This window comes from Delphinus delphis, chromosome 15, assembly GCF_949987515.2.
Source record: "Delphinus delphis chromosome 15, mDelDel1.2, whole genome shotgun sequence".
In the NCBI taxonomy this organism is placed as follows: Eukaryota; Metazoa; Chordata; class Mammalia; order Artiodactyla; family Delphinidae; genus Delphinus; species Delphinus delphis.
Window position 1 is genome coordinate 32,693,009 of NC_082697.1, and position 126,601 is coordinate 32,819,609.

Sequence of the window (126,601 nt, forward strand, 5' to 3'; positions counted from 1 at the left end):
TATGACAATCTCTAGGTCCATCCACGTTGCTGCAAATGGCATTATTTCATTCTTTTTTATGGAGCGCAGCTTTAAATAGCCTGAGCAGGCCTGTGCTGGCAGGTTCTCTGCTTCTCAGCTGTGTCCTGAATGTTCGTTTGAGATTTGGTTGGTAGAAGGACATCTCCTTGCACTGAGCTCCCTGAAATTGTAATCAGAAGCCTCGCACTAATCGCTGCGCTAATCCCTCTCTCGAAGGTCCTTCGAACAAATTGTACTGACAGAAAGGGCTCTATCACTTGACTGGGGAACAGTGAGAGAAGCTGGAAATACTGAAAAATTAGATTTTGAGAAACTCTGGATGAAATTTAATTGGCATAAGACTCTGTAAGGTTTCCAGAAAGCAGATTATGCAAATAGATCAGCCTACATGTGTATGTTAAGAATGAGGGCACCCTCTCAGGCCAGGTCTCTTAGGGACTCTTGACTGGAGAGAGAAGCCCTTTTAAAAGTCAGGAATTACATAGTAAGGCTTCCAGCTTTGGGATGATTAGAGGTAGGAAGAATATCCACCTCGAAGGGCAGGCACCACTGGAAGGAGACCTAACAGAAAGGAAAGAGGAAATGAACATGTCCTTGAGAAAACAAGACTCCAGATCTTCCTCTGACAAGCAATCATCTGCATTTTCTCCAATTCAATTGCCCCCCCCCCAATAATTTTGAAACCAGGGAGACTTATAATTGAAAATCTACAGGTTGAATTTTGAAGTTGCTAGTTTTATTGTTTATTGATGTGTAGCAAATCCATAGATGCCCTTGAATGCTGTAGTCTTTAGCATTATTCTGTCACCAAAATATTGGACTTTAGTTTCCATGGCTACCAACAGAAGGAAACTAGATTATTTTCTACTGTTTTTGAAGGACAAAAGATACAAGCTATTTGAATTTCCATGCTGGGAAGCAGCAGCTTCTCTTTGGCAGTGAGATTTTAATATCAGCGAATTTGTAAACTTTATTAATATCAGTGCTGTGGCTGTTCAGAAAAAAGGTAAACTCTGAAAGCAGAGTATTTAGAAGTCTAAAAACCAGAATCACCTTAAGGTAAAAAAAGACTGTGGTGTGTGTTTACTTGTTTCTGAGTAAGTGCTTGTGACAGGTCAGTACAAAATATTTGATTCCCTGCAATCTCGCTCCTTAATTTGATCTTCATGCAGTTAGGATGGCATTTTCCATTTATCACTGTTTACCTTTAATGAAGACTAAGAGATAAGGATATTAAGGCTCTGGCCTCTGGCATCATTGTCTAATTCTGCCCTACAGATCACTTCACTGACATCATCCTCTGAACGTTCTATCTAAGATATCATCTGTGACCCATTTCAGAGATGTATGGGAGGATGGATTTGCTTGCAGGAACCTCAGAATTCTAAGGAAGAGAACTGCTACCAGTGTTTTAAGTCTGTGTAACTGTTATTCACTTCATTAATCTGTTTCTTTGCATGACCTATATATGTAATAGATTTTATTACCGGTAATTAGCACAAAACAATACAGTGATACTTTTAAAACTTTTAAAAACTTACTTTTTAAACTTTTTATTGGTTACAATCACACAGAAAAGTGTTTATAAGTGAACATCTTGAAGATTTTTGCAAACTGAACCCACCTGTTAACCAGCGTCCCGCTCAGGCAGCAGACACTATCAGCTAGCCCAGGCTGAGTGGAGATTTTCAAAGAACTGATCAGAATGGTTTGCTCAGATCAACGTTTCTCAAACCACTGGTTGTACACAAAAGAACTTTAGGTGCTAGATGGACAATGTTTATTTTCATTGTTATCTATTCATTTATAACTATAAAATATTATAACTACTATGTCTGATCTATGCTTTTACAGATATTACATAGGATGCACCTAATGTAAGTATGTAAAATTTTAAAATGAATTGAAGTAGTGAAAAATTAACTTAATAATAGTGTAGGTAACATTTAGATATATCAATAATTATGAAAGGTGGTATACTGGAAAATGATTAAAATTTGGAATACAATGGGGTAATCTATGGTAACTTCTGTGTTCTAGTCTCTATTCTACCATCTCTCTCCTGGAATACTACAAGGAAGTTCCATCAGGTCAAGACACATCCACCTTTTCCATTCTCTTTACCCTGCAGCCATAGTGCAAATCATTTTATTTTATTTTTTAGCCATACCACGTGGCTTGTGGGATCTTATTTCCCTGACCAGGGATGGAACCTGGGCACCCCCACCCCAGCAGTGGAAGGGTGGAGTCCTAACCACTAGACCACCAGGGAATTCCCAGTGCAAATCCTTTTAAAAAGCAAAATATGCATCAATAGCTAGCAAATTAAAGAGAAGGAGCTAGCCTTGTCAAATGTGAAAATGTTTCTAACTCTACAGTGATTAAAGCAACTAGAAAAGAAAGATAGATGAAGAATAATAGTTCAGCCCATAAATAGATATAAATGTAGATGGAAACTGAATATATGATGAAGGTAGCATTTCAAATCCATGAGGAAAAGTGGATTTTTTAGCAAATGGTCTTAGCACATTTGGCTCCCCACCCTGGGGGAGGAAAGGAAAAAAGGTTAGATTCTTCACCTCACTCCTGATATCAAAATGAATTCCAGATGGATTAAAGATTTCAAAATTTAAAAATAAAATCATAAAAATGTTAAAATAAAAAATGAGTGTATACATATACATATATGGAAAGAGCTATCTAGATATCTTGGACTAGAGAAGATCTTTCTAAGAATGGCACAAAACCTGAAAATCCTAAAGGAAAAATGTGATAAATTTGACTTTTTAGAAATATTAAAATTCTGCAGGCAAAAAATATTTAAGGTCATAAACAAGATCAAAATGAGGAAAAATACTGGGAACACATGTAATAAAGAGACTTTTTTAATAAACAGAATTCTTACAAATTATTAGAAATAAACCAAATGAAAAACCTGACAAAGGATATGAACTGCTAGTTAAGAAAAAAGTATATATAAATGGCTAATAAGCATAACAACCGTACTCAAACACGAAGAACTGCAATTTATGAGGTTAAATTTTAATTTATTTAAATAAGATACCCTTAGTTGTTTTGGGTTTGTCTGTTTTTGTTTCTTGATTTTTGTATTTTGGAGGTGGTAAAAAACTGGAAGGACTCTAGTTCTGGCAAGAGTACAGAGAGACAAGTGCTCTGATTGACTATCAAGGGGAAAGTAAAGTGGCAAAGCTTTTCTCAGGGCAATTTGGCAACTTCTATCAAAATGATGAAAGTCTACTTTCTTTGACCCAACAGCAGGGAACCAGACCTGGAAGGTCTCCTGCTGTCATGGAGTTTACCCTCTAGTGGGTGACGGAACAGGCAAGGTAACTTCAAATAGTGAGAGGTGCTTTGGGGCAATAAAAGGGATGTAGTAGTGCCTGGGGTGGGTGCTTAGACTGGGTGGTCTGAGAAGGACTCTGAAGAAGTGCCATTTGAACTAAGAGCTGCAAGATTCCCCAGAGCCAGCCACACAGAGGCTGGAGCATCCAGGCAGAGGGAATGGCATGTGCGAAATCAGTGTGAAACAGCCTGGTATGAGCTCTGAGTGCCCAGATGGAAGAAGGTCCCTGGGGCTAGAGCACAGTCTGCAGAGGGCAGAGTGGTAGATGAGTTTCGTAAGCAGGGGGAGGCCTTTTAAGCCCAGATGAGGGATTAGAATTTTATTCTAAAGACAGTGGGACTTGAAGATTTTAAGCAAAATTAAGATAAGTTGCCATATTCATGGAAGTTTTTAAAATTAATTTATTTATTTGGCTGCATTGGGTCTTGGTTGCAGCATGTGGCATCCTTCCGTTGTGGCGCACGGGCTCTTCGTTGCGGTGCACAAGCTTCTCTAGTTGCAGCTCACGGGCTTCTCTCTAGTTGTGGCACGCAGGCACCAGAGCACACGGTCTCAGTAGTTGTGGCACGTGGGCTTAGTTGTCCCTCGGCATGTGGGATCTTAGTTCCCTAACCAGGGATCGAACCTGCATCCCCTGCACTGGAAGGCAGATTCTTAACCACTGGACCACCAGGGAAGTCCCCATGGGAATTTAGTCTGTGTTAAGGGCAACATTTCAAAACGCTGGTAAATGTTGAATCACCTAAATATTCTATAAATGGTGAGATCTCCACCTCACAATATACACAAAAATAAAGTCCAGATGATTAAAGATCTAAGTGCAAAAAAAAAAAAAAACCTCTATAGAATTGCAGATGACAATAAAGATAAGTTTTTTAATAATCTTTGCATGAGAAAGCACTTCCTAAAACAGATAGCAATGCAAAACAATGAAAGACTGACAGTTATGACTACATAAAAGTAAAAACCTTTGAAAGATATCATAAATATGTGATAATGGTATTATGGTTTTGTAAAAAAAATAGAGATGTATACTGGAGGATTTAGGGTAAATGTCTTAATGTCTATAATTTTCTATTAAATAAAAAAAATTATAATACTTAAAATACTTTATCAGAAACAAGATAATGAAACAAATATGACAAAATGTTATCAGTTACCACATCTAGGTAATGAGTATACGGAGATTCACTAGTCTTTCTACTTTTCTATGTATGAAATCTTAATAATAGAAAAAAAAAAGTTTATTTAAAAAAGAAGGAAAGAAAGGTTGAAAGACAAGAGACAGACTTGAGAAAAAATTTGCTCAGATATTAACAAACAAGAGTTTAATGTTGTAATATATGAAGAGTTTCTGTAAATAAATGCTAAAATGGCAAATGAATAGAAAGATGAACTAAGAGTATGAACAGGTACTTCACAGAAGAAATGCAAATTGTTAGTAAATATTGTGGGCAAAAAGCATTGCCTGGCATTTCAGTGAACAATGACTGTTGCAGCCATCACGCCCTCAGCCAAGGCAGCTGCCCTGATGGTGCACCCTGAGGGGAACTCAGTACAGAGAAAAACTAGATGCTGGCCCTTCATAGTTAAGGTGCATATCAAAGGAATAATTTCAATGAGCCCAGACTCTTGCATCTTCCCATACTAAAGCACTAAAATCATTAACTTGAAATGTCTGGTTTTGGGGATTAGCAGTAATCTTTTGATGTTCAACTACATGTTTTGTTTTGTGTTTTTCAGCAAAAACTCCTATATATCCTGGCTCCTCCCTTAGCTCTTTGGAACAGTTCCCCAGAGCTATCTGGGAGGCTGCCTTCCCAGGCTATAGTCCTCAGTAAGTTCCCTGAATAAAACATAACTCGCAACTGTTAGGTTGTGCATTTTTTTCTCAGGGGACAGTATGAATAGCGGCTTGATGTAAGTTATCACAGAAGTGCAGTTTTTAGGGACTTCCCTGGTGGCACAGTGGTTAAGAATCCACCTGCCAATGCAGGGGACACAGGTTCCATCCCTGGTCTGGGAAGATCCCACATTCCACAGAGCAACTAAGACTGTGAGCCACAACTATTGAGCCTGAGCTCTAGAGCCTGTGCACCAGAACTACTGAAGCCCATGCAGGGCAACTACTGAAGCCCGCGCGCCTAGAGCTCACGCTCCACAACAAGAGAAGCCACTGCAATGAGAAGCCCACACCTGCAACAAAGAGTAGTCCCTGCTCGCTGCAACTAGAGAAAGCCTGTGCACAGCAATGAAGACACAATGCAGCCAAGAAAAAAGAAATGCAGTTTTTGGGCTTCCCTGGTGGCACAGTGGTTGAGAGTCTGCTTGCCGATGCAGGGGACACGGGTTCGTGCCCCGGTCTGGGAAGATCCCACATGCCATGGAGCGGCTAGGCCCGTGAGCCATGGCCGCTGAGCCTGTGCGTCTGGAGCCTGTGCTCCGCAATGGGAGAGGCCACAGCAGTGAGCAAAAAAAAAAAAAAAAGAAATGCAGTTTTTAAAAAGTGTTGCCATTTTAGAATATATATGATTGGTAAGAAATTGAAAAGATCAATCCCGTGAAGTGTTAGCAAAGGTGTGGGGACATGGCAATCCAAAATGAAAGCATGTATTACCTTTGCAATGAAATAGATAACTGAAAAATTAAAAATATAGACCCAACCTTGCCACTTGCCTTCCATGCTTCTCGCTGCCCTTGGTCTAGCAGTTGGTCCTGCCCATCCCAGGGCTTCACCCTTACTCTCTTTGCTGCAGCCACAGTGGCTTCTCTGTTGCTCAACATGCCATCTCCTTAACCAACAGGTTTTGGGTAGGACTGTGGATGCCTTAATAAGTGTCAACCATCATTTCAAACACCCCTGTTACTGGCCCAATTTTACAGATGGGGAAACAGAGGCACAGAGAACTAATAGGTAGTGGAGGTGGTGTCAGAGCCCATACCTAACCCCAAGCTATCCTCTGCTCCCTGCTCCAGAATGCTGACCTTCCTCCCACCCCAGGGTCACCCACAGTGTGCCTTCCTCAGAGAAGCCTTCTGGGACAGCTCCCTCCCACCTTCCCTTATGGGAGGGGCTACCTTCCATAGGTGATGGATACAGCACAGAGCATCACCTTCATAACTTGATTACACCAAACAAATGTAACGATGTGGTACATGGTTTAAGTCTCTTCCCACCTCTCCATCTCCCACCCCCACCAAAGGAACATGAGCTGTATCTTGTTCACCCATGCCTAGGACGTCCAGGCTGGCAAACAGCGATACTTATTTATATTTATAAAATAAAATGTAGGAAATGTCTGTATTGTTTAGAGATGTGTACTGAAGGATTCAGCGGTAAAACATTTTGATGGTTGTAATTTACTTTAAAATACTTCAGTGGAAGCAAGATGAAGCAGATACGATCAATTTCATTCACATGTTGGTTGTGTACATCCAAGTAAATGACAAGCCAGTTTGCTTTTGTCTGCATTTTTACTCAAAACATTTTTTTATTCCTTTCCTCTCTCTATTCCCATTCTCCCAGGTTACTTTGCAGTGGCTGACTCTCTCAGACTCTACTTTCTTTTCCAGGGGAAAACCACTTTCCCTATCTGTCAGAGAGCACAATCTCTATGAGCAAGTTTACATTCAGAGAAAGCCCATGTTTTTTGTTTTTTGTTTTTAATTTTTACTTTATACTGGAGTATAGTTGACTTACCATTCACAATATATTTTTTAAAATGTATACAACTTAATAGAAAATTAAACAAACAACTCAATTAAAAAATGGAGAGAGGATCTGAATAGACATTTTTCCAAAGAAGACATACAAATGGCCAACAGGTACAGGAAAAGGTGCTCAACATCACTAATCATCAGGGAAATGCAAATCAAAACTACAATAAAATATCACCTCACACCTGTAAGAATGGCTATTATCAAAAAGACAAGAAATAACAAGTGTTGGCAAGGACGTGGAAAAAAGGGAACACTTATGTACTGCCAGAGGGAATGCAAATTAGTGCAGCCACCATGGAAAACAGTGAGGAGGTTCCTCAAAAAATTAAAACTAGAACTACTATATAACCCAGCAGTTCTACGTCTTGGTATCCATCCAAAGGAAACAAAATCCCTATCTTGAAAATATATCTATAACCCAGTGTTCAGTGCAGCACCACCCACAAAGCCAAGACATGGAAACAACAAGAGTTCATCAAGAGATGAATGGGTTTTTTAAAATGTGGCATATATACAGTCAAATATTAGTCATAAAAAGAAGGAAATCCTGCCATTTGTGACAACATGGATGGATCTTGAGGGCATCACACTAAGTGAAGTCAGGCAGAGAAAGACAAATACCAATACTGTATGATCTCACTTATATGTGAAATCCAAAAAAAAAAAAAAAAAACCCAGAAGTGAGACCAGAGCCATAGATAGAGAACATATTGATGATTGCCAGAGGCAGTGGGTGAAATGGGTGAAGGTAGTCAAAAGCTACAAATTTCCAATTATAAAATAAGTCATGGGGATGTAACATACAACATGGTGAGCAGAGTTAATACTACTGTATTACATACTTGAAAGTTGCTGAGAGATCCTTTTTTTTTTTTTTTAACCAGTCATCTTTTATTGTTAATTTTCCATTAGGACATGAGAGGATTCAGGGCTGCCAGGCAAAGGTCATGGTCAGGAATGTAGAGTGTGCCCTCTTCAGTGGTAGTCATTTGACTACTCATGTTTATGGAAGATTTCTTTTCTTTTTACCTTATTCCTTCATCTGCAGCATATTCCTCTGTCATCTCATTTTGTCTAATTTACTGTGTTTGTGGTCTCCCTTCTGCAGGCTGCAGGGTCATAGTTCCTCTTGCTTCTGGTCTCTGCCCCCAGTGGGTGAGATTGGTCCAAGGGCTTATGTAGGCTTCCTGGTGGGAGGGATTGGTGCCTGTGCTCTGGTGGGTGGAGCTGGGTCTTGTCCCTCTGGTGCGCAGGGCCGTGTCAAGGGGTGTGTTTTGAGGTGTCCGTGAGCTTAGTACAACTTTAGGCTGATGGGTGATGGGTGGGGCTGTGTTCTTGTCTTGCTGGTTGTTTGGCATGAGGCGTCCTGCACTGGAGCTTGCAGGCTGTTGGGTGGAGCTGGGTCTTGGTGCCGAGATGGGGACCTCCGGGAGAGCTCACGCCAATTAATATTCCCTGGGGCCAGGAATTCTCTGGTGGTCCAGCAGCCAGGACTGGCGCTCCCACCACAGGGGCTCAGATTTGACATCCAGCTGGGGAACCAAGACCCCAAAATCTGGGATTGTAGTTCCATGAGCAGAGATCGAACTCAGGCCCTAGCCAGTGAAAGTGTGGAGTCCTAACTGTGGGACCGCCAGGGAACTCACATGTTTAATTTCCTTGTAAGAAAGGCAGTAGTTGAAAAGCACGTAAGCAGCCAGCACCATAGAAAGCCCAGCAACACTCCCCTTCTTCACGTTAAAATACTGTGGTAATACTGGTAATAACCTCTTTGAAATGCTCCAGCAATGTATTTAGGGATGAAATCCTGCATTAGTATCCAGTGTGGCAGCTCCCCTAATTTGACATCCAGGAACTTCTCCTTCAGTGGTACGACTGATGCCATCTTGGAGTCCTGGCTGTCTGCTCCAATATGAACTCTTCCGTGTTGAGCAAGGTTTGAGGCATAACTAAAGGCCTTCCCACATTCTTCATCTTCATAGAGTTTCTCACCACTATGAATTCTCTGATGCAGAAAGAGATGAACATTTTCCAGATATAAAAGTTTTTCTATCGCTGATTATTTTATAACTTGAATACAAATCTGTACTCCAGCTTCTTGTTTCTTCCCTCACAACCATCCAGGGTTCTTTCCCTGGCTCCAATAAAACAATTGTGTCTGGCTTATAAATGGAATGGCCCACTGAGACCAAGTTACTATAGTTCTCCATCATCACATCCCAGTACAACTTCTTCTGAACAGGGTCGAGAAATTCCCACTCATGCTGACAGAACTCTATGGCCACATCCCTGAATGTTATTGGTCCATGGGCCATGATTTTAGACCTTCCAGAGCTGATCAGTTCTCATGGTTCATTTACCAGAAAAACACAGTGTTCAGAAAACCCAAACTGTCCCTTGTGGGCTTGGGCTACCTCTGCACAGTCGTTTCTGTGGCGACCTATGCCAGTTTCTTGCTTGGGTGGAGAAAGTCCATGTTAAGGAGACCCAAATGACAGCCCCTTTGGGATAAATGATTCTCTCAGGAAATAGGCTTGTGGACCAGACTCAAGCCTGCTTACCTGCTTGCAACCCACTGGCCTTATTCTCTCATTGCTTTTTTCTTAAATACCTGAAAGCTGTGCATTGGAGAAAGTGGTTTTAACAGCAGCTGAAGCAAGAATTCTACAAATCCACCCAAGTGAATCCTTTCCAACTGCTGTCTCTCTGGGTAGTGCATTCACAGAAGACACAAGACTCAGGACCCCTCTGTCACTGTTATTTTTTCCTCGGCCTCCTTCAGCATTTGCAGCTTAATGTCAGATGCCTTAAGCACACTTTATTATTTTATGAGAATATAGTTCATGTGTATTCGAGCTGTGAAAGTGTTCTGGTTACCTTTGCCAGATACCCCTGGGATCCTGATTAATGCTTGCCCCACTGACTCTCTAGAAGGTGTGTGGCCCATTTGGATATAAGGTGTGGAATTCTCAGATGCTCTGGTTCAAGAACTCCTGGCAGCAAGGATGCAGTGCCTAACCCTCCTGTGATTTTTCACATTCTCTCCCCACTGTCTTGTATCCTCAGCCTTCTCCCATTTCCTCTCACTTTTCCATCATGTATTTCCAGGTTTCCTTTATCTTAAAAAAAAGAATTACACACACACACACACACACACACACACACACACCCATACACACACACACACACACACACACACACACACAGCAAAAAAAAAAACCCTTCATTTAATGATGCTAGCTCTGTCCAGCTCCTCTTCTTCCCTTTGCTTCCATCTTCTGGACCAAGGAAATAGCTAAGACACAGGTTGCTGGAATTTGGAAACAGAGAAGACCCTGAGATGGCTCTGCTGCTGTTCACCCCCAAGCATGTCACTTAACCTCTCTGGGCCTGAATTTACTTATCTGCAAATTGTGGATAATAGGTGATTGTTATGTCTCAAAGTCTTTATGAGGCTCTCATAAGTTAATGAATATTCAACATATGTTAATATAAAACATGCCTGAAAGCCCTTTGTAAATTATAGAGCACAGTGAAATTGTGAATTTGTAAGAATGGCAGTAATGTTCTGTGCTCACTAGTTCATCATCCCTTTCTAATCTGGCCTCTACCCTACTGCTGCTCAGTTGAAGCCCCTTTCAGCCATGACTGTGACTAGCACCCTCCCCCCTTGAAAGTAAGGCCATTTTTAATCACCCCCTCAAATCCCAGCGGAGGCTTTAATGTCCCATAGTAAGGAGTGGTTAGATAGATTATGGCATATCCACATTATGGACCACTATGCAGCTGTAAAAGAATGAGGAAGTTCTTTTTATTCTGATGTAGAAAGATCTCCAAACTCTATTATTAACTGGAAAACAAAAGCAAGGAGAAAAAAAGTCTATGCAGTAAATTACCATTTGTGTGGGGGAAATGGAGGCAAAAGAGAAATGTTTGTGGATGCGTAAAATATCTTTGGAGACATGCAGAAGAAACATAACTCTTGCTGCCTCTGTGAAGAAGAGCTGGGGAGCTGGGGAATCTATATCCAAAAGTACATCTATTAGCTTTGTAATAAACAGAAGACTGGTCCCCAAAGATGTCCATGACCTAATCCCTGAAACCTGGGAATATGTTACCTTATGTGGCAAAAAGGACTTTGCAGATATGATTGGTATGATTCAGTTAAGGATCTTGAAATGAAAAGGTCATCCTGGATTGTCCAGGTAGACCTGATATCATCACAAGTGCCCTTATATAGGGGAGGCAGGAGTTTGAGAGTCAGAGAAGGAGATGTGATGATGGAAGAAGAGGTCAAAGTGATGCCATTGCTGGAAGGGGACCACAGATAGCATTCTTTGGAAAGGCAAAGAATGGATTCTCCCCAGAGCCTCTGGAAGGAATGCAGCCCCAAGATAATATATTTGTGTTGTTTTAAGCCACTAAGGTTGTGGTAATTTATTACAGCAGCAGTCAGCAGCTAATACAGTGGCTTAAACAAACACATTTGCTCAAAATCCTGAGGCAGCTACCAGTTCCAGGAGAAGATGATATAGACTCATTTTTCCTGGCTCCTCCCCTCTAGAAACAGCCAAATGCCATGGAAAGAATTCGACAGACAATCCTACTCTGAAGGACTCTTAAAGATGGAAAGAAGAAAAAGGACTGGCTGGGGACCTCATGTCTTGAAGAACAACACCACGGTGAATTCTCTGAGTGTTCTTTTATCTTCCATAGATCCTGAGTACCAGCCAACCTGCAACCTGAAACCAACAACAGACAACAGATTTAAAAAAAAACAAAAACAATGGACAAAAAGAGAGAGAGAGAGAGCGAAAGAAAGAGCAAGAGAAAGCAAGCAAGAAAGAGACGGAAGGAAGGAAGGAAGGAAAGAAGGAGAGGAGGAAGGAAGAAAAGTCTGTTCTCTCTGGCTAAAGGACCAGGAAAAGAGAATGATACCAAAGCCTTAGTGGGGAGACTCATACCCTGTGGTAGCAGCGGGACCAACCTACTCACAGCAGCAGCAAGAAGCAGAAATGAATTTCCAACCCATCCCTCACCCCACAGTCACAGTCAGCAGCAGACTGATCTGCCCATAGTGGTGGTAACAGCAAAATGCAGGTTGGCCAACCCATCCCATGCCCTACCCTCCCACCCCAAACAACAGTCGACCCAATCTGCCCACATCGGTGGAAACAGAGAAACCCAGGAACCAAGCTCATCCACTGCCCCACACCAGATGACAACAGGCAAGTCCCTCCAAATTCACTAGTAGTGCCAGCAGGCTCAGTGTCTCCAGCCTTCTATGCAGTGACAGAAGGTAACCCAGGGCATCTCCCTTCATCTGCCTAATGACACCAAGCAGCCCAGGGAAGCACCTTTAACCCATGTAGGCATCATATGTAGGGATCCAGTTGGAGCTTAAGCAGAGCCAGAAGAACAAAGTGGATCAGAACAACATTGCAAGAGCTCAGAAAACTAAACTGTCATTGAAATGATAGCCTACAAAAGTAAGCCTTAAAAAAAAACTAAACAGAGTGGCTGCCCAGTAAAATAGAGGATTTATATAAGATCAAGAATCTCCTAACATTATATGCAAAATGTCCAAATACTATTAAAAAAAATCACTTGTCATACCAAGAAGCAGGAAAATCACAACTTGAATGAGAAAAGATAATCAACTGACACCACTAGTGAGATGAATCAGTTGTTGGAATTATCTGGCAAAGATTTTAAAGCAGCCACTCTAAAATGGTTTCAGCCAGCAATTATGAAATCCCCAGAAACATGAAAAAATAGAAAACCTCAGCAAAGAAATAGAAGTTACAAAAAAGAACCAAGTGAAAATTATAGAACTGAAAAGTACAACCACTAAAATAAAAAACTCACAGGATAGGCTTAATGGTAGATTGAAGATTACAAAAGATGGAATCACTGGACTTGAGGACTATTCAATCAAATTCACTCAATCTGAAAAACAGCTAAGAGAGATTAGGGAAAAAGAGGGACCTGTGGGACAGTAACAAAAGCTCTAACATATATATCATCAGAATCCCAGCAGGAGACAAGAGAGACTGTGGGACTAAACAAACATTCAAAGAAATAATGGCTGAAGTAATGGTGAAAGACAGAAACCTACAGATTCAGGAGCTAAATGAACCTGAAATAGGATAAATCTAAAAAACTCCTCGTCAAAACATATCATAATTAAACTTCTGAAAACTAAAGAAAAAAATCTTCAGAGCAACAAGAGAGAAATGATGCATTACTTACAGGCAAATATCAATTCAAATGACAGCAGATTTCTCATCTGAAATCATGGAGGTCAGAATGAAGTGGCACAACATTTTTCAAGTGCTGACAGAAAGGAACTAACAACCACATCTCTCCCGAGTTCCTGTCCTATAGTTCTAATTTCCCACAGGACATTCTACTCAGATGCAGCCTTGTCAACTTAAACAAAACATATAAAAAACCAAGTATATGTATCTGCTTTCCCCCAGGCTAATATTCTCATTTAATGTATCTAACTTGTCAATGGCATTAACAGTTTCTAAGTCACTTAGTCATGATGGAGTCATCATGACTTTAACCTCTAACACCTTTACTTCACTATAGCATGCAGTGGTGAAGAGCTGAGACGCAGCAGCCAAACTGCCTGGGTGTGATCTTGACTTTACCATTTATCAGTGTGTGTCCTTGGGCATGTGACTTAACCTTCCTGTGTCTCAGTTTCAGGAATAACAATAATACTAGTTCAGGGTGTTCAAATAAGTTCAGATTTGTATGGTATTAGAACAGCACCTGGCACATCACATAGTCTTGGGGGGATTTTTGGTGTTTTTTGGTTTTTTTTTTACTTAAAAGTCAAAGTTCTCACATCTGCCTTTTCTCTCTCTTCCCACTGCCATCACCTGCTCTACGCTTTCATCTCCTTAGGCCCTGGTCATGGTTCTCTCTGCTGCCAGACACTCCCACACACTGTTGCTACCATATTGGTCTTTCTAAATCCAGTCAGTGTTGGATCCCATCCTGTTCCCCACAGAAACCTCCCAAGCTCTTTAATACCAACAGGGTGAAGCAGAAACCCAGGTCTGTGTGATTCTAACCCTAGGATTCTTCCCTCTCCTTGGTTCTCTGACCTCATGCCCAAGCTCTATGGCCTCCAAGATATTCCTCCCTTCTCCAGCCCCACCCCCCACCCCTGGCTGTACCCAGCTACTCATTTATGCTTTAATCCTACACATCAGGACCATCCTCTATTAATATGTGTACATCTGCTTTCCCCAAATAGACAGAAAGTTCCTGAAGGCCAGAGGCACAGAGCAGTGCTGGGCAAATACTGACCATTACATGAACCTATTCTATAGTCGCACCTCTTGTTCAGCCTCCTGGTGGAGTCTGCTTGACAACTTCTTTCTCTTTCCTACAACTGAAACCATATAATTTTAAATGAGGAGCAAGGGGCAGGGGGTGGGAGGTGAACTTGTACGTTCTGAGAAACATCATGGCAGAAGGAACAGTCCAATTGTAGGCATCAGAGGCAACAGCACTGGCACTAACAAGCAGAATATCCAGTGAAGCTCATATAACTTCTCTGGCCCTCATTTCCATTTGCAAAATGAGGACATTAGCAAAGCTTGAAGTCCTCCTCAATCTCAAATGTTCCGTAACAAATCTCTGTGAGGGTGGATTCAGGAAACTGATTTTCAAATTGATTGATTGAGTGGTGTGTTGTTAGTGCATGGAGAGTTAAACCACTCTTCATAACAATTCAGTTCCTGAGTTTAGCCTATCAGCCAGGGTTTATTAGGGACCATTAACTCTGCAGTACTGTGGGTTGAGTGCTGTGGAGGAACAGAAGTGATATCTCACAGGATCCTTGGCCTCAAGGTGTTTATTATATAATCTGTTTATTATAATTATATAATAAAAGCTCACCAAACTTATGATCCAGGAAATTACTTTGTTTACCTAAGATTTCTGTAAAATAAAGTTACATATGTTATGTAAGCTGTGTGAATTCTGTGTCATTTTTATATTATTTGAAATACACACATACATATATACTATATGTTTAGATATAAATATATGCATTGAAAATGTATGTATTTAAAATAGCTCCATTAACAGGCTGGGTGTTTAAAAACTATTTAATAAACCAAATGATGTAGATTTTCAAACCTTCACAAAAATAGAGAGAATTGTACTATGTGCCCATCACCTAGCTTCAACAGTCATCAACTTTCTGCCATTCTTTTTCACCTATCTTTACCCACCCCTGCCCCTCTTTGTGTGTGTGCTAAAGCAATTCTTCTTAAGCTATCAGTGGTGAAGAATCCTTCTGTTTAATTTCCAATCTGTCATGGACCACCGGCAGTTGGGCATGCAAGTTCAACAATACCCAACTGGGCTCTGCGCTGGTCAATGAGACAAGTCCACTCATAGCTGCTTGGATGCCATGACAATGCAAAGTGCTGTCACGGTTTCTAAACACTCATTGTCAATGTCTGCACTTACCACAGACTAATAGCACACAATTGGCAAACTGGCACTGATCCACAGACCACACTTTCAGTAATACTGTGCTACAATATTTTAAGGCAAATCCAAGACATTCTTTTATTTCATCCATAGATTCAGCATGTATGTCTAATGGATAAGGACTTGGGAAAAAAAACACACCACAATACCACTAATACCTCCAAGATAATCATCAATAACTCCTTAACATCATCTAATAGTCCATGTTCTTACAGTTTTAGTTGAATCAGGATTTAAACAAGGATCTACCATTGCTTTTGGCTGACATATCTCTTAAGCCTCTTTTAATCTATAATAGTCTCCCTTTCCTTCAAAAACTGTTTTGAACCACTCTCCAGATTGGTTTATCATTAACTACAAAAGTTTCCCTGATTCATAATGTTTCAAGTGGGTTTTCCCTGAAATTGTTATAGTGTGACCATGGGAAGGGCTTAAAAACAAATGACCTCTACTCTCCCAACCAAACTCCATGATCTATGCATGTTATGACCACACTGCCCACTCTCCAGACTGTTTTCATGGCTACAAAGTCATTCATATTACTGAGTACGTAAAAGTGTCAGTCACTCTCCCTGTCTTAACATCTCTGATTCTTTGTCTCCAATGGGACCATTCATATAACAGACACCTGTGAACATTGTTAATTGAACTATGGGTTTCCTTTGCCTTGATATGCCCCAAACAATGTTTACCAGATACAATCATATGCACGATACAGAACTGAGATATTTGGGGACATATACATAGTATAGACTTGAGATACTCTTTGATTGTTTGATATGGGCCAGATTGGGTGATATGGGCAAAGCAAACCCAAACCACCACACAATGGCATTTATTTTTCCAGAAACCCTCTTCTTACCACTAAGGATACAGAAGTTCAAGTAGTTTTGTGTCTTCACTGTCCAACACTCCATGTAGAGTCATAGACTTTTAGAACAGGAAAGGAAACTTAACAATTATGCAATCAAGCCCCCTGCAGTGAAGGAGATAAGGCTCCTTTGACTAGTTATCTAGACATCTAGATGTCCCCTAGACAAGAGCTAGGTCTCTGACCTACAGGAGAGACTCTGTACACTTGGGGATATCACTCTCTGTGCCCCTCGGGGTTCTGGATGACACATAACAGGAGTAGACTCCAGCTAACTTTAGTAGAAGGATAATGGGGGCTAACAGAATTGACCAGAAGCCTGGATAACTAGGTTTTAAACACAGGCAGGATCTGAGAGAGGCTGGGCCGCAGGAACACAGCTGAGGTCATGCTGCAGGGACAGCCTGATTTGAATGTCCCTAACCCTGGCCCTGATGCCTCTCTGGCCGATGGACACCACCACAGCTGAGGCCAAGAGCCCAAGTGCCTCTGCTGCCATGGAATTCTGAACTGTCCCTGAGTCTAAATTAAAAATCCAGGGTGGGAACACCTGAGTTGCTGAGGCTGGATAATGTGACTGTCCTCTTCAGCCAGGGGTCAGGGAAAGGGCCATCTGGCTTGGCTTGCTTCTACAGTAGGAAGTGAATCCTGCTTCCCACCATGACCCACATCATAGAGGAAAGAGCCTTAGGATGCTAATTATCCTCCCATGATAGCAGATGACACTTTATCTCCACGATTGAACTTCTGTTAGTGTAAGGACATAGACAACAGTAGTTATTTTAATTCTACGAAATATAGAGATATTTCCTACCACCTCCAGAAAATGGATTACATCCCCAGACAAACATCACTATTCTAAGTGCTGATTTTGCAAAGGATTTAACCTCATTGAAGGAGAAACAGTTTCTTTTGTGTCCTAGTAGTTCAGTGACTGTCTCCTGGCCTAATTTCTGGGGGAAAACTGAAGATCGATCTGTCCACCTGACTTTCACTCAGATGCTCAGTGTGAGCACAGTGACTTCCAAGGGCATTAAAACTTCTCCTACAAGGATTCCATTAGTGATTAGATTTGCATTTGAAAATATTTCATGTTGCTACATATCAGATTGGGGCAGAGATGAGCTGGAACATAGGAGATTTGTTGAGGCAACAGCTAGGATTCTGTCACTGTTCTCTCAGTGTATTTCTGATGGCTCTCAAATTCTATAATGGAAGGTAGTATTGTGTGGGTACGTAATATGAAGCCAGAGCTGACACTGTGACAGCTGTTCCCAAAGGCAAAGAATTTTTTTGTTACCAGGAAAAGATGTCCTTGCATTTCCTGGGCTGAGGTAAGAGTGCTTGGCAGTCCCTGTCTTCTCTGTTTTCTGATCGTCTTAACACATTACAAGAGAGAAAATAATGAGCCAGAGGGATCTTCAAAGCATTAGTCCACTGCCTGTGTGTCTTAGTTTAGGTTCCCTTAGAAGCAGACTCTGAGGCACAAGTTCAAGTGCAAGTAGTTTATTTGAGTAGGGGAGTGGGGAACTGAGACAGGAGGGACGGAAGCCAATAGGAGGTGCTTGCTTAAGGAAGATGCCACTGTGGACAATTGGAACTTAACCCTATTGGGGAACTCTGGGGGGAAGGTGCAGAATGTAAGCCTCAGTTATCCTGAACAAGGAGTTATGGAGCTGGGGTATAAAAACACCAATTCCACAGTGTTTGGTCGAAGGCTGCTGCTGGGAAGGCACTAACTCTCCAGCACTTCTGGCCTGCTGTGTGTCTAGGCAAAGCAAACCCAAACCACCAGAAAAAGCCCTCCGGCAGTTGGAAGTCAGGCTGCTATGCACAAAATGTCAAGGCCCAGGGTGATACGGGCAGGGTATCCTCAGCATCTGCTACACTGTGTTCTCTCATCCTCCAGACTAGTGGACAAACTTTCTGCTCCCCATCCATTCAGAGCCCAGAGTAAATCTTCCCAGAATCAACTGGTAGATGCACATCCTCTGCCTCCCCCAAACCAAATTTCCAATTGATACAGATTGCTTACTTCACTACTCATTGTTCAGTAGCTCTCCACCCATGTTACAGGGTCACTCTGTGGTTTAGTCCTCTTTCCTCCCTGTCTGGTAACACGCTAACAGCTCAGACCCTGACCACAGCCCTGGAATAACTGAATAAATCTCACTGACTGACTCCAACCTCCATCCATTCAGTAACATCCTAGATGTTTGGAAATGCCACAGTCTACAGCCAATGCACTTTAGACAGGTCCCTGTCAGCTTTGATGTTTTGGAGAGATTTACTATTTGCTAAACATGGTAAGTTTGGGGTATGTGATCTTGAGGGGATATAGTATTTCTCATCTCCAAAGGAAAAGATCAGTTTCTTTTAGGACTATGGATAGCATCAGTGTAAACTGTGGGCCAGCCAGCTGTGAGTTGGCAACTTGGCGATGTCTGGGAAGAAAGGCTGGGGACCTCGGTGAGAGCAGAAACATTTACTCAGTTGTTGTCTGGTGTATGAACATCCTACCAAGATTCACTGAGTGAGTTGAAAGGCCATCTGAGGCTTGATGTATAATCTTATTTAATGAAGGGATAGCTTGAATTTGATGTCTTTCTGGTTTTCATCATTTTTTTTTTTCTTCTTCCACCCTGATTATCAACCTTTAGTAAAGACTGGGAGATCTCAGTCAGTTGGCTCTAATGAAAAGGACCTTAATAGATCACCTGGGAAGTTTCTCTGCCTTCAGGCAACACTACACTAAACCATTCCTGACAGAAAGCTGCTTACCCTTGGTCTGAAAACTCTCCCAAAAGAGAGGTGGGAGAAATGCCATAGCCTCCCTGTTCTCGGTGTCTCTCCTTAATAAGCTCTGGGCTTATCCTTGCTTGAATTTCAGCTTCAAATTTTTAATAAATGTCATGGTGACCTTCTCAACACTACAAAGATTTATTCTGCAGAGTATCCCAAGTGACCTATGACCATCACAAGTAAAATGATAGTATTTAAATATATGAAGTAAGTAGTTTTTCAGGAATTTAGTCTTCTAAGAAATCAATTAAAAACATAAGTAGGACTTGCTTTGAAATTCATCAAGAAGTCAGATGAGGTGATGGATGGATGGATAGATGGTGTCTAGATGGATAGACATGAGATAAGTAAGGATAGTAAATGTTAATGGTAAAAGCTGGTAGGTATACAGCTCTTATTTGTAAATTTTTATTAAGAGACTTCCCTGGTGGTGCAGTGGTTAAGAATCTGCCTGCCAATGCAGGGAACACAGGTTCGATCCCTGGTCCAGGAAGGTCCCACATGCTGTGGAGCAACTAAGCCTGTGCGCCACAAATACTGAGCCCGCATGCCACAACCACTGAAGCCTGCACGCCTAGAGCCCGTGCTCCGCAACAAGAGAAGCCACCACAAATGAGAAGCCCACGCACTGCAACGAAGTGTAGCCCTCACTCGCCGCAACTAGAGAAAGCCCACGTGCAGCAATGAAGACCCAGTGCAACCAAAAATAAATAAATAAATAAAAACTTTTACAAGTTTTCTGCATGTTTCAAATTTTTTCATAATAAAATGTTGGGAAAATATATGAAGGATATTTTTTAAGTGTATTAAATGTCTACCAACATACATTTGTTTATAAATTGGGGTTTTAAATTACCACAAACTTTCCTAAAGATAATCTTTTCTTAATAGAAAGCATACTTGAAATACTAAAGAGAACTCTATTGGCTCCTAAGTGGTAGAACTAGTTAAACAATCAACAGATCATTAATGAACACCTCCAAATTACTCTTGGAGATATGAATATATACCACCTTCAAAGAACTTAAATTCAAGTTGGGAAACTTACTTCTATATTGATCTGTCTAGATATCTATCTCATCACCTATACTTAATCTATGTCATCTGCATCATTAACACCTACATTTTCCTGCCCAGATCATAAAATTTATATTTATGCCATCTATCTATATCAAACATATCATCTACATCTATGTTTAGAGCTATATCATTCATATCTACTCTTACATCATCACCTACATCCATATTTACATACACTTTACCTACATCTGTGTTTACATCTATATCATCTACAGCTACATTTTCATGTTCATCATATGCATCATCTACACTGATGCTTAAATCTACATCAGTATCTACATTGGCTACATCACTGGTTCTCAACCCAGGCAACTTTGCACCCAAGAGGCATTTAGCAACATCCAGAAACATTTTTGATTGTCACAACTTGTGGATGGGGGAGACAGTGCCCCTGGCAACTAGGATAATACCCAGAACAGCCCCTGACAGCAAAGAAATATCCAGCCCAAAATGTCAATAGTGCTGAGATTGAAAAAATTTAATCTACATCCATGTTTACAGCTATGCCATGCACATCTGCACCTATACTGAAATCTACTCTGTCTACATCTGTCTTTATATCTACAGCATTTACATCTATGTGATGGACAACAACATCTACAATACCTACATAAACCACATCATCTATATCAGCACCTGCATCTACGTAACCTACATCTTTTACATCTGCATCTACCTGTGCATTTAATTAGCAGCTCAGAGCATGTTTGTTACATTGGAATGAGTGATCCATTTAATCTAAAATTAAAATTTAATCTTAATTCTCCCCTCCTCTGACCATAAAGATTCTGATGAACCAATTCAAATGTGTGGAGTGGGGTGCAGTTTGGGGTTTCCCTAAACCACCAAGCAACTGTAAGACAGCAACTGGGAGTCTTACAAGTCAACTCAATTCTGACACTGTCAACCCAGAGATAGCATCAGATGCCATTGGTTGAGGGCTCAGTTCCACAAGACTGCCCTCCACTTCAGGTGCCAATCACAAGTCCAAGACTGACTGACTATAAATGAAGGGTTCCCATGACCCCCTCCTTGGATTTAATTAGTTTGCTAGAGTGGCTAACAAAACTCAGGAAACCAGTTTAGTCACTAGATCTCTGTTTTTTTACAAAGGATATTAAAAGACATGCATCAACTGCCAGATGAAAACATGCACAAGGCAAAGTCTCAGACAAAGGGGCTTCTGTTCTCATGGAGTTTGGGGCCCAGCATGATGGCACATGCAAGCACTTTGGTTCACCAACCAGGAAGCTCTCCAAACCCCATCCTTTGGGATTTTTATGGAGGCTTGATTACATAGTCATGATTGATTAATGAATTCAACTTCCAGCCCCTCTCCCTTCCCCGGAGGTCAGGGGATGAGACTGAAAGTTCCAACTCTCCAATCATGTGGTTGGTTTCCCCAGCAACCAGCTCCCATCCTTAGGTGCTTTCAAAAGTCACCTTCTTAACATAAACTCAGTCAAAAGAGGCTTGTTCTGAATATCAAGGCAACTTTATCACTCTTAGGAAATTCCAAGGGTTTTAAGAGCTCTTTGCCAGAAACAGGGACAGAGACTAAATGTATATTTCTTGTCATGAATCACAATATCACAGGCCACATACAAAAATGTTACATCAGAATGAGTGGTCCATTTAATCTAAAATTAAAATTTAATTTTAATTCTTCCCTCCTCTAGCCACATACTAAAATGTGAGTGGAACAGAGCATGACCATTGTCGATGACACTTGCTAAAGTGTAAGAATTGTGAACTCTGCTGGCTTTGTCCTGGCTTCAAAGGACAACTTTGGCTCCTGATAGAAGAAGCCAAAGAGACTTCCATTTTGACTTGGATTGAGGTGAGAAGTTAAGCATGTGCTTGATGATTTTCATTCACGCCCTCTCTTTGCTTACCAGCCCTCAGGACCAGAGGGCATCTGCTGCAGACACAATTGTCTCTACTATTGGGATAAAGAATAATTTACTCTCAAGAGAGCAGTCACTGCCCTTTGAGAATTTGATATGGTTGGATCACATCTTGCTCCACCTAAACTCATTTGGGCTGGAAAACATACAAGTTGGCACGTGGGAAGCCACAGATCTTGCAATTTCACCCTGGGTGCTTGGGCCTCAGAGTAGTTAAGAAACTGCTTATCCTACAACCAAACGGCAACTCAGGTTGCCACATTCTTTTAAGCCCCCATGGGCATATGAGCTGACTTGTCAGCCGTAGCAAAAGTAAAATGCTGTTTTAAATGAAATTGAGAACATGGGAGAGAAGACAGACAAAAGCAACTTTCTGTGGCTTCTTTAGCCTATGACATTTACTAAATATCTATGCTTCCGGTAGAAACACACACCTCTTGGAAACTGTTATTTGTCCTCCAGGAACAAGACTGACCCTGGGTAAAGTTTCAAAACAGATTCTCAGTAAACTTTTTGTATCCTCACTCATTGTAGTGTTTCTAAATTTTCAAAAAATATTAATTTTTAGAAACTGAAAGTGAAAAATTAGCAATTCTTTACTCATTATTATGGATTTCTTAAAATATTTCAATATATAAGAAACATACAGCTTAGCAGTATTTACAAAAAACTGTAGCCTATAGCAAATATCCAAACATTATAAATGCCAGTGAACATAATTGAATAGTTTTTAAAAATAATCTAACATTTGAATTTAACCCAGTAAATGCTACACAATGTCATAGTTTTAATGTTCTCAAAAGTAGACCACCCACCTTCCTATTGGTTGAATGTCCTCCCTAATAACGATTCCCACATTTGGTTGTTCATCAGTCATTCACTCAGCAGCATTCACTGAGCAGCCACAATGTACCAGGCCCTGTTCTAGGTGCCAGGAATAGAGTACAGAATGAAAAGGGCAAAAAACCCTGGCCTCATGGAGCTTGCAATCTAGTGGGAGATGTAGGCAGCAAACAAATAAGTAAAATAAATGTCTGTTTAACTAGCGGTAATAAGTACTTTGGAGAACAATAAATCTGGAGAAAGGATAAGGAAAGCTGGCAAAGTGGGAGAGGGGAGGTCTGGGAAGGCCTCACTGAAAAGGTGGCAATGAAGCCACAGAAAGTGCCAAAGATCTGAGGCAGAAGAATGCTTGGCATGTTTTAGGAGGAGCACAGAGGCCTGTGTGGCTGGAGCAGGGTGCATGAGAGGAGAAGTGAGAGGGGTAAAGGAAGCCAAAGCATGAAAGGCCGGTTGTGAGTGAAATGGGAGCCACTGGAGCATTTTGAACAGAGCAGTGACATGACTAAACATTTCAGTCTCTGTCTGGCTGCTATATGGAGGATGGACTATAAAGAGACCGGAGTGGAGGCAGGGAGAGCAGTGAGGAGGTCATTCATTTAGCTAGCTGAGGGATGGTGGTGACTTGTAGTAGTGGTAGTGGTAGTTAGAGGTGGAAACCAGCAGTTAGATTCTGTACTTATTTTCAATTAAGAGTCTTCAGGATTTTCTAAAAGATCAGCTATTGGTGTGAGAGAATAGAGGAGTTGAGGATGACCCCAAGGCTTGTGGCAGAGCACCTGAAAATATGGAGACACCATTTACAGGAGTGAGGTCCCAAACTCTTAATCATACATTATATAATTTTGGGCTACAGTAGAGCTGGCTGAGGACAGGTCAAAGACGAATCAGAAATAAGACTAGTCATAAAAAGTCAGACTCCAGATTGAACCCAACCACATAGAAACGTGGCCTGATGCTAAACTCTGTGAATCTCTCCTAACAGAGGCTAAGAGGGGTCCTAAGATTCAGGCAAGGCTGAGCCCATAGGCACAGGGTAAAGTGTATTCGCTGTGGACAGTTGAAATCAGCAGAGGTAGTCAAGTGACACCCTGAGACAAAAACCTCCTTAACTCACTGAAGTTGGATCAAATGCCTTCAGGGGACAGAGATTTTAAAAGGCCTGCACCCTCCTCCCAGGAGTTCTGGAAAGGCTTCCCACCACCCACTTTGCAGTGTTCACAGAAATGTCCACTTCAGCAGCCCCACCCTCACCCCAAGAATATAATTATGGGAGTTATTGTTTCCGTGTGGAGCAAGAGCAGAGCTGGCCCACCAAGTGGGCCATAACTCACAGGTATGAGCTGAGAGATCCTGAGAAGGTCCCTAACTGAAGTGGGTCCCTGGGGAACCTCTCGCTGTGTGTGACATTGTACTCATGGATTCTCTCCCCTTGGAGGTCTCTAGGGACAGGTTGCTCTGAAATGCCTCCAGGAGTAATGTTGGCTTGGTTTGGAGCCTCCCAGCATTCATTAGCGCTTTGTAATAGCACATTTTGTACAGATTACCACTTCACTTTTAGAACTGGTATGGTGGGATGTTAGCAGGTACTGAGACAGAAAGATGATGGAAGCTGGGTCATCTGGATGTTTACTCTAGAGCAGAATGACAAGGAGACAGAGCGTGGTCCCCAAGTTACTTCTTCCTCACCTCCCAAAGTTCTCTTGGTGTCTCCCTTTCATCTAGAAAGTTCTCTTGGTGTCTCCCTTTCGTCTAGAGGGCCCGGGAGAAATGGAAAAGAGAGTATGGAAACGAGAGGCTTGGGGGCCATTGACGGACTTGGCATTGCAATGCCTTCTCTGAGGCTTTCATTGCCTCTTTGTGCCCTTTTAAAATTTATTTATTTACTTATTTGGCTGAGCTGGGTCTTAGTTGTGGCATGTGGGATCTTCATTGCCACATGCAGGATCTTTAGATGTGGCATGCAGGCTCTTAGTTGCAGCATGCGGGATCTAGTTCCCTGACCAGGGATTGAACCCAGGCCCCCTGCATTAGGAGCACAGAGTCTTAACCACTAGACCACCAGGGAGGTCCCTCTTTGTGCCCTTTTACCTCAAATCAAGAGGTAGCAGCATCCAAGAACACCCATGTGTGGGTTTACTTAGAGCAGGGGGTAGGAACTTGTGTGTATGACACTCTGTCTCTTACATACTCTTCTTGTTTTCTTTCCTGCTCTACATTCCCACTGTCAAAACAGTGTCCAGAGTATCACAATAAAACACTTACTTATTATGCAAACAAACCATTGCTCTAGCTTTGAAGAAATATTGTCTACCCATTTCATGGCGTTTTGGGTGAATTCAGGAGTGGGGGTAATTCAAGTTCACTTTTCAGTGACTCAACTATTTCCCTTGAAGCAACTGCTTTCCTTCATGCTGCTCTGGCCTTTCTTCAGCCTCTCCTTGGGCTATAGATTCAGTGGGGCCTTTTGGATGCCCCTTTACTTCCTCTTCCATCTCTAGGCTAGAAACTGGCCCAAGATTCAGGTCCGATGAACCCTGAGACTTTTGCTTTAGTCTGCAGGAGCCGGGTACCTCTTTGCCCCTTGGGACATATGCCTGCAAACGTTCTTTCTCCTTTCCTTAGTTAGCTATGAAGTCTGCCTTCACTTTACTTCTGGGGGGAAAAGACCAAATCCAGTAAGTCTTCCAATATTTATTTTCATACGTAATAGGATAATATGCCTTCTAAAAGACAAAAAAGTTGAGACTGGCCCATCCATTGGTAATTTAGTTTTAGGCAGTACTGAGTTTGTATGGCAGGATAATATTATTCGGTGCTGTTTTCTGAGCTTTGTGAGTGAATGCAAAAGAAAGGAAAGCAGCTAGGAAAGTGGGAGAAAGAGATGGAGAACAATCCTTTAATAAAACTGATAAGTGGCCCACTGCATATATACATGTTACCCAGAACAAAAATATGGGCAATTACAATCTTGGGAGGTTTCTGATTATGCATATTTACTTAATGGTAATGGCTCCTTGAGGACCATTATGAATTATTGAGAATAAAATATTCATAGGTATAAAACTGTAATTAGCCTACATGGAGTTTTTCTGGAGTTTACATATACAGAATACATTTTTGTAAAGGAGAGGCCTGCCTGGGAGCTGGTATGCTCTAATCTTCGCCATAAATAATTTAAAATTCAGCACCACCAAAAGAATGCCTCCTCTCAGAGCAAAGAGTGCTTATTAAGTCCACCAGATCTCTCAGAATCACGAGATGGAACCAACTTACATTTCATGACTCCTGAGGATGAGCACAGAGAAAAAGGCCAGACAGAGTACACAAGGGAGACTTCAAAACAATCAGCACAGGACTGCTTCTGCTTTCCAGTATCAGACATGTTGGCCTGAAGTTACTGTGATTTCAAGGTCATGACCATTATTTCTGGCTTGTTGCTAGAAATTCCACAAATTGAGATACATACATTGGAATGAAACCAAACTTCAAAAATCCCTATGAAGAGTGTCATATAGAGAAGGAGTTTTCAGGAAAAGAGGAGAAATAGGCCCCTGGACATCAAGGCATCAGAGATTGAAAGAGGTTGCTCCTAAGAGGTGGAAAGAACCCAACAGAACAGGATGCAGGTCTTGACATCTCTGCTACTCACTGCTTGGCACAAGTGCTGGAAGAGGGGAGGACCACACCACCTGTGTGTGCTTCCACTAGGGACCCCACTCAAACTCCTCAACATTCACACCCACATTCCTCCCCTGCTTCTGGGCTTCACAGAACTCCAAACTTCCTCTGATTTTTTGCATTAGTCCTATCTTAGGAGCTGTGATTTTTCTCCTTCACTCTCTACCTATCTGCTTTTATCTCTCAAGGACTCTTCATGATTTCTGGTCCTATCGGAGCATTTCCCCTTATACTACAGTACTCATATTTGTAAACAATATGCAAGCATTTTTCTATCCTATGTTACACATAACCCATTTGAACATGATGAACTTGGCAGGTACACTTAAGAAACAGCTTCAATCTTCTCTTACAACTGTCTGCAAGCATTTCTGTCAAAGCTCCTTTTCTGACCCTTGAACAATATCTCAGGCAAAACAGTAGCTTTTCATTAACTCTGGACTATTACAGTAGTCCAGACTTCTATTTTTCACCCAATTCAAAGCCCCTCTAACTCCCAGCTGCTGCCTGATCTGGAACAAGTCAAGTCATGGGGAAGAGGGAAGGGTTGGCCTCTCCTTTTGTTCCCTTGTTTCTTTCTTTCCTATCCTACCCCTCCCTTCAGTTCCTTCAGGTCTGGACCGAAGAGGAGGATGACAGAGATGGAGGAGGGTTCAGAGATGGCCAGTCATCTGTGGTCCTCTGTTGGTTTTCACTGCCCTCTATTGTGGCACACCTCCAGATGCTGGCTGGCCCTTTCACAAGGGACCTTTGTGGATTCTTTAGAGTACTCCGTGGGAACCTCTTCACTCCCCCAGTCTCTGACAAAAGTGATGCTCTCTGACCTCTCACAACACCTCTCAGCTACCATTATCAGCACATCTTGGGGATCCCCTTGCTCCTTCAAGCAGGGGCTTTTTGGGGTGACTTGAGACCAGTAGCATTCTGTGGAGGCCACTTAGCCCAGGGAAAACTCTGCACATGCAGATGTTCCAGCCACTGTCCTCTCCCCTCAACTTGCCATTGAGGCTGCTCCGGCTGATCTCCTGCCCACTTCCACCTTGCTCACTTCACTCTCAAACTCTTGGGGACACAAATTAAATTGTCTTGTGATCTCCTTCCCACTCTCCTCTATTGGCGTTGGAGCGAGTCTATGGGTTTCTGCAGCTCAGCAAGCATCTGGCAAGGAAATGAGGTATCAGTCTCCCTTCCTGCAGACAACTCCACTTTATGTTAGCTTCTTGCAGCCCCCAACTTGGCAGAGATAGGAAGAAGCATCATGAAACAGTACAGGGCTCCCTACAAACTCTCTTCGAAAAAGTTCTTTCTCCAACCAGTCCTTTTATAGTTTTTCATTTCTAGGTTTGTATCTGTAGTGTTCCCTTACACAGACCTGTGAGTAATACCCACTGTGCCAGTTTGGCCCCGTTAACAAGTCTTGTAGAAATGTGACTGGCTTCTCTCTTTGAAGCATGTGAGTACTTAAAACCCATGTTGCCTAGCTTTGAGGCTTCAGTCAAAAGTCAGACATAATAAGAAAAATTCTATTTAACATCCTGCTATATGTTTGTGAATGTATGTGTCATCGTTCAACTTTCCCAAAAAGCAGACCTTGAGACAAAGATTTGACTGTAAGTAATTTATCTGGAGATAATTCCAAGAAACAGCAGTGGGGAGTAGAGAAGAAAAACAGGAAAGAAAAGTCAGCCATAAAGAGCTTGCTATCAAGAAAATTTCCACTGTGTGTAACTAAGCTCAGTCTCGCTGGGAAATTCTCAGAGCCTATGTAGAATACATACCTCTGAGGGAGCTGTGAATCTGGGGTGTTTGTACACCTCATGTTCGGGTGAGGGCTGCTCCTGGGGGTCTTGATTCCTCAGCATTTCCAACTTGCCATTTGCACAGCTCTGTTTGCTCTGGTGACCAGAGAGAGATATCAGGCAAAGAAATGCAGATCTTGGCCATTGAAAATCAAGCCAGTGTGCTCCAAAATGGTAAGAATGAGGGAAATTAAGGAAATGGGCAGAAAACCAGTAGCATCTGCTGCAGTGTGTGGGTGTGTGTGTGTGTGTGTGTGTGTATGTTGGGAGGAGGAACATATGAGAGACCAGCAAACAGCCTTCATTCTAGATCCTTACCATGTGATGTGTTGCTAACTATAATAGATTTTTCAAGCACCTAATGGTCTTATCAACCCATCAGACCCAAATCATAGTTATCTCCCCTAGTTCTCAATATCTATTTCTTGCTTTCTCTCCAGTATATAAACAAATAAGTGCACCTGTTCATCTAATTTTCTGCAAAACCCCAAACTGAAGAGGAAGATTCCCTGTTTTGTCACCCTGAATGGTTGTAGCTCTATCTCTTGACCTCTTTTTAATTTGGCTGTGTCGTGCAACATTCAGGATCTTAGTTCCCCAACCAGGGATCAAACCCATGCCCTCTGCATTGGGAGCGAGGAATCTTAACCACTGGACCACCAGGGAAGTCCCATCTCTTGACCTCTTTTTAGAAATGTTAATTAATATCTTCTTGCAAGCTATATGGAGTTATATTACCCATAATTTAGTAGGTTAAAAAATAGTTTCTATCTTCTCTTAAGATGAAGATTTGATTTGTGATTTCTTAATTATGTCAAAGTGTATTAGGAATCTAACCTGACATAAGAAACCAGGTACTAAATGTATTGTAGGATCAAATTATCTAAGGAAAACTACTTATTGACATGGTCTTTATTAGGAAAAAACCTTAAAGTCACAGAGATAAATGTTTATCTTATTGGCCACAAACACAGAGAATTCTGTAGATGTACATCTGCAGGGCATCAGTTTCCATGGTAATGCCATTTTCCTGGCATGCCATGCTCTCTCACCCTCCTCTGTAGACCTGGAGTCTACCCTACACCTCTCCCATCTTTACTCTCTGACTAGTGAACTCTGCTAGAGCAGGGGGAGGAGTATATTTCCTTTAGCCATTAATGTTGGGATTAACCCTGTAATCTGCTATAGCCAGTGGAATATGTATCTACTACAGTGCTTGATAAGCATTTATATGTGCAAATGAAATGAATTCATAAATTTTGAGAGAAAAATCTAAATTCAGAACCTGTACTGCTAACCTGTGGTTTTGAACTATATGCCATTTTTTGGTCTGTTTGCTTCCTGATTCCTTCCTCTGTTCTGTATTGCTGGAGAGACTGGCCCTTGCAAACTAAATTTTACAGTCTTCCCTGTCAGTCTTTCCCAGGTATGTTCAGACACTAAGAGGTACTTGCACTGAAAGAAAGGAGAAGTCGGGTTTTTATCCCCCTTTCTTTTCTTGGGAGGAAGGGGATGCATCTCTAGCAGTGGCTGCTTCTCTTCTGTGGTTCTAGCTCCCTTCCTCCATGGCTCCATGGCCTTTGTAGCTTGTAAAGCTTCCCACTCCTACCAGGTGGTCCATGTTTCTGGGGTCCAGCGAAGATACATCCTTTCTTTACCCTACAACAATCTCTGGGTCTCCTCATTTTCTCCTATTTGCTTTTCAGCTTTTCTAATCCTTGAGTATTATTTCCTGTATTAAATTCCCTCTGGTAGTTTCATTTTCCTGACTGGGTCCTGATGGATTACCTATTTCAGGAGCCATGTGCAAAGCTATGTTTTTTTCTGAACCCTGGTTCCTAAGGGAGATATGCTTTCCTCCTTAATTCCTCTTTGAGAGCATTCCTGAGAAATGTTCTTCCCTATGGCTTCTTCTCTTTTCCTATAGTAATAGTATTCTGTACAACTTGAGATAAAATTATATCCAGAACAACATCAGCAATCAAAAAGCTAGGTCAGCCCACTATTCTAAAGATGTCATGTGTTCCCAAATTGATCCACAGATTAAAAATGTCAGCTGTTACCAAATTGATCTATAGATTTGATGCAATTCCTATCAAAATCCTCAGAGTTTTTCATGAAAATTGAAAACTGATTCTAAAATTTATATGAAAATGCAAAGGGCCAAGAATAACCAATAACATCCTAAAGAAAAACAAGTTGAGAAGACCTTTTCCACCAGATATCAAGATTTATTTAAAAGCTATGGTGATAGAGAAAGTATGGTACTGCTCCAAGGATAAACAAATAGACCACCGAAATGGAATGGACTGATATTCTAGAACAGTCCAGACACATACCTGTACACATATGGACTCCAGGTTTTTTTCAAAGTTAAACTACAGAGCAGGTGGGAAATATGGTCATTTCAGGAAAAAAAAAAAAATTCCCAGAACACTTAGGTGGTGATATGGTTTAAAAAAAAATGACTGTACCCCTATCTCATACCATGTTTATTCTAAAGCCCTGTTTCCTAAGGAAAATATTGATTTCCTCTGTCATCCTGCTTTGAGAGAATTCCTGAGAAATGTTCTTCCCAAAGGCTTCCCCCCCGCCTCCCTGTACATGCTGATCTGAAATAATAAAAAGATTATAAAATAATGAGAAAAAAGAAAAGTAAGTCTGAATGTAGGAACTGGCTGTCGACCAACTGACAACAGTGAAAAGACATACACAGCCTCAAACACATGTTTCTAGATATGGAGGTTGGGGGGTGGTGCGGTGCGGGGGAGATGAGAAATAAGCTTGAACAATCTAAGCAGGACCTCGCTCCTCTCCCCCTGACTCATTTTAACTACCTCCCCTCACCCTTCCAACCCTTCTTCTGCCTAACTCCCCACCCCCGCTCAAGACCCAGAGCACCAAGGCGACTGGACTGGCGTAAATTTCTTCCTACTTGCGCCACCGCCCCGGGGCCGCCTCATGACGTCAGGGCTGAGCGAGGGGGCGCCGCCTCCTGGGTGCCCGCCCCTCCCGGCCCTGCGGCCCCGGCTTGCTCTTTAAAAGAGCGGGGCCTGCGCCAACCGCGCCACACCGCGGGGACAAAGATACAAGGCTATTTTCCCCGAGTATCTTCATCTCGCCTTCCGTCCACGTCTGCTCACCGTCAGCCGCCGCCCTCTTCTCCTGCGCAGATTCCGGCGAGCCGGGCCATGCAGCCTGCAGTGCTTCTCGGCCTCCTGGGAGCCACGATGATGGCGGGTGAGTGGGCACTGTGGGGAGTTCAGAACCGCGGACAGCGCCAGCCTCTGCCTCTCCGGCCGCTCTAGGCATCCTGACTGGCGGATACTGGAAGACGGGGAGGGTTGAGTGGATGGTGTCTCCCTCTTGCTTGAGGTTCTTACTTTCTTCTCTTCCCTGGGTATTTCCCTTCAACTCCCCGCCCCAACGTCTGACTTGGAAAAAGCCAGAGAGCTTCCTAGCCCAACCAAAAGAGTCTGTTTTAATCGATATAAAGAAGACGTGTCCGCGCCTCCAAGGAAACCCCACATTTTGTGCTCACTTCTAAAATGTCACATCCTCTTTACCTGTTTAGAGAGATACTGTGATAGTCTTATTCTGTATCTGTAATTAATTAATTAATCTGTGTTTGTTTGGCTTTTTAAAGCCAGATGACCACGGAGAGACAGGAATACATGTATTATATTAGTTGGCAACTGTATAATTTATTATTTTATTATTTAAACATGATTAGATAAAAGTAAGTCTCTTATGTATATATGTAGATAAGATATATCTTTTTTCTTAACACGTTCATATATGTGTGTTCAGGTATATGTATGCACAGGTTTAGTGTAATATTTTTCTGTATTTTGTATTTCTGCCTCTGGGGAGAGGTAATTTCACATTCAAATTAATCCATCTTTAAGTTATAAATGGTAACTGCAAGAGATATTTTGACTTTTGTATTCCAGAAAAATAATGAGTATAAAATACCACGAAAAATATTTTTAGAGTAGTAAAAAAAAATCGTTTTAGTCAATTTGGGAGGATACAATTTTAAGTAGTAGATATTTGAGTGCCTCTTTATGTGTGGAAAATTGTGGGATTGATCTTTCAAACTACTCTGAATCTCAAAGAAATGATCTTTGGAGATTTGGGGAAAAAATGTGTGTGTGTGTGTGTGTGTGTGTGTGTGTGTGTGTGTGTGTGTGTTGAAGTAAAATCCATGAGTCCATTGAGAAGTAAATATGCCACCACCAGATTAAATTGGAGGGGTTCTTTTAGCTGTCTTAATGACCTCATAGAATATTGTTCTTATCTGAGATTGAGGTTCCTAACTAGAGTTGAGGCATCGCCATCCATGAATATGAGGGTTTCATTGACAGCAATTATGGGATCCCAAAGAGAAAATGAAAGCCACTGGTAATTTATTTTATTGCAAACTACATACATGCAGAATTTTCTAAAATTCTTGTCACTCTTACAAATTGCCTATAAATGTTCTCGATTTAATTAAAGGAAACCAAATGAATATTTAGAGTCCTTCCTGGTCAAAAATATTTTCAGAAAGGAATTGCTTAACAAGATAAATCTGTGCTATACATTGTGCTATAGACCACAAAAACAATGTCTTTTATGAGACTTATTTAACTATAGTGGTAAAATATTTATGTCTCTTACGCAAGATAATATTTTAAGAAGGGTTTATATTTTAACAGCAACTAAAATCAAGATATTATATTCTTTAAAAATTTTTTTTACTGAGCTATAATTCACACACCATAAAATCCATACTTTTAAAGTGCATAATTCAGTGATTTTTAGTACATTCACAGATTATCACATTTCAGAACATTTTCATTGTGGTAGAAAGGAACTCCATATGCATTAGCAGTCATTCCCCATTCCCACCTCCCCCAAATGCTTGGATATTAGGTATGGTAGCCTTCAAGCAGAGTTTGTTCTTTAGCAAAATCACAGGAAACCTGCAGAAACCATCTGGCTCATTTCCTACCATTATGAGCTTCTGAAGGAGATCTACACCTTTCTACAGGAGTTGTTCACTCTAAAAATTAATATGAGTGAAGGAGCTACATGCTATTCATATATACTAGGTAAGATGGTTTCTGCATTCAAAAGCGTTAGCGGGGACTTCCCTGGTGGTGCAGTGGTTAAGAATCCGCCTGCCAATGCAGGGGACACGGGTTCGATCCCTGGTCCAGGAAGATCCCACATGCCGTGGAGCAACCAAGCCCATGCGCCACAACTACTGAGCCTGCGCTCTAGAGCCCTTGAGCCACAACTACTGAGCCTGTGTGCCAGAACTACTGAAGCCTGTGCGCCTAGAGCCCGTGCTCTGCAACAGGAGAAGCTACCGCAATGAGAAGCCTGCAGACCGCAACGAAGAGTAGCCCCCGCTCGCCACAACTAGAGAAAGCCTGCACGCAGCAACAAAGACCCAACGCAGCCCCAAAAAAAAAAAACAAAAAAACTACAGAGTTTGCGTACCATGTTATTTTATAGCTGTATTTTCATTCTGGGATGAAACCTTAGTTTGGTAGTCTTATGGAATATTAATACTTTGGAAGTTATTCTCAGATTTATCATATGATATTATTTGAAAATTTTTCTGCCATTTGACTACTTCACTTTTATCACAATTATTGGGTTTTCTTTTGTGCACCCTTAATGTTAACTTTTACAAAAATAAGTTAAACTACTTTAGGGGTATCAACATACCTTCTGTTATTACTTTGCTGCCACAGATTCTATTGGAAGAAATACAATGGAACTTAGATGTCTCACTAGATGCATAATATGCTTTCATAAGGAGACCTTAGTTCCTTTCCATCAAAAAGATGTCTGAAGAGCCTCAATTAGGAAAGAGAATTGTTCTGTAAAAACAAACATGAGCTACAAATTGTTCAGAGTCACAGAAGAAAAATATTCCTCTCCCCTCAAATCAAATGACTGTTACTACTTTAGCAATATCAGTAGTTAATAATAGCACCTATTAAACATTTGTGGAAAAAGAAAAGTTATTAGCAAGAAACTGCATTTACCAAAGAAAGTTTAGTAAAGCCAGAATTTTAAAAGGCACTTTCTAGTTTATGACAGAAGTAATTCTCTCAGTTATTTCTTTTCAGAGCATTTTACAGATCTCAGGTGGAAAGAGTAAGTGCCAAAGTGGGAATGTTCTCAAATAACAGCCATTTGGGGGATAAAATAATGGCCCAGCATATTGGACCCTGAGTACCAAAGGTGGCCATCCAGATCTTGTCTGAACTACATTTCAGGAAGATAGTGGGGACATACCTTGTTAATCACTTCTTAAATATTTTACCAGTGATTTTAACATGCTGCATAACTTTGGGCCTATTGAAACAATTGGAGTAGATCCCAGGCTGTGCTTTGAAAAGGAAAATTCAGTAAGGTGAGCAAATGAAATAGGAGTTTTATTTCTAGATTGAGCCCTATGATATGTAATTGATTGGGAGGAGGTAAAGAGATTGGAAAGCAAATATTTGGGGAGGAAAGGTCAGGTTGCTGGTAATAAGAAACAGCATTTGAGCAGCTTCCATCTCTGATGTCTGAGAGTTTTGCTCTTGCTCCAAGTAGCTCTTCACTTGTCTCAGAGACCTGGAAGAATCTTCTGCACTGAGCTCTCCAGCCATAATAGCAGTTTCTCTTCTAGGGAGTGTCAGGAGAACTGTAGAGATGGACCTATATGTAAATGCTTTGAGCTTCTCCAGTGGAAAGAGCTTAGACAAAACAAAGTCAAAGTGAAAGATAAAAGAATCAAAGCAACTTTGAAAAAGGAAAAAAAAAAAAAAAAAGCACTGTAAAATTAAAAACACCTGAAGCATTTCCTAAGATGACAAAGGCACTTCAATCACTGGTTGAAAATAAGCAGAATCTCATGAAATTTAATTTAAATAAATTAAAATTTATCTTTTTGCAATATCCTCATGAACTATTCATTAAACACCTATTTGCATATGATATTATGGATTCAACAATATCCTGGTAAAATTAGATACCTCCCATATTCTTTACATGGCTGCAGACAACATGGGGAAAGGGAAACAACACTGATACACACATAAGTGTGCTTGTCCAAGAAAAGGCTTGAGGGTAAAATGAGGTAATTAATTATATAAGATAATCATAACCACATTTTTGTAAATAAAGTGAGTTTCAGGGAGAATATTTTCTTGGGGACAGGAAAAGGCAAAGGGAATCACAGATCTTTACCCATTTTGAGTAGGCAGAGGGGTTGAGGAGGGCACCCCAGTTTCATTTAAACTAGGTTTATTTTAAACATTTTATTGACATATAATATATGTACAGAAAAATGCATATAGATCATAAGTATACAGCTTACAGAATTTTTCCCTCCTTAAGCGCAGCTGTGTAATCAGCACCCAGATCAAAAACAGAACATTGCCAGTATCCCAGAAGCTCGCCTTGTGTGGATTTATATTGGATATAAGATAGCATTCATTTTCAAATCATGTTTATGACATTGCTAGGGGAAACAGCTGTGTGTGTGTGTGCATGTGTGTGTGTGCGTGCAACTGGGGCAATTCTTGTCCCTGGGACAGACATCCGCAACTATCTCCACTCTGCTCAGCTCTGACTTTGCCCCTCCCTCCAAGTAACATGCTGGGGGTGGGGTGATTTTGTGAGTTTGGGGACACACAGCTTCCTAAAATCAACTCACTTCCCATTCGTTTTTTCTTTCAAAGCTGTCAGTTCTATGCCAGTGGACATCAGGAACCACAGTGAAGAAACGGTAAGTTGAAATGGAAGTCTAGAATCTAGACTTATATCTAGACTCTGGATTCTCCCACCCCTTATCTCATCAAACTAAACAAAATGAAAACCAAAAATAGACAAACAACAATGAGGAAATGGGAGCAAGTGATGTCCCTCCTGCCCTGGGCTTTTACCTCCTTCCTGGATGTTTTAGTGCCCCTGAGGATAGCTGTCATCACACTGTTTTCCTTTGAATCTGTTCAGAAATGGGTGTTTATTTCTCTTCTCTGGATAGTCTTGACCCAATGCCTTCTTGCATTGCTCTGTGGGGTGGCCTGGGAGGTTTCATTACAGTCCTATATGTAAGTCTACATTCCTGACCCAAGGGGTCTGCATCGGTGCAGGTCACATAGCCAAGCCTCTTTTGACAGCAGCTCTGGCTTAAGTAGTCAGGCATCCCAGTGATACCGGCTTTGCCAGCCTGCTTTCCGGTTTCCCCCTAGGTGACTCGCTGCATCATCGAGGTCCTCTCAAATGCCTTGTCGAAGTCCAACACTCCACCCATCACCCCTGAGTGCCGACAAGTCCTGAAGAAGAGTAAGTATCCTCCACTTCAGGAGATCTTTGTCCCTTGAGTAGTTCTTTCTCTTGCTCCCTCTGTTTCGCCTTCCACTTTATCTCCATATGAACCAGGGGCATGATGCAGTGGGAAGACTACAGGCTAGATCAGTATCTGGGAAGATGACATATGGCTTCCAAACCTGCTCTGCCACTTAAACATATGGCTTCCAAACCCTGCTCTGCCACTTCATAGCCGTGTTACCATGGGAAGACCCCTTGCCTCTCTGGGCTTATTTCCTCAAAGTAAAATGAGGGAGTTGAACTGAATGATAGTCTGTGAGCTGTCTATATAGTTCTTAAATTCCTTGGTTTGAGAGTTTGGAATTTTAAAACAGACTTTCATTTGGGTGGAGTGAGGTATGGGGAGTGCTCATTTGTGATTAGACAGGGAGGCGAAGTGTTCTGGAAGCAATGGAAGATGAAAGGATAGAAGGAGACAAAAATTATTCTTCTCTTTACCTTCTACTCTTCTGACAATGAGGAGCTAGAAGCTTGGAAAGGTGACTGGGAAACTTCTGGCCTGTTTACATGACAGATTGGTTAAGCCATTTTAATACATAGCTTGTTAGAATGAGAGGACTACCAAATGGTATCAGGAGTTCCAGGCCTGAGAACTGGAAGGGGTGGGGGTAGACTTAGAGCATCCAAGGAGTCAGAGCAATGCCCTTCTGGGTCTAGACTGGAATGTTCCTCTATACAAACAGCTTATGTTGAAAACAAAATTTAAACAGTGATATGAGCAGTATCCATTGGAAGTTGACATAAAGAGGTAAATTTTACAAAACTATGCATCTCTGGGACTTCCCTGGTGGTCCAGTGGTTAAGACTCTGTGCTCTCAGTGCAGGGGGCATGGGTTCGATCCCTGGTTGGGGAACTAAGATCCCGCATGCTGCACAGCATGGCCAAAACAAAAACAAAAACTATGCATCTCTTTTAGCATGAAGTCAAACTGATTCAAACAAATCCGAAAAGCTCTGTTCTCTTCAACACCTTTCTCTGCTTTTAAATTTTTAGTCAGGCTGAGAACAGTGGATTTTCTTTCTTCTTTTCACCTTCAAAATCTCCTATTGCAAGATAATACTCTCTTCCTGTTGCTGCACATGAGGTCCATGCATAAAATTATAACAAGTATGAGTGACTAGCCAAAAGAGTAACCTGGGGGGACTCAATCCACTATTGGGGGCTTCAGGATAACCATAGTAGGTGTGGGGGCCTGAGACTGTAGGAGACCCATGCACAGTGGAAGGAAGCTTCTCTACCACTCCCAGCCTACATGCCTCTTTCATGAGCTTGTCAGAATGAGTTTATTAGCCATTGCAGGGAATGAGTGAGAGCAGGGTGGGTCTCCAGGCAGGGACTAAATGCTGCTACTTTGGGCAAACCCATCTCATTATCTCCCTTCCCATTTCTTTGTTTACCAGACGGATGCAGAAGTTTTGGGTCTGTCATACTAGGTCATCAAAGAACCAAGATTGCTTAGGAAGAGTTGTTGATTGTAGGGCTTTGCTAACTGCCAAGATCAGATTCTTAGCTCTCAGGTAGGATTCTAGCCTCTGCTCATCACTGATTGTGCCCTGGGGTCTTTTGAGTCTCTTGAGAGAGCCCCAGGAAAACTGGTAAAAATCAAATGACCCATGTCTATCAGGACCTTGGAGACATCATACCCAGAGAGCCATTAAATACTGAGATCAGGGAGATTTGAGCTCCTCCGGGGTTGCAGACTCAAACACCAGCCAGGGCCAGGAAAATACGTAAGAGAAAGGAATAAAACAGGACAGGAAGTGACTCACGAACTGGAGGATACAGGCCACTTCTAAGGAGGAGTAGATTTTTCTCAGCTTGAAACCTATTGTGAGAGAAATATAGATTCTGTTACCAGATCTTGGGATTTTTCAAAAGAATTTAAAATTTGGATATCTAAGCAATATCTCCTAGTATTTAAGTATTGCCTCTGAATTCAAATTTACTAAAAATGTTATTTAGGCCAAATAGAATTCACCTTTGGGCTACCAGTTCATAACTTCTGTCGACTAAAAAAAAAAAAAAGAAGCACAACCTAAAATTTGAGATTTATATTTTATTCCATGGACATACTAAGGACTTAAGCCCAGGAGACAACCTCTCAGATACAGTCTGAGGGACTGTTTTGAAGAGGTAAGGGAGGAGGCAGGATATATAGGTGTTCTTGCAATAAAAACCAGATAGTCAGAACATTAAAATACTACAGTTAATTAAAGAAAACCAGACATCTTAAGTTAACAAATTTAGCACTTTTCTATGTATGGGAAGATGCAAGAGTCTGGGCTTACTGAAGTCATTCCTTTCATATGCACCTTAATTATTTTGTTTTTTCCATCCTGAATCCCCTCTGGGTACACAGTTAGGTGTGGCTGCAGTGCCTAGATGGCCAGGACACCCTTTGTTTACTGATTTGGCAGGCGACATTCTTTGTCCACACTTCTGTCCTATTCTGGTTTTCTCTCTCCTGCTGAAATGTCTTATGCTGGTCACAGGACTGGTGGAGCTTTCTGCCAACAAGTTGGATGAATTCCTTCATGTAGCCTCCCTCCCATCCCCAGCCCATCTCTGTCTCCACTCCCACTCTCTCCAGCACATCTCGGTTAGCACACGCTTACTGAGCAAACAAACATTTGGGGAGCAGGGAAGAATCATTGTTTCATGGCTTGAAGAGATCTTAGGGAATTCATAGTCCAATTTCTTAACAGGTATAACAATTTCTTTGATTAGGTCATCTCTGCAACATGATAGTTAGGGATGGAAGGTGCATTTTCTCCTTTTTACTTGAAGTAAGAGTGAGCTTCACACCTTGGTTTTACAGATTGACAAGACTGTATGCTGCTAATCACAGCCTTCCTCAGATCTCACCTGAGGGGACTTAAAGCTAAATTTAGGAGGAAGTGCTAAGCCTCAGGCAAGCTGCTACAAGCAGCACACATTTAACCTGGAAAAAATAAAAATGCTTCTCTTCTTGACCAGCAGGCAGTAGGAAAAGGGCCACACAGCCTCTGCCTCGGGAAGCTGAGATTCTGTCCAGATGACATCAGTATCTGCTCAAAGCCTCCCTGCTTACCTGTGCATACCTGGTCAGCCCTGCCTCAGTGCTGCACACACCACCACTGGCTCTTAAAAGGCAAAGGCACTGGTGAGGGGCCAGCCCTCAGGTGTCTGGGTGTGGAAGGTCAGGGACCTTTCAGTTGCCTCATAAAACATGAAAATATTATCATGCCAGGCTGGGCTTTTAAGCAGAGAGGAATAGACTGTCTGCTATTTCTTGGACATTTTTACAAAACAGACCATTTTTTTCTATTTTGCAAATATCAGTTCAAAATGACTCATCAAGAGCCATTCAATAGAAATATCATGTGAACCACAAATATAATTTCAAATTTTTCAGTAGCCACATTAAAAAAGTAGACAGGTGAAATTAATTTTAATAATATATTTAGTTTTGTCCAATTTATTTTATTCAATATACAATTTGTACATACAATATGTTTATAATACATATTATCTTGTACATCCAAAATATTATCATTCCAACATATAATCAATATGAAAATTTGAGGTATTTTACATTCTTGTTTTTCATCTGAAGTCTGAAATCTGGTGGTTTCTTACATTTACAACATGTCTCAGTCTGGACCAGCCACATTTCAAGTCCTCAGTAGCCACAAAGGTTTGGTGGCCCCCACCATGGATGGCGCAGACGTCAGCCTAGAGCTGTGAGCAGCCTTGGCTTCAGGTGTTCTATATGAACTCAGTGACATCAGTTGAAATCCAAGCCCTCCCAGCTAACAACTCAGACAGTGTTAACTGCATATCTTCTTTCACAGGATGCCCTTGAGTTAAGGAGGATTTAGTGAAGATGCTGTCAACATTTGGAAAAGATGAGAAAAAACAGCATTCAATTAAAATGTCGGTTATACTGTCTACTGTTGATTTGTGCAATACAAAGATAACTCAGTTTACTGAAGTTCATTCTCAACCTTTGAGAACATGTGGGGTGGATGGGACCTGAGTGAGGGAAGGACATGGTCCTTTCCACTGCTGTGCAGTTTTCTCAGGGAAGAAACAAACACCCTGCTTATCACCAATTACTAAGTTTTATTGTCACTTACTGCTAAGTTGCATCTACACAGTTGATTGGATAATAAAAATCTGGTAAACTAATTAAACACATTTTTAATCCTTTGTTGAATCTGATATTTCCCATTTTGGGCATTTAACTTCATTTAGCTGGATTCTAGTGGGAACCATTTACACAATGCTAACTTTTAAACCCCTACTTAGAGCAAACATGGAAATAATGGTCCTGAATTACACCTCTCTGAGCCTCAGTGTCTCTGTCCACAAAAAGAGGAGGTTGAAATACACAAATTCTAAGGTATCTTCTGGTTCTAAATTCTAGTATTTTATAAACCTATATTTGGATTTCAATTTGGTCATTGAAAGATGCTTGTTGGGTGTTATTAAAAAATAAATATGCAGAGAATTTATTATCAGATTTAAACACAGCTAAGGAGTTTTCATAACATTTCTTTCTTTCTTTTTTTTTTAATATTTATTTATTTATTTGGCTGTGCTGGATCTTAGTTGCAGCGCATGGGATCTTGGTTGCAGCAGGCAGGATCTAGTTCCCTGACCAGGGATCGAACCCTGGCCCCCTGCACTGGGAGTGTGGAGTCTTAACCGCTGGACCACCAGGGAAGTCCCCATACCATTTCTTTTAAAAGTAATCTGAGTATATTCTTTATTAACTTAAAAAATTACCCAAGGACTTTCAGGATCTTTAGGATTTGTAGTGATCACTGAGGCTGTGCTTAGTGAACCACAAACAATTCTGAAGTATACTTACTCTTTTTTATTTTCATTATAGGTGGAAAACAGCTCAAAGATGAAGAGAAAAGTGAAAATGAAAACACAAGGTTTGAAGTGAGATTGTTAAGAGACCCAGCTGACGCCTCAGAAGCCCCCAGGACCTCCAGTAGGGAGGACATAGGGGAGGAGGACGCCCAAGGCCAGACAGTGGCAGACACAGAGGGCGGTGGGCACAGCCGAGAGCGGGCAGGCGAGCCCCAAGGCAGCCAAGTGGCCAAAGAAGCAAAGGCACGCCATTCTGAGAAGAGCAAGGGACACGACAGGGAGGAAGAAGAGGCGGAGAAATATCAGAAAAGGGAGCGTGTGGAAGATGGCAGTGAGGAGAGACACCCTGGGGGGCCAGGAGAGGCACAAACTGCTCTTCCCAGCCACAGAAACCAGACTCCAGCTAAGAAAGAGGAGTTAGTGTCCAGATACGATACGCAGTCTGCAGGGGGCCTGGAGAAGTCGCACAGCCGGGAGAGGAGCAGCCAGGAGAGTGGAGAGGAGACCGGAAGCCAGGAGAATGGGCCCCGAGAACCGCAAAGCCACCCCGAGCGCCAGGAAGGACCTGAGGAGAGCGACGAGGATGTCAGCCCCGAGGCGGACAAGCGACGCTCGAGGCCAAGACACCACCATGGGAGGAGCAGGCCCGACAGGTCCTCTCAGGAAGGGAGTCCTCCCGCTGAGGGAAGGGGGTACTCCTGGGAGGAGCCACATGTGGGCACAGGCGGCTCAGGGGAAAAGAGAGCCCGCCATCCAACCCTTTCCAGGGCTTCGGAGGAAGAAGCCGAATACGGGGAGGAAGTGAGGAGTCACCTGGCTGCCCGGGCTCCCGGGGACCTGGAGGGGGCACGATATGGGGGCAAAGGAAGTGAAGAGCACCGGGCTCCCAGGCCTCGCAGTGAGGAGAGCCCAGAGGAGGAGGACAGGAGAAAAGGCCTCAGCCTAGAGCTGAATAGCATGGCGCACGGCTATGACGAGGAGAGCGAGGAAGAGAGAGGCCAGGAGGGGGGACCCCGCCACAGAGCCCGGGTAGGGGAGCCGGGAGCCTACTCCACTCTACACCAAACAGAAGAGAAACGGTTCTTGGGTGAAGCGCACCACCGTGTTCAGGAAAGCCAGACGGACAAGGCGAGGCGGCATCCACCAGGCGAGGTGCGAAATTACCTCGACTATGATGAGGAAAGGGGTGAGGAAGGGGCCCGAGGGAAGTGGCCGCAGCTGGGGGACCCACAAGACGCTGAAGAGAACAGGGAAGAAGCGAGGCTTCGAGGCAAACAGTATGCTCCCCCTCACATCACCGAAAAGGAGAGATTAGCGGAGCTTGTCAGTCCATACTACGACCCTCCCCAGTGGAAGAGCAGCCGGTTTGAGAGAAAAGACCACCTGGATGACAATTCTCTTGAGGGTGAAGAGGAGAACGGGCTGCCCTTGAATGAGAAGAATTTCTTCCCAGAATACAACTATGACTGGTGGGAGAAAAAGCCCTTTGAGGAGGATGTAAACTGGGGGTATGAGAAGAGAAACCTGGCCCCCAAACTGGATCTGAAAAGGCAGTATGACAGAGTGGCCGAACTGGACCGGCTCCTTCACTACAGGAAGAAGTCAGCTGAGTTCCCGGACTTCTATGGCTCGGAGGAGCAGATGCACCGTCGCCACGCAGCAGAAAGTGAAGAGGAGAGAGCTGGCCAAGGAGTTCTGACAGAGGAAGAGGTATGCTGTGGGGCTTTTGCTTAAAACTAACTTCAGGTGGTTAATTTTAATATGTTATATACAAGACTATCTGATACTAGGGGGAGATATGGATGGGGATTAATCACCATGGGACTGTACGCCTAATAACAGAGCGGAGACAACCTCTGGGTTTGATTTCCACCTGGCATCTAGCCATTGTCCACACCCCTGTCCACTTCCTCCAACTGCAGTGCTGCAGTGCTTCTCAACCTCGGCTGCATGTTGTAATCCCCTGGAGAGCTTGAAAAATTACTGACATCTGGGACCCACACCCAGAGCTTCTGTTTGGTACTGGATGCTGCCTGGGCATCAGGATGTTTTAAAGCTCCCAGGTGGTTTCAATGTTCAGCGAAGGTTGAAAACCACTGGTCTAGTGTCTTCTCCTTGGTCATTTGACTTTTCATCACTATTTTCCAGGGTAGGAAAGAACAGGTGATACAGAAGTTAGTTGCTTAGTTCTATCTCTGTCATCTCTTGGCCTATAACAGTCAGACATCTACGTGTAGGAGAAGGAACATTACCAGAGCTTTACCTTCCTTAACAATGTTTTTTTCCCCCAATATTGATTATGTAGGTTGGTGCTTCTCAGGCTTGAATGTGCCTCAGAATCATGTGGGATTTCTAGCCTTAGAGTTTCTGATTCAGTAGGTAGGCCCCAGGTGGGGCCCAAGAACCTGTATTTCTGACGAGTTCCCTGGTGATACTGATGCTGCTGGTCAAGGAACCACACTTTGAAAACCACTGATGTCGGGTATCTCCTATAGCCTCTAACATATCAAAAATTCCCCCTTCTGTTCAGACTCCCTAGAACTGCAAAGAACTAAATTGATCTGGGACCTCATGCCTCTACTTTTCTGTATTTTCTAGGAAAAAGAACTTGAAAACTTGGCTGCGATGGATTTGGAACTACAGAAAATAGCTGAGAAATTCAGTGGTAACCGAAGGGGCTGATGGTCGTTGGAGCAAAGGGCAGATTTTAAAAGCAGCCTTCACATGATCTGTTTTCCACCACCTCACTGAAAGACCCCATTTATTTACCCAAAGGCAGAAAGTAGAATTTACTGTTCATCAAATGTTTGACATGATTGGAAATGTCCTTAATTTTTGCCAGAATGTTATTGAAAATATGAATAGCATGACTTGTAGCATATTCTTTATCAAATAATAGATATATTAACATGCTTGTGACAATGACTGTGCTACTGTCCTTGAAAAAATGTCTCAGTCTGAAGTAATAAAAGATTCACCTGAGGCCAAAAGTGTCATGTTCTCAGCTTCCTTTGGGCTAATAGGGAGGAGTGTGACTTTTAGATCCATTCTTCAAAGTAAATTCTAAAATATAGTACTAAGATTTGTTGGTTTGTTGGTGTTTGGATACAGAAATGAAAAAAAAAAAAGGAAAAGAGCAAACATCTGAAATAAAAGAATGTGGAGGGGGCTTCCCTGGTGGCGCAGTGGTTAAGAATCCTCCTGTCAAGGCAGGGGACGCGGGTTCGAACCCTGGCCTGGGAAGATCCCACATGCCGCAGAGCAACTAAGCCTGTACGCCACAACTACTGAGCTCGCGTGCCTAGAGCCCGTGCTCCACAACAAGAGAAGCCACCACAATGAGAAGCCTGTGCACTGCAACGAAGAGTAGCCCCCACTCACGGCAACTAGAGAAAGCCCGCGCATAGCAACAAAGACCCAACGCAGCCAAATAAATAAATAAATAAATAAAAGAATGTGGAGGATATAAAGAGAAAGAGATCAGGAAAAGACATTGCTCCCCCAGGCTGGAGGAAGATTAAATAGGCTTGAAGAACCTGTTTCAAAAATTATTATAAGCCATTACTTTTAGAATCTGATTATCTGGAGAGCTCTGGGAATAGCTGGCCAAGGGTCATTTTTCAGGGCTGAGGAGAAAGCCTGGATAGTGGGAAGAACTCCAGACTGGGAATCACAACATCTGGGGTAGGCCAGACAGATCCTTGGACCTTCACGGCCTGTCTCATATCTGCTCTATAAGAAGACAGGGCTCTGACTCTAAGTAACTGTGTGACTTTGGGCAAGTTACTTTCCCTCTCTGGGCTTCAGATTCATCAGTAAAACAAGGATATCTGTTCCATTGGGTTGTTGTGAGGATGACTGAATTTAAGCAAAACACTCAGAGTAGTGCCCAGTGTAAGGCAATGGTGCAGAAAACAGTGGCTGCTACGATTTTTATGGCTGCAGTTTCTCACAGCAAGACCAACGGACAATAGCCCTTCTCCCTTCTTTTACTTGGCATTTCATTCCTCACAGATGGTGGCTTCTACTTGGTTGATTACTCCTGTTTTGGCAGTTAAGGTAAAGCATTGTCCTCTGGGCATCACCCATGGCTTTTATTCATCTGGAAGGCCTGGTTCTCCTCCTCTTAACTAAGTTAAGACTTGCCTGTGATAATTTAGCCAGATTCTTGTCAGGTTAACTCTTGGTGACATACTTCTCCAGGAGAGTGTCAGTTTATCATATGGAGAGCAAGCCAGTGTGATGAATCAGTGTGATGAATCTGACAGAAAATTGTTCTAAATCTGGGCACACACACTTCTAAAAGGCTGCTTATTGTCTCTCTAGGTATTTTTTCCAGCCATGGGATCATGACGGGCTGCTCGCAAAGGTGAGTGGGAAGCGCTGGGGGTCATGGCTGCTGGAGGCAGTCCTCGTGGGACAAGGAGTTAGGATACAAATATCGTTCCGGTTTCTGGGGGCTGCCATAACAAAGTACCACAAACTGGGTAGTTTAAAACAATAGAATTTTACTCTTTCACAGTTCTGGAGCCCAGAAGTTCAAAATTAAGGTGTTGGCAGGGCTACACTCCCTCCAAAGTCAGTAGAAGAATGTCCTTCCTGCCTCTTCCAGCTTCTGGTGGCCCCAGGCGTTCCTTGGCTTGTGGCAGCATCATTCCAATCTCTGCCTCCATCTTCTCATGACCATCTTCTTTCTATGACCCTCTCCTCTTCACACAATGTTCCTTTTATAAAGATACCAGTCATGCTGGATTAAGGGCCTACCCTACTCCAGTATGAGTAATTACCTCTGCATCAATCCTATTTCCTAATAAGGTCACATTTGGAGGAACTAGGGGTTGGAACTTCAACATATCTTTTTCTGGGGGCAAAATTCAACCCAAGCAGGCCAGCTCCCGCACCCCTCAGGTGGATTAACTCTGAGCCGCATATTCTGTGCCTCCTAGAACTCCCCAGGGGATTGAGCCCCAGGTGCCACAGGTGGCCTGCTCTCTAGTGCACCCTTTATGGGCTCTCTTTACCTCCCTGTCCTGCTCCTACTGGTGACCCTACTGGTGTTTCCTGGGATCACCTCCCAGATAAACCGATTGTCCTCAACTTCTCATCTCAGGGATTGCTTCTGGGAAAGCCCAACCTAAGAAACCATTCAACAGCAAGCTCAAACTCATCTTATGGTAAATAATGTAACCACACGTTGTAATACATTGCAGTTATAATCTCTTGTGTTACTGTGTCTTGACAGAAGATACTGGGAAATGCTTAACACGTTACAATACATGCAAAGCAATATGTCTCTCCCCTTCTCTACTGCAGTCCAGTAGAAAACAAAATCATTTCCTAAATAAAGAGAATTCAAGGGGCTCAAAATGAATAGGGATTTACTTACTGGATGAGAGAAACACTGCAATGCATCAAATGCCAGCCTGGCAAGTCACACACACACTCACACACACACACACGGTGGGCACTGCTCATGCGGAGAAGCTGCTGGCATATGGAGCACAGCTCTGTATGGTGCCCCAGGCTTGGAAATGGTTCACACAGCTTCCTCCTGGCCCACTGCCTGGTGAGGCCCTGTGCTCTAGCACAGCTTTTCATCTTAGTTTGCTGACACTTCAGGGCAGGGGAATGTGCAGGCATGAATGACCTATCAAAGTTGCAGGAGACACCCAAGAGAATCCCACCTGAGCCGTGGTGCCCAGCAGAGTGCAGTTAGGACCTCTGGGTGCCACCATTTCTTTGAGAAGGAGTCAAGGACTAACCGGGTTACTGTTTTTTCCCCCTTTAGTCAAAATAATATATGTTGATGGCAAAACATTGAGTGAGTGTTATGAGTTGAATTGTGTGCCTCAAAATGATATGTTGAAGTCCTAACCCCTGGCACCAGTGAATGTGACCTTATTTGGAAATAGAGCTTCTGCAGATGCGATCTATAATAGTTACGATGGGGTCATTTAGATACAGACACATACAGAGAAGCATGCCATGTGAAGACAGACATACAGGGAAGAAGTCCATGTGAAGACAGTGGCAGAGACTGGAATTATGCTGCCACCAGCCAAGAAACACCTGGGGTCACCAGAAGCTGGAAGAGGCTAGGAAGGATTGCCCCCTAGAACTGTCAGGGGGAGTGTGGCCCTGCTGACACCTTGATTTGGAACTTCTGGCCTCTAGAATTGTGAAATAAATTTCTGTTTTAAGTCACCCACGTGTGGTACTTTGTTAGGGCACCCTATGTACCTGATATAATGAGAAACAAATGGCCTCTGCCCCTCCCAAATCCTTCTGCAGATGCAGCCATCTATAGTTACTTTACAGTTTTCTTTCTTACTTGAGTATTTAATTGTCACAGTCTCTAATATTTTATCAAGTGATGGGACAGGAGGGGAGAAAGTGTCCTATCATTACAAAATGAAAATCCACAACATACCATTGTAACATATATATAATTGGGAGATCTCAGGTGCTAAATAATTAACTAAGTGCAACAATTACTATTTTTAGCTCAGGAGCTAGTCACTTGGACACATAACAGGCCTCAATGAGAAAGTGAAGACCAAAAGGAAGCAGGATGAACCACATGGACACCTGGGGAAGGACACTTCAGGCGGAGGGAACAGTAGATGCAAAGGCCCTGAAACAGGAATGTGGTTGGCACGTTTGAAGAAGAACAAGCAGGCAGCATGGGGGACAGTCATAGGGGATGAGGGTAGAGAGGGTGGAAGGGTCCAGATCATGCAGGGCTTTGTAGGTCCTGGTAAGGACTTTTGCTTTAGCTATTGGAGAGTTCTCTGGAGGACTGACATGATTTGCTTTACATGATAAAAACACTGTGGCTGCTGGGTTGAGAGAAGGCTGTAGGGGAAGTGAGGGCAGAAACACAGAAACCAGCAAGAAGGCCACTGCAAAACATCCTGACGGGTCATCGTGATGGCTTGGACCAGGGTGGTGGCACTGGAGGTGGGGAAAAGTAGTCACACTCAGGATCTAGTTTGGAGGCAGATGACAGGGAGGGCCGATGGATTTGGTGTGGCAGGAGGGAAAGAGAGGCATCAAGGATGATTCCAAGGTTTCAGTCCTGAGCAACTGGGAAGAAGGGAGGTGGGGAAGGTTACAGGAGGGACTGGCTTAGAGGGGAGGTATGCGGAACTCAGGTTGGGATTTGTTAAGTTTGAGATGTGACTACACGCCCAGTGGAAGTGTTGAGTAGGTTGTATGGGCCTGGAGCTCAAGGAAGAGGGCGGCTAAAGACAGTGTGGGAGTCACCATCACAAAGATGGTGTATAAAGCCTCAAAATGGGGTGAGATCACCTAGTGTTATATAAATGAGCCAAAGATGGCCTCTGTATATCTGCCCCAAAGTTGTTTATTTCTTCACTGTAGGCTGAGAACTGTTAGCTCAAAAGCCTGTCAGTGCCAGACTCAAATTTTATACATCCATTCATTTTAAACATAGCCCAAAGGAGCACATTTTTGGACATTCAGGGCCCATCTGCTTTGCATACCTCTGCCAAACTATACTTAGCATCTGCTGGCCATTGATAAGATAGAGCCATGTGACTACAAGACAGACCTCAATCCTTATAAGCTGTGAGACTCCTGCCCCTTGGACCTCTCTGACTCAGCGACTCCCTGCCATGCCGAGCGGCATTACCTAGACACCAAAGGCACCACCCCAACTCCCCTCTCCCTGGGAGTTCTCTTGCCCTCCTCCCCTTGAGTAGCAACCCCCTTGGTGTAGCTTCTGGACAGATTCCTGCTATGAGGAACATCTCTCCCTCCCCGCCCTTGCAAACCTGTCAGAGCATCATCATCACCCAATAAAGTAGGTATGAGCTCCTGCCACCTCATGGTTCTATCTTTTTCTTTTATCAGTTCCCAAATCCCTTGAACATCCTACACCCAGGCAGCAAGTATAGACAAAAAAAAGGAAAAGGTGCAGTTGCTGAGCCCTGGGGCACACTGATATTTTCCTAAACATTCATCTCAGAGATGAAGAGGAACCAGCAACAGAGATGGAGGAAAAAAGGCTAAAAAGGAAGCAGGGAACCAGGAGAGGAAAACTGTCACACGGAGAGGAGTCAACTGCTGCCAATAGGTTTAGAGGACTGAGAAAGAGCTTTGGATTTCACTTTACATCTTTTTTTTTTCCCTGTAAATTCACTTACTGCTTTAAAGTTTTTAACTGTTTCAGCAGTTACAGGAATTTTTTTTTAAATCAGAAAGAAAAATATTTACATTTTAAATACAAAAGAAAAATTTTATTCTTGGTTTACCTCTAAAACCCAACCACTTACATGCTCATGGTTTTGTGTTTTTTTTGTTTGTTTTTTTTTACTAACCTATTCTATCTATACAACGTGTGCATCCTGTGTGATTACTAAGCATTTATTACCCTTGGATTTTCTGTGTCAGGTTTACTTTGTTGTGGAGTTTCTTTAAAAAAGCTAAGTGAATTTGTCCAATAAAAAGTCTCACATTTTTTGGAAAACCAGTGATGCAACATTGTTTCCAGATCTGCCTCCAAAGCTGAACTTGGGTGTTGGTAGCTCTTTGAGAAGTTCAGATCCTTCACTGAATTCATTTAGCAATGATTCCTTGGTTAAATTATATTAGGTTATTAGAAAAGTCTTTCACTTTTCAACATTCTGGAAAGAGATTTCACTTAATGCTTCACCTTCTCAATTGCACTGTTAGGATTAAGGCTTATGGCATCAATAGTCCCTTTGGCAATACTAGTATGAAATCGAGGCAGCTTTGCAGAAAGATTCAAAAAGTCTTCTACCTTCAACTTAATAAACCTTCTTTCTCTACAATATTTCTGGAAAGCTGTATCAATTCCAGTAATGTTAGGGAAACCAAATTCTGCCATTTCCAGTTTCACTATCAAGTACTGAAGCATCCAGTAGAATCTTGTGTTTTTGTATCTACCTTAGTCAAGCTATACCCACTTCTACAAATGAGATTAATCCTGTATCTCCATATTCTTGGAGAGTTTGCAGTTCTCTCTCACAGATAATAGCATCCCAGCGCTCTTGGGTCCCCAGCCATTGGGACGAAGCCATCCCCTCTGGGACTGCCCCTCTGACTGTGCCTGGGGCCCCAGCGCCACTGCTCTGTTCGTTCCCACCACGCTCCGAAATGCTGCCCTCCTATTCCATTCATTGCTTCACTTAAATCTGTGGTCAGCACACTTTTCCTTAGAGGGCCAGATGGAACATATTTTAGGCTTCGAAGGCCATATGGTCTCTGTCACAACTATTCAGCTTGGCCATAGCAGAAAGCAGCCATGGACAGACAATACTTGAACAAATTAGCCTAGCCGTGTTCCAATAAAACTTCATTTATGGGCACTGCAATTTGAATTTCATGTAATTTTCACATATCACAAAATTATTCTTCTTTTGCCTCCATCCCAACATTTAAAAATGGAAAAAACTGTTTTTAGCTTTAGGCCATACAAAAAAACTGGCGGTGCACCAGATTGGGTCTGTGGGCTGTGGCTTGCTGACACTTGGTTTAAAGCAGGCATATTCTTTCTTATTTTTGTCTCCTCTATTCCTTGAGTCTGTCGCCTTACAGCTACTTTGTGTCACTCACAGGTGATGGAAAAGAACTGTGAGAGGCCACCTTACTTACACGTATTTGTTTGTGGAAAGTACTCCCAGAAAGCAAATAACTTTTCACTCTCACTTCCTCCGCCCTCTGGATTAATTTCTCTACTTTTCCAAGTGTGCTGGTTTAGAATGATAACAACATACAACATATTGAGGCCACCCACATTTTGAAACAAGTTTTCTTTAGTACCTTGTTAACTTTCTGGCAATGTGAAAATGAAATGTCTAAATCTTTCCAGTCCTGTTTTAATATCTCATTTAAATGCCAGAAGCCCAGGTTACTAATGAATTGTAAGAGGCAAAAATAAAAGGAGGGGGGAGTACATCACATTAATTTCCTATGCTTCGAAGATTTTGCACTTCCTCAGAAAGGGTCAAAAAACAGTGGGTGCCTAATAAATGTTAATGGGGGTAATTAACAGCTTATCAGTTGCTCTTCAGGTACTCACATTTCTTGCCATCTGACCTGTATTACATAAGGCCAAGAAAAATCTGTAATTTCTTTTACAAAAATTAATACTAGCCCAGAGGCAACATTCTATTTCTAGTAAAGATATCAGATGTAATTGGATCCTTTCTAGCACTAGAAATAGAGTCCAAAATCAGGACCATTTAGAACAACATGAATTTTAATAATCAGATTTTTAGGACATGCTTCTTAGTATTTACTATTGCTATTGTAATATTTACAATCAATGCTTTATTTTTTTTAATTAATTTTTATTGTAGCATAGTTGATTTACAATGTTGTGCCAGTTTCTGCTGCACAGCAAAGTGAACCAGTCACACATATACATATAAGCCACTCTTTTTTAGATTCTTTTCCCATATAGGTCACCACAGAGCACTGAGTAGAGTTCCCTGTGCCATAGAGTAGGTTCCTATTAGTCATCCACCTTATATATAGTAGTGTGCATGTCAGTCCCAATCTCCCAATTCACTCCCCCTTGCCATTTTCCCCCCTGGCAACCATGAGTTGGCCCCCTACGTCTGTGACTCTCTCTCTTGTCCTGCAAACAAGCTCACCTGTACCATTTTCTTAGATTCCACATACAAGCAACATCATATGATATTTGTCTTTCTCTGTCTGATTTATTTCACTCAGCATGACAATCTCCAACAACAAATGCTTTAAAACAAAATGTACACGCCCTTTTTCTTCAAAAGTTTATACATATTAAAAAAGAATATATTTTTGGCTTTTCCATATATAACCAATAAATGAATGATTACCCATTAAGATCTGGTTCATATGAGGGAATTCCCTGGTGGTCCAGTGGTTAGGGCTCCTAGCTTCCACTGCAGGGGGCCTGGGTTTGATCCCTGGTCGGTGAATTAAGATACCGCAAGCCACGCAGTGCGGCCAAAAAAAAAAAAAACAAAAAACAAAAAAATCTGCTTCATATGAGAGGGGACCAAGATGGCAACATAGAAGGGTCCTGAACTCCCTCATCCCTCATTCGGATACAATGAATGTTCTCAACTTCATCCTTGCCACAGTACTGTACAGTTGAGAGGGAAATGCCAACCCCAACTCCCAGCCTCTCCCTGAGGGCCACAGGGTTTGGACCGCAACATAGCACCCCAACATTTAAGAGTCCCACTCAAGGAACCAACGGGCCTCCTAAAGACCTAGCTCTGAAAGCCAAGGCCATTTAGGTCCATGAGACCCACAGGACTGGAGCAAACAAAGTAGCAGTTCTTAATGGCAACCAAACACTTGCTGCTGTGGCCACCCCCCAGGGCTCAGTGCAGAAGTAGCAGAGAACAATACCCATCTCCCAGCCTTTCCCTGAGGGTGTGACTACACACTTTATAAGCTGCTGCTTGAGTGCTAGGCTTCAATTTAGCACACATTTAGGGACTGGCTGTGATCCAGGGCCACCGGAGTCTATGAGCACTTTCCCTACTTTCCACCTCTGGTTTGCCCCAACATTATCCGATTGCCAACCTCTCTGGAAGGAGCTTGTATGCATGTCTGGCATCCCAGCTGCCACCCAAGGAACAGAACCCCAAATCTAATAGCCAATGAGAACTGCATTCACGAGTCCCACAGGACTTTAGCAAAGAAGTTTTTATATGGGTGCAGGAGCACCCCCTGCAGCTATACATCTGGGTTCAGTGTAGAGGGAGCAGGCAAAAAATGCTCACCTCCCAGTTTCTCCCTGGAAAGGGCTTAACTACATACTTTCCCAGCTGCTGCCTGAGGATCCACTTCTAATCAGCCTGCATCTAGGTGCTGACAGCAATTCTACCCTTTGGGATATTGATGGGTCATGGCACACCCTCAATTATTGGGAGCCACTAAGAACAAAGTCAGGTGTACTTAACAGCTTATCAGTTACTCTTTAAGTAGCTTGGAGATCAGAAAGTCTTGAGAGACAACCAAGAGCTCAGACTGGGCTAATTGATGAGGTTTATCTCCTATATGAGATCATTCTGTCAAGACTGTGAGAGGTGGCTATTGTATCTAATGTGCAGGCACCAAGACTGAGAGTGAAAGAAAATAAACAGAGGAATATGTTCTAAACAAAAGAACACGCAAAATATCCAGAAACAGATCTTCATGAAAGAGATAAGTGATTTTACCTGATAGAGTTCAAAATAATGGTCATAAAGATGCCCACCAAGGTAAGGAGAGCAATTCATAAATAAAGTGAGAACTTCAAAACAGACAGAAAATATAACTACCAAACAGAATAATTGAATATTGAATAATACAATAACTAAACTGAAAAATTCAACAGAGGCAAACAGAAGAAAGGAGCAATGAACTCAAAGACAGTCCAGTGGAATTCATCCAGTCAGAGCAACAAAAAGAAAATAAGAATGAAAAAGAGTGAACATATCTTAGGAGACCTGAGATACCATCAAGTGGACCAACATACACATTATAGAGGTTCCAGGAGAAGAGAGAGAGAAAGGAGCAGAAAGCTTATTCAAAGAAATAATGGCTGAAAAGTTCCCTAACTTGGAGGAAAAAAAAAACAGACATCCAGATAAAGGAAACTCAAAGAGTACCAAATTAGATGAACCTATACTGACACACATTACGATTAAATTGTCAAAAGTTAAAGGCAAGGAGAGAGACTTAAAAGCAACAAGAGAAAAGCAACTTGTTACGTACAAGAGAACCCCCATAAGACTACAAGTAGATTTTTCAGCAGAAACTTTACAGGCCAGAAACAAGTGGGATGATATATTCAAAAAAACTGAAAGAAAAAACTGCCAACCAAGAATACTATATGCAGCAAAGTTGTCCTTCAGAATTGAAGGATAGAATTTTCCAAACAAACAAAAGCTGAAGTTTATCACCACTAGATCAGCCCTACAAGAAATGCTAAAGGGAGTTTTTCAAGCTGAAATGAAAGCTACTAATAAGCTATTTAGTAACATGAGAACATATGAAAGTATAAAATTCACTTACAAAGGTAAAATATAGAGTTAAATTCAGAATATGCTAATATTGTAATAGTGGTGGGTAAGTCACTTATAAAGACAAAAGTATTAAAATATAACTACAATAATTTATTAATGGACACACAACATGAAAAAAACAAAACATCAAAAATACAAAATGTAGGAGGAGTGTAAAAGCGTAGACTTTTTGTATGTGAATATATATCTAAAGAAAATGAAATCAGTATCTTGAAGAGATATTTGCACTCCCACGTTCATTGCAGCATTATTCACAATAGACAAGATATGGAAACAACCTAAGTGTCCACCAACAGATGAATGGATAAAGATGTGGTATATATATACAATGGAATATTATTCAGCCACAAGAAAGAGGGAAATCCTGACACTTGTGACAACATGGATAGACTCTGAGGGCATGATGCTAAGTGAAATAAGCCAAATACTGTATGATGTCACTTATATGTGGAATCTAAAAAAATCAAACTCATAGAAACAAAGTAAAATGGTGACTGCCAGGGGCTGGGCGGTGGGGGAAATGGGGAGATACTGGTCACAAGGCACAAACTTTCAGTTATAAGATGAATACATTCTGGCGATTTAAGAATGTATACATTCTGGCGATTTAATGTAGAGCATAGTGACTATAATTAACCATAATTATATACTGGAAAGTTGCTAAGAGAGTACATTTTTAATGTTCTCGCCCCCAGCCCAAATGGTATGTCACAGGTGGAGGTGTTAGCTAATTCTGCAATACAAAACTGCATCAAATCAACACTGAACACCTTAAATTTACACAATGTTATTATGTCAATTACAACTCAATAAAACGTCATACAATTTTAATGTACCTTTATGCTAAAAAATCTTCTAACTGGCACCACTGTATATTTCCAAGTATCCTAATCCAATGGAGAAGTAAGATGGAAATTACACAATGATTTTGTCTTTACTTTTTGATGGCCACTCATTAAAGTGCTATTTCACATAGCTCTCCTGGTGACTGGATGTCTAGTAGTCATAGAATTACCCACTCATGTGCTCCAAAGGTGGATGTCCACTTTATAAACAAGACACTCTTGATATGTGTGTATACACAGAAGTGTTTCTCAAGGAGTGGGTTCCGGCCCAGCAGCACTAGTGTCACCTGGAAACTTAGAAATGCAAATTTCCCACCCCATTGCAGACTTAATACTTAGAAACTCGGTGGAGCCCAGCAATCAGTGTTTTAATAAGCCCCCCAGGGGATTCTGGTGCACACTAAATTTTCAAACCACTGAATTAAATCATCAGTACTCAAAGATGAAGTAAATTACATGAATGAGAAAACATTAACAAGTAAAGGTTAACTTTAAGTTAACCTGGTGCAAAAGTCCACAAGTCAACTCCAGGGGCAGCTATATGGGCGCACAGGTCCTTGGCAGTGCAGACCCCCACACTGAATGGAATGAGATGGGACTTGAAAACTGGTTGAGTTTCAAGTAGGAGATGGTTCTAACAACAGTGACCAGTGGAGACCAGCCACTACTGAATCTAGTCTGTGCATATATTGTGTTCTCTTCGACCAAACTTGACTGGTTGCATGTGAGTGACAACTGTTTGCAAGCACATGTTCAGTGACATGCCAATCCAGGCATGTTTTCTTACAAAGACCATGTGTCACAATCAGCTGAAAGCCAATGAATGCGGCATCACTGACAGCATCATTCATGTAAGTCAGATGGATCACAGTAGGAAATGCTTTTATTCTTTAAAAGCAATTGTTTTAAGAAAAAGGAATCAGAACTGTAGTTGTTGGTAACCACACTGGCCATTTTTAGAATAGTACATGCTATTAGGAAAAAGCAATTTTTTTTTTCTGAGATGCCCCTTGCTGGATGATTGCATCTATTCTATAACGACATGAACAATACACACGATGAGCATGTTTAGTGAGCAAGACTCAGACTCTCAATGGGCAAGAGCTGTGGCTTCCTCTAAACACTTTTCTTGGCTGCAGATGACCAAATAATTTAATTACACTTTTTCAGAGCTTAGAAAGGCTAACCACCTAGTCATGCCAGAGCTCAACAAACCAGCATTAATAATCACCAAAAAAAGGCACTTTAAAATACATTTGACAAGGAGTGACACTAATGCAATGAGGACTGGTCTAAGCCCTGCACTAAACTTTGTTAAAGTTCATATGGACAGTGTGTTCTCTCTGTCTCCATGTGGATGTGTGTGCACATATAAATATATGTATGTATGCGCATATACCAATATCCATATACATGTATCTATCTATCTCCGTAAGTCTCTGGGGAGGGAAAAAACCATTTCTGTTTCATTTAATAGTACACAAAAATTCTAGTCACTTTATTTGGAACAAAGAATGAGAGGATTGGCAAATTAATTCAAAAAAGTACCCTACAACACCTTTCTACTGACAAAAACAGCAGTAAAATAAATACTCAGATCTTTTCTAGGTCATCAACTATTAAGATAATAAAATATAAAATTATTAAAAGTTTATTCCACTGGAGGGAAAAGGGTGGACATTTTTGGTACTGTAAGTCTCACACACATTCATATTGCTTAGGTTGAAGAGAACATAATGAACAGAGGAAATTTCTTCCACAAATTCCTTCGTTTCAGTACCCAAGTTTCACTGATGGTGTGTTATTCCACTTGGCTTAACATATAAACAAAGTTTTGTATAAATATATTTCTTTGATCTCTAAATTCTAAAGATATTTGCGCAGAGCACTAAAAGTACTTAGAGGATTTTTGTGAAATAAACACAACTGGCCATATACCAGTTTACTGCTTACCCCAGGCTTGGGTATTCTGGCTCGAGGTTTTGACAGACAGAACCAATCTGTGTCAGAGGTGGACAAAAGGCTTACTTGTCCTTCCCACGAACAGGGGTATAGACATGTTCTCATTCTTAGGATATGAAAACACAATTAGTAATGGCATTTAAAGTTTACTTACTAACTGCATAATGTCTGAGAACAAAAATCAAAGCAATTTTTGAAAGGTTGAGTCAGACTCTGGGCACTTCCGTTTTTTAGCTGCTGGCTCTTCAGTCTTGTGTGATTCTAAAGTGCTGGTGCTAGATTTGAGACTGGGGTCTGCTTTAAGGTTGTCCATGGCAACAGTGAAGCCTGAGAGAAGGTACCCCCCACCTCCGCTCATCAGTAGTTTGGGATGACTTCGATCTGGCAAAACCTAATCAAGACAGAAAGACAGACATTCATGTTTTCCTAAGCAGATAAAGCCACGTTAACAATACACATGCCAGAAATGAGAATTTAAACGACACAGATTCGCCTGAAGAGAGACCAATTTAATCAGACCAAGTCCTAAGGAGGTCCATCTTTCACATGACAGTGCAGATAAAAGCGTAGAAATTGGTTTAAGTGATTTTCTTTTGAAATATAAAACTGAAACCATTTCTCTTATACCTGAAGCAAGTTTCTGGTGGTGAAAGGGCAACTGGTTTGTGTAGTGCTCTGGGCCTGGTCTTTCACCCTCCTTTAATGGGCAATTTTTGCTCTGCGGTTCCTCGTCATCCTGGCTGAGACTTTCTCAGAGCAGCACTGCATGCTCTTCCTCCCCTCCTTCCTCCCACTTGTCACAGGCATCAGACCGGTATCATGGTCTGACAGCTCTCCCTGCCTAATCTTGTTCCCTCTTGTCTTATCTTTCACAGGCATTTCTCTTACACTTTTAATTCTATCTTCGCATATACATTCCAGAGGACCTGAACTGACACAGAGCCCACCAGGAACTCTCGAACACTTGCTGCAAAGACATGCCAGCAGAAAGGAAAGGGTCACTTTCTTGTTAGCCTAGGGATTTTGCTATTATCAGTTATTCCCTCTACAGTGATCTCAAGGCCTTGGGGAAACACGAACCATAGTCGTTTGCATTTTAAATGTCTCTGGACTCGGGTATCTGAGTAATAGACCATGACGTGAAAAAAGAAAAAAGGGTCCGGAAAGGTCAGGGCACTTTCTCTGAGTTATAGACGTGAGACTCCACCATATCTATAGATAGAAACAGGGAGATCCCTATTTAACAGCTTCTGGTACTACTGTGCAGAGCCAGCGACACAGGAGAGCAGCTCCCAGGGACTGGTTGTGAGAACACATACCTGGTAATTTCTGAGCCAGGTTTCAGACAGCCTGAGATTGATGACCCCTCCTCTTTCCCGCAGTTTTGTGTAGCATTCCAACAGAGGCTAAAGGCATAAACAGAGTTCTGTTAATAATTATTTTGAGGGTGCAATTTGAGAATCAACATTCAGATGCAAGAATTCCTGTCCACTCTGTTTCAGTATTACCTCTTTATATTGACAGTACACCACGAATGGCCTTGAAGGAGCCACAAAGTCCAGCAAAGGCAGCAGCAGTGGAGTGGGATGGAAACGACTAGCTACAATTAAACTGCAAGGAAAATGTTAGACAAATTATTTCTCTATGTCCCCAAAGCAGAGCATAGGTTTTAAAATATCACGTATTTATTTGCATGACTCACACAAGGAAGCACTTTAAATACAACATTCTAGAGATTCCAACAATAAAATCACGAGCTATTACTTTCTAGGAAACACAAACTGGATTATAAACTCTCATGGTGACTGGCAACTCTATGCGGCCAACTTAGAGTTGGCAACTCTAATGACAGTCTTGATTTAAAAAAAAAAAATCTGGAAGAAAATCCAACATTGTAATACTGGCTTTGCAAATACCTGAATCTGCCTTTCCTGTCAGGTTTTCCTTAGCCCATGCCCTTAGTCAGTAACACATCAACTGGAATGCCCTCCAACCTGCACCTAGTGGGACTACACAGCCCAACTTGATGTGACATCATTGGAGAAATTTCAATTTCTTCTAAAACTCTGAAACCAGCATAATCAATTTCTCATCTCTGCCAGATGCAGCTTCCTTTCTTTAAAAACCCAAGACAGAATCATCATGTTTGCCCTCACTACAACCAAAATAGACAAGCAGACAGAGAATGCTAATCTGCTTGAAGCAGAGCCCACGAGCACCAAGATGTCTCCCATGTTCTTTCAGCAACACACCCGTCTGCGTTTCTTTCACTCAGCAGAGCAGCAGCCTCTAAATGTCTTTTCTTCTGCTCTTCTTGTCTCCTCTGCTTTTCCTGAATCTTCAAGAAGAAAAATAAGATACCAACATACTGAGGTCATTCAGTCGGGTTTATGGAAACACTGGTCTGTCAAAACATTTTAACAATATTTATCAACTTGGACTAAGGCAACAGAAGAAGATCATTTATAAGGAAGCTAAAAACACATAAGAGAGCCCTTTGGTTATAAAACCACCATGCAGCCACCTATACAATGCTTCTGTATCCTAAAGCTCCATCCCAAAGATTAAATCACACATGTGTACACTCACACACAGTTTTTATCTGTCTGTTTTGATATTTGTTATCTTGGGAGCTGATGCTCCAAAGCCAAATCAAATCTCAGGGCTTACATGAAGTTAAATGAAGCCTGAGGAAGATACTGAGGGTAGTGGGAACTCTTAACATTCTTACATAATCCTTTTTGCTTCCTCTCTCTTTAGGCTCCTTATAGTCTGGATCTTGAGAGACAATTTCCATTGTTTCTTGTTCTTCTGGGTGATTGCTCTCTGGGGCTTCTGGCATGCTGTCTTCGTTCTCTTGTTCTGAAGTCTGTTTTTCCTCCAGTGTGCCATTACTTTCTTCAACCGAAGCACTGTCTTTTGGCTCTGAAGATAACATCTCAGCAGAAAATGTTCCATTTAAAAGACTGTCCACTTGGTTGAGGGGGAATTCATAAAGACCACTGAGGAAAGATTTTGGAAATCCAAAACATGCTGTTGCTGCCCGAACAGGTCCACCTCCAGGGTACAGCTGAATAATGGAGCCAAAACCTGAACAGACAAAAGAAACAAATATCTGCTCAATGGAGGTGGCTCTAGACTATGCAACCCTCGGGGTACTACACAGTAAGGAGACTGAAGGTCTCTCTGCTTTACGCTGTTCAGAGGTTGAAGGTGATGCAGCTCCTCTGGGGTCCATCTGGAGTCCATGCATATTCCCAATGGGGGTAACAGAATTCCAAACAGGTACACAGGAAGTCTTAAAGAAGTGTACCCCCCTTGACACTACAGTAAAACCCTGTGATCATACAAATTTTGTATGTCACATGATTGGTGATTGGTTCTCAGCATCCCCCAAGTCCAATCTTTAAACAGGACAGTTAGAAGTTCTTATCTTCAACAGGGTCATAAAAAGGGCAGACAAATCAGGCTGTGTTGTACTCTTCTAGTACAGAATACATCCCTAGTATTCTTCCCACCCTATACTCTCAATTCAGGCCAATAAAATGAGCACCAACTATCCAAGAGTTTAACTGAAATCATGGTCCTGGAGGTCCTAGCCAGTCACAGGCTTCAGAACCATCCCCACTGACACAGAAGCTGGAAAGGACACTGTGTCGGGAGTGCCAGCACAGCTCAGGCTGGGAGATGTGGGCTATGGAGAAAGGTCCCAGAGACTGGAGCTGTGCAGGCACACCCAAGTCATTTCATTCGCTTCCAGTAACTCAAACTCACTTTCCATGAGTTTTGAGTTTTTTAGACCCCTCGACTCAAATCATGGTAGGGTTTTAATGAACTTGAAAACGTTAAATCTTACCTCCCATTCGTTCCATCATTGCACCCAGCACCAAGCCTGCACATGTTTCCATCACAATCATTTTATTGCCAGCACGGATATTTCCCAACGTCAGCATCTGGGCTAGCGTATCGTATCTCATGTGGCTAAGGAAAAAAAATGATTCATTCATTTATAGCTAAGCAAAGTCTGCTATTTTGATCATAATTTTTCAAGTTTTGTTTGTTTCATAAAAATGATGTTGATAAGATTATCGATTGCTTTGGAGGCAATAGTAAAAAAGGACTTACAATTTATGAAGTAGGAGGACACTTTATGCAGATGAGCAAGATTTTCATTTTACTTAAAATCATGACTTTCTTAAAGATATACTTTCCCCCAATTATACTTTTGAAAGGAAACAAAGCGTACTTAATTTTTCCAGGTTCTCTTGCATAATACATAACTGAAAGAATGCGGGTGGATGGCTTCACAACAGTAATCATGGCTTCATATCTGGGGGAAGGAAAAGCAGAACATCAATTTTAAAAAGCTAGTTTAAAAATATTTTATTTTTAATAATATATTTTATAAATCTATAAAAAGATTTTATATTTTCATCCTTTTAAAAACAAAAATTACTTACTTCTTTTTCTTCTTTTTTATATATTTATCTTGAGCAAATTCTGTCTTGTCTCGGAATGTTGTACTATTTTCAATTAATTGCTGAACTATTTCCTATAAGAAAAGGAGCAAGCAGATTTCCTGAAACTTTATTTTCACAGCACAGATAACTTCAAAGGTTTCTTACCCCGGAATGTATCCAAATGTCTGATTCTCCAGGCCCTTTTCCACAGAAGTCCAAATGGGTGAACTTTGTATTTTTATACTCTATCTAGAATTTGTATTAAAATGTAAGTACTTTAAACTCCATTTAAATCAAAGTAAAAGAACAGACATATACAATAAAAGAAGAAAAGAAGTAAAGAAAACTGTCAGTCCTGAAGACACTGGCTGAAAACATTACTGAAAATGAACAAACTTAAGCTCTGAGATGAACTAAGTTATCAAATTCCCTTTTGCTAACACTATTAGTAATGCTATTCACTTACATTCCTGCCTATAAGAAACAAAATCTTTGATATACTGAATTGCATATACACTTCAAGCTATTTTTAACAGAAGTGTACAGTATTTTTACATTTTACCTTAGGAGAAGTCTGCTTTAAAATGCAAGCAATTTCCTAAATACCAAATGAAAACAAAACAAAAAATCCTTTGAATTTTACCTCGCCTTTAATGCCTTTGTCCTTTAAAGCTTTTATGTCATCTTGAGTAAGTTTCTGAGATTTCCCATCATCAATTATATTTCGATTATCAGTGCCCGCTTCTTTGGTCTCTAAGGAAGAAAATTGCTCTATGACATGTATGATCTGAAATTATTTAAAAATCTTTCCTATTCTAAGTTCGTATCCACATCCAGCCCATCAGCCACTTAAATCTGGCCTTCCAGTTCCACTGCCCCCACCCCAATCCACTATCCTTTCTTGTCACGACTACTCCAAGCCACTCACTCATATTCTTGTTCCCACTCTTGTCCCCTTACAATCTACGTGACACCAAAGTTCTCTTTTTAAAATGCAAATTGGCTCATCTATTCCAACGCACAAAACCACAGTGGCTTCCAGTAGCAATTCAAAGACGACCCGCATGGTTGTTATATGACCTGGCCCCTGGCTACCTTTCCAGGGCTCATTTCTCAACCCCTGTACTCAGCCACATTGCCCTTCTTTCTGTTCCTTAGACACACAGCAGCATGGTCTCAATGCAGGGCTTTGGCACTTGCTGCTCCCTCTGTCTGGAATGCTCTGTGACACCTCCAAGTGGGTGGATCCTTTCCATCACTCAGGGCTGAGCTCACCATCTCAGCCAAGTTTCACATTTCAATCAGCCTTCAGTACACCTCCCTACTCTACCATCTGCACAGCACATATCACCATCTGAAATTATGCTGTTTGCTTATTTTTAGTGTTCCCCACTGCTAAATAAATTTTATGGGATAGTCTATCTAAGGAACTGCTGAAATTGCACTGCTTAATCATGTCTAGAACATATCTGGTGCTTAATAAAAACATGAAGGTTGATTTAAAAGTATTTAATAAACTGGTTTGAACCAGAACTTCAATAGTGTTTTACTTATTTAATTTTAATAATTAAGTATTTTCATTTTATTAATATCTAAGCACATTTATTTTGATAAAAATTTAAGTATTTAATTTTAATAACAATAATACTAAAATTATAGGGTCGTTACTCTAACAGGCAAGGCACTGTTAAGAACTTCTCTGAGAGAAGACAACTACAGCTTGGGCATTAAATGTGTTTATGGCCCTATTTTACTGATGAGAATATAAAACTTAGAGAAACCAAATAACTAGGTCAAGGTTATAAAGTAAGTCATGAAGCTGGAACTTAAACCTAGTCAGTTGAATTCAAAGCCAGACCTATTATCCTTACCCTATATGCTAACTACCTCAAGAGCTGGTAACTTCTAGACACCAACAGGGCTCCACACCCACTCTTACAATGAAGCTGCAAGGATTCATGGCATCAAATACCTGGCCCAAGGTCGAAGAGCTGGTTAATGATGGGCAGGAGTCAGAACCCAGGTATCTCAAAGCCAAAGGCAGACCCTAATGCATTCCACCAAGCTACAGTTCTTAGATTATGAGTTTAGATTTCTTTGGGGACAGCCTGGGCTAGCATTCTAGAATTAATTCGAGTTGACAGGTTTCTGAGTAGCCAGCTCAAGAGCAACTATTTCATACATCCTAAGTAGTACAGTGCACCTGAAGTAGGCTCTTCCTTCTTCTTCTTAGGCTGAAGACTTCCTCCACTGGTCACTTCAAATGTGGTTCCATAACTATGGCCAATGACGTTATCCAGATAGAACCACTGTTTTTCAAAAGTTACTTTTCTGGGGAAGAAATGCAATCAATTAGCTGAATCTCATTTGTATTCAGTATAGGAAAGATTTATTCAATCTAGGTTATTTCATAATCAGTCTCCCTAAAGGATGATTAGCAGCATTATCTCTGACCATGAACCGACAAATGAACTAGAGAGGGTTGGGTTGGGGTCAGAAACACAAAACACTGCACAAAATTAATAAAGAAGCCACAAAAACACTGAATTTGGAATGAGAAACAAGGACAGAAGACATTCCTCCTCTGAGGCATTGGTCTGGCTCCAATTTGCACTGTCTGACAGGATGTCCAAACTCGCAGACTTTGGATTTCCTGAGTAGCAAGACTGCCATGCCACTGAGACACACACTGTGACGCCTCTTGTAACTTACACAAGAAAATCTCAAAACTGAACAATCATTGAGATGACAGGGATTTAACAAATTCCCTGGCCTAACTGGCCATTTTCTTTGAAAATCATCCAGTAAAAGCAAATGATATTTACATAACATTATTGACAATCTACACATTTGTAAACAGTGCCTAACACTGATGAGGCTCTACTGAGGCCCAGGCAATCTTAGCTTTTCCCATTACCCAGATTTTTATCTTCTTAACAATGTAAAAGGGAAATCCCACAAAAACAAAAAACTTTCCTTTCAAAAGACAAAAACTAACACCCACTGAGTGTCGATCAGGGGTTAGGTAGTATGTGCCAGGTGTTTCATACTTCTTGATTTAATTCTCAATTAAGTAATCCTGGGACACAGCTCTTTCCAGGTGAGCAAACTTGAGACTGAGGGAAAAGTGTCTTGCCCAAGATTCAGTTACACAGTAGGAATTGGGATTCAAATCCAAGTCTGCCTGACTTAAAAGCCTGGTTCTTTCCACTGCACCACACGGTCTATCCAGCAAAGAACAAATGGATCTCAGGAAGCCCTGCTTAGCTTCAGGACATGGCGCGTATCAACAGAACTCTGAATTCTGAAAGATGTACACTGGTTAATTTTCTTTATGCCCCATCCTACACCTTCTCTTTCTTTCTCTGTGCCCCAAGAGGCCAACCATGACAGAATGCACACACCACATCACACAGGCTCCCTTGCTGAAGGCTTCCCACAATTCTAGACCCTTGGATGCATCACCAGTCTCTACTGGTTCTCTAAACCTTGTCACATCTCTGTATGTGTATGTGTCACATCTTCATTAAGTCTCCTTACTTGAACCACCTGAGTGAATTTCTCCAAGATCCTAAGTATCCAGACAGGGCCAATTCTTGCTCGTTGCTGGGTCCTCAGTGATTAACACATAACAGACACTCTAAATATATGCTGACATGAATCTCCTCAGAGAAGATGAAACTCAGCTCAGCCCAGATGTGTACCCTCCCCCACCTCATCCTTTGAGTAGCCCAGTGCTAGCAAAACACTGTGTCTGAGCTGGGTTGGGTTTACCCCCTGGCAGCTGGCCTGATATGCAAAGAAGGGCGTGTCATTCAAACTGACTGGCCTGACAAGAGGTCACTGCCCTAGTCAGGAAAGTGGGACCCAGTCAGAAGGATATGGAGCCACACCTTCCTTGGGGAAGAGGGGGATGTGCAGAGTCTGCTCACAGAGGCAGGACTGCTTCTGCCTAACCAGATGAGTGCAGCCCCCAGGAAAGAGTGAAGGGAGATTCTGGCCTGCGATGTAGCTGAACTCAAAGGGTCATTTTCTAAACAAAATGGAAACTAATGCTATGGCTTCTGCCAAGAAAACTGATGAAAAGTGTTTCAAAATAAATGTCTAAAGAATACTTTTTAGAAATAAAGATGTTACTGTCTGTCTCCTTGGGAATGAAAAGCTCTTATCTAAAACAGCACATTTGTAAGAAGCAAACTCAAACAACCACATCTCACGATCAAGCAACTTAAAAGGACAATAGTAGAAAGAAAAACCAAAGGTTCATCTGCACATGGAATCATTCATCGAACGTATAACCCTAAGGACTTCGCTGCACTGCTATACTTAAATTAAAAAGCTTAAATAATTAGTATTAGCACTTTACACATTTCTAATCAGAAATTCTGAAGAGAAAAGAGCACTGGTTTCAAGAATACAAAATAAAGTTGTGATGAGGGGGGCTCTGGGAGGCAAGAATGAGACTAGAGGGTGAAGGGTGGTTTCTGTGAGAAGACAGGAGAGAAGAACTCAAAACCTGGGGAAAGAACCACAGGACAGGGGGTGGGGTGGGGGCCTGGAGAGAGGGGCGGAGCACCTGAGGGCCAAGAATGGGAAAAGGACCCTGGAAAAAGTGAGATGCTTAAGATGGAGGGCCAGTGTGAGATCACGGAGGGGAGTTCTGTAGGAAGACAGAAGGAGTGAGGGAGATCTCGAGGGCCAAGGATGGGATCCTGGGGGCAAAGGCCTCTGTGGGAAGATCCCAGAGGAGATAACGAGGGACAGGATTGGGAATCCAGAATGGATTGGGAATCCAATAATGGTACCCTGGAGGGAGAGGGTGTCTAGAAGATGGGGGCGGAGAACCCCTAAGGCCAGCGACCCGACTTACTTTCTCCGCTGGACTTGCACTGCTTTAAACACGTCTTCCCGTTTCAGCACCACGAAGTCGCCGTCGCGGATGCGGTGGTCCCCGGGATGCGGTGGCCGTGGGCCCGGTTGCTCCTCAGAGCCCTCCATAACGCTCAGCCGGTCTCCGAGCTCCGCAGCGTCTCTCCAGTTCCCCGCGCTCTGCCCCTGGCCCTGGGCCGTAGCCGCTGGCAGCCTCACCTCCCACAAACCAAGACGACTCAAAGCCCTCTGACCGGCACCGCCCCCACGTGCTGCGCGCCGCTTCCGCTTTCCGATAAGAACCTCAGGACAGCTTCCGGGAGCCTCAGGGCTTCCGTCAGGCCGATCTCTTTGATTGGCTGCCCTCCGTCACGCCCCTCCGGTCCCGCCGCTGCTTCGGGCGGAAGTTGCGTCACAGAAGCGCCAAAAAAGAACTTGGAAAACTGGGATTTGGTTAGCCGTGCTGTTGTGGCGCCGTGCTCTAGACATTTTCCGGCTCCGCTGTGCGGCCTCGGTGGAGAAGCTGAGGTCCCCAAGCCGCTGCTACAGACGAGCTTCGATCCTGCGCGGGGACGTCAGGAGAGCTGAGGGTGAAGAGTCTGCGGGGCTTGGGCAGGGACACCTGTGGAGCTCGGACCGCGGAGTCTCCTCTCCGCCCCGTCGTGCTTCCCCCCGAGAGGAAGGGAGAACCAGTCCAGCCATGAACTAAGAGAGTTTTGGGACCTCCATCTTTTGCAAGTAAGAACTTAGTCTTGAGGAGACGTAAATGAAGTGAGGTATTTAACCAAGCATAGAAGCCCGACGGGTGGCGTTTACCCATTCTCCAGTCCTACCTCTTGCATTTATGTTGGAATTTTTACTAGTTGTTCTCACCATATTACCTCGTTTGAAAAAGGTACGGCACGTAGCATTGTCGAAGGAGCACTTCAGGTTGGGAATGTGGAGATGAAGTTTGAGCTCAGTACTGTCAACAGACAAATTTGATCTTGATCAGTTCACTTAATTTCTCTGGTCTTCAGTTTCTTAACGTATGGTGTGGTCTAGATGATTACCAAAGCCCTGTTAGTGCCCATAACATGAACTTGTTATTAACTTATTTACTAATTTAAATCGCTTTAAATAAAGATGCGGATACGCTGTCTTGTAATGAATTGCACTACAGTCTATGGATATGTTCTTATTTATTTTTATTCTTAGGATATGAACTATTTTCTTTTATTGAGGTATAGTTGATTTATAATGTTATGTTAGTTACAGATGTACAACATAGTGATTCAATTTTTATAGGTTATACTTCATTTAAATTTTTTTTGGGGGGGGCTGTGTTGGGTCTTAGTTGCGGTGCGACAGCTCTTCGTTGTGGTGCGCAGGCTTCTCTCTAGTTGTGGCGTGCGTGTTTTCTCTTCTTTTCAGTTGGTGGCGCGCGGGTTCCAGAGCGTGTGGGCTGTGTAGTTCGTGGCATGCAGGCTCTCTAGTTGAGGTGTGTGAGCTCAGTAGTTGTGGCGTGGGGGCTTAGTTGCCCTGCGCCATGTGGAATCTTAGTTCCCTGACCAGGGATCGAACCCGCGTCCCCTGCCTTGGAAGGCAGATTCTTTACCACTGGGCCACCAGGGAAGTCCCTATTTTTAATTTCTTGAGGAAGCTCCACACTGTTTTCCATACTGGCTACACCAATTTACATTCCCACCAACAGTGTACTAGGGTTCCCTTTTCTCCACATCCTCCCCTACATTTATTATTTGTTGTGTTTTTGACGATAGCCATTATGACAGGTGTGAGGTGATATCTCAGTGTGGTTTTGATTTGCATTTCTCTGATGATTAACGATGTTGAGCATCTTTTCATGTGCCTCTTGGCCATCTCTAAGTCTTCTTTGGAAAAATGCCTGTTCAAGTCCTCTGTTCAGTTTTTGGATATTGAGTTGTACGAGTAAACTATTTTCTTCAGCAGACTTTATTTTTTAGAATAGTTGTAGGTTTACAAGTATTGTTGTAAAAATTGCACAGAAAGTACAGAGTTCCCATATAGGTCCTCTTCCCTTCCCCCACCCCCATTTCCCCCATTATTAGCATATTGCATTAGTGTGATACATTTGTTGCAATTGATGGACCCAAATAGATACATTGTTATTAAAATCCATAGTTACATTAGGATTCACTCTTTTTGTTGTATAATTTCATGGGATTTGACAGATGCATGATTTCAATATCATACAGTATGGTTTCACTGCCCTGTGCTCTACTTATATGAATTATTTTAAAACCCATTTAAAAACTTTTTTAGGCTGTGTTGGGTCTTCGTTGCAGTGTGCAGGCATTCTCTAGTTGCAGCGACCGTTGTGGTGGGCAGGCTTCTCATTGCGGTGGCTTCTCTTGTAGAGTACAGGCTCTAGGTGCGTGGGCTTCACTACTTGTGGCGCATGGGCTCAGTAGTTGTGGCTTACAGGCTCCAGAGCGCAGGCTCAGTAGTTGTGGCACACAGGCTTAGTTGCTCCACAGCAGGTGGGATCTTCCTGGACCAGGGCTTGAACTCGTGTCCCCTGCATTGGCAGGTGGACTCTCAACCACTGCGCTACCAGGGAAGCCCCTTAAAACCCATTTTAAAAGATCACATATATATTGATTTATTGCTTTTCAACCAGGAACTATTTTTATGGATTTGAGTTTAATAAAAATGAGTCTTGGGAATTCCCTGGTGGTCCAGTGGTTAGGACTCAGCGTTTTCACTGCTGTGGGCCCGGGTTCGATCCCTGATCAGGGAACTAAGATCCTGCAAGCTGCACGGTGTGGCAAAAAATAAAATAATTTTTTTTTAAATGAGTATCTCACCATGTACAAAGTAGAAAAAAGCAGGAAGGGATAATTAGCCCCAAAAATGATATTAACAAATATGGATATGCTTTCAGAAAAACTTTATTGCATTTTAACAAATTTATCTAAAAATTGCAAATAACCCATCTATCAGTATTGGCCTAGAAATGATCTTGCTTTCATTGTCGTTTTAACACAGTCATTCTAAATCTGGAAAATTAACTTCTTTTCCGTTTTGGCCCCTACAGGACAAGAAAGGTTGAAACATGTATGTACCCATCCCACTCCTGTGCTTCCCCAGAAAGATCTGTCTTAGATACCTATGTAGGAATATCCAGGGAGTTCCCTGGTGGTCTAGTTGTTAGGATTTGGTCCTTTCACTGCCGTGGCCTGCGTCGGGAAACTGAAATCCCACAAGCCATGCAGTGTGGCCAAAATAAAAAAAATAAATTAATTTAAAAAAAAGGATATCCATGTATCCCTGATAAAAGTGGATATGGCACAGCTGGATTGTCTATATATAAGGAGCTATGATGATATATTCCTAATGTCACAGGTCAGGATAATGTTCAGACAGTGCTGCCCTGTAATAAGTCTCACCACACTACAGAGGTATCTTAGAGTTAATTACCTGTTTTATTTTCATTTCTATTGTGAGAGTTCCATGGAAACAGGTATGGTACCTTTTCTTATACCTTTTCTTATTTTTATCCCATGACAAATCCCATGACAAAAATAAGAAAAGGCATAAGCACTCAGTATACTTGGTTAAACATCTGTGGTAGGCCTTAAAAGGAGATGAGGATTAGAAGAATTACTGCAGAGTGTTTGGGGTTTGTACCATGCTGTGCAACATTGCTGGTCTCAAACTAGAATATATATTAATTTTTCTTATTTTCTATGTTAATACATTTTTAGGAGCACTGTTTCTCCTACAGTTTTGATGAGGACTTCCTAATCTCTATCTTTTAAAAGACATGAATGGAGAGTACAGAGGCAGAGGATTTGGACGGGGAAGATTTCAAAGCTGGAAAAGAGGAAGAGGTGGTGGGAGCTTCTTAGGAAAATGGAGAGAACTAAAGCACAGACCTGACCTGAATAAAGCCACAGGAAAACATCCTGGTAGGGGAGGCCAACGGTAGTGCAATATTTTTTTCCTTCGTGAAGGAATCTGTTCGTGCCTGTCATGAAGAGCAGTTTAACTCAAATTTGTCTGTCTTTTATTTGACATTACCCTTAAGGTAATATTTGGATGTTAATATCCAAAATTCTTACTGAAATCTGTAACTTAGATATTCTGTTAATAACATGTCAGGGTCTCATTGTTATAAGGAGAAGCAAATAGGAAAAAAAAAATGTTCTGCTTCTATTAACCTAGTATTCTGTTTTTGTGGTTTTGTTTTTTCAGAACAAACCCCACAGTCTTTGCTACTACAATCAACGTTGGATCAATTCATACCATATAAAGGCTGGAAGCTTTATTTGTCAGAAGGTAGAGTTAAAAGTGCAAAAAGTACCATAAGTCTTATTTTCTTTAACATTTTTTGGATGCTACATCTCATATTACTGCTCATTTGGCTTATATATATATATATATATATATATATATATATATATATATATATATATATATATATATCTCCCCTCTTCTTTAATCTTAGTTCACTCAAACAATTGAATTATGTTTATGTTTCAAGAGCATAATTTTTTATTTTTCTATAAGTCAGAAAAACAAACCACACGAGGTATTTCAGAAAGAGGAGTTAATACAGGGAATTGGGTATACAGATAGAAGACTGAAAGAGCAAAAAGGGAACACTGAGGTAAACTCCCAGATAGTGTTAACTTTGGAAAGCACCACAACCACCCTTTTGCCTAAGGGAACAAAAGATAAGTAGTGCTGAGGTTATCAGAACCTAAGAATTGAAAGGAGGAGCCACAGCATAGCTGTGGCTTTGACCTTTGAGGGGCACCCCACAAAGCTGTGCTTGGACCTCTGAAGGATATCTTTCAGAGCTGTGCTCAGACCACTGAGGCGAATTAAGCAGGTTGCTGCTGGTAATTCTGGCAGGAGAGTGGCATGGTTGGTGCTTAGAGCTGGAGGCCAGAACTTAGCTATCCTCTGTAGCTGGAGAGATGCTGAAAAGAATTGGAAACAAGAATAAATTCCTTCCTTCCTGCCACCTGCCAGTCTCTAAAGTTGCCTCTAATTGTCAGAATCTTACAGGAGTCTGGGAAGTTCCATGTGCAGATCTTGATCAAAGAATCACAAAGCTGAAAATAGACGAATAGGCTTGGAATCAAGAGACAACAGCCAACACAGTTTGTGTAGAAACATAGTTAAGGAATCTCCTTTTTGTAATCCAGAACATCAGTTAACATCATACATCTGTCTGTATGGGTTTGGAGAATCATCTTTCCTGTGCTCTGATAGTATCATATGCTTGTTATGAGATATGGGTTTTGTGTTTATGTATATCTGTGTTTTTTTTACCCACTGGACTGTACTGCTTACGGGCAAGGATCTTGCCCCATACCGGGCACTCAGTATTCATTTTGTGAATGAATGAAGTGCTTTACAAATGTTTGCTGTGTTGAGAGTCTGTTTTTCTCTGGTATATAGAAATGTTATGTTTCATAGTTGATGTATCTTTTGTTGCTTTAGGATACATTAGCCACCAACACCCACAGTATTTCCCTAGCAGTTAGCTCAGAATACTAGAGAATACTAGAAGTGATCTTTGGACTGGTCCTAAAAATGGAGTTCACTAGTTGCCTTTGGCCAGTTGTACTTCCGAACTGCTTCATTGTACTGTTTCTCTGTGGGAGACCAATTCAAAAATGTTATATAACTTTACAATGTGGAAGATAACTTTACAGTTTTGGGACCAGAGCCGAGTGGTAGTCTGCCTCTCCTGATCTCAGGAAGGGATTTGACAAATGGCTATTTGGGCTAGTAGGATTTTCTTTGCAAAGAAATAAGAGTTTAGTTAGTGTGCTAAGCTTTGGCTTTAAAAAAATTTTTTTAAACCTTAACGTATTTATTTATTTTTTAACGTCTTTGTTGGAGTATAGTTGCTTTACAACGTTGTGTTAGTTTCTGCTGTATAACAAACTGAATCAGCTATACGTATACATATATCACCATATCCCCTCCCTCTTGCGTCTCCCTCCCACCCTCCCTATCCCACCCCTCTAGGTGGTCACAGAGCATGGAGCTGATCTCCCTGTGCTATGCGGCTTAAGTTTTCGCTTTATTATGTAAGCTGTTTGAACTAGTAGATCTTACTAGGTGTCACAGCTCAATGTAAAGATTTTCAGATATTGGTGCTTTTAGAGAGAGACACTTCCTATCTGCCTTTCAGATTATGCAGACCTAAACTTGTTTTAGAATCTTATGTTTACATTCTATACCAGTTCTTATCTAAATGTAATCAGAATGTACAGCAATTAGAAGTCATCTACCATGTATATAGTATTTCTTCTGTCTCATGAAAAATATGATTGTACATGTGTAATTTTTATTAGTGCTGATGCCATATTTGTTGGATTAGTTTACAGCGACAGCTCTCCTTTTATTGAGAAGATTCAAGCATTTGAAAATTTTTTTGCAAGGCGTATCGATTTATACGATAAGGTAAGGTTCTTGCATAACAAAGCTACTAGTCCACCTTTATGTGTCATCTTATTGAACAATGTATTTGAGGTGCTAGTGATTGTGATTATAGACACTGGACTGCCTTGGTCCAGCTGCTAGCTTCCCACTTACCAGCAATATGGACTTCGGTGAATTGCTTTCTTTTGTGTGTTTTCTCGTCTATCATTAGAGTATGAGAGTATTATTAATACCTACCACAAAGGGTTGTTAAGAGACATAAATAAGTTAATACATTTTAAATATTAGAACTGTGCTTGGCACAAAACTTATTAGTACTTATTATCACCATATATATTTTTAATTTAATTTAATTTATTTTTTATATAGCAGGTTCTTATTAGTTATCTATTTTATGCATATTAGTGTATACATGTCAATCCCAATCTCCCAATTCATCCCACCACCACCCCCACCACCACCACCTTCCCTGCTTGGTGTCCATATGTTTGTTCTCTACATCTGTGTCTCTATTTCTGCCCTGCAAACTGGTTCATCTGTACCATTTTTCTGGGTTTCAAATGTATGCGTTAATATACGATATTTGTTTTTCTCTTTCTGACTTACTTTACTCTGTATGACAGTCTCTAAATTCATCCATGTCTCTACAAATGACCCAGTTTCATTCCTTTTTATGGCTGAGTAATATTCCATTGTATATATGTACCACATCTTCTTTATCCATTCATCTGTCAACAGGCATTTAGGTTACTTCCATGACCTGGCTATTGTAAATAGTGCTGCAGTGAACATTGGGGTGCATGTGTCTATTTGAATTATGGTTTTCTCTGGGTATATGCCCAGTAGTGGGATTGCTGGGTCATATGGTAATTCTATTTTATTTATTTATTTATTTTTGCGGTACGTGGGCCTCTCACTGCTGTGGCCTCTCCCATTGCGGAGCACAGGCTCTGGACACGCAGGCTCAGTGGCCACGGCTCACGGGCCTAGCTGCTCCGCGGCATGTGGGATCTTCCCAGACTGGGCCACAAACCCGTGTCCCCTGCATCGGCAGGCGGACTCTCAACCACTGCGCCACCGGGGAAGCCCTGGTAATTTTATTTTTAGTTTTTAAGCAACCTCCGTACTGTTCTCCATAGTGGCTGTATCAATTTACATTCCCACCAACAGTGCAAGAGGGTTCCCTTTTCTCCCCAGCCTCTCCAGCATTTGTTGTTTGTAGATTTTCTGATGATGCCCATTCTAACCGGTGTGAGGTGATACCTCACTGTAGTTTTGATTTGCATTTCTCTAATAATTAGTGATGTTGAGCAGCTTTTCACGTGCTTCTTGCCCATCTGTATGTCTTCTTTGGAGAAATGTCTATTTAGGTCTTATGCCCATTTTTTGATTAGGTTTATTTTTTTAATATTGAGCTGCATGAGCTGATATTATCACTATATTAACATTATATGCTTTCTCAAAGTATGTGATTGAATGCTCATATATGGTAAAAAAGCAATCATTATTTTCATACCGTAATATTTTGTAGGATGAAATAGAAAGAAAGGGAAGTATTTTGGTGGATTTTAAAGAACTGACAAAAGATGATGAAATAGCTAAATTGATACCAAATATAGCAAATGAATTAAGGGATACACCTGACAAAACCCTGGCTTGCATGGGTCTGGCAATACATCAGGTAAGTGTTGATTTTGTGAGACTTTTGTCAAAATTTTAAAGGAAGATTTCACAGTCACAGTACCTTCTCTAACAGATTCTTAGTTTTTACCAACAGACCTTTGCTAGAAATGAAAGGTTGCTATCCTGTCAGAGGAAGACTTCATAGGCGTGGTGGGGTTTAGAGTGGGTCTTAAAGTGGTACTGAGGACTGGACATAGAGCAGAGGAGGTCAGGGTATCCAGGTGAGGGTTCATTAAAAAGATTCGTTGCAAAGATGTATACACTGCTAGTGACCCAAGGCTGGGAACCTTGGCTGTTGTCTTCAGACTCCTCTTGCTCATTAGTTCTTTTTTTTAATTAATTAATTTATTTATTTAGTTTTGGCTGTGTTGGGTCTTCTGTTCTGTGCACGGGCTTCCTCTAGTTGCGGTGAGCAGGGGCTACTCTTCGTTGCGGTGCGTGAACTTCTCACTGCGGTAGCTTCTCTTGTTGCGGAGCACAGGCTCTAGGCGCAAGGGCTTCAGTAGTTGTGGTGCACGGGCTCAGTACTTGTGGCTCACAGGCTCTAGAGCGCAGGTTCAGTAGTTGTGGCGCACAGGCTTAGTTGCTCCGCGGCGTGTGGGATCTTCCCAGACCAGGGCTTGAACCTGCGTCCCCTGCGTTGGCAGGTAGATTTTTAACCACTGTGCCACCAGGGAAGTCCCTCTCATTAGTTCTTCATGTCTAAATTACCACATCCTTTCACTTCTATTTCTAAAATATCTCTTAAATCCACCTCTTTTCCATCCTTACAGCCTCTGTCATAAGACTTCATTATCTTTCCTTAACTGTTGCCATACGTGGTAAAACACGATTTGTCCTTGGAAACTGTGGTGACTCTTTTCTGCCAAATGATATCCAAACCCTTTGTGTGGCATTGAAAGCCTTCCATAACCTGGTTCAACTTCCTCTCCCTGCTCTCCTTCTTTCACTGCCATCCAGCTAAACTAAGCTCCCCCTAGGATTCTTACACGTGCTGTCCATTTGGCATAGAATGCCCCTTGCCTCACATGTCCAAATGTCTTGGGCCTAACTCAGTTGTCACTCTGAAACCTTTCTCATGACCCCTTTTCAAAACTCACATGGTTTTTTTGTCTGTAAATCTTTATGGTAGCAATTATAGCTGCATATTTGCATCTCATTTTTTCAGACTGGCAGCATACTGCTTTGTACACAGGTAGATGTTAAATATTTATTTTACTTAATGTCAAATGCCAAGGAAGTAAATATTGGTTATTTCAAAAGTAATCTTTATTTTCTTTATCTTAATCACTGAATTTGGAGAAGTAGAAAATATTTTTTTTCCAGAATCCATCCAGAATATCTTTAAGGGGCTACTGTAAGGACTTTTAATACTAGGTTTAGTTGAGGCAGAAAGTAGCAGACAGGGATGCTGGAGTTTTCCAGCCCAAGGACAGCAGAACCCCAGGTAAAACATAACCCACTATAAAATAAGTAATCATAATAAAATATCAGAATTTTTTTTTTTTTTTACGGTACGCGGGCCTCTCACTGTTGTGGCCTCTCCCGTTGCGGAGCACAGGCTCCGGACGCACAGGCTCAGCGGCCATGGCTCACGGGCCCAGCCGCTCTGCGGTATGTAGGATCTTCCCGGACTGGGGCACGAACCCGTGCCCCCTGCATCGGCAGGCGAACTCTCAACCACTGCACCACCAGGGAAGCCCTAAATATCAGAATTTTAAAGGGCAGTTAGAGTTCTGTTAATATGCTCTTCTGAACTGTTTATATTCTTAACTTCATATTCTCTATAAAAGAGTTCTGCTTCAAGAGGGTATCTTGTTTTCAAACTTTTGAGTAAATGTCTGTCTTGTCTAGGTGTTAACTAAGGATCTTGAAAGGCATGCAGCTGAGTTACAAGCCCAAGAAGGATTGTCTAGAAATGGGGAGACAATGGTAAATGTGCCACACATTCATACAAGGTGAGGAATTTTCTGGTATTGAAGTGTTATTCAGAAACAGGCATTAAAGACTATTTAAGAGTGAGAACCTTATTTTATAAAGCCAAAGAAATCAGTAAAAAGTATATGAGTTTCTTGCTAACTCATTGGTCATCACATCCAAGTGAACCTGCTGAATTTGAAGAGATCTTGATAGAAATAAGCTTTTTCTGCCTAAATAAGTTGATTTGTGAACCTGCAAATTTTTGTAAGCATTGATTTTGGATGTATGCTTATCAAGACCCTGCTATTTACATTTAATAATCCATGTGATACACTAAGTGGTGTGATTAAATTTTGTTAAAATTATTAGATTTCTATTAAACACAGAGAACAAATGGAATTTTTTCTTGAATTCAACTTTTTATTGTATTATAAGATTTTAAATTCTCATTAGAAGAGATGAATAAGGTAATCATCAAGGTTGTTTCTTTGTTTTTTTTTCCTTAGAATTTAAAAAAGACATTTCCTAACATTTCTTGAAAAAGAATTTGGAGACTCAGAAGTTGCTGAATTTGAGACTTTCCTTTTGGCATTATTTTTTTCCTTTTTCCCTCGAGAACAGCCAATGAGACGAGGAAAAGTGAAGATTTAACTTTTTTTATTTTTAAGACTGATTTAATACTTGTAAAATTCCTGATATATATGGGGATGATATGGTTTGAGAATTCCATAGTTTCTTAAAGGGACTTGTGAAAATGCAGACAACCTCAGCTTTCTGCTCATTTTAAATGTATAGATAAATATGTTCCTGTTTTTGTTTTTAGGGTATACAACTATGAGCCCTTAACACAGCTCAAGAATGTCCGAGCAAATTACTATGGAAAATACATTGCTCTGAGAGGGACAGTGGTTCGCGTCAGTAATATAAAGCCTCTCTGTACCAAGATGGCTTTTCTTTGTGCTGCGTGTGGAGAAATTCAGAGTTTTTCTCTTCCAGATGGAAAATATAATCTTCCCACAAAGGTTATACCATGTTCTTTAACTACTTCCTTCTTTATCTTGGTAAAGAAGGCAAATCAATTTACAGAAAACATTTCCCAGTGTTTCTAAATACAGAGCTTATTTTTATTGTTTATTTTCAGTTTTTAAATTATAAAATACTTCAGGGTACAAAAAATAAACAAAACATCTCTATTCACCACTCAGAATTTACATTTTGCCAGCTCCAGCTGTATCTTGAAAGAGGTAAAGCATTACTGGTACAGCTTTTGTCTCTTTTTTACCCCTTGCTTGTACCATTCCCAGAGACAGTCATTATCCTGAAGTTAATTTGTATTCTTTCCATTCATATTTTTATATTCTGGCTTAATAGGTACACATATTGTTTTCTTTCCTTTATTCTGCTGTTGGAAAGTGATGCATTCCTCTTTTAACTTTTTTTTAAAACTATAAATTTTAAAACTATAGAAAAGTGTAGAGAATAATGTAACTAATATCTGTGTACTACCATTATGGGTTGGCAAATATTTAGCTAATTTTTTTACAAAAAATATTAAGTGTTATAAAGGTAAAGTCTCTTTGTTTCCCTCCTCAGTTCCATTAACTTTGTTCCACCCCTAGAGCCACTATTCTGAAATCAGCATGTATTCCTCAAGTCTGCATTTTCATACTTGACTATATATGTAGGATTTGTTTTGTTTATGTTTACATAAATGATATACTGAATGTAACAAATTACAGCATTTTTTTCATTTGGTTATTTTGGAGTTCTACCTATCTTAATACATATCTAACTCTTTCATTTATTGTGTGGAGTAAATGAATAGCCACTGTTTATCCATAGTCTTGGCAGACATTGTGCTGTTTCCAGTTTTTCACAATTTCAAATAATGCTGCAGAGAACATTCTTGTACATGTCTCCTTAGCAGAGGAATTTCTCAGTTATATGCTATGCTTATTTTTAACATTTTTAGATGTTGCCAAAGTACTTTCCAGAATGTTGGTCCCAACTTACACCCCTGCTGGTGGTGTTAAGTGATTACCATTTCCCCATATTTTCATTAACACTTGGTATTGTTAGGTTTTTAAATTTTTGCCAGACTGATGGGTGTAAAATGATATTTCATTTTTAATATGAATTTCTGTGATTTCTGTTATGTTTGAGCATCTTTTCACATCTTTATTGGCCATTCAGTTTCTTTATTGAATTTTCTGTTCATTTTTCTGTTTATACTATTGATAGGAGTTCTTTATGAATTCTAGATACTGAGCATTGATTTCTTACATTATAGATATTTTCTCCCAGTCTTTAGTTTATCTCTTAACTTTGTGGTACATTTTTTGCTTTAGAGTTTTATCAATACATTTTGACATGGTTAAATTGATCAGTCTTTTTCCTATGACTTTTACATTTTCTCCATGGCTTCTTAAGAAGGCCTCCCTCACTCACTATTTATAAACATCTCTCTTACATTTTCTTTCAGTACTTTTAAGTCTTGTTTTTTCTATTTAGATCTTTTGTCCATCTGAAATTTAATTTTGTGAATGGCATAAAGCTAAGGATCTAACATTATTCTTTTAGGTGGAAAGCCAGTTGTCGCCATTTATTAATTAAGCCCTCTGTTTCTATTGATGTGTAATACATCATCTGTAGTACACTGTGCTCCTGTAGACATGTGAGTCTGTTTTATTTCACTGGTCCTGTACCAGGTCTACACAATCCTATTTACATTGACCTTATTAAAACTTTTGATAAGGTAGGAACACTTGCCATACCGATTCTTCTTTTCCAGAGTTGCCTTTATCATCCTTAGACTTTAATAAGTTTAACATTTAGTACATTTTTACTCACATTGAAATTCCTAAGGCTTCCTTCTCTTGTAGGAAGAACAGAGTATGTTAGATTCAGCTATTGGTTCTGAATAATCAATGGTGTTGGTAAATGGGTGTCACCTACTATTTGGGCTTAAGGTTCAGGACTGCCTTTAGGTCAGAGAGGCCAGATTTTTTTTTTTTTTTCCCCTTTGGCTCATTTTGTGGAATCTTAGTTCTCTGACCAGGGATTGAAACTGTGACCTCAGCAGTGAAAGCGCAGTCTTAACAACTGGGCCTCCAGGGAATTCCCTGGAGAGGCCAGAATTTAAATCCTGATTTAAATTGGATATTTTCTGTAAACATTATTTTGTCAGGGTATTTCCATGCCCTCTAATACAGTAGGTAGTAACGCTGACTTCATTACTCATGTCTGAACTTCAGTGAATCAAAGTGATCAGAAAGACAGTTGTTCCAGCTGATCTCTGTTCCAGTCACTATTGCTGCATAACTAATCACCCTACAGCATAGTGGCTCAAAATAACAACAATCATTTTATTATTTCACATGGTGTCTGTGGGTCAGGAGTTTGGAAGAACTGGTTGGCTGGGTACTTCTGGCTCTTGATCTCTTAGGGAGCTGGAATAGCAAGTGGCTGGACTCACTGGGCACTGGCCAGTATCTCTCTTCCACGTTGTCTTTCTGTGTGGTCTGGTTTTGGCTTCTTGCCCACAGTATGGCAGCTCAGGACACTCATTCTGCTCACATGACTGCCAATAGCTTCAAGAGACAGAGGTCCAGCTGACTGGCAGAAATGGCTTTGCCTCTTTTGAGGCAGCCTCAGAGGTCAGGCAGCATTACTTCTGTCACATTCGGTTGGTTACAAAGTGAGTCACAAGCCTGTCCACATCCCAGGAGGGGGAAATTAGACTCCAGCTCTTTATAGGGGAGTGGCAGGGTTCTAGAAAGGTTTGAAGGGTGATACAATTACAACCGTATTTGGAAAACACAGTCTGCCACAGTCTCTCTACTTATAAATGCATCTTGAGGTACAAACAGCAAACAAATGACTTACGAAAACTTGAACACAACTGACTTACATGTTGAGGACTGCCTGTGTGGTACAATAAACATTATACTATACAAGCAGTGCAAAAGGAGGTTAGATAAGAGAATTGGGGATTAAAGAAGACCCAGGAAGGGCTTTTGAAAAGGGGAGGATTGGAGCTGGGTATGTGGGACTGGATACAAGGAGATGTTCAAGGATTGGGAGACTACTTGGGCACAAAGGAAGGAATAAGTGCTTGGTGTGACAGGTGTGTAAAGAGACTTGCATACCCACAGCAGAAAGAATAAGAGCAGTCATCAAGAGGGACCAGCTGAAAAAGTGCCTCAAAAACAAAATCAATACAGAAGAAAATAGAAAGTCATTGCAGCTTTTAGTTCATCTTACTTTAATACCATTCTGGGACCAACTTTTAAACCAATACTAAATGAAGCATTTTAACTTGAATTTTCCTGAGATATGATTGTAGTATATCAAAATTTAAGTGCGAATTAATCTTGTTGCAGTGTCCTGTGCCTGCATGTCGAGGGAAGTCATTTACTGCACTCCGAAGCTCTCCTCTCACAGTTACGATGGACTGGCAGTCAATCAAGTAAGCAATCAGACTATTAAATAAAAGGCAGGTTTTAGAGCCCTCATACTGCCAAGTAAATCTACAGTATTCCTGTATTATACTTTGATGCTTCTCTGTAGATTGTGATAAAGTATATAATAAAAGGTTTACTTGCTGCAGAGTTATGTGTTGGAGTGATAATTGTCTTCATTTGAGATTTGTTTTCTATCAGATTCCAGAAAGGATTTAACGTACAAGTATTATGTCATTTTGCTATTGAGAAATCATTTTATATCTCATTTATTTTACTCATTGAATTGGATGTATATATAAGCAAAGCTGTATGTTTCATTCCATAATGTGATATCCTAGAAATAATATTGTTTTGAAGTTTTAAAATGGAGAATCCCTTAGAAATAGATACATTTCATTTTATGTTCACAATATCCATGAGGCATTTTCTATAGGTGATTAAAAAAAACTTTTTTTTTAAAGTCAGATAGTTTTCTCTATGTGTGTATATTTTTAACAATTTATTCCATTTTTTTTCTGGCTGTAGTCCCATAACTCATCCCTAAATATAAAATAATGGGTAGTTTTGAAGTCAGGGTGCTATCCAGGAAACTTGGCTGAAACAAATGGTCTTTAAAAACTAAGAACATAGGGGAAAAGTGAAGTAGATTTCTACCAAGCCCTGTCCTAGCTTGACCTCCTAATGCCCTATAAAAACCAAGACCAATATATACAATAATTAACTGTGCACTATGCTGAGATCTTTACAGACACTCCATTTTATAAAAGATGAAATGTTTAAAACTCTTGAGTATGATCATGTGGGGGAGCCTGGTTTCCAGCCCATGTCTATAGCAGTTTCACCACTGAAGGGGGTGGTGAGGGCCTCAAAGGTGCTATAAGGTTCACAGTATATGCATAGAAGATTCAGAGTGATTTAATTATTTGAACAAAATTTCTTTGTTTTCAGGTAAAAATAGACTAAAAATAGGCTTAAATATTTTAACTGGGTTTGAATGATCATCTCCTAATATTAGGAAATCAAACTTAGGGGTAGATGATTGAGAAAAGGAGGACAATTAAGTCCTTTTCTTGAGTTTTTAAAAGTAAGGTATTGCTCAGGTTCATTTTAAATGAGTTAGTTATAGTAAAACTTTGTTAATGCAATATTAGCTTACATAATTAATTGTCTTATTCTATTGCTCTGTAGGTACATAAAATGATTTTTTGCCCTAGAAGAAAGGCCTCCTTCCTGCCATATATAGTAAACTCAGTTTCAATTTTTTCTGAGCCTTAGCTTGGATGGCCATAAGGAATTAAGTAATTGTTTCTCAACTAGTGCATTGAAATGTTTGGATGAGTCAAGGTGATAGCTTTATTGTGTATATCAGAATCGAAGCCTTATAGTTGCAGCAGTCCCAGTTCTAGAAGTTCATCTGATGAAGACAGTCACAATATGTGCAGAAATAGCTTGCTGAAAGTATGTTTTCACAGTGTTGATAACCAAAAATGGAGAATAACCTAAACATCTGAAGAAAATATTATAAAAAGGATGATACTATGAACTATTGTGTAGCCACTAATTATGATGATGTAGGAGAGTGTTTTGAAATGACATCCAAAAATGTTTACAATGAATTTAGTGATAAAGCAGGTCACAGAATGTTCTCTACTGTACAATACTGACTTTATTAAAAAAAAAAAACACTGGTAAATACAAAAACATGTTAAGAGTATACTGTCTGGGAGGTCAGATGAAAGTAATTGTTATTTTTTTCTTTCTGTTTATCTGTGTTTTTAAATTTTTACAAAGGTGACACATAGAAATATGTGTTCTTTTAATAAGAAAAGTGTAAAAATATACTGTTTTTCTTTCTTTTTTTTGGGCTGCTTTGGGTCTTTGTTGCTGCATGCAGGCTTTCTCTAGTTCTGGTGAGTGGGGGCTACTCTTTGTTGCAGTGTGCCGGCTTCTTATTGCAGTGGCTTGTCTTGTTGTGGAGCACAGGCTCTAGGCATGCGGGCTTCAGTAGCTGTGGCTTGCAGGCTCTAGAGAGCAGGCTCAGTAGTTGTGGCGCACAGGCTTAGTTGCTCCACGGCACGTGGGATCTTCCCAGACCAGGGATCAAACCCGTGTCCCCTGCATTGGCAGGTGGATTCTTAACCACTGCGCCACCAGGGAAGTCCCAAAAAATATACTTTTTTAAAGCAAGGTGACCTTAGCATGTTGTGTCACTCTGACACTTCTCATTGCAGTTCGCCAGTGTTTAAATATGCATTGAGGGTGAAAGTAGTGGGTAACCATGGAGCAGGGTTTGTGCTTACTTTCATCATTTAAGTGATTAAATTAAAAAGTTTTAAAATAATGTGTATGTTTTTAAAAACTCAATCAGCATAGAAGGCCACAGTTCCCACAACTTCTTGTTGCCTTATACATAATTCTAGATAGCATTCTTATGTCTCTTCCTTCACTTTACTTATCCAGTCTGTGAGCTGAGAATGTTAGAGACATGGTACCTGCTGTCCCTTCTCCCTCTTCCACCTTTTTTCAGTATGATGTTACTTTTAAATTGTCAAGGTTTACTTCTGTTTTCTAATGAGAATTATCTTCCATGTTTTATTCATAGGTCATATCTAATGAAACCAACAAACAGCACTTACATTTTTATGATAACATAAATATTGTTCAACAGAGAATCAAGTCAGGTGATCAGATGCCAAGAGAAAGAAATGTAATTTGTGTCACTGGGTTGTTTTGTTTTGTTGGGGTTTTTTGCCCCTTAAAGGAAAATGATCCAAGCATCAAAATCAAAAAGGATTCTTTTCTTATACTCCACTGAGTTAGCCCATATTTTAATATGCTTCATATTTGGACTATAACTGTCGTTTAGCACTTTTCCTACTCTTCGTAATCTTTTTATCCATGGTGTTCTGAAAACGTCTGAGTCTATCTAACTGTGTCTTCATCTTGCTTGATACTGATTGGCCCTTTTCTTCTAGAGTTGTCTTCAACTCTAGAATATCTATTTTCTATTTTCTCTCTTTGGGCTTCTTATCAGGTGTATCCATTCAATTGTTTGTCCTTCACCCTTTGTTTTCTTTATGCTCTTTTCTAGATTTCTTTGGCTTTTGCTTGTATCCTTTCTATAAGTGTTTGATTTTTATATACATATCTTTAATTTTTCTGATCTCACACTTGTTTTCCAATAGTTTCTTTATCATAGCAGCTCATTCTTGTTTTATGATGGTAACATTTTCTCAGAAACTCTTAAGTAGTTTTTTCTTTGTTTTTAATGCTTTTCTCCTTCTTTAATTATTGCCATTTCATCTTCAAATATCTGATGAGGAATGAGAAATTATTTGGAGTAGGTAGGATAAGTTTCCTTTGCTATTTTTTAGGTAGGAGCTTTTCTTCAAAAAGCCTCATCCCTAGATAGAGGGTAGGGTTTTGACAACCAGATTTTGCTTTATGAATGTGTTTTTGAATTTGGCTTGGGCTCCTCAAATGCCAGAATGAGGAGGCTTATGCTGGAGCTCTGATATCCTCTCTCGGCACCTTAGTTCCCCTCATAGAGTAGATGGCTCTGTTTCCTTAAAACAGTGCTCTGGTTTTTGCCAGATGGGGAAGCCTGATGGCTTTCCTGGGATGCCCTCCTTCTTCTTCTAGCCACCTATGCCCCCACCTTCCAAATAATTTCTGAACAGCTCTTCTGCGACTTGTCTTTCAGTTGATTATTCTGTTTTGTTTCAGCCATCTGCTCCCACTTGCCATTCCTGCCACCTCCAACTTACAAGCCTCTCTAGGGCTGAGAACATTGGCTCCCACTTCTCTTGTACCCTTGTAAATTTTTCCTGTGTGTATTCTGGAATTCATTTTATTTTATCCATCAGTACTTTCCCATTTGCTGTTTTATAAAATTTCATTAATATCTCTTATTTGATGATGGCACCTCTGCATGCCCCAAAACTTCTCTTCACTCTTTTAGTGACTGTTGTTTTGGTGGACACTTTAGAGGGAAGGTAGGCAAATGCATGTGCCCATTCTGCCATCTTTAATTGGAAATTGCTGAAGTAGTTTTAAATATACCATTGAACCTTTTCTTTTTTTTTTTAAACTAACTGCCCTTTATCTATCTCAGCATCATGTGGACCCTGAATAGTTACTGTGTTGACCAAATAACCCAAAGTCAGTTTATGTACTGACTGAAAATTGTTTAACTTTTTAGAATCCAGGAGTCGATGTCTGATGATCAGCGAGAAGCAGGTCGGATTCCACGAACAATAGAATGTGAGCTTGTTCACGATCTTGTGGATAGCTGTGTCCCAGGAGACACAGTGACTATCACTGGAGTTGTCAAAGTCTCAAATGCTGAGGAAGGTGTGGTATAACTTTCCTTAATTCAATTGTCCCTCAATAGTTTGTCAGCATTCATCTTTTCCCTTTTTAAGATACTTCTGAATTTCCATTAATTTAAAGAACTTGATTCTTAAATAGGTGAAACTTTTCCTCTAAAATAAAAGTTTATTTATAGCTCACCATGCCTTTCTTTTACAGTCTACTTGAATCTTTGTAGGGAAAATGAAAATACCAATTATTGTATATCATACTTTGAAATTTACAGGTTCTCGAAATAAGAATGACAAATGCATGTTCCTTTTGTACATTGAAGCAAATTCTGTTAGCAACAGCAAAGGACAGAAAACTAAGCCTTCCGAGGATGAGTATAAGCATGGAACATTGATGGAGTTCTCACTTAAGGACCTTTATGCCATCCAGGAGATTCAATCTGAAGAAAACCTGTTTAAACTCATTGTCAAGTATGTATGAGGTTATCTCAAGTTTTACTTTATCGTGTGCATGTTGGGGGTGCTCTTGGCTACCAATAACTGAAAACTAATCAAAATGTTTGCAAATTACAATTCATTAGACATCTTTAGACCTGTGCAGCCAAGTCATTGAAAGAAGGAGACTAAAGGGTGAACTGCATACATAATATTTAAAGAAGGGATAAAATTTCATTTTTTCAGTTCAATTCAAAGAATCAGAATAAATAAGGCCATATATGAATATATGAAGTATTATGTTGAATATAAAGAAGTATTTTACATTTGTCAATTGTATAAATAGGAACAAACAAAAAGGACAGAGTGGAAGAGATATAATCCAGCTAATCACCCATCTTTGTACAGCCCATAAACTGAGTGGTTTTTACATTTTTTCATAGCTGAAAAAAATTAAAAAGAATATTTCATGACACACAAAACTACATGAAGTTCAAATTTTGCTATCCATAGGTAAACTTTTATTGGAACACAGCCACACTTGTTCATTTACATAGTATCTGACTGCTTTTGAGCTACAGGGGCAGAGTTGAGTAGATGCAATAGAGAATGGCTCACAGATATTTATGTGTTTGTACCTTTACAGATAAGTTTACTGATCTCTAGTTGAAACAATAAGGAAAATTTACTATATTACACAATCTAGTTACTCAACTGAAGAGTCATGGGACAGTGAATTACAAAGTCATTTCAACTACTTGTATGTAGGGTGTTGTTTGTTTACTTTTAAAAAGCAAGAAATAGATTCACATCGAAGTCACTTACTATTGATAAGTATTTCATAATTTTTTTTTATTTCCGTGTTATTGCCCTGCAGTAGAGAAGAAGCAGTGTAGAGGCATTTTTGCTTTAGTGATTACGAGCCTTTTCTAGAAGATAAACCTGAGTTAGAATCTTGCTTCAGCCACTTCCAATGTGATCTGGGGCATGTTAGTTTCTCCTTCATTTTTATCTTCTTAAAGTAGAAATAATAATACCTGCCTCAGAATGTTGTTCTGAAGATTAAATGAGATTTCATTATGTACTTAACATAGTTAACACAATGTGCTGTTATTTTGAAGTATTTTGACAAATTTTTGGATAACTTTGAAGAAATAGGAGAAAATGTGAGAGACCGAATAGTAGCTGTACCAGAGGTAAAGAACTGAGGTTTTGAAGTGCATTGTATTAGAAAAATTGATCTTGTCACGCCTTTCTCTTCACCTAGGCTTTGGGCTCTAGGAGAATTTAACAGTTTTTCTTTCTGCCTTTAATATGTTAATTAGAAAGCTGGGAAAAGTATAGAGTTCCTCAGGAGTTCTTTGTCCTTAAACCCTTAGAGATGTCCTTTGAATAGATGGCCATCCAAACCCACCCTGGGAGAGAGGGTGCTCTGAGCTAGGGTGGCGATGTGATCTGGTGATAAATGTTGGGGTGGTGAGTGGTCTGTAGCAGGTGGCCAAGGAACACCCTGGTTGAGGACCAAAACACCTCTTTGATTGGTACCTCTTACCAGTTATAAATAAAAATGAACATTTGCAGTGGTCCTTCTTCTGTCATACTTAAGGAAGATAAGTTAGTATGAAAAACCTGGGTTTCCTTCCTACAGTTTGCTTTTACCTTTTAGTTCTAAGTTTGTGATTCCAACATCAAAACTTGAATTTTTCATGGTCCTCCATTTGTGAATCTTGCAGGGGTTGGCAAACTAGGTAGGCTGCTTGTTTTGGTAAATAAAGTTTTTATTAGAGCACAGCCCCACCCATTTATTTACAAATTGTTGGCTTTGACAAAAGTTGGGTAGTTGTGACCCAGACAGTAAAACTGAAACTATTTACTTTCTGGCCCTTTAGGAAAAATGTTGTCAACCCTTGCTAGATTAATTGAGGCCTATGAAAAGAGAATGGAGAAGACAATAGAAGGCTGTTTTAGTTTAGGTTCCTTCAGAAGCAATGATTTGCATAAATGTAGTTTCTTTGGGAGGTGATCCCCAGAAATACTGGGAGGAGAATGGGGAAGTGAGACAGAGAAGGGAGGGCAGTTAGTGTATGGTACCTTAATGGAGGCTTAATAAAGGCTTAATCCTTCTGAGGCCTCTGGGACACTTGACTATAGAGCTAGCCTCAGTATTTTTCCATCTAAGGGCCTAGATTTGGGGCTGCTCCTGAGAATATTAGACATCCGAGCACTTCTGGCCTGCCCAGCCTGCCTGCTGATGATGCTTCTGCAGCCACAGAAAGCCCTTTGGCAGACAGGTGCAGGTGCTTGGTAAGAGGCCAGCAGTGATCATGCAGGAGCACGCTGAACAATGATTGCCAAGGGGAAGTGGCAGGACACCAACTTCTGTGTTGACATGTATTAACAGGGATAATGATTCACAGTTAACTGATTATATCTCTTCCTCCCTGTCCTTTTTGTTCCTGTTTATATAATTGATAAATGGGAACTACTTCTTTATATTCAACATAATACTTTATATATTCATATATGGCCTTATTTATTCTGATTCTTTGAACTGAAAAAATGAAATTTTATCCCTTTATTATGTACTCATTTCACCCTTTAGTCTCCTTCATTCAGTGACTTGGCTGCACAGGTCTAAAGATGTCTATTCATGTAAAATAGAATGTAATTTGATATCCTAAAGCCTAAAGTAGAAGACCATAATTATGATCTTTTTTTTTTTTTTTTTTTTTTTTTGTGGCGCTCCATGTGGCATGAGGGGTCTTAGTTACCTGACCAGGGATAGAACCCTCGCCCCCTGTATTGGAAGCGTGGAGTCTTAACCACTGGACCACTAGGGAGGTCCCTATGATGCATTTTAAAGGCTAGTAATATAAATGCTTTACAAGTGTCCTGCCTCCCTTACACAGGCACACTTTTTAAAACATTCTTCCCTTTATAGATTCACCAAGAATTTTGATAAATTTACTGTTAGAATAAAATTTCTTGAGTTGTTTGAGGAGATGTAAATTTTTATTTTTTACTATTTTCTTTTGATGCTAAATAAAGCAAGTTGAGCAAATTGTAAAGTAGATCTTCTAGTGTATCACTGAAATGTAAGTTAGAATTTATAAGTCATATTCTGTTTTTCAGCTCGCTTTGCCCTGTCATTTTTGGTCATGAAGTAAGTATTTTACTTCCTCTTTGCTCAAAAATACATAAATTTGGCAAAAATAGTATATAGAGATATCACAAATAATAGTCATTTCTGTTGGACAGTTACTCATATTTTATTTATTTATTTAAAGCAATTAAGTTTAGTATTTTTTTTTAACATCTTTATTGGGGTATAATTGCTTTACAATGGTGTGTTAGTTTCTGCTTTATAACAAAGTGAATCAGTCATACATAAACATATGTTCCCATATGTCTTCCCTCTTGCGTCTCCCTCCCTCCCACCCTCCCTATCCCACCCCTCCAGGCTGTCACAAAGCACCGAGCCAATATCCCTGTGCCATGCGGCTGCTTCCCACTAGCTATCTACCTTACTACGTTTGTTAGTGTGTATATGTCCATGACTCTCTCTCGCCCTGTCACAGCTCACCCTTCCCCCTCCCCATAACCTCAAGTCCGTTCTCTAGGAGGTCTGCGTCTTTATTCCTGCCTTACCCCTAGGTTCTTCATGACATTTTTTTTCTTAAATTCCATATATATGTGTTAGCATATGGTATTTGTCTTTTTCTTTCTGACTTACTTCACTCTGTATGACAGACTCTAGGTCTATCCATCTCATTACAAATAGCTCAATTTCATTTCTTTTTATGGCTGAGTAATATTCCATTGTATATATGTGCCACATCTTCTTTATCCATTCATCCGATGATGGGCACTTAGGTTGTTTCCATCTCCGGGCTATTGTAAATAGAGCTACAATGAACATTTTGGTACATGACTCTTTGAATTTTGGTTTTCTCAGGGTATATGCCCAGTAGTGGGATTGCTGGGTCATATGGTAGTTCTATTTGTAGTTTTTTAAGGAACCTCCATACTGTCCTCCATAGTGGCTGAACCAATTCACATTCCCACCAGCAGTGCAAGAGTGTTCCCTGCTCTCCACACCCTCTCCAGCATTTATTGTTTCTAGATTTTTTGATGATGGCCATTCTGACTGGTGTGAGATGATATCTCATTGTAGTTTTGATTTGCATTTCTCTAATGATTAATGATGTTGAGGATTCTTTCATGTGTTTGTTGGCAGTCTGTATATCTTCTTTGGAGAAATGTCTGTTTAGGTCTTCTGCCCATTTTTGGATTGGGTTGTTTGTTTTTTTGTTATTGAGCTGCATGAGCTGCTTGTAAATTTTGGAGATTAATCCTTTGTCGGTTGCTTCATTTGCAAATATTTTCTCCCTTTCTGAGGGCTGTCTTTTGGTCTTGTTTATAGTTTCCTTTGCTGTGCAAAAGCTTTGAAGTTTCATTAGATCCCATTTGTTTATTTTTGTTTTTATTTCCATTTCTCTAGGAGGTGGGTCAGAAAGGATCTTGCTGTGATTTATGTCATAGAGTGTTCTGCCTATGTTTTCCTCTAAGAGTTTGATAGTTTCTTGCCTTACATTTAGGTCTTTAATCCATTTTGAGCTTATTTTTGTGTATGGTGTTAGGGAGTGATCTAATCTCATACTTTTACATGTACCTGTCCAGTTTTCCCAGCACCACTTATTGAAGAGGCTGTCCTTTCTCCACTGTACATTCCTGCCACCTTTATCAAAGATAAGGTGTCCATATATGCGTGGGTTTATCTCTGGGCATTCTATCCTGTTCCATTGATCTATCTTTCTGTTTTTGTGCCAGTACCATACCGTCTTGATAACTGTAGCTTTGTAGTATAGTCTGAAGTCAGGGAGCCTGATCCCTCCAGTTCCTTTTTTCGTTCTCAAGATTGCTTTGGCTATTCGGGGTCTTTTGTGTTTCCATACAAATTGCAAAATTTTTTGTTCTAGTTCTGTGAAAAATGCCAGTGGTAGTTTGATAGGGATTGCATTGAATCTATAGATTGCTTTGGGTAGTAGAGTCATTTTCACAATGTTGATTCTTCCAATCCAAGAACATGGTATATCTCTCCATCTATTTATATCATCTTTAATTTCTTTCATCAGTGTCTTATAATTTTCTGCATACAGGTCTTTTGTCTCCTTAGGTAGGTTTATTCCTAGATATTTTATTCTTTTTGTTGCAATGGTAAAGGAGAGTGTTTTCTTGATTTCACTTTCAGATTTTTCATCATTAGTATATAGGAATGCCAGAGATTTCTGTGCATTAATTTTGTATCCTGCCACTTTACCAAATTCATTGATTAGCTCTAAGTATTTTTTTTTAATTAATTAATTTTCTTTGTCTCTGTTGGGTCTTCATTGATGTGCATGGGCTTTTCTCCGGTTGCGGCAAGCAGAGGCTACTCTTTGTTGCCGTGCGCGGGCTTCTCATTGCGGTGGCTTCTCCTGTTGCAGAGTGTGGGCTCTAGGTGCGCGGACTTCAGTAGTTGTGGCGTGTGGGCTCTGTAGTTGTTGCTTGCGGGCTCTGGAATGCAGGCTTATTAGTTGTGGCACACACGCTTAGTTGCTCCGTAGCATGTGGGATCTTCCCGGACCAGGGCTCAAACCTGTGTCCCCTGCATTAGCAGGTGGATTCTTAACCACTGCGCCACCAAGGAGGTCTCTCATATTTTAATATGAATCATTATATGAAAGATAAACTACAGTCCCTTGTAAGACAGAGCTGCTTACCAGTTAGAGTCAATAGGAATGACCTTTTTTTAAAGTGACTCTGGACACTGTAAATGTTAAAGCAGAAATTAACAAAGATTTCTCAGTTTTGTGGAATGGATTCAATGCCTGGCAAGGTAGGTCTTCACTCAGTGACTTTTAAGATAACCTGATTTTATATGCTTTCTAATTTAAGCTTTTTATTGTTTTTGTTTTTGTTTTGCGGTATGCGGGCCTCTCACCGTTGTGGCCTCTCCCGTTGCGGAGCACAGGCTCCGGACGCGCAGGCTCAGCGGCCATGGCTCACGGGCCCAGCCGCTCCGCGGCATGTGGGATCTTCCTGGACCGGGGCACAAACCCATGTCCCCTGCATCGGCAGGCGGACTCTCAACCACTGCGCCACCAGGGAAGCCCTAAGCTTTTTAATCATTTACATTAAAGAAGTTTATATTTTTAGACTTACAGTTCTTAGGAAAAAAAAAAAAAACAGAGTTCAATCATGCTTTAAAAAAAAAGAATCCACACACAAATGTTGTAAACATCGGAGGAGCACCCCTTTTGCTAGTCATCTTTATGTTTTTCTCACTTGTTTCTTCTCTCTCTTCTTTCACATCTGAGCTTGTTAAAGCAGGTTTGGCGTTAGCACTCTTTGGAGGAAGCCAGAAATATGTAGATGACAAAAACAGAATTCCAATTCGAGGAGACCCACATGTCCTTGTTGTTGGAGACCCAGGCTTGGGAAAGAGTCAGATGCTACAGGTAGGAAATCAGACATTTAGTATTTGACCTTTTGCTTATAAAATGCATGACTAATTCACAAGTGAATTTTCTTAAAACATACAGTGTTTGTGTTCCAGAGGGTATTATTTGTCAGGTAGTGTGAGTGAGTTGGGGTTTGTGTGAATAATATATAACTTGTATCTGGCCATCCTTTCAAATTGAGCCAGTCTCCTGTCACTCAGGCTGCACAAGCATGCTGCTCTGTTAAGATGTCAACTGTTGTGAAATATTAACCATTTCCCTAACCCCCTTTTTTGTATCCAGCGTTGCTTTGCTAGTCTTTGTTGTTGTGACCTCACCTATGAAAAGAATAGTTCAAGAAAGTAAAGCAGGGTAACCTGTTATCTCTTCATACAGCTACATAAACACTGTATTGGGCTTTAAGAATAGTCTGATAAAGGTAAGAGGTCTGTCCTATCCATCTCCACTGCTTCTTTCTGAGTCTAAAACAAGGAAACTTCTATGACCAGTCTGTTGTTGGTCCCCAAGATGATTTTGGCTGTGCCAATCAGAGCCTAGTAGTTCTCCCCTCCAGGGCTTATGCTGGCCCTAGAAAATGCAGCTGGTTGGAGTGCTTCTGGTTTCCTTGGAGTGATACCTGGTAAGCCAGCAATGCATATCACTATCACCTTTGGAGATTTTCGAAAATACCGTGGCCGTCCCCGGTATTAAGAATTAAGAATCTCTGGGTTAGGATCCTAGCATCTGCACGTTTATAAACACAGGTGATTCTGAAGTGCAGCCAGGATTGAAAACTCTTGATCTCATTGTATTATAAACCTACTGTCCTTCATGTCAGAGTCATTATTTATTCCCTATGGCTGAGTGTTAAATCACTTATCATTTTAATTCCTAATCTGATATTTATTTGATCCTGTGTTTCCCAGTTTTGTTCATTTTGGCCAATTGGGTCAACTTTTTTTTTTTAATTCTCTTCTGAACACATGCTATAAGCCTGACAACTGAGGCATAGAGTACCCAGTTATAGCTGAAACAGAGTTGATAGTAAAAATGAAAACAGTATATACTTAGGTAGAATATGCATGTAAAAGTGCATGTGGGGATCTGAATTGCATTTAAGTCTGCTAGCCCCACTAAGCCAAGGTTTTTAAAAATTAGGCTAACACTAACAGTTATGAGTTGTTTATATTTTTAAATTATGTTTTCCTTTGACCATTTAGCAAGCCATCATACTCTCAAACTAACAACTAAGGAATTACAAGTAACAAAAATAATGATAGCTACCATTTATTTAGCTAGGCACCGAAGCATCACTTGGGTTGTATGCTACGCAAGTCCAGAGCGCACTATTGACATAGATAGCAGTGTAAGTGCTGTCTCCTAAGGTTGTGGGGTGCACAGCTGTGTACAGCAGCCTTGCACAGGGCATGTATTGTATGCCAGGTACCAGGTTAAGTGCCTTGCATATACGATCTCATTTATTCCTCAAGGCAGTATGTGATAAAATATAAGGAAGCTGAGGCTCCGAGAGGTTCAAGAGCAGCACCACCAGTAGATGCATGGTAGAGCCAGGATTTAAACAGGTCTGTCTGACTCCAGAGATCCATACTTTTAGCTGTTGTGTCATTTAACTACTTTTCTGTCGTGCCGTATCTTATTTACTCAGAAGGTGAGCACTGTTGAGCCATTTTATTACCTGATGTTTAAAGAAGCATTGGAGTCTCTGAAACTAAACTTAGTACTTACATTTTTGCTATTTCAACTTGAAAATGAAGCATAAAATGGAATTGTGTAGAGTATTCACATGACCACAGACTTCAGAATCAGGCTGCCTGGGTTTGATTGAATCCTAACGTCACACCTTCATAGCTGTGTAAGTTACTCTCTTCAGACCTTAGTTTCTACATCAGTAATAGGAGTGTTACCTTCGTCTTACTGTGGTGGTGAAGATTGTACAGTAAAGCTCTTAGAAGAATACCTGGCATGTAGCTAATATTTGTGAGCAACTACTATAGCTATTATTTCCCTTTTACTTTGGTTGATTCTCTTAAACTCTTTGTTTCATTAGGCAGTGTGCAATGTTGCTCCACGTGGCGTGTATGTTTGTGGTAATACCACAACCACCTCTGGTTTGACTGTAACTCTTTCAAAAGATAGTTCCTCTGGAGATTTTGCTTTGGAAGCTGGTGCCCTGGTACTTGGTGATCAAGGTAAGAGGCCAAAGCAAATAATAATTTTGGGGCTTTTTTTTTTTAAGCCCTTTCCTTTTCAGTTAATTTCTTTACAGTCTGTTCTAAGAGTCATTTGGACAACACCGTCCCAACCAGTGAGTTGAGAATGAGTGCCAGAAAAACTAGAAATGTACATCTCATCATTTTGTTTGTTTGTTTTTTTAGGATATGATGGATAGTTTATAAGAAATCTAGTTGGAAGGCTCAGCAGGAAGAGATCGCCAGTTGGGCTTTGCTACCTAAATTTCTCTTTGTGATGCTTTAACCCGATTGGGAAAACATATTCCTGTGCATGTATCAGGCAGTGCCCAGGTTCCAGTCCAGCTGAGGTCATTCATTCCTTCCAGTTTGCCAGTGACATCACATTTCTAAATCTAGTACCTGTCAGCCATGTTTGACACAGCTGATCACTGCTGCCTCAGTGAATACTGTATCTCCTTGGTTTCAAGGACACTGCACTCTTCTGGTTTTCCTCTTAATTTTATTCACTGTTCAGTCTCAGTCTTTACTTGTTCTTCGTCTCCCCAACGTTTTAACTGGTTGGCTCCTCAGGATAACTTAGTTTTTGTACTATTTTCTTCTCAGTCTGTACTTACCTTCTTGATGATCTTATCTAGCTTCATAGCTCTTTACCTACTTATATCCTGAAATTTTCCAAATTTATGTTTCCTCCCCCTTGAACTCCAGGCACATATTTCCCCTTGCCTATGCAGTATCTCTACAGCTTTCTCAAACTTAGCGTGTCCAAAACCAAAATCTTGATCTTCCCCTTCAACCTATTCTTCTTACAGTGTTTCCCATCTTAGTAAATGACACTTCCATCCTTTTATTTGCTCATATCAGAAAACGTGAAGACATTCTTGACTTTTTCTCATACCTCACATCCAGTCTGTCAGCAAATCTTGTTGGCTCTACCTTCCAGATATAACCAGTATCCAACCACCTCTCCACTGCTGCTACCCCAATCCAAGACGCCATCATCTCTCACGTGGATTATTACTGTGATCTCCTAGTTGGCATACCTGTGACCACCTTTGCCCTTCCTATTGTTTTTAATAAGGCAGAGCAATCCCATTAAAACTTAGATCACATTATTCTTCTATTCAAAACCCTCCAGTGCCTTCCCATCTCACACAGTGAAAGCCCAAGTTTGATAGTGGCCCAGGCACCCTTTAATCACCTCTTTTGCCTCATTACCTGCTACTTTCCTCTTATTTCCTCTTCCCCAGCTACACTGGCCTCCTTGCTATACCTTGAATACCATCAGCACTCCAGGCACATCACATTCCTGCATCGCAGCCTTTGTACTTTGGAACCTTCTTACCCCAGATAGTCTGCAAGGCTTATTTCCTTTCCTCCTTCAAATTTTTGTTCAAAAGTCCTGACCCCAGCGAGGCCTTCCTTTAACACCACATTTTACACTGTAACCACCCCCACCCCCACCACCAGCAGACCCTGTTCTCCTACCCTACTCTACCTTTCTTTCCAGAGCATTTCTTACCTTCTAATATACCATATGGTCTACTTTTTTAATTGTCTTCCTCCCAACACTGAATAGAATGTAACCTTCACAAGGACAGAGAATATTGTCTTCGCAGTGCTATATCCCGCATGCCTAGAACATAGTATTGATATATAAAAAGCATTCAGTAAATATTTGATGAATGCATAAATTCAACAAACATATATCTGGTTATTATATAGCTCATTAGAAGTGACAGTATTTTTGCTAGGTTACCAGGTGAAGAAAATAATAAATAGGAAGAGGTTACTCATTATTAAGCTGTCAGACTTTCCATTAAATAGAAGTTGAAGGTGATACAGGGTTTAGCTGTGCAGATAGCTAATGTGATTTAAGATGCACAGCGTTAAAAGTCCATGGCCGGGGCTTCCCTGGTGGCACAGTGGTTAAGAATCCGCCGGCCAATGCAGGGGACACGGCTTCGAGCCCTGGTCCAGGAAGATCCCACATGCCGCGGAGCAACTAAGCCCATGCACCACAACTACTGAGCCTGCGCTCTAGAGCCTGCGAGCCACAACTACTGAAGCCTGCGCTCCTAGAGCCCGTGCTCTGCAACAAGAGAAGCCACTGCAATGAGAAGCCTGTGAACTGCAACGAAGAGTAGCCCCCGCTTGCTGCAACCAGAGAAAAGCCCGCGTGCAGCAATGAAGACCCAACGCAGCCAAAAATAATAAAATAAAGTAAAAAAAAAAAAAAAAAAAAAGCCAATGGCCTTCTCTTTCAAATCTATGTAGATGAGCCAAGCACTATGATGGTAAAAATATCACTGTTAAAATACAAAAGAATATTAGCCGAGACCAGATTCTAGAAACAAATAGAATACTACTAAAAAATAGGATCCTACTAAAATCTTTACTGAAAACTTTCAGGGGAAAAAAAACGAGAAATAGAGCTGTTTTGTAATATTTCCCTTCTTCAATATCTAATGAAATGACCAAAAAGTTGTTTGGAAAAAAAGCAACAAGATATACTAATTGTAGCCAAACAAGAAAAAGAGTAAAATTTTCACAACTTAAACTATATGCTTTAAAACCAGGGGTTGGCAAAGTTTAGTCCACAAGTCAACCCACCCTTCAGCCTATTTTAGTGTAGTCCACAAGCTATTTTAAAGGATTGTAAAGGACAAACAAAAACCCAAGAATACGTGACAGACTATATGTGGCCCACAAAACATAAAAAATTTCATCTGCCCGTTTATAGGAAAAGTTTGCCAGCTCCTGCGTTAAACTTTGAAAAGTGGCAAAGAGGTAGCCTGACTTTGTTCCTACCCTGTCCACACCTCTGAGGAACTGTACTAGTAATCTTGAGAATTTCCAATAATACCATCAATTCCAGAGAGTCCTGGACCTACTGATCATAAAGTAGATATAGAGACATTTAACCATAGCAAAGCCCTCAGGACATGACCACCAAATTGCTCATGGTATGGGGAGAAGCAGAGGAAAAATATTACAAGGTAATGTTAGAGGGCTTCCAGAAACCTGTGGTTTAGACGTAATATACCTGGCACATAAAATGTTTTATCGGGCTTCCCTGGTGGCGCAGTGGTTGAGAGTCCACCTGCTGATGCGGGGGACATCAGGGTTCGTGCCCCGGTCCGGGAGGATTCCACATGCCGCGGAGCGGCTGGGCCCGCGAGCCATGGCCGCTGAGCCTGTGCTTCCGGAGCCTGTGTTCCGCAACGGGAGGGACCACAACAGTGAGAGGCCCGCGTACCGCAAAAAAAAAAAAAAAAGTTTTATCTAGGATGGACCTAGGTACGATCATACTAAGTGACATAAGTCAGACAGAGAAGGAGACTTATCGTATGATCACTTATAGGTGGAATCTAAAAACTGATACTCCTTACCGCTGCTCCTCCCCGTTCAGTGGTGGGTCTTCATATGGTGTTTAAAGAGGTTAAGTGTACAGTTAACTCTACAGTTGTACAGTCAACACCTGGCATTGCTGAGAACTGCACTCTAGACAGATTCTGACTTTAGAGGCTTTGTGTTCCTTCCCAAATCATGCTGTCCACTGTTCCCAAAGGACCCAGCTCAAATAGCACCTTTTTCTTGAAACCTTTCCAGATTCTCCTTCCTCTTTTAACTCCACCCCACCCCCAGAAAATTCATATGATTATGCATATATATTATAGTTGTTAAAATATACTATCTTAAATGTGTATATATATATTATCTGTTCAAATTTAAGCCTTTGAGCTTTTTGAGGGTCACTCTCATATCTTCATTTTTGTAACCCTCACCACATAGTGCCTTGCCCAAGGAAAATGCTAAATGACTAAATATTATATAACAGTTAAATAAGATAAATATTTTATTTGCTGTAAAACAAGCACAAAGTTTGTACTGTATGACATTTTATAATCTTAACTGTTGGAAACTAATGGAAATATGCTTTATTGTGGAATAATTTCTATCTTGTCAGGTTTGAAACTTGACGAAAGGAATATTTTTTGTCTGAATTATTTTACTGTGGTTGTAGGTATCTGTGGAATAGATGAATTTGATAAGATGGGGAATCAACATCAAGCCTTGTTAGAAGCCATGGAACAGCAATGTATTAGTCTCGCTAAGGCTGGCGTAGTTTGCAGCCTTCCTGCAAGAACTTCCATTATTGCTGCTGCCAATCCAGTAGGAGGACACTACAATAAAGCTAAAACAGTTTCTGAGAATTTAAAGTAAGCCTCTTCAAATATTTATACTTTAGTATATTGAATGCCTATAGATATGAAGAAGATAACTGAGGACATAAATGGAAAGTTCACAGAAGTTGCAAGTTTCCAATAAATGGACAAAAATGTATTAGAACACTGCACGTTAAAACAGTGAAGTGCTGGGACCTCCCTGGCAGTCCAATGGTTAAGACTCCACGCTCCCAATGCAGAGGGCACGGGTTCGATCCCTTATCAGGGAACTAAGATCCTGCATGCCACATGGCAAGCCCAAAATAAAATAAAAGAATAAAACAATGAAGTACTATTGACATCTACCAGATTGGCAGATATTTTAAATATTAATCATTATTGGCAATGGGGTGGCGAAATGGGTTCTAACATACATAGTTTAGCATTTTGAAGGACAGCTTGACATGTTTATCACTATTTTAAATATATTCTGTTTGTTCCAGCCAATTCTTTTGGGAATTATACTCACAGAAATAGGCACAAGAGTGCACAAAGATATGTTGGCAGGGTGGGTCTTACGGCATTATTTATCACGCCAAAGATTGGAAATAACGTGAAGTGCCCCCATCGGTAGGGAAGTGCTTGAACTAGATAATAAGACTGTACTGTGGAAAGTAGCAATTAGGAGAATGAAGGTAGCTTTGTATGTACTGTGATAGGGGAACATGTCTGTGCTTTATGGTTAAGTGACAGGAGCACATTACACACTTATCTGTATATGTGGATCCCACTTTTTTCCAAAACCAATGTTTATATCTGGGTGTGTGTATGCTTTCTCTTCTAATTTGTTCTGTACAGGTTGGACAAAATGTATGGGGAGGGGAAAATAGCCTCAAGTGATGCATAAGTGAGAAAAAGACAAAAAGATGCCTCATGTAAAAAATTGGAACTTTAAATTCTAGTGGGAAACAAAAAGCTAATTTTCTAATATTTAATAATAAATACTTTTATTGTAGGAATGGTACATAGTAAAAAACACAATTGTACTTTTAGATCCTGGGTATTTCTGTACTACCACCAAAAAAGCCGTCTGTTAGTGTTTCTTAATAAAATGACCAAGTCCTGTAATTGGAAAGATCAGAAAGATCTTATTGAACAAGGATCCAGGGAACTTGGATCCACTAGGATGTTGGTCCAATTCTTTAACCTCTCTGGATTTCAGTTTGTTGGTCTCAAATAAAGGAGTTATCTGGTTGGTAAATTTAGAAATGACTAAGTAAAACACAGCACTTTTACTATAATGATTAATAGACATATAAATGCCCCTTTAAGAAAAAGTGGTATTTTTGCTTCTAAATGGGCTTAGGTACTTTGAGAGACTCAATGTTTTGGTGAGACAGGAAATATAAAAGATTAAGAACTACTCATCCAGATAACCTTCGATGTATCATGTAGCATTCTAACTTACAAGTTCAATGATCCTAAATCATAGGGAGTGATATAGAACATAGAGAAGAATTTAGTGGTTTTGCTGGTGTGAGAAAAGACTGCGTCCTCAACATACCGATATAGGTACATATAAGGCTGTGCACATGTGACCTGGTGTGTCTCTGGAGTTGGTGGGTATATTGAATCCAGAAGCTATTGCTTGTTTCTTTAACCTAAAGCTTCATTTTCTTTTTTTTAAGTTCTACCTGGAACTTGATTAGTAAGCAAGTGAGTAAACAGTTTTCTAGGTTTTCTGTTTGTTTTAATTCCGATCACTGTTTCTTCTTTCTTTCACACCTTTAGAATGGGGAGTGCCCTACTATCCAGATTTGATTTAGTCTTTATCCTGTTAGACACCCCAAATGAGGATCATGATCATTTACTCTCTGAACATGTGATTGCAATAAGGGCTGGAAAGCAGAGAGCTGTTAGCAGTGCCACAGTAGCTCGTATGAATAGTCAAGATTCAAATACTTCTATACTTGAAGTGGTTTCTGATAAACCACTATCAGAAAGACTAAAGGTATGCTTCTTCTTAATCATTCAGTTCAGTTTTGTTTGAATGTCAGAGTTCAGTGTGTTGCTTGTTGTAGAGCAGTAGTATGTAAACTTTCATAGCAAATACCTTTTATATTATAATACTAGAGTTTATATAAAGTTCAGTTGAAATAATCTGAGTCAACTAGACTTAGAGCTAGAACTACAGTGTTTGGCTTATTTGGTCTATTTATCTAAACAAGTTATTTTAGCAGAAAGATTTTATTTGCTACTTATCCTTGTAATCTTGGGCCTTTTTATCATGCTTTAGGTGGTTCCTGGAGAAACAATAGATCCAATTCCCCACCAGCTATTGAGAAAGTACATTGGTTATGCTCGGCAGTATGTCTCTCCAAGGCTATCCACAGAAGCTACTCAAATTCTTCAGGATTTTTACCTTGAGCTCCGGAAACAGAGCCAGCGGTTAAATAGCTCACCAATCACTACTAGGCAGCTGGAATCTTTGATTCGTCTAACAGAGGTTCGTTGATTTTAAGTTCACATTCTTTTGGCTTAAAAAGGAAGTAGAGGGTAATAAGATTTCTCTCAATTTTCTGTGTAATGATTTGCTTTTCTTCCTACTGAGAGACATTAGAAATGGGTAGATACATTTTTTTTAAAAGGGTTGTCATATACTTAACAATCAAAGTTTAACCACTTTTTTCGAAGCAGGACCAGTTACTTATGCAATGGGTTTTTTTTCCTTTAATGACACTTAGGAGACTCTTGAAGTTTGAAGATTGCTTAGGTTAACTAAGGATTTGGGAATTCAAAAGTGAGCATATGGGAACATGGAATGTGTCAAATATCTTAGGAGTATTTGATTTTATATACAACAGGTCTGTAAGTGCCTGTTTTTCTAACGGCAGTAACATCTATTCACAATTATGGAATGCTAAGAGAACTCTGGCAGTTAAAATTAACTGAATCAGAGTTTGAGCTTTTTTGCTCCTAGAATCTGAGTAACTCATCTTTGTTGTTTTAACAAATTAGTTAGGCATGATTTCCTGAAAGTACAAGGCAAGTCTATTTCATAATCAAATCTTCTAGAATGAGCATTCAGAAAGATGTTTTTAGTAGATAAAAAATTTTTATCTACTAAAATCTATTTTAGTAGATAACAATAGATTTTAAAATGAGTGATAATTTTCATACTCAAGTTTTCAGATAATTTTTTAAAATTGTGACTTTTCATACTACAGCCCCTCTTCCCAAAAAAGTTTTGTGTAAAATGAATAAATGAAATAAACTTAGACATACTATACCTGCTCAATCAGTGTTAAATATATTTATCTTTTGTTATCTGAAGATGGTTGTTTTCTTTAAAAGGCACGAGCAAGGTTGGAATTGAGAGAGGAAGCAACCAAACAAGATGCTGAGGACATAGTTGAAATTATGAAATATAGGTAAGATTACATTTTAAATGCTGTTTTAAGTGAAATACCAGTCATCTTTCCATCTCAAATTATATATTTAACTGGGACAAGCAATATTATTTTTATTTAGCCCATTTGATCACTTATTTTCCTTGGAACAAATTGTACTTTACTGGTTTAAAATATTCCTGTGTAAATAATCTTTACATTAAAAAAAAAGGTTTTTTTGAATGGGTAATACATTCACATAGTTCTAAAATCAATTCAAAAACATACTTTGAGAAGGCTTGCCTCCATCCTGTTTACCATCCACCCTTTCTCTTTACCAGGACACCCATTACTTTCTTGTAAATAGCATATAACTTACTCTGTTCTGTACCTTTTTTTTTCAATTGAGATATAATTGACATATACCATTATTAGTTTCAGGTGTACAACATAATGATATTATATATATATGTGATATAGGTATATCAAAATGATCACCACAGTAAGTCTAGGTAACATTCATCACTGCACAGTTACAATTTATTTTCTTGTGATGACAACTTTAAAGATCTCCTCTCTGGAGACTTCCCTGGTAGTCCAGTGGTTAAGACAGCTGCTAGTGCAGGGGGCGCAGGTTCCATCCCTGGTCAGGGAACTAAGATCCCACACGTTGTGTGGTGTGGCTAAAAAAAAAAAAAAAAAAGAATTGACAGCTTATAATTTTTTTATTGCTGGCCCCAGAGTAACTAACTGCCTCATAATGAATAAAATTATTAACAATTAATGACTACCAATGCTTTCGACCAATTCCTAACATATTACCCTCTATATCTTAATATCTTACTGGTTTAGCATCACACAGCACTTGAACCATCAATTTTCTCTTTTACGTGACTCACTACTAGGGTTCGAGGGGTCTTGTAGGTGAAAATTTTACCAGGCTGGCTTCATTGTGCTGGAGACCCTGCAGTTGATCATTTATAAGCAAACAGATAGGAATTACTAGACTTTCTCATACAAAATGCTGCCAGGGCTCAGTGTACCAGCATATGAAGTAAAGGAATGGCCACAAAAACCAGCTGCCTGCCTGACTTCTCGTAGGTCTAACTTCCTGGGAGACGAGACCAATAAGAAACTGAGAGTCCTAATAGAGATCCTTTTTTTCACTAGGAAAGTAAGTCACTGAACCCAACCAAAATTCTAGAAATCTTGGATTCTAAAATTTTTTCCTAATTGAAAACAAGCACCAACAACAGGGACTTCTCGTTTAATGACAAGAAGCTGCCTCTTTGCTCACAATCTTGAGTATGTGTATCTTTCTCTTTCTGTGCATTGTACCCTTAAGTGCTTCACCTTTGGAAGTGGAGCCAAGATTGCCGCTCCTGGTTTTCTTTTCTTTTTAATGCTCTCTCGCCCTTTCTTTGGGTTTTCTGGTGCCTGGCTCTACTGAAGAGTGTCATGTGCTTCTACTTCATAGACTGTTGGCAGTCAAGCAAATCAAGGGTCAGACTACCCCAGCCACTCTCCTTCACCTGTAGCATTTGGTTTTTGAGGCTTTACCCTTTGTCACTCTCCCAAGGCCTCAGACCCCAAACTTTGCCTCAAGCAGCCAATCTGGTGTTTCTCTACAGTAAATCCACAGGTCTGTGGAAAACATGGATTAGTTCTCATATCTGAGCATTATACTTAAGCAAGGTATATTATGTTCTAATTGCCTTTTCAATAAAAATACTACAGTGCTCATTTATGAATAGTTATGCATGTCTGAATACTCATGTCAGACAGTATTTACATGGGCTTTTCCTTGTGGAACTTGTATTTGTTTCTACTTCTCAAAGTTGCCTTGCTGGTAAAACTGAATTAGCATCAGGCTGTCAGTTTTCTTCAGGGCTCCTGAAAAAAGAGTTCTCATTATTAAGTGTAAATAGCACCCACATGAGATTTCCAGTTTCTTTCCCTGAATTGCTTGAGTGTTTATTAACTTTTATAAAAATTTTCAGGGAAAAAAGAGGCTAGTTTGATTCCAAATGATTGGAGTTACCTGGCATTATTTCCATGGTAGAGATCAAGACCCAGTTAAACACTTTGAGACTAGATCGTGAATTACCTGCTTTGTGATACTTAACATGCTTTCTGTTCTCAGTCTAAACTCTGAGAGAAGGGACCTTAACTGTCGCATTTACCATGTACTCCCAGGGCCCAGACTGATGCCTAGCACACAGTAGGCCCTCAGTAAATGTACTGCATTAATGGTAAGGTTGATCTTAGTAATCATTTTTCATTCATTAAATCTTCCATTTGAGAGTTTCTTTTGTTTTTGTTTTGTTTTTTGGCTGCACTGTGTGGCATGTGGGATCTTAGTTCCCTGACCAGAGATGGAACATGTGCCACCTGCAGTGGAAGCATAGAGTCTTAACCCCTAGACCACCAGGGAAGTCCCCATTTCAGAGTTTCTGTCTCCTCAACTTTTGAATGTTTGCCCTTAACGTGGTTTGGAACCTGTAAAATTACATTTTAACTGGGAAGCAGAAGCCTAAATAATAAAAATCTAAACTGTGACAATACATCACAATTATCAGAGCACATAGCTATAAAAACCACATATTTATGGGCAACAGTTCACATAAGCTTTCTCTTAGAATTGGAAATAAACTAGGAAGCAGAAGAGAACAGAGCCACCTTCAAAGGTTAAGAGATCATTGTGAGAGTTTTTTCTATTTAAGGAAAGTAACTGATATTTTACATACTTTTCTTCAAATCACAGATATGCCACTCATTAGCTGTGTAACTTTGGCAAGTCACTTAACCTTCCAAGGCTTTGTTTCTTCATCTATAAAATGGGAATAAGAATAGTCCCTAAGTCTTAGGGTTGCTGGAAGGACTAAGTAGGATAGCACATGGTAAATAAATATAATTAAGGTAAATATTAGCTATTACAATTAACATAGTAGCCTAAAGCATTTGTGATAACTGTTTTATGAGAAATAAGTATATGGTAAATTATATGGTAAAGTAGTTAATCATAAATAAGATTATACTATATATCTAGGTATAGGGGAAATCTAGGGGAAACACACATTCATCAAATTGTTTTATCAATTATTACAATCTTGGATGACTCATATTCCTATTTGTACAGTTCATTCTCTTTCATGTGAGCTCCTGTCTATTCAGGGAACAAAATGAAGCTGTGTTTTTAGTAACCCTTTAAACTCATTCCTGTGAGCTCCTTAAAGGCAGGGATTGCACCTATTTTGTTCACCACAATAAGCCTACTGCCTCGGAAGTGACCAATGTATATTTGATTAATTAATTCCTGATTAAATAACATCTTTGCCTATGAGCCTGGCTGTGAGACTACATATGTCTCATTTATAGGCAGAGAATTCAGGCAGGGAATCAGCAACAGGGCTGGCTAATTGTATGTCTAACCAGTACTATCAGACTTCTGACTAAAATTTACTGTCAAGTACATATTTCTTTCCTTAATGATACTGTGAAAATAGGAGGAAAGCAGCAGAGAGCTGGAGTAATAGGCATATCCTTTAATATCTATCATTACTGCAACTCAGCAGAACCTTTCTAGTTCATTATCCAGAGTATTTTTCAACACCTTTTATTTGCCAGGTGCTCCACTAGGAGCTGGAACACATCTTTACCAAGTGAAGCCTAAATTTAGTATATTTAGAATTTCTTTTTTCATGAATCAAAAAGCATGTTCCAGGACTCCCCTGGTGGCGCAGTGGTCGAGAGTCCTCCTGCCGATGCAGGGGACATGGGTTCGTGCCCCAGTCCGGGAGTATCCCACATGCCGCAGAGCGGCTGGGCCCGTGAGCCATGGCCGCTGAGCCTGCGCGTCCGGAGTGCTCCGCAACTGGAGAAGCCACAGCAGTGAAAGGCCCGCGTACCGCAAAAAAAAAAAAAAAAAAAAGAATGTTCCAGGTATTTATATTGTAGCCTATCAACTTTGTATTTTTATGCATTTCTCTTTGCAAATATAGGGAGTTTCTTAAAAGTGGTAACTGTCCAAAATATTTTTATCCCCAAACTGTTAATACATAGTGAATTACACAGTGGCCACTCAATAAATAAACATGTTTAAATCTTTGTTATGTGAGCCTCAGGGCTACTTCCACAATTTTTGTTTGTTTGTTTGTTTTTGTTTTTGCGGTACGCGGGCCTCTCACTGTTGTGGCCTCTCCCGTTGCGGGGCGCAGGCTCAGCGGCCATGGCTCACGGGCCCAGCCGCTCTGCGGCATGTGGGATCTTCCCGGACCGGGGCACAAACCCGTGTCCCTCGCATCGGCAGGCGAACTCTCAATCACTGCGCCACCAGGGAAGCCCCATATTTTTCTTCTTATAACCTGGAGGCCTGGGACAAAAATTTCTTTAGCTGTGCCACACTGGGTAACTTTGTTTTTTCTTCCTTCCCATAAGCATGTTAGGAACTTACTCTGATGAATTTGGGAACCTAGATTTTGAACGATCCCAGCATGGTTCTGGAATGAGCAACAGGTCAACAGCAAAAAGATTTATTTCCACTCTCAACAACATTGCTGAAAGAACTTACAATAATTTATTTCAATTTCATCAACTTCGGCAGATTGCCAAAGAGCTAAACATTCAGGTATGATAAACCAAATAATTAGTAAATCTTTTTATAATAATTTCAGGAGGCCTTTATTAATATAGTAGAATATTTAAATATTAAAAGATTTGGATTAAAAGAACAGAATAGGTGTCTTTGGAGTACTTAAAAATACAGGCTTGTTTTCTTTAAGATATAAAATTAGCTGCTCAGAGCTTCAGAAAAACAGTTTTTATCTAAAATTCATACCTACTAAAGAGTTTTCAACATCTTGATAGGGGAAAACATCATAGCAAGACTCAGTTTCCATGTTTTCCTGACAATCCCTGTGGGCAAGTCATCCTTATAAATCGTTGAACCTCAGTTTTCTCATTTGTTAAATGGACATGATTCCACCTGCTCTACCTACTTAAAAGTTTTAGTGAAAATAGGTGTAATAGCACTTTAAACACATAAAACAGTTTATACAGAAAATTGCTCACTCAATTGCAAAAGTTAGTCTGATTTTTGTTTTGAAGCTAAGCTAAAACAAATATAAAAGATTCTCTGCAAACTGGAGTTATTTATTTTTAAATGTACAGCCTGTAATCCTTTTTTTTTTTTTTTAAGAAGATGTTGGGGGGCTTCCCTGGTGGCGCAGTGGTTGAGGGTCCGCCTGCTGATGCAGGGGACACGGATTCCTGCCCCGGTCCGGGAAGATCCCACATGCCGCGGAGCGGCTGGGCCCGTGAGCCATGGCCGCTGAGCCTGCGCGTCTGGAGCCTGTGCTCCGCAACAGGAGAGGCCACAACAGTGAGAGGCCCGCGTACCGCAAAAAAAAAAAAAAAGAAGATGTTGGGGGTAGGAGTTTATTAATTAATTAATTTATTTTTGCTGTGTTGGGTCTTCGTTTCTGTGCAAGGGCTTTCTCTAGTTGTGGCAAGCCAGGGCCACTCTTCATCGCGGTGCGCGGGCCTCTCACTATCGCGGCCTCTATTGTTGCGGAGCACAGGCTCCAGACGCGCAGGCTCAGTAGTTGTGGCTCACGGGCCTAGTTGCTCCGCAACATGTGGGATCCTCCCAGATCAGGGCTCAAACCCGTGTCCCCTGCATTAGCAGGCAGATTCTTAACCACTGCGCCACTAGGGAAGCCCCACTGGAGTTATTTTTGACTAGCTAGGCATTATAGAATCCAAGGTTTATATGTAGGCAGTTTTTTCTGTAAGAAGTACAAATAATTTTATTTGCATAAGAAACTTGACAATTGTATATTACTGTTTGAGAGATTCATTTTAAAAATCATATTTTTGTATATTACTTAATGAGCTAATAACTCTTGATATTTTCTTCCAGGTAGCTGATTTTGAAAGTTTTATTGGATCACTAAATGACCAAGGTTACCTCTTGAAAAAAGGCCCAAAGGTTTACCAGCTTCAAACTATGTAAAAGAGCTACCAAGCCAGGCCCTCCTGGGTTTATTATGAAGAATATGCACCCAAAAAAAAAAAAAAAAAGTTATCTGAAAAATAACATCCCAAAAGTAATGCAATAGGAAAAGAGTGTTGAACTAATTTAAGAAGTGATAAAGTCATGTGTTAATTTTTTACTTCTCCAAAAGGCTAAAAATAAATTGTTTATATTTTATCTAAATGATGTAATTAGAAATTATTTATAGTTTTATTTTTGACCTGTCTTTCATTCTTATAAATATTTCATAGTCTTGCATATCACATGTGCATCTGGGTAAGCATTTACAAAGTTACATTTAAATGTTTAAATAGTTCTGACACACAAAATTGAATATCTTTTAGAAATAAATTGAAACCAACTTTCAATTCCCAAAAAATTTGGAAATTTTTTTTTTCCTGCAGTACGCGGGCCTCTCACTGTTGTGGCCTCTCCCGTTGCGGAGCACAGGCTCCGGACGCACAGGTTCAGCGGCCATGGTTTACGGGCCCAGCCGCTCCGCGGCATATGGGATCTTCCCGGACCGGGGCACAAACTCGTGTCCTCTGCATCGACAGGTGGACTCTCAACCACTGCGCCACCAGGGAAGCCCATAATTTGGAAATTTTTATATTGACTTTTTTTTGACTTTGGTTTATAACATTATATAAGTCTCATGTATATAATATTACAATTAGACTTCTGTATATACTACTGCAAGCTTACCAAAAGTCTAGTTTCCATCCTTATATTGACATACTAAGCTTAACATCTTAGCTACTGAAAAAAATTTTAAATAAATAGCTGTGCGAGACTAATAGTTTTTTCAAAGTATATTTTATTTATTTATTTATATTTTTTTTTTAGTTGGTTTTTTTTGGCCATGCTGTACATCTTGCGGGATCTTAGTTACCCTACCAGGGATCAAACTCATGCCCCCTGCAGTGGAAGCGTGGAGTCTTAACCACTGACCACTGGACTGCCAGGGATGTCTGTTGTGCAAGACTAATATTAAAACCTAGCAGCATCTGTTCCACTCTTCCACATTCCCTATTTTTCTGTTCAGTCTCAACTGTTCTCGCATTTACCTCCATTTTTCTAAAGGACACGCTAGTAATGCTAATTCTTTTTTTTTTTAATTGAAGTATAGCTGTTTTACAATGTTGTGTTAATTTCAGGTGTACAGCAAAGTGATTCGGTTATACATATATATGTATATATTCTTTTTTATTATTATATTCTTTTTTTTCTATTCTTTTACATTATAGTATATTATAAGATACGAATATAGTTCCCTGTGCTATACAGTAAATTCTTGTTATCTATTTATAGTAATGCTCATTCTTGAGTTTTCAGTTTCAAAAATTATATTGACTTTTTACCTTAGAAGATAAGAACGCGGTTCTCTTAAATCCTTCTACATACATACATAAATACATACATACAGACTTCCCCATTTCTCTCCAATTTAGTTATATATCATAATTTTTAGTTAAATCTGTATTTGGCGTTAATCTTATTATGACTGTTGAATATATTCATCTCCTTTCTTATACAAATTTTGTTTTCCTTAGAATTAATAATTTGTTTCTCAACCACTTAGCTTTGACCCCAAGGCTCCACTGTAAATCTGAATCTCCTCGCAGAATACACAGACAAATCAAATAGTCTATTTTAACTTCTTGGAGACATCTCTTTTGGAGTTCTCCAGCCTTTTCCATTCTGAACTACACATCTGTCATCATGAGATGTCTCATTTTCTCTCCCATTTCCTGGCTCCTATGTCTTTCTCTTTCTTGTTTTACTCCTTTATTTTGGTGGAATCCATTTTCTAGTAGCTTCCTGAGGAAGATTTTATAAGGCACATTCTATCCTTATTCATGGATTGATAGTTTGGGCATAGAATTTTAGTTTGGAAATCATTTTCACTCAGAATTTTAGATATTACTCTGTTGCTTTTAGTTTTCAGTTTTTCTGTTTGGAAATCCAAAGCCATTCTGATTTTGATTCTTGGTATGTGACCTTTACTTTCTCTGACAGGCTATTTGTACCTTCCCTTTTCCATGGTGTTCTGAAATTTTATAGTGTTTAAAAACTCTATGCTGCTGGTTTCTTATGCCAAAAATGTTGGAGTTATCTTAACTCTCTCTCTTATCCCCTAATCAATCCATCAACAAATCCTCTCAGCACTATCTTCAAAATGCCTGAAATCTGATTACTTTTCTTTACTTCCAGTTCCACTATTCTGGCCCAAGCCATCATCTGTTATTCAGCTTCATAAGGACAAGGACTTTGCTTTATTCACCACTACTGCCCTAGCATGTAAAACAGATTTTGACCACATACCCCTATGAGGTAAACACACATGAAGTGGGTGATTATACCACTTATAAATAAGGACACAGAGTGATACAGAACTTAATCAGAGTGGTTAAGCAACTTGATTTAAGAATATAGAAAAAGAATAAGAGAATAAATGAGAAAGGAGTTTCTAGTTACAAGGAGGCATTCTCCCCTGTTTCTCTCTGGGAAGTTGCTCAAAAGCAATGAGGAAACTGAAGAACAAAACTATATAGTCCAGGGCTTCCCTGGTGGTGCAGTGGTTGAGAGTCCGCCTGCCGATGCAGGGGACACGGGTTCGTGCCCCGGTCCGGGAAGATCCCACATGGCCGCGGAGCGGCTGGGCCCCTGAGCCATGGCCGCTGAGCCTGCGCGTCCAGAGCCTGTGCTCTGCAACGGGAGAGGCCACAACAGTGAGAGGCCCGCGTGCCGCAAAAAAAAAAAAAATATATATATATATATATATTTATATATTTATATATATATATTTATATTTATATAGTTCATCTTCTGTGAACTAGGAAACAACTTGAGACCCAAACCCCAACACTAGGAAGGACTCTCAAGAGCTGTCAGGATGACCCAAGCAGCCTTGCATGAGGGAGGAGGCAGAGATGATGCTATGGCTGAAGATTTCCAAAGGAAGCAACGAGGTGTTTCTCAGAGTGTACTTTGCAAACCTCTTGGAGAAAAATGTAAAACCCCACCGTTGCGATAGTGTGAATATGGCATACAGATTGGCGGCAGCACCTTCTAAGGAGAGGTTAAATGAGAAGTTATACAGATGCCACTTTGAAGGAGAAAAAAAAATCTGGCTGTCCTCAGATTTCTCCAAAACAACACTCATCATTGAAGCATGTAGAGCAATGCCCACAAAAAAAATTTTTTTTCTTTTATTTTTAAATTCTGGCTGCATTGGGTCTTTGTTGCTGCACGCAGGCTTTCTCTGGTTGCGGTGAGAGGTGGCTACTCTTCATTGCGGTGCACGGGTTTCATTGCAGTGGCTTCTCTTGTGGAGCACAGGCTCTAGGCACACGGGCTTCAGTAGTTGCAGCACGTGGGCTCAGTAGTTGTGGCTTGCGGGCTCTAGAGCGCAGGCTCAGTAGTTGTGGTGCACGGGCTTAGTTGCTCCGTGGCATGTGGGATCTTCCTGGACCAGGGCTCGAACCCGTGTCCCCTGCGTTGGCAGGCGGATTCTTAACCACTGCGCCACCAGGGAAGCCCACAAAAACTTTTAAAAAATAATTTTATACCCAGATGTTTAGATCAGGTTTCTTAGTTGCAAACCAGGAGTCAACAAACTTTTTCTGTAAGGGGCCAGATAGGAAAAACTTTAGGCTTTCTGGGTCATATGACCTCTGTCACAGCTATTCAGCTCTGCCATTGTTACACTACATAAACAAATGAGTGTGGCTGTGTGCCAATAAAACTTTATTAATAGACACTGACATTTTAATTTCATAAAATTTTCATGTGTCTCGAATGATAATCTTTAATTTTTTTAATCCATTGAATAATGACAGATAGTGGGTCCAATTTGGCCCATGAACTGTGGTTTGCAGACTCTTGGTTGCAAACAGTAGAAACTGACTCACTTGATTAAGCAGAAAAAGGAGATTTTTGAAAGAATTTTCGTTAGCTCACAGGATTGTTGGAAGGCTGGTGAGTTAAGAGGATAAGCTTCAAGGAGCAATTTCTGAAATTGGCCTTAAGAGGAAGCTGCTACCACCCTACTGCCTCACAAGGCACATGTTGCCTTCATGTCCCATGGATGTCACTTCTGTACCAGGGACATGGGGAAACCAAAACACAACTTACAGCAAACTAGATGACTGGAAAATTAAAACCAAAAAGGCAATGTACACTGAACGTTTAACTGTAGGACCAATAAATGTGATTATTGCCATAGAACAGAATGTAAATATTAAGTCCTGATTTTAAAAAAGGAAGGAAGGAAAAGGTAGATAGTAGTGTAAATATGATGTCTTTGTGGGATAGAGGGTTAAAAGGTATTTAAAGATGATAAATCTATTAATAGTATAAAAAGTACATTTCACAAAAGTCAGCACAGATAACATCAAACAAAGTAAGGTGATAGACGAGAGAGAGAAGGAAGAGGAAATATACTACATAAATAGTATACACATCTACTATATGTTTATATAATATATACTTATGTAGTATAAATATACTATGTTAACATACATTGTTCAAAGAGGAAAATAACAGATACTGTTTAAAAGGTCAGATGTTAAAACTATTAGATGAAATTATAAACCTAAATTATCAGAAGAAACTCTTCTGTGTTTCTTAGATCCTCTGTTGTCTACTTGGCATCCATTAATCGCAAGGCCAAACTAATGTCCAAAGTTGTTTACATCTCTGCTGGGATCCAGCTTTCTCTGATTACAAACCTTCCAACAACAAACGCCAGTATCTATGTTTCACTTCTTGCCCAATAGGGGACATCCTCACCTCACCAGTTCCCACAACCACAGCAATAAACACTTAGGCTTCCCCCTTGCTCCCGCCTTCTGACCAGCCTTGATGCTAACCCCTGTGGCCCTTTGTGGTGTGGTATTGCCCACTTCTCTTGGGAAGTGTAAGTAATAAATTCTTTCAAAGGCAGTTGCCTCATGTCTGTTAGCTTACCATTCCTGATTAAAATAAATCCCAGGTACAAATTTTAGAACAGAAACATACAAAGCAAAACAAGAAAACATATTGTGGAAAGTTTTAGAAGTAAGAAAAGAGCCTAACATATTCATGACAGAAGTAAACCTAAACCTAAATATGTCAAATCAATAAACGCAAATGGGCTAAACTCGCCTATTGAAACAAAAGTCTTTCAGATGGGATCACAAACTCTTGTATGCAAGATGCACTTAAAGTCAACTAGAAAGTTGAAAATAAAAGTATGGAAAAAGGTGTACCAGGAAAATACAAACAGAAAGCAAGGGTTTCATCTTAATATAAAAGGAGACTGAAGTCAAGGCAAAGCTTTATTAAACAAAGAATATTTTCTATAATTCTAGGCAGAGCAGTTCATAAAATTATATAATAATTATGGATATGTTGCAAATAGCGTTAGGAAGCAGAAACTATAAGAGAAACCAGGAAATGCAGAAGTCAAGTAGTAAGAGACTGGTTTACTTCTCTCAGTTCATGGTAGTCAAGTGGATAAAAATTAAGAATAAAGAAGACATTCTCTAATAACACCATATACAAAAATAAACTCAAAATGGATTAAAGACCTAAATATAAGACTGGAAACCATAAAACTCCTAGAAGAAAACACAGGCAGTACACTCTGACATAAATCGTAGTGGTATTTTTTTTTGGATCTGTTTCCTAAAGCAAAGGAAATAAAAGAACAAATAAATAAATGGGACCTAGGGACTTCCCTGGTGGTCCAGTGGTTAAGACTCCACACTCCCAATGCAGGTATCACAGGTTTGATCCCTGGTCAGGAAACTAAGATCCCACATGTGGTGCAGTGTGGCCAAAAATATATATATATATAAATAACTAAATAAAAATAGGGACTTCCCTGGCAGCCCAGTTGTTGGGACTCCATGTTCCCAGTGCAGGGAGCGGGAATGCGGGTTCAATCCCTGATCAGGGAAATGGGATCCTGCATGCCCCATGGGGAGGCCAAAAATATATATGTATATATAATGGAATACTACCTAGCCATAAAAAAGAATGAAAATTTGCCATTTGCAACAAAATGGATGAACTTCGAGGATATTGAGCAGAATATCACTGTAGAATACAGTTGAGTGGAGGGTGGGGTATAGCTATTGGAGTCAGGTAATAAATAGATTTTGGGCCCAAGTCCATCTTACAGTGGACCAATGGGTCCCTGAACCTACCCTATAGTTACTTCAGTTCCTGAATGCCTAATTGGAGCAGACATACTTAACTTAAAAAATCTCCACTTGGCTCCCTAATTTGTGGATCAAGGCTATTCTGATAGGAAGGCCATATATTATTATCATAGTATCGTAAGGCCAAAATAGTAAACCAAAGGCAATGCTGCATTGCTGGAGGAATCACAGAGATTACTGCCACCATTTCTTTTGGAAGATAAAGTGCACTATTTAATTCATTTTATTATAGAAGATGTCTTAGAAAGACAGCAGTAGAATGTTTTAAATTACTCTAATTGCAGCTGCAATTCCAATTGTATCCTCTTTACTAGAGCAAATCAGCGTAGCCCCTAGAACTTGGCAGGAAGCTATACATTTGGCAAATGCTATTTTCTCTCTCTCATTAATAAGAGAACACTGGCAGCAGTTTGCTTTCACCTGTCAAGAACAATATTTCTTCATTGTCTTATCTCAGGTCCGTGACAGCTATGACTCTCTGTCATAATTTAGTGTACAGAGACTTGGACCATCTCCCCATCCCATGGGATGCCAATTCTTGTCCATACACTGATGACATCATGCTGATAGAATGATAAGTGAGCAGACTATACTGGCTACCCTAGATACCTTGGCAGGTCATCCATACCATAACCTTGGAGGTAAATCCCACAAAAATTTAGGGGTCTGTCTCCTCAGTGAAGCTTCTGGATTCCAGTACTTAGGAGCATATCAGAATATACCCTGCAAAGTGAAAGACAAGTTGCTGTACTTTGCACCCCGTTACACTCTGAAAGAGTCACAATACTTGTCCTGCTTCTTTGGATTTTGGAAGCCAGATACAACACACTAGGTGTGCTACTTATACAATAAGTATAATCCATAATACTTTTAGTTTTGAGTGTGGCTCAGGGATACTGTGATTTATGAATTATATATTCATCCCTGTTTCTGGCACAGAGTTTCCCAAACCTTTGGAATTTCCTGAGCAATAAGCAAAAACATGGGAGCATTTTTTTTGTCATAATACTTGGTCTCTTGTCCTCAGTTCCCGAAATCACTTCAGAGCCATAAAAGTGAAATGGGTGTCTTATCACCTTTCCATCACTACGGGGTTTATGTTACTGAAGGGACTTTTGGAAAACACCTAAGTGTTACTAGGGAAGCAACTACACAATCGGGGGTTGGAACTTTCAGTCCTACCCCCTGATTTCCAAAGAGGGGAGGGAGACTGGGGGTTGAATCAATGGCCAATGGCTAATGATTTAATCAATCACGACTATGTAATGAAGCCTATAAAAGTCCAAAAGGAGAGGGTTAGGGGCGCTTCTGGATTGGCGAACATGTGGAGATTTGGGGTGAGGACATGGAAGCTCCACATCCTTTCACCGTACCTTGCCCTATGCATCTCGTCCATCTGGCTGTCCCTGAGTTATATCCTTTTACAATAAACCAGTTATCTAGTGAGTAAATGGGTTTCTGGAGTTCTGTGAGCAGCTTTAGCTAATTATTCACACCCAAGGAAGGGATTTGTGGGAACCTCTGATTTATAGCCAACTAGAGGCACAGGTAACAACCTGGGCTTGGGATTTGTATCTGAGGTAGAGGGCAGTCTTATGGGACTTCACCTGTGGAATCTGATACTATCTCCAGGTTGATAGTGTCAGAATTGAGCCAAATTGTAGGATACCCAGCTGGTTTCCAGAGACTTGCTTGGTTGTGTGGGAAAATTCCACCCCCCACACTGGAATTTGATCCAGGACCCAAATAGGCTCAGAGCAAGAGAAGGCTCGCCAGTTGGTTCAGGCTGCAGTGCAAACATCTTAGTGATGTTGGTGCTCTAAGTTTCTGTGTCAGATTACTCGATGGAACCTGGTCCCGGCAAGTCCTCATAGGCCAATCACGACATAGGCCTCCAGGATTGGCAGAAGTCCTGGTCCTCTTCAGCCAATAACTACTCCTCCTCTTCAGAAACAGCTCCAAGCCCTCTACTGAGCCCTCATCTACTGGCCATAGGACACTAAGAGGTATTCTCCGATCCACCAGGCCGTAATGTTGAGTGGGTGTAGCGGCATTCATCATAAAGTGAAAGGGGTGTATGGAAGAACAGGCTTGAGTTGGTCCCAAAGGCCCAGTATGTTTTCAGGAATGTGACTCACACTCCCAGTGAGTCTGGTCCTGTCACACTGCTCTCTCCCTTCCATATCTGAGGCCTCATAGGGTAGTTCAGCTGAGAAAGAAACATTTTGAACCTGGCTTATAGGTGGTTCTGCATGACATCTGGCACTAGCCAAAAGTGGCGTGCTGCTATATTACAGAATCTCTAAGGAGAACACAGTGTTCTGAAGAACACTGGGAAAAGGATTTTTTCCCCAGTGGGCATAACTTCAAGCATACATCATGTGGCTTAGCCAGTCAGGACGTATAAGAAACAAGATGGTCAAGCCTGTGCTTAACTTAGAATAAAAGCAAAAATACATGAAATGGCTTACAATGCCTTTCATATCTTGCCCCATGTTCACACTCTAACCTCAACTCCTACTGCGCTCATTCCTCTCACTCACTCTGTTGCAGCCGCACTGGTCTCCTTGCTGGCCCTTGTACAAACCAGGCACATTCTACCAGAGAGTCTTTGCACATGCTGTTTCTCCTCTCTGATCTGCTTTTCAGTCAAAGGGCCACATGGGTCATCCCCTCAACTCCTTTGGGTCATTACTCAAGTATCACCTTCTTAGTGACATCTTCCCTGGACATTGTTTAAAATTGCACTTCCCCAACCCTATCTTCCATCTCTGTTTCTCTGTTGACAATCTAATATACTATATAGTTTATTCATCTTGTTTATGTCTGTTTCCTCATCCCACTAGAATGTAAGTTCCATGGGGATAGGAATTTTTAACTATTATCTTCACTGTTAAGTCCCCTTTTCCTATAATAGTACCTGGCACTGACAGGCACTCAATAAGTATTTGCTGAATGAATGAACATCAGTCTGGGGAAGAGGCTTGTGAATAAGTTTCTAAGAATGTACTCTGAGTCTGGGTGTACTCTGTACACCTGGGTCCACATGAATGCGCACCAAAGGAGCTTTGCAACTAAACAGATACCACCTATTCCGTGGATGTCAGCTAGTCTCTTTCTACAGCCACCTCAGCCCTTGGCCAATGAGTTCATGAACAAAGTGACCACGGGGTCTGGGGTTGCAGTTAGGCATGTGCTCAACAACATGAACTTCACCAAGACTGACCTAGACTATCACCATTGCTGAGGGTCTAAGTTGACAGCAGAGCAACTTATCTGAGACAACACAGTGCCAAACTTCAGGGGGATGAGCTTGCCACTTGGTGGCAGATCAATTACTTTGGGCCGCAAGAGGGCAGCAATTTGTTTTCTCTGGAAGAAGTGAGCTTATTTTGGATAGGTCTGCTCTTGCTGCCTTACTTCTTTCAGCAATGCCATATGTGAATTTATTAAACTTATTTACTGTCACGATATCCCACGTATTACTTCTCACCAAGGAAGTCATTTTACAACTGAAGAAGTAAGGCAATGGGTTGAAGTTCATGGGTACTGTCTTTACCATGTACCCCATCACCTAAGAGCATCTGGCCTGAGGGAACACTGGAATGGACAATGAAAAATCAGTTATGATGCCAGCTAGTTGATAATATCTAGCAAGTCTGGGGTACTGTCCTACAGGATGAATTATTTTCTCCAAGCCAGTGACCCCTTTATTGTGCTGTTTCTTACACAGCCAGAACACATTGGTCTAGGAACCAAGGTCTAGGAACACCTTGTCACAGTTACTTCTAATGATCCCTTCATAAAGTTTTTGCTTTGCATGCCCATAAAATTGGGCTTTACTAGCTAGAGGTCTTACTATCCAAAGGAGGAATACTTCTACCAGAAGACAGGACAATGAATCCATTGAACTGGATGTTGAAACTACCACCTAAACATTTTGGCTCTTGTGCCTATGATGTAGAAAACATAAAGAGGATTAGTGGGCTTCCACTTGATAATTAGGAGAAAACTGGGTCACTGATATAAATTGGGGCATGGAAGACATTTCCAGAACTTAGAGGGTCTTCTAGGGCAGTTCCTAATATGTTCACATCCACTAATAGAAGGTGGTAGAAACTATAGGCAGGATCATTATGGGCTCAGACACCTCAGGATGAAGCCTTGAGTCATCCTACCAGGTAGAGAATCCAGACCAGCTGAGATGCTGACCGAGTAAAAAGGGAATACAGAATGGGAATGGAGAAAGATAGTTCTAAATATTAACTGGAACCTCAAGACCAGTTGCAGAAAGAAGGCCTGTATTTGTACATTAAGCAACTTGCCTCCCCCCTTACTTCCCCTATTATTTGAAATAAAATGTATTGGTAGTAGTCAACTTGATAATTTAGTCCTTTGGATAGAGGTTATCAAGCAGAGTGTAGGAATAAACACCACACAGTGAGTGATAGATCTTTATAGCTTCCTTTTATAAAGAAGGGAAATATGTTTTTTACGTTGTCATGTTAAGTTGCCATTGTTATACAGATGTTTATGAATGGGTAGAATGAACATGTATGCATAGTGACTAGCCAAAGAGGTGAATGGTAGTAAATAAAGTGATTTTGATACCCGACACCCAATCCATCCTCCTAGTGTGCCTTCCTATAATACAGAGGTTGGAAAGCAAAGAAACGTTTCCCAAAGTTTTTTTTTTTTTTGGCTGTGCCACGTGGCTTTTGGGATCTTAGTTTTCCCACCAGGGATGGAACCCCAGGCCCATGGCAGTGAAAGTACGGAGTCCTAACCACTGGACCGCCAGGGAATTCCCTCCCAAAGTCCTTTTGCCACTTGAATTCTGAGTGTGAATTGGAGTCCACTGATTAGATTTGGAAGGTAGAATTGGAGAGCCGTCTTCCTCCTTCTTGCTGTTTTCTGCTGGCACATGTAGTTGAGGAGACATTTAATTTAACTTCTCTGCAGCAACATTCTAGCAGTTGTTAAGAGGCAGTTGTGTGATGTTGGCAGGCCCCAATTCTCCACCTTTCTTGTTGTGGGGGTAGAAGCTCCCCTGGCAAGCCAGGCCTGTAGTGTTTTTCTGGGAGTCAGCCCTGGAGACCCAGCATGCAGCCCATTCCTCCAGCCCTTCCAACAATATTACAATCATCTCTGTTTTACAATCCTTCTTTTTAATGTGCCGAGAATGGTCTGCATTTCCCGTAACTAAATCCTCACTGATATACCTTTATCCAAAGCACTCTACCCAGCTCACCTACTACATACTTAAAAAGTTATGAGGCAATATTAATTCATAAAAACTACATACTAGTTTTATTTGAAGTTATAGAGGTCAGTATCAGAAGAATTAAAAAAAGCTATACCAGGTTTGCTCTGGAGCATGGGCCTAGGGGTGGAAAGGTAGAGTGTACATATTTGTTTTCATCATCAGCTTTTCTACACAATGGAATTAGTTACCATATATATATATATATATATAACTATATATATATATAACTTGATAAGATAGACATAAAAATAAATGAAAAGGTTAAAAAAATTGAGTGAGATTTTGACTTTAACTTGAAACTATTTTTAATACACAGACTTGCAAAGTCACTGAATAATTCATTAAGACGAGAACCTTAGCCTTACTTCCATATACAAATAATAATTTCAACAGACTTCTTCTAGATATATTGAAAACACTGGATAGCCTGAAAACTTCTCTTTCTCAAAGAAGGTCTATTATCTAAAGTATTGAAAATGGCTCTCCTTCTCAGTCCTGAGAAGCACTGTATTCACAGGTTTGGCAGGCAAAATGTCATCCCCCCTCCGATGACATCCACATCCTAGTCCCCAAAATCTGTGAATATGTTAGGTTATACAGCAAAGGAAAATTAAGATTGTTAATCAGCTGGTCTTAAAATTGGGAGATTGATTATTCTGAATTATTTAGGTAGGCTCAACATAATCAGAAGGAATTTAAAAGTAGAAGAAGGAGGCAGATGGAGTCAGTCAGAGGAAGATGTGACTATGGAGAAAAGGCACAAAGAGAAGCAATCCTGATGGCTTTTTAGATGGAGGAAGAGGGGCATCAGGCAAGGAATGTGGGTGGCCTCTAGAATCTGGGAAAGGCAAGGAAACAGATGCTACCCAGAGCCTCTAGAAAGGACCATAGCCCTGTCAATGCCTTGATTTTAGCCCAGTGAGATCCGTGTTAGACTTCTGATCTTCAGACCTGTAAGATAATAGATTTGTGTTAAGGCACTAAGTTTGTGGTAAGGTGTTGCAATAGCAATAGGACAGCGATACAACATCGTATAAACAGTATTCTAGCAAAAGGAGCTGATATCTAGTCATGACACTGAAAACCAGCTGTAAAAAAAAAAAAAGAGGCAAGTCATCCGTCTGACTCTGAATGTTCGGAGAACCTCTCAGTGAAAAAGACTCTTAGCTAACATTTCGGTTGTGGAAGTTTTTCACATTTTGTCATTGACACCTTCACTGTGAGACAGTAAGAAAGATGCCTTTTTTGCTATAGTTTCTGTATCATCAGAGGTTACCCAAACAGCAGCTGGACTATGAGAGGTTCTCAGTGAAGGGTCTGGGATGAAGGACACACCCCTTCACCAAGGTGATGAATAAAGAAGAGTGAGGCACTGAAATTTCTTGGTTGCTAGGTTGACACCTTTAAAAGCTGAGGTGTTATCCCCATTTCTTCTCTGCTTAATATGTTAAATTAGGGGCCATAGAGAACAAGCACAAGATGTGAACGTGGCAAAGAGTTCACATCTGAACTCACAACCTGAGCTCTGAACACAGAAGTGTGAGTGAGCATTGCCCACAATGGTTATGACCATGGGGTTGGTGAGTGGGTCTCCTGGGCTATAGAAATCCCTTGAAATTTTACCAAAATTTGTATTGCTTATTTTTTATAGCTTTCATTGGATTATATAGGAAGTCTGCAAAACATTCCATGGAAGATGCTTTTGATCTTTTAGGGGCTGGAGTCCAGACAGCTTGCAATGTAAGCTCTCTGAGAACAGAGACATGTAGATTCCCTACAATCTAAACATGAGTGGTATAGAAGAATTTTCTAATTGTGGAAGAAAGGAAATAATATGTTTAGTTTAATTTGCTTCCTGGGAAATGGGCTTGGAATTGACAAAACATAGAAGAGGTGGCGGTAGCCAAATATCAGAGGGTGGTTTTAGTATCAGAAAACCTATTCCAAACTGTGGCTGATTTGTATACAAGTTGATATACTTTGGTAACAGCCAGTTTTACTGGGTAAAAATCTCAGTTTTAGTGACTGGGTAAAGACTGAAGAATATTTCAAAAGGGATCTAGCCCTGTATTTTGTTCAAAATATAAGAAGAGTCATAGTTTAACTCAAATTTCGTCAAGAAACACAACTGTTTTCTCTACTAGTACTGAGCCTCTCAGCCCTACACCACCTTTTCCTAGATATGAACACGTGCTCCAGAATTAAAGTTATTAAACAACCTGATTTAACTGAAAAAAAAACTTAATGCTGGGAATTCCCTGGTGATCCAGGGATTAGGACTTGGTGCTTTCACTGCCAGAGCCCAGGGTTCCATCCCTGGTCAGGGAATTAAGCTTCTGCAAGCTGCGCAGTACAGCCAAAAGAAAAAAAAAAAAAATAATAATGCTGAGTTGTGTGGAGATGTGGCTTCTAAAAATATGAGGACTAACTATTAAGTTTTCGAGGAATATGAGGTACGTATAGGAAATCAGTAGCTGAAGAATATTTATTACATTCAAAAACACTTTAAAAAACAAAATTCTCAAATTTGTATTCACTTTGCAGGTATTATATAACCCCTTTAAAATTAACTAAAGTGCTGAGTATTCTATGGAGGAAAAAAATTATCTTGTGCTCACATTTGAAGGTTTCTCTCAGAAGTAAACCACTGAAAGAATCCACAGTATTGCTTTAAATTTTTTCCATTGGGGAGGGGGGTGTGAAGGTGTTTATCATCTTTCAAATTCAGTCACTTGTCCTGAAATGGATTGGATAGTTAGATGATAACATTAAAATAGGTCTCTCTAAGCTATAGAAAACAAGATTCTTAAATTTTTGACAAGGAGAAATGGAACAAAAAATAAAGCAAGTCATACACTAAATAATGTTAAAAATCCTGCTGTTACTTTAAAAATATTTTACTACTGGGAATTCCCTGGTGGTCCAGTGGTTAGGACTCGGTGCTTTCACTTCTGTGGGACCAGGTTCAATCCCTGGTCAGGGAACTAAGGTCCCACAGGATGTGTGGCACGGCCAAAAAAAATTTTTTTTTTATTACTAAGGGAAAATAGGACAAAAGTATGAAACCCAACTCTTTCACTTCCTTGTTTGTAGATAATGCCTGCCTATGTGACTGTTTTTACTTCCTTTGAAGCTTCCTACAAGAAATGAACCATTTATATGAGTTTTTATAAACTCTTAGCTAAAGACTTGTTCACATATTCTCAGAAAGGAATAATCAAAGGCTGGCACTAGAAATTGACAAAAAAAAGAATTTAGTTTAGATCTCTTAATAATTTAAAGAGCAATCTAAATTATAGAATTTATATAGAGTTCATCTCTGCAGGCCCTGAAGAGCTTGACCCTACCACTAATGCCCTCTCTTGGGTACACGTGTTTCAAATCTAAACCCGATCACTTTATTCCTTCCTGTTTAGACTGTTAGTTCATGTAGTTATTACAATGGTTTAAACCTGTACCTTATTTGTGTTACTAAGTATTCAAAATACCTTTGGGGTTAGGATGAGTAATTAAAGCTCACTCCTACAAAACTTAACTCTCCTTGATTCCTGAGGAGAGAAATAATTTCATTTTCCTGATTTGGCTTTAACTTCCAATTATTATTTATATAAGACCCATCCACTTGCAGAGCTATTTTCTTTGCACTATAATTATTTTCTTCTGGTCCCAGGAAACAGAAAGTGACTCAAGTTTATTGTATCCCAGATCGAACAACTTAATATAAGTAACAAACACTATACCTTATTGTATGTCTAATATAAGAAGAGGGTAAACATATCTCTATGTTTATCAATAGACTATTAACAGAAAATATTAACGAATAGATTTGGGATAGTTTTCTTTTCAAAAAGCTTATGCTTCAAATAGAAGTGACAAGTGGGAAAGAATGAGTGGGTTGCAGAATTTTCAAAAGCCTAAAACCAGGATCCAGGAATCTTTAGCAGAGGTAGGATGTGCCTATTTTCAGCACAGCCCGACCTGCACCGCTTTGCAACTAACCAAGGAAAGCCTGAGTGGCGAGACAATACTACCCTCTAGGGGCAACATTTTTACTTTCACAACTTCCACAGCAAAGGATCAATCAAAAGATAAGAAGCCATACACAGGGGCTTCCCTGGTGGCCCAGTGGTTGGGAATCCGCCTGCCAGTGCGGGGGACACGGATTCGAGCCCTGGTCCGGGAATATCCCACATGTCGTGGAGCAACTGTGTGCCACAGCTGCCACGGGCTGTGTTCCACAACTGCTGAGCCTGTGAGCCACAACTGCTGAGCCTGCGAGCCACAACTGAGCCCACATGCCACAGCTGGTGAGGCCCGTGCGCCTGGAGCCCGTGCTCCGCAACAGAAGAGGCCACCGCAATGAGAGGCCTGTGCACCGCAATGAAGAGTGGACCCCGCTCACCGCAACTAGAGAAAGCCCGCGTGCAGCAACAGAGACCAACACAGCCAAAAATAAATAAATAAATATATTAAAAAAAAAAAAGCCATACACGGTATAGCTCCATAGCTCCGCTGTGACTGCACAGTAGATATTAGTAGCTATTGTTGTTAGCATTGATGCTTTCAAAGAAGTAACTTAAGCACACTGTCAACTGGCTAATTATTCAAGGTTATTTACAATCCTTTCTTTTCCTGTTTTGTTCTGTTAGAATTTACATGATTGACTACAGAAGTTGGGATAAGACACCTGACTAGTTTTTAAAAAAAATAATTCTAATAAAAAGGGTGAAGAGATAAAAATTGGAATTAATCTCAAGCAAGAGACTTAGGGCTCATAGACGGATACTTACTTGGATTCTTGTTACAGGCTTACTTTTCCAATTATTTTTTCCTAATTTTGGTAAAAAGTCCAGTGACAGAGATTCCCAATCCCTCAGACATATGACCTGCCCACCTATTTAGTTAATCTTATTAGATAGAAATTAACTTATACAATTTATAAAACAGGGAATTAACTTATTATAAATCAAATACTAACCGTAGAACTTTTAGGTTTCCTCTGCCCCCTGCCCTCCCCTAGCTGAATATGTTAGCAAATATGCTTCACTACTACTTTCTATGTGTATCCTAACAGCTTATATCTGGGATTGTTGTTTTACTGGGTTTCTGCATTTTCTCCACCCTTCATCCCAGATTAATCTGTTCATTTGTTGACACCTGTCATGTTCTAGAAAATGAGATCAAAGGCTGATAGCTGCATGTTCTCCTGTCTTAAAATGTTAAGGAAATGGTCTGTTGGAAGCACTGTTACTTTTTAGTTCTATGTATTGAGCTGTCATTGACCTTTAGGCCAAAATGCCAGACACTTAACTGCCCTACTTTATAAAGACTTAGTAGTAATATCAGTAGTCCGTAGTAAAGCTGACTTTCTGTATTACATATATATACATATATATAATAGTTTCCTATATTTTATTTTATTAAACATTTTCCAGCTTTATTGAGATATAATTGACATATAACATTGTGTAAATTTAATATGATGATTTGATACATGTATATATTGGGAATTGTTTACCACAGTAAGGTTAGTTAACACCTCCATCACCACACATAATTATTTGTGTATGTGGTGAGAATATTTAAGCTCTACTCTCTGAGTAACTTTGAAGTATATAATACAGTACTGTTAACTATAGTCACCATGCTGTATATTAGTGCCCCAGAACTTATAACTGGAAATTTGTACCATTTAACCAATACCTCCCCATTTCCTAGTTTACTATATTTAAAGTGTGAGTTTTGTTTTAGTTGGGGGTTAATTTTTTCTCTAATTTTATATTGAAGTGAGAAACAGAAGAACATAATGAAATCACTACACAGACAACAGACAAAAGTTTTATTTTAAAAATTTACAGTTTAGTATAATGTAATTCCATACACAGAAATATACAAAAAATACATACGACTAAAATTGTATTTTAAACAGAAAACCATAAATTATATTTCATGGTTTAATTTCTGTGACTATTTTTTGCCTATGAGCCAAAAGGCTATCTCCAAACAATAAAGCAACTAAGTGAAGAGCTCAGGTGTTATTCTCGATGGTATCATTCTTGATGGCCCTGGATAAAACTAGATTACCATAAATTGATAGTACATAAATTGAATAAATAATTAAACATTAAATTAGAATTTAGAAAAAACAAGATTAAATACCAAAAGGAATAGAAATAAAAACTATCAGAGCAAGAAATGAAAAAAACATGAAGAGAAAAGCAAGTAAGATCATGCCCTCATAGCAGGAGGCAGATGCAGCAGGACTGACAGCTTATGGAGCACAGAGAAGAAAAAATCCCAAGAGACAATGAGAAAGTGTCCTAAATTAGGAGAAGGTGGAAAGAGTGAGTAAACGGAAAGAGTAAACGCAGGTCCTTGAGTGGAAGGGATAAGAGACTGAAATACTGCCCACTCCCCCCTGACAGGATTATCCAGAAAGTCTATGTATCAGTTGTAGGTATTTGATTCCAATATCATTGTTTTTTAAAAGAATTATCCTTTTTACATTGCTAGTACAAACACTTAATTTTTCTCTCAATATCAGCATT

The 126,601-nt window shown here is 40.4% G+C and overlaps 3 protein-coding genes, 1 non-coding gene and 1 pseudogene across 7 annotated transcripts; 2 read left to right on the forward strand and 3 right to left on the reverse strand.

The window, feature by feature from the left end:
* Nucleotides 1-25,123: 25,123 nt before the first annotated feature.
* On the reverse strand, nucleotides 25,124-25,196 carry TRNAR-CCU (transfer RNA arginine (anticodon CCU)). The gene has a single exon. It is a non-coding gene; the product is annotated as a tRNA-Arg (tRNA).
* Nucleotides 25,197-31,617: 6,421 nt separating this feature from the next.
* Nucleotides 31,618-44,844, forward strand: CHGB (chromogranin B). Its single transcript, XM_060031201.1, has 5 exons — nucleotides 31,618-31,848; nucleotides 36,339-36,385; nucleotides 36,852-36,945; nucleotides 41,868-43,564; nucleotides 44,453-44,844. Exons 1-5 carry the CDS (start codon nucleotides 31,800-31,802, stop codon nucleotides 44,534-44,536), a joined length of 1,971 nt encoding a protein of 656 aa, XP_059887184.1. The 5' UTR covers nucleotides 31,618-31,799; the 3' UTR covers nucleotides 44,537-44,844.
* A 5,345-nt stretch (nucleotides 44,845-50,189) lies between these two features.
* Nucleotides 50,190-50,756, reverse strand: LOC132438628 (EEF1A lysine methyltransferase 2-like; annotated as a pseudogene).
* Nucleotides 50,757-55,003: 4,247 nt separating this feature from the next.
* Nucleotides 55,004-67,295, reverse strand: TRMT6 (tRNA methyltransferase 6 non-catalytic subunit). Of its 2 annotated transcripts, XM_060031214.2 has the most exons (11): nucleotides 67,047-67,295; nucleotides 64,380-64,507; nucleotides 62,820-62,929; nucleotides 62,177-62,268; nucleotides 61,963-62,046; nucleotides 61,573-61,697; nucleotides 60,448-60,806; nucleotides 59,969-60,054; nucleotides 59,225-59,327; nucleotides 59,036-59,122; nucleotides 55,004-58,107 (listed from the first exon to the last, which is right to left on the reverse strand). In XM_060031214.2, exons 1-11 carry the CDS (start codon nucleotides 67,172-67,174, stop codon nucleotides 57,898-57,900), a joined length of 1,512 nt encoding a protein of 503 aa, XP_059887197.1. In that variant the 5' UTR covers nucleotides 67,175-67,295; the 3' UTR covers nucleotides 55,004-57,897. The 2 variants fall into 2 exon arrangements, with proteins under 2 accessions (XP_059887197.1, XP_059887198.1); XM_060031215.1 differs by lacking the exons at nucleotides 62,820-62,929; nucleotides 64,380-64,507 and having other exon boundaries at nucleotides 67,047-67,168.
* Nucleotides 67,296-67,499: 204 nt separating this feature from the next.
* MCM8 (minichromosome maintenance 8 homologous recombination repair factor) lies at nucleotides 67,500-108,725 on the forward strand. Of its 3 annotated transcripts, none has more exons than XM_060032883.1 (19): nucleotides 67,500-67,783; nucleotides 70,774-70,977; nucleotides 71,264-71,347; nucleotides 73,410-73,492; nucleotides 75,003-75,152; nucleotides 77,009-77,112; nucleotides 77,898-78,096; nucleotides 81,457-81,542; nucleotides 85,739-85,890; nucleotides 86,135-86,330; nucleotides 89,427-89,457; nucleotides 92,654-92,794; nucleotides 94,845-94,986; nucleotides 99,014-99,209; nucleotides 100,947-101,166; nucleotides 101,452-101,661; nucleotides 102,510-102,586; nucleotides 106,982-107,171; nucleotides 108,465-108,725. In XM_060032883.1, exons 2-19 carry the CDS (start codon nucleotides 70,833-70,835, stop codon nucleotides 108,555-108,557), a joined length of 2,499 nt encoding a protein of 832 aa, XP_059888866.1. In that variant the 5' UTR covers nucleotides 67,500-67,783; nucleotides 70,774-70,832; the 3' UTR covers nucleotides 108,558-108,725. The 3 variants fall into 3 exon arrangements, with proteins under 3 accessions (XP_059888866.1, XP_059888867.1, XP_059888868.1); XM_060032884.1 differs by having other exon boundaries at nucleotides 70,831-70,977; XM_060032885.1 differs by lacking the exon at nucleotides 75,003-75,152.
* The last annotated feature ends 17,876 nt before the right edge of the window (nucleotides 108,726-126,601 follow it).

What these genes read in the sequence shown, in the direction of transcription:
- TRMT6 (XM_060031214.2), bottom strand. Translation starts at nt 67,174, where the DNA reads ATGGAGGGCTCTGAGGAGCAACCGGGCCCACGGCCACCGCATCCCGGG. An exon ending in GAGGAAGCAAAAAGGATTAT is followed by an intron (nt 60,055 to 60,447) that starts GTAAGAATGTTA and finishes TTCTTCTTGAAG; the next exon opens with ATTCAGGAAAAGCAGAGGAG. An exon ending in TGTACTGTCAATATAAAGAG is followed by an intron (nt 59,123 to 59,224) that starts GTAATACTGAAA and finishes TTATGCCTTTAG; the next exon opens with CCTCTGTTGGAATGCTACAC.
- MCM8 (XM_060032883.1), top strand. Translation starts at nt 70,833, where the DNA reads ATGAATGGAGAGTACAGAGGCAGAGGATTTGGACGGGGAAGATTTCAA. An exon ending in CCTGGTACTTGGTGATCAAG is followed by an intron (nt 94,987 to 99,013) that starts GTAAGAGGCCAA and finishes CTGTGGTTGTAG; the next exon opens with GTATCTGTGGAATAGATGAA. An exon ending in ACAGTTTCTGAGAATTTAAA is followed by an intron (nt 99,210 to 100,946) that starts GTAAGCCTCTTC and finishes TCACACCTTTAG; the next exon opens with AATGGGGAGTGCCCTACTAT.
- CHGB (XM_060031201.1), top strand. Translation starts at nt 31,800, where the DNA reads ATGCAGCCTGCAGTGCTTCTCGGCCTCCTGGGAGCCACGATGATGGCG. An exon ending in GGGAGCCACGATGATGGCGG is followed by an intron (nt 31,849 to 36,338) that starts GTGAGTGGGCAC and finishes TTTCTTTCAAAG; the next exon opens with CTGTCAGTTCTATGCCAGTG. An exon ending in CCGACAAGTCCTGAAGAAGA is followed by an intron (nt 36,946 to 41,867) that starts GTAAGTATCCTC and finishes TTTTCATTATAG; the next exon opens with GTGGAAAACAGCTCAAAGAT.